Source organism: Aulonocara stuartgranti (assembly GCF_965226115.1).
Source record: "Aulonocara stuartgranti genome assembly, chromosome: 3".
NCBI classification, from domain to species: Eukaryota; Metazoa; Chordata; class Actinopteri; order Cichliformes; family Cichlidae; genus Aulonocara; species Aulonocara stuartgranti.
This window is the reverse complement of record NC_138941.1, coordinates 12,764,044-12,908,222: the sequence shown is the minus strand read 5'-3', so window position 1 is coordinate 12,908,222 and position 144,179 is coordinate 12,764,044. Positions and strand designations below refer to the sequence as shown.

At 41.6% G+C, this 144,179-nt stretch overlaps 6 protein-coding genes and 2 long non-coding RNA genes across 25 annotated transcripts in view; 5 read left to right on the top strand and 3 right to left on the bottom strand.

Moving 5' to 3' along the window:
• The window catches only part of LOC309702329 (uncharacterized protein), a 26,646-nt gene extending 24,309 nt beyond the window's left edge, over positions 1-2,337 (top strand). For all 3 annotated transcript variants that reach the window (XM_082527008.1, XM_082527009.1, XM_082527007.1), the window contains exons 3-4: positions 279-875; positions 1,201-2,337. In XM_082527008.1, the coding sequence (XP_082383134.1) occupies positions 279-875; positions 1,201-1,869 (1,266 nt within the window). In that variant the 3' untranslated portion in view covers positions 1,870-2,337. The remainder of the gene's footprint in view (positions 1-278; positions 876-1,200) is intronic.
• A 3,099-nt stretch (positions 2,338-5,436) lies between these two features.
• LOC309697278 (uncharacterized protein) lies at positions 5,437-9,151 on the bottom strand (the record flags this gene model as incomplete). Its single annotated transcript, XM_082519071.1, has 8 exons — positions 9,020-9,151; positions 8,002-8,126; positions 7,370-7,726; positions 7,062-7,281; positions 6,516-6,739; positions 6,193-6,340; positions 5,978-6,087; positions 5,437-5,745 (listed from the first exon to the last, which is right to left on the bottom strand). The coding sequence occupies exons 1-8, from the start codon at positions 9,057-9,059 to the stop codon at positions 5,437-5,439; spliced, it is 1,533 nt and encodes a 510-aa protein (XP_082375197.1). The 5' UTR covers positions 9,060-9,151.
• A 10,079-nt stretch (positions 9,152-19,230) lies between these two features.
• Positions 19,231-21,987, top strand: LOC309702908 (phospholipase D1-like). Of its 5 annotated transcripts, none has more exons than XR_014275785.1 (4): positions 19,231-19,723; positions 20,014-20,596; positions 20,686-20,779; positions 21,122-21,987. XR_014275785.1 is itself a non-coding variant. In XM_082527542.1 (4 exons), exons 1-3 carry the CDS (start codon positions 19,502-19,504, stop codon positions 20,737-20,739), a joined length of 525 nt encoding a protein of 174 aa, XP_082383668.1. In that variant the 5' UTR covers positions 19,235-19,501; the 3' UTR covers positions 20,740-20,779; positions 21,122-21,987. The 5 variants fall into 5 exon arrangements, 2 of the variants coding, with proteins under 2 accessions (XP_082383668.1, XP_082383667.1); XR_014275786.1 differs by having other exon boundaries at positions 19,233-19,723; positions 21,118-21,987; XM_082527542.1 differs by having other exon boundaries at positions 19,235-19,723; positions 20,014-20,262.
• Positions 21,988-44,333: 22,346 nt separating this feature from the next.
• LOC309702295 (uncharacterized protein) lies at positions 44,334-54,317 on the bottom strand. The gene is made up of 4 exons (XM_082526908.1): positions 54,199-54,317; positions 49,975-50,080; positions 46,082-47,182; positions 44,334-45,756 (listed from the first exon to the last, which is right to left on the bottom strand). Exons 2-4 carry the CDS (start codon positions 49,990-49,992, stop codon positions 45,358-45,360), a joined length of 1,518 nt encoding a protein of 505 aa, XP_082383034.1. The 5' UTR covers positions 49,993-50,080; positions 54,199-54,317; the 3' UTR covers positions 44,334-45,357.
• A 7,838-nt stretch (positions 54,318-62,155) lies between these two features.
• LOC309702286 (uncharacterized protein) lies at positions 62,156-86,291 on the top strand. Of its 7 annotated transcripts, none has more exons than XM_082526892.1 (4): positions 62,156-62,352; positions 66,531-66,617; positions 80,016-80,121; positions 83,790-86,291. In XM_082526892.1, exons 3-4 carry the CDS (start codon positions 80,104-80,106, stop codon positions 85,329-85,331), a joined length of 1,560 nt encoding a protein of 519 aa, XP_082383018.1. In that variant the 5' UTR covers positions 62,156-62,352; positions 66,531-66,617; positions 80,016-80,103; the 3' UTR covers positions 85,332-86,291. The 7 variants fall into 7 exon arrangements, with proteins under 7 accessions (XP_082383018.1, XP_082383020.1, XP_082383019.1 ...); XM_082526893.1 differs by lacking the exon at positions 62,156-62,352 and adding an exon at positions 65,768-66,316; XM_082526891.1 differs by lacking the exon at positions 62,156-62,352 and adding an exon at positions 79,669-79,734 and having other exon boundaries at positions 66,325-66,617.
• Positions 86,292-93,713: 7,422 nt separating this feature from the next.
• Positions 93,714-96,501, top strand: LOC309702541. Its single transcript, XR_014275606.1, has 3 exons — positions 93,714-93,810; positions 95,776-95,962; positions 96,066-96,501. It is a non-coding gene; the product is annotated as an uncharacterized lncRNA (long non-coding RNA).
• On the bottom strand, positions 95,789-115,158 carry LOC309702351 (stonustoxin subunit beta-like). Of its 5 annotated transcripts, none has more exons than XR_014275447.1 (5): positions 114,723-115,158; positions 113,084-113,147; positions 112,798-112,859; positions 102,376-102,422; positions 101,383-102,227 (listed from the first exon to the last, which is right to left on the bottom strand). XR_014275447.1 is itself a non-coding variant. In XM_082527043.1 (3 exons), coding segments are annotated over exons 1-3 (591 nt in total). In that variant the 5' UTR covers positions 107,362-107,396; the 3' UTR covers positions 101,383-101,685. The 5 variants fall into 5 exon arrangements, 1 of the variants encoding a protein (XP_082383169.1); XR_014275449.1 differs by lacking the exon at positions 114,723-115,158 and adding an exon at positions 113,407-113,566; XR_014275446.1 differs by lacking the exons at positions 101,383-102,227; positions 102,376-102,422 and adding an exon at positions 95,789-95,883.
• On the top strand, positions 107,912-110,891 carry LOC309702467. Of its 2 annotated transcripts, XR_014275524.1 has the most exons (6): positions 107,912-107,999; positions 108,835-109,075; positions 109,173-109,284; positions 109,600-109,689; positions 109,805-109,977; positions 110,141-110,891. It is a non-coding gene; the product is annotated as an uncharacterized lncRNA (long non-coding RNA). The 2 variants fall into 2 exon arrangements; XR_014275525.1 differs by having other exon boundaries at positions 109,173-109,689.
• Positions 115,159-144,179: the final 29,021 nt, after the last annotated feature.

Sequence of the window (144,179 nt, the reverse complement as noted above, 5' to 3'; positions counted from 1 at the left end):
GTGTGTGTGTGTGTGTGTGTGTGTGTGTGTGTGTGTGTGTGTTGCAATCAGGAGGGATGGGCATGATTTTAGTGTTTGAACAGTCATGAATTATCTTTAACAGCAGGTTGGATGTAATGTGTTAGAACTACCAGCAGGTGGGGATAAGAGACCTTTAAGGTGTTTGGTGCCACGCTCCACCTTCAGGTTTAAAACTAGTGTTAATGGAGGTTGAAGGTTGAGTTTGTTCCACGACTGCATTTCACTCACTGCCTCTGTTTGTATCTCTGTCACTGCAGGACCAACATGGAGCCAGAAGTCAGCGCTCTCAGGAGGCCGACAAACCTCAGAGAAGAAAGGGAGAGAAAAAACACACCTGTGACGAGTGTGGGAAGGGTTTTACTGTGAGGGCTAAACTAAAACAGCATCAGGTCATCCACACTGGAGAGAGACCGTTCAGCTGTGACTTGTGTGGAAATTCTTTTTCCAGGAAGTGTTCCCTAAAAAAACACCAACTCATCCACAGTGGAGTTAAAGCGTACAGATGTGATCAGTGTGGCAGAGCTTTTACTCACAGTAGCCACTTACAGAAGCATCTAGTTACCCACTCTGGAATTAAGGCATACAGCTGTGACATCTGTGGGAAAACTTTCAGCTGGAGAGGGAGCCGAAATACACACCTACGCATTCACACCAGACATGATGTGTACTGCTGTGAACAGTGTGGCAAATACTTTACAACAGACGCACAGTTACAACGACACATGTTTACCCACACTGAGGAGAGACCTTATCAATGTGACCTGTGTGAGAAGACTTTTAAATCTCCACGTCACCTGAGACAACACCAACAGATCCACACCAGAAAGAGACTCTACAAGTGCAGCTACTGTGAGGTATGTATTTATATTGTTATCTTGTCATTTTAGCCTGACTGTTTGGAACAACTCTGCTCATTAAACTGTGTTAGCATGTTAGCAATTCTACTGCATGGAAAAGCAGCTCCGAGTGATTATTCAGATTTTCCTTTCAGTTATGATTTTAGTATTACTGTAGTATTATGGTGGTAGTATTGTAGTTATTGCAGCCCAGTAAACTGAGTGTGTTAACTGAAACAGTCAAATGTAGTTGGACATCTGCAGAGATGCTCTTTATTTCAGGCGACGTTCAGGATACAAATGTTGAAGGACTGACTTACACTGTCTTTGTGTCTTTGTTTAGAAGCAGAGCGACACAGATGGATCCAGTTCTCAACCCTGTCATCACTGTGGTGGTGGGAAAGACTTTCATTGTGACCTCTGTGGAAAAACTTTCAGTTGGCAAAAGACCCTAAAAGTACATCAACGTAGACACACTGGAGACAAACTGAAATACTGCAAAGAATGTGGGAGAAGCTTCACCACATCAAGTGAGTTAAAACAACATGAACTGATTCACAGTGGGGTTAAAAAGCACCTCTGTGATCAGTGTGGGTCATCCTTCACCACTGAAGGTCAGCTTAAATCACACAAAGGAGTCCACACAGGAGAGAAACCACACAAGTGCAGACACTGTGAGAGAAGCTTCTCACATTCACATAGTCGTAACAGGCATGAACGTGCACACATGGAAGGAAACTACAGCTGTGACCAGTGTGACAAGAGCTTCAGGAATCTCAGTTCATACTCTGCACACAAACGATCCCACGTTACTAATAAACTGTTTCACTGTTACCAATGTGCCCAAACATTCACCTCATTGTCTGCTCTGTGCAAACATCAGCGCGATCACTCAGGGCTGAAATCACTCCCATCACTGGATCACAGTGAATCTGAAGACACAGAAAGATCCTCTGGTTTCCTCTGGTCAGACTCAAAAAGCTTGAGATCAGGCTCCACAGAGTTCAGATAGAATCATTTAAACTTGTGTTGAACTGAACTGGTTGCTGGGCTGAACTTCTACATAATACAGATCTACATGGGATCTTCTTTTCTGTTGTTTTACTGAGTCAGTTTTGTCCTTTTTTCTCTGTCCTGGTTTTGCTCGTCTGTAAATGATTGAAACTCAGTCAAATAGTTCATTGTTCTCCAGCAAAACGTTTTGGAAACTCATGTTTAACCTTTAAAACTCTGACATGTTTTAGCACACAAGGCTTCATCGGGGAGTTCACTCATGATTGGACCATGAGAACAAAGGTTTTTAGTTCTTTCAAAGAGAGTCTTGGAGATGTTTGATGTTTCTGTTTTTCTGAAACCACCTGAAAGAAAAACTATTTTTCTTGCTTTATGTAGTGTGGAAGTTTTTAATGTTTCTTCATCTGTGATGTTCTTGAATGTGTTCACGTGAAGATGGTACAAATAAACTGTCCTTTCAGCTTTAGCTCCTAATTTATTCATTATATATGGATGTAGCACAGCAGCCGTCTCTTGATTAACACATGGAGGGCTCGGGATCTGATGGTGTCGTCTCCCTAATTTGCCCACTCAGTAAATCTCACTCATGGCCAAGAAATTGAAATAAACCTTGTTTCCCTGCTGGATAGTGATCCACTGTAACTCTGCTCCTCCTTCCTGTTTAGGATTTCTGTGGCTGAAGTAAAATTCCCTCCATCCATCACTTATCCCAGCTAACCCAAAGTGAAATAAAGTTTTGCTGGTCTTAAAAAAGCATTACAATAATGGGCATTACCAATGCAAACTGAATGATACAGAAGATGAAAGAAGAGACTTTGATCAGTTAATAAAGCTCATGATCTGGATTCATTGTGGCTGCTACACAGATACTTCTGGGTCACTTCTCTCAGTTAGGAACCTTCCTCACCAAACTGACTGTTGGACCACACCCCTGGTTTCATGAGAAATTGTTTCAGCCATGATTTCTCTTCCTGTATTTCAGAGTAAAGACTGAAGTGACAAATGGAAGCATGTTTAAAAAACACAATGTGAGAGAGACGTTGAGGTCCTTAGAAGTTACCCTGGGTTTTTCTGTCACCCTCCTAGATGTTACACACCTTGTTATTGGACTGATTTCTACTGCTGGACTACTCCTGCGGAGAGTAACAATACTCTTACTAATGAGCTCCCTTTCACACCTTTGGGGATATTTATTTTTGTGTTTGCAGCGCTGTGAGCCAGAACAGCGAGAGAAAAATCTGCAACAGCGACGAGCTGAATGCTTATGTGAATCGCAGCAGCTGCACATGTGCTACGCTGAATTAGAGGATATCTTTGCTCTGGATTTCTATTTCTACTTTTTCATTTCTATATGATTCTTCTTGCATCTAAACAAAGATGATTCAATTTGCTAAATGTTGATGGCTCTTCGTGCTCAGGTGTAAATGAGACGTAATATTTGCTCTTGGTTTGGTTCTCCTGTACAGAACCTTGCAGTACAACAGAAACCTAAAAACATTATTTGTAGTTGTTATTCTTAGTTGTTCTGCTGCCTAAATACCACAGGGTCTAAATTGGTGAGCGTGTTTGCCACTATATTTGCCCTGGATGTAGATGCAGAAACTCTTGCTCTGTATTTGAGAGAGAATCTTAGAAGAGATGTGACCTGTCAAAAAATTGCTAGTAAACGTAGCAGGTTCAGCTCTTTCAAGGTTACTGCTGAATGTAATGATGTGGGTGAAATGTACAATCCTGAACTCTGGCCTGAAGGGGCTCTGGTCCGGCGTTTTTATGAACCTCGTAAGCTCGGTACGGTGGTGCCAAGCTCAGTGGATCCAGCAGGGGAGATAACTGCGCCTTCTGGTACCAACGTATCAACATGAAGATGTCTATTAGGATATTATCTTACAACTGTCATGGTCTACGTTTGGGACAGAGTGCAGGGGACAAAGCTCGACGGATTGTTGTGGACAGTCTGCTTGCAGAATGTGACATTTTATGCTTGCAGGAGACATGGTTGTCCAAACAGGACCTGGGAAAACTTAACTGTCTAAATGCAAGTTTTTTGGGAGTGGGGGAATCAACAACTGATCTCAGCACAGCTATAGTCAGAGGCAGAATACCTGGAGGGGTTGCTGTGCTTTGGGACAAAAAAATAGACCCTGTGATAAAGCCCATTAGACTGGATGTAGACTGGTGTATTGGTATACAATATACACAGAACAATAGTAGTTTTATCATTCTTAATATTTATACTCCCTATGAATCTTGTCAAAATGAGCAAGAATACCTCAGTAGGCTGGCTTTTATTAATGCATTTATTCAAGACAACGATACTTACAGCATATATGTTTTGGGTGATTTTAATGCTGATCTCACAGACAGCAGTTCTCAGTTTGCTGACCACTTAACTCACTTCTGTCAAGTTAATAATCTTATCTTGTCTACCAAAGTGTTGCTGCCTGCAGACAGCTATACATACATAAGTGAAGCCTGGCATAGTACATCATGGCTGGACCACTGTATCTGTACAGCTGATGGACATGCAGCTTTAGCAAACATGACTATCAGGTATGCGGTAACTGTGTCAGATCATATACCTTTTGGTTTTACTGTGAATGTGGAACAAATGCCAGCATCAACTGGAAACAATATTGCTACCACACTGCAAAAACAGCTATACTTGAAACAAGCCAAATATTCTTAAATCTGACAAAATTTTCTTGTTTTGAGCAAAAAATCTGCCAATGGGGTAAGCAAAAGTTGCTTGACTAGAATTCTTAAAACTAGCAAATTAATCTAACTGCCATATGCCTTTTAACTAGACAAAATTGTCTAAAATGTATGCTTATTTGAAGAAAATGTGACTTATTATAAGTAAAAGACACTTTGATATTTAGAAAATCTGTACCTAAAATGAGCATTATGCTTTCTTGAACAAGCTGTTTTCAAGAATTATTTGCTTACTTTAAGATTCTTAAGATTCCTTAATTTAGATTTTTCACATAAAAAAAACACCTTACTATAGGACAAATTTTCTTAAAACTGAATTGTTTCTTTCTTGATTGAGCTAACTATAAGAATTATGTTTCGAGTCTGAGAACAATAATCAGCAAAAATTCCTGAGAATAAGACACCATCTCTTCAAAAGCTACTAAAAATAAGGGAATTCATCTTAAATTAAGACAGCAAAAGCACTCTTAGTTTTTGCGCTTTTATTGACACAGCAATGGGTCAGTACTCACTGAGGTCTGTTCCAGGAGAATCATGTCTAAAATTATACATTTCAGCAGGGTACTGTGTAACATGGCCAATATAAGAAGTGCATATTCCAGATACTCTTAACATGAATAATAACAGTATAACACACTCAAGGCTGGTATCAAAAATACATTTTGCTGAAGCTTAAAACAATCACTATTTCAAATCCTATATTACATAACATTTTAGAAGAACAAGTTTAACGACCACACAAACAAACATGTGTTTTACATTTGAACAACTTTTCTAGAGAAAAAAAAAACAACCTCACTGACCAACACTGAGTCTGATAAACAAGGCAGATGGAGTCTGTCATCTGAGAGACTCACTCAATGAATGACTTCCACTCACCAAGCGCCTTCTTGTAAGAGGGGGTTGAATCTCGGTCATGGATGGAGTCTTTGAGTATTTCAGTTTGCAAGACAGACAGCAGTGTGGAAATGCACTTTGGATATGTGAGGTGGAGGGCATAGTAATATGCCATCAGATAGAGCAGTCCCTCATTAAGATCCTTCCAGTCAAAAGTGCTCACTGGTGTGGTTCCAACAGCTATCATGCAGTTGCCTTCAGAGACAAGCAGAACTGGGCAAGCCAGGGGTCGCTGACGCAGGTAGCCTTCAGGGTCTTCTGAAGTCTACATGACAGAAAAAAAGAGGATTAGAACAAGACCGTGAGAAAGACAATTTTTGAGTTGCATTACAGTTTAAAATAGATCAACTTTTTTTGTAGTTTTTATTAACATCAACATGTTATGGGGATCTGAACTTTAAGAATATTTGACTGACTCCACAGTAAAATATATAAAATGAAAACATGAGTAACTGCAAAATTCAACAATATATACACATAGAATATTGCAGCCTTACCTTTAGGACATGGAAAAAAGCCTCACTACAGATGCCCAGCTTCTTAGGTGGTACTGTGCTGGAAGGGAAAAGCATGGGAAGGGCTCTGAACACAGTTGCTGCATGTTCCACTGGTTTGAAAAAAGAAAAATAAGACAGGGCAACACCATTAAGCATTGAAAATAATTTAATCTGCAAAGCATAAATGTAGACAAATCAAGATACTGTAGCATTACCTCCATCCAAAGTTTTTGGCGGCTTCATAACTTTCTTCATGACACCATAAAACTGCACCTTCGAGTAGAAGATTTCCCATCTATCCTTCATCTCAGAAATGTATTTCAAGTTGGATGGTTGAATAATTCTCCGCAGCTCATCAAGGACCTGAAAAATACAGACAGAAACCCAACTGAGATAGATCTGTCTAGCTCTGTATCTGGTCTTGACAATAAGTGATAACAATTTAAACATGAGGGCCAGTATTTAAGAAATTTGAAAATCATATCAAAATGTCCCCAAAGGAATAACAGGATGGCTAAAAGAAATAAGTACTGCTTACATGATCCAGTTCTCTGAAACAAGGATATGCCTCTAGTATCTTCACTGCTCTGTCCTGCTCCTTTATAGCATCAGAGTTAATGAATTGTCTTCTAGACTCAAACTCCAGGTTCAGCAGTTGGGTAACAGCAGCTTTGTTCTGTTTTTTGGTCTTGTATATTTCTTGAAGTGTCTTGTAGTGTTTTGCCTGGGTTTTTTGGCTGTCAAAGAAGTCAGCTGAACCAGCTAAATACACAGAGCAGAGGTGTGTAAATCATTTATTGCCACAGTAAGGCTTTATATATCTGTTATTGGTGCAAAACAATAAAACAAAAATACCAAAATATATCTGTAAATTAGATCAACAAATTAACTAAACACCTAACTTAAAATTGTTCATTCATCCTGTCAAGTTGTCACTATTAAATGGAACACAAAGATTCCAAGATAAACAGTGAAGTAGTTGTGTTCCATTGTTAGCAGAATTTTTAACAAAAAAACAAAAAGTTTCGTCCAAACCACATTTACACTCAGGGTGTAATAAGAGGGTGCATTATATTATACTTACATTCTTCATCACTGCCATCCTGGTGGTGCACTGGGGTGCCCATCGATCTAACTGGTGATTTATCTAGAATAATAGTTGATGCACTGGACTCCCCACTGCTGTCATTTTTTGCAACGCTTTCATTCCCATCCTTTCTTGGCTTCTTCACAGGAGGTTTTTTGCCCTTTCTTGGACTTTTGACATTGGAGAGTCTCTTCATTAGCTTTTTAGCAACATGCTCCTAATAGGTACAAACGATAAAAATTAAAAGATGATAAGATACATCACTCATGATTAACACAGAGTGGTATTGAGCAAATGCTACTTACCCACTCACCACACGTTTCTTTAAGCATTGGGTAGTACTCCATTAATCGCTTTGCCATGGCATCAACCTCATGTTTGCTGGGGTATCTGGAGTCCTCAGCTGCTCTTGCTATTGAAATCATGTTTGTCATGGTGTTTCTTACGAGTCGACAAAAGAGTTCCTTTGACAAAGGTTCAGCACACTCTGTCCCCAGCCGCTTCTTTTCAAAGTAGGAATGTCGAGCTTGCTCAAGTTCACTGTCTGTGAAGACTATGTACTCTGGGTTGGACATAGTCACAAACTTAGAAGTGCTGGGTTCCTCTCTGGAGAAGTCACCATCTCCAGTAGTTGTTAGCGTTTTTTCAGCAGCAGTCTTGTTCTAAAATACAGTGTACATGGGGCTAATTTCACATAAAATTGCATAAGAACTTTAGGTCTCTACACATGAAAGAAAGTACAACAAAATATCAGTAAAGTGTCAAACAATAAAAAATATGTATATTTAATAAATGTGTAGGCCACTTGATTTAAATCAAAACTAAAGAAGATTCTACTGTCTATCTGTTAAGCGAGTATTGGTGGAATTACTTGAAACTGCATAAAACAAGCTGGTGTGTTCTCAGTTTTGTCACACAGCGATAGGACAGAACTTACTTCTTCACATTTGTGCACTGCAAGCCATAGAGCCCGACGCCTGAGGAAATGTTCAGGACCAGGAAACAGATCTTTGATGTCATCTCGTGAAAGTGATGAGAGCAGGTCTTCTCCAACTTTTGCTTCTGCAATAGGAGTTTCCAATTATCACTACATTGCACTATCCTCATGTGCAAGCCAGCTGACAGCTTTGCTTGGGTAACAAACAGGATACACAAGAAACATACCGGTAATTTAATATTTACCATTTAAAAACAATTCTCTATTCCATTATATTCCCTCCTGACTGCTCCACAGGTTCTAAATTACCTTCCTCCTATTGACTGGAAAAAGCATTATAGTTGTGATTCGCTTGCACCTTTCGTCCACACGTAAATGGCGTTTTCGGTCACTGAAAAAGGAGATTTCTAAAAACGCTTGCCAGGGTGGATATTTTTGAAAACTCCTTTTTTGCATTTAGGTGTGGACGAGAAAAACGGAGAAAACGCAGCGTCAAAGGTGTGGGCCTTTTTTGACGACACACTGTGCGCCGCGTTATTGTTTCGGTGAAATGAATTTCTACAATACTGTTAATTGTACTCTCTGCAGTGTTTAAATGCTTACATATACACACACAGTTACTGTCCCTCCACACATAGGACTGGGTTCTGCTTTTATGCCCTATCTTTCTTTACTATTTCCCACCGAGGCTTCTAGACTTCTGATTGGCCAACATTCAGGTTAGGAACACGGTTAGGAATATATCGCCACCTGTTGCTTTGGCATGTTCCTAGCAGCGTTTTCCTTAATTTCTGCGTTTACGTGTGGACGGGATTATTTTTTAAAATGAAAACGGAAAATCTCCGTTTTCAGAAATACCCATGTACATAGTGTAATAGCACTAGCATATTTAAATATGCTAATGCAACTAAGCTAACCGCACAAGCTAAGCTAACAACCGGTATAGCCTGCCATGCTAGCGACTTAACATGCAACATAGCAGAACACAAAACATAGAAAAAACAAAACAGTCACATACCTTTCAAGGTGGCAATTGTTATTTCGTCCAGTTTCTCCATAGCATGCCTTAATTTCTTCACACTGTACCACTGTATCCCAGACCCAAAAATATTACTAATCCTGCAATCCAAATTTGAGGTGCGAAGCTAGAGGCGCGAAGCTGGACTGTACCAACTCAGGAGTATGGGGTTGTGTACAGAAATGGTTTAGTTCGCTCTTTTATATCTATAAAATTCTATATATTTAAAGATATGACTATTTAGTTAGATTATATTAAGTAAATACTGACATGTCGGTACTATTACTTAGTACAGCTGTTATAAGGCCCTGAATTAGGATAGCCATTCCTACCCCTTAATGGAATAATCCTGGTCATCTTGGCTTTATGGGAAAAACGGTTCACGGACCAGTGAAACAAAATGATTTGGCGCTGTGTTATCTGCTTCGTATTTGTGGGTCTGACCCTCAAATCCTTACTGAGTCATATTAATTCTGCACATAGCCATAGTCCAGATTTCCGTGTAGTTTGTGGCATAGATGGATGTGTCAAAGAATATCGTGTTTACAATTCATTTTGGTATCACATTCGTCGAACACACTCCGACCACCTTGGCAATGGACGATGCAGCGGATCGACTAGGACACAAAAATCTGTAAGGTGAGACTGACTATATACTTTGATATCTTTGTAAATAATCATATAAAGTATTCATGTTAGATTCCTACTTGTTTTTACAGCTTAACAGTAGATATGTTAATGCTAATTCCTTATGATCCACATCAATGCTATTTCTAAACAATTTTTCTGAGTGTTTAATTTCTCCTAATAGAGAAAACACCATTTTTTAAAAACTTTTGTTTTAAATAAACCAATGGGCATGGTCCAGAGTCTCCTTGGTTGTTTGTGTTTATTAATATTCATTGTTTCAGTTAGTTTCCTGGTTATTTGTTAATTATTTCCAGTGTTTAGGTGTTCTCCGTGCCTCCCTTGTCTTGAGTCAAGTGTCCCTGGTTTGATGTTCATGTTTATTCCTGTTTTACTTTGATAGTCCCTGCCCTGCATCAGTGTATTTTGTTGCCCTTCCCCCTGGTCTCTTCTCATCTGATTAGTGTCAGCTGTGTTTCGTACCTGTCTGCCAATTCCTCGTTTCCTTTTGTGTATGTATATTTAGTGTGTTCTTCCCTCTGTTCTTTGTCGGATCGTCTGCATTTTCTCCTCTGTGTCATCTGTGTTCCCTCCCTCGGGTTTTCATGTCTCATGATCCTTGCTCCAGGTTGTAAGGTTTTTGCAACATTTTCAATGTTTCCTGTGTTCTTTAGTTTAGCTTTCCAGGTTTAGGTTTTTGAGGATTCTTACAGCTTTTAAACTACAGTTAAGCTGCCAAGTATCAATCAGCAATAAATTAGTAAAATTTTATTAAACTCAGTCTGAAAATATACATATTTTGGAGTAAATTATCAAATGCGAATAGAATTATTTAGAAATTATCAGTGTAGCTTGTAATTAATATCTTTAACTAGTCAATTAATCAATTAATCTCAATTGCAGTTCTAGGAGGGAACCCTCATCAGCGGAGAACAGAAGTCTGAGTAACATGTGGGCCTACAGGACTGATCCAGTGGTCGAAAACCAGCCAACAAGCAAGCCAACAATGGATGCGGCTGTAGACACCAGATTGAACTCAGGAGAAGATGCAGTGATTGATCAAAACACAATACAGCATGATCCAGACAGTGTGTGCCCCGAACATTTTGGTACTTTTGACAGTAATAAGACATTGTACTCTGGCTTCGATGATGGTGCCCATATCTCGCAAAGGCCCCTTGTTACATCCCAGACCAATAATGATACCTCGACTCCAAACATTTCAGCAGCTTGTCCAAGCGTGTTTGCAGATGGAGTAGCATCATCCCAATCTATGGTGAGTCTATCACTACTGAACAATAACAACTTCTTTTGATAAAACATTTTACCAGTTTATTACACTCCTATATTTATTTCTCTTTTCTGAAGGATGACTCCTGCCACGATGTTCTTATCAGACAAGCAACAGCTCTTGTATTGACTGCAAGAGAGAAACATCGTCTTTCACAGGTTTGTGCTCATACAAAATTAGAATGATTATTTTAACATGTGGCTCTATTTTTTTTTCATCATTTATTATTAACAATTTTCCCTAAACTGTAACTGCCTTTAATTCATTCTGATTATCCTAATAGTAACTATGCAAAACCGAGCATCACTTGTATGTGCCTCCAACTTTCCAGGCAGTCATAGTCTCCAGCCATCCATCCATTCACCTCCGCCTATCCTTTTCAGGGTTGCTCCCATCACAAGCCTTCCTCCGCCACCTAACTCTTAGTCTCAGTTTAAAAAGGAAAATTGTAATCTTAATTAAACTAAAAATTTGAGTTTTGCAAGAAATCCGAGAAGGAATTAAAAAAAAATTTTTTCCTTCAGTTTCAGTGAGGAAAAAAATCTATAAGAAACAGTCAAATAATTCTATGCAGTTTTTTGGTTGCAGAGCTACGTACGTTATTAGTCCTTACATTATAAGTTGTCTATTCGCTAAAAATAAATCTCTTTTAATAGCAAACAACTAAGATGTCGTTTGTTCTTTTTGTCTGTTTTACAGAGTGGTGTGAATGATGTCGTTGCAGCATTACAACAGTATCAGGCATCGTTGGTCAATAATCTGAGAAGTCAGGTACAAAAGGTTTTCCAGCAGCATCATGGAAGTGGACTTGAAAAAGATGTTTTGGCAGTCTTTGACCAGATTGAGGATCCATTTTCCTCTGTTTCAACAACATACAGGCAGGATGATGTGATAAAGAGAAATTTCAATTTTGTGGAGTCCGAGGAGGTTTGTGTTGGGTATACTGCTGTCATGGTAAAAAAAGGGAAAAAAAGATTCCTCACTACTGTGCCCAAATGTTTTCATTATGTTCCGCTTGTCAGAAGTTTGGAGCAGTTATTGTCCCATCCAAGAGTTTTGGCATTGATAGATGAGCAGAAAAATTACAGAAATGAGTATTTATATGATATCATAGATGGAGAACTCATGAAGTCTCACCGTTTATTTTCTGCACACCCCTCTGCCTTACAGATTATCCTTTACTCAGATGAAATTGAAATTTGTAACCCACTTGGGTCTCATGCCTCCAAAAATAAGTTGGTAATGTTCTATTATACTTTGGGAAACATTAATCCTAAATATCGATCAAAACTAGCTGCCATTCGTCTACTTGCCATTGCAAAAAAGAGTGCGCTTTCTGAATGTGGTGTAGATGGAATCTTGCAAAGGCTGCATGAGGACTTAGTGAAGCTATATAATGGAGTTAAAATTCAAACTGGAAATGGTGAACGTGAAATATTTGGAGCATTAGTTTCATTATGTGGAGACACTTTGGCGCAGCATGAGCTTTGCGGGTTTAAAGAGGGTGTTGGGTTTGCCCATAGTAAATGCAGGCAGTGTGAATGTTCATTTGAGGACATGCAAATTTATTTTGATGAGGATAACTTTGAGGAACGGACATTTGAACGACATGTCCGGCAATGTAGCGAAATTGAGAAGGCCAACACAGAGTATCTAAGAAGCAGCTTAAAAACAACATATGGAATAAACAGAAGAAGCAAACTTATTAATTTCCCAGCATTCAACTTGATCCAACAAACACCCCAAGACATGATGCATGTAATTTTTGAAGGGATTGCTCCATTAGAAATAAAGTGTGTGTTGAAACACTTAGTTCTTATGGGAGAGCTAGACTTAGATCTCTTCAATGCTGCAATGACTGGTTTCCCATACTCTCCAGTTGATATTAGAGATAAACCAAGTGTTATTACCTACAGTACATTAGCTTCCAGTGACAATAAGTTGAAGCAGTCCTCGGGGCAAATGATTGTTCTTCTGAAAATTTTGCCATTTCTGATTGAATCAGCCAAAGGTACTGAACACTACGCATTCATTCTTGAACTCATTGAGATAGTTCAGATTTTACTTGCTCCTGTCATCAGTCTGCAGACTATTAACAAGTTGAAAATCCTCATTGAACAGCACTTGAAGCACATGAAAGCCCTTTTCCCAGATAACAACATCACACCAAAACAACATTATTTGATTCATACACCAAGCCAAATTAAACGTTTGGGACCAATGGTCCGTCATATGTGCATGAGATTTGAATCGAAACATTGCTTTTTCAAACAATGGGTGTCAAAAATAAATTTTAAAAATGTTTGCAAATCTTTAAAACCCCTGGAGGGTCTTAAGGACATTTATTGTCTTTTGAATTTTTAGTTTTAAACCATTTTCACTGTGTTGAGTGGATTAAAGCCAAATTTGTCAAAGAATCTTTTTTTAACTTTTTTTTTTTAATTGTGGTGTAAATTCATTAAATTAGCCTAAAATGGCTAAGCTACAGCGATGCATCCACCTTTATGCCTTTGGACAAAAATTGTCCCATTGAAACCCATTATAAACGCTATTTTTCACGCCAGAAAAATTAAGGTTTAAGGGATCGTCAGGTTTCCACCTTAGGTTTCGTTTTTAACTAGAGACCTTAGAGTTGTAATTTTTTTATTTGTCCACCGAGTGGCGCCCTTGCTTCACATTTGACCTCTGCTCGAAAACAGCGGGCTGCAGAACTGAACTGCGGGAAAGGAAGTCTGATTTCCGGCTTGCATCACCGGCTATGCCCGCTGATCGGGCGAGACCAATCCACCCTCTCACCGACGTGAGAGGGTGGATTTTTTTTTTCAATCAACAGGAAATGACGTATTTGTTGTCACGTGGTATGGATGTGTCTGCTGGAGAAAGGAGTCCCACGCAACATGCCCCGGTTCTTCGTCGCAACTTACCCCGGGAAGAGGCACTAATTTCGGCCTAGAGGACCAGCATTGACCGCCTGGAGACTATTTTCGGTTCCGGAAATTTTTTTTTAAAGTAGATCGAAATTAATTTTGGTGCCGATCTTTGGACCATCTAAAGGCCTAATTATATTAACTATCAAATATTACTTCAAATGTTTTTTTTGGAAAATATTTAGTTTTTTAGGTTTTTTTTTAGTTTTTTTGTAATACAACTGGGATTTAAAGGGTTAAAACAACGAAAATATAATTAAAACTTTATATGAATATTTCAGGGAGAAGTAGTTTTAAAAGACTGACCAATTTAAAGTGAAAAAAAAAATTTAATATTTAATATTTTTATTGCACTTTTGGGGAATTTGCATTTTTCATGGATTTTTTAATGTGCTCCTGCAAAAAAAATAATGGCAGGTCAAAATTCATTTTGGTGCCAATCTTTTGTCCATCTGAAGGCCTAATTATAATAACAATCAAATATTACTTCAAATGGGTTTTTTTGAAAATATTTAGTTTTTTTGTTTTTTGGGGCTAAAAAAACAGGGTGCTCATGTAATGAAACTGGTATTTAAAGGGTTAAAACAACGAAAATATAATTAAAACTTTATATAAATATTTCAGGGAGAAATAGTTTTAAAAGACTGACCAATTTAAAGTGAAAAAAAATATGAATATATAAAGTTTTTATAGCACTTTTTGGGGAATGGACATTTATTGTCGTTAAGCACAAAGGTGGATGCATTTTTAAGACGCCTCCAGGTGATTTATTAATAAAGCATAATCAAATGTATGAATGTTGTCAGAATGTGGATAGTTTTGATCACCCCATTTTTTCCAATGAATGCACATTAGGACCAACCTCAGAAGTAAGCATAATGTCATACTTAAAAGAAAAAATGAGGGCCTTCCTTGGAAATGATGAAGTAAACCATGCAGTGACTGTTAAATGGCTTAATCTAAATGGTAACAAATACATAAGGGATAGGTCATTAATTGTTTGTGCTGTTGGTTCTAGTGGTTTACCTATATTTGGGCTTGTGAAAAATATCTATGTGATCAATTCATCATTGTACTGTTTTGAATTCCAGCAGCACAATACCATTTGTTATGACAGAGATTACATGTCATATAAGATAGAGATTCCAAACATGGCACAAGCAACGGAGCTGATATCCGCTGATAATCTTATAGATTTCACTCCATATTACAGTTTCACACACAAAGATATGACATATGCAGTCATGAAATATTACCTGTGTGATGTAATTGGACTACACATGAGTTCAACAGATGTTTTATAAAAGGTACACTGCTTTACATGCATGAACTGTATTATCAGGTTATTGTTTTGGACAGTTTTGTTGTTGAGTTTTCTATCAAATCTGACAGTTGAATGCGATTGTAGCATTGCCACAGTGAAGATATGTGTACTGATACTTGTCTGATGCTGATCTATTAATCTGTTTGACCTGGCCTAAAGTGAATGAGTTATGCCGTTTCTGTTTTTCAAATGGGCCTGTATTTCATGTTTATCATGTGCTTTTCCAGCTTTTGTGCATGTTTTGTCAAACTTGACAGCAGTTTTATTACACTTTAGTGTCAATAAATACATTTCTTAAACTGAGCAGCTGTTTAAGTGGCCTTACTCTTGAAATGAGAAAAATAATCTTGTTTTTATTAGGGAATTTCAACCATACCTTGTAACTGGTAAATAAAGCTCAAGATGAGCTGAAATATCCTTTTAAGGAAAAGTTAGACATATTTTCCTAGAATAAGATTTATTTTCTTGTGCAAAACTTGCTTGTTAAGAATATATTTTCTTTTTAGACAAAAAATAAGAAAAAATGTCCATAAAGAAGGGTTTTTTTACTTTCTTGAAAATCGTTTTTTGCAGTGCAGTGTAAAATTAGACTGGTCAGCTTGTAGTGAAGATGATTTCTTAGCTTATCATAGTAATACCGATATACATCTGAACAACATTTCTTTGCCCAAAGAAGCTATTTTGTGCAAGGATGTCAACTGTAAGAATGCTGTGCATAAACATTTACTCTGCTCCATGTATGATGATATAGTGACTGCTCTGCATGAAAGTGGTACACTGCTTGATAAACAATATAAGCATAAGAAACCTAACATCAGACCTGGCTGGAAAGAACATGTATCCATGTACCATGATGAAGCTCGCATAGCTTATAAATGTTGGGTCATGGCTGGAAGACCTAAACAAGGCCCAGAATTTGAACAGAAAAAATGTGCGAATGCCAGATATAAGTACGCTGTTCGCTTTATAACTAAAAATGAGCAAATGCTGAGAGCAGATTCTTTGGTAAATGCTGTGAAATAATATGGCAGATTTTTGGAAAGAGGTGAAAGCTCTTAATAACTGTAAACCATCTCTACCATCAACTGTTGAAGGTGTTTCTGGGGCAGATAACATTGCAGCCTCATGGAGACAGCATTACAGTGCGTTGTTTAACTGTATAAAAAGTGATCCATATGAGGACAATCTTGACATGAGTAATGACACAATAAGTGTAAGGACACGTGAAGTATATGAAGCCATTCATAGGTTGTCTGATAATAAATCCTCTGGTTTGGATCACATCACTGCAGAACATTTAAAACATGCTAGTTTAAGGCTAGCTCCTCTTCTAGCGCTCTGTTTCACTGGGTTTATGATTCATGGCATATTACCAGACTCAATGCTGTGTATTTTACTGGTACCAGTTATGAAAGACAAAGCTGCAAAAGTGAGCTGTTTGGATAATTACAGGCCGATTGCACTCGCCAGTATTTTATCTAAGGTGTTAGAAAGAATCTTGTTTGATAGAGTTAGTGTGTTCATCTCTTCTCTGGATAATCAGTTTGGCTTCAAACCAAAGCACGGCACTGACATGTGCATATATGCACTTAAGGAAATAGTCAGTTTGTATAGGGCTAAAAAGTCATCTGTCCTCATGTGTTTCATTGATGCCTCTAAGGCTTCTGATCGAGTGAACCACAGAAAACTTTTTGATAAACTGAAGACACGGGGAGTTCCTCAATACATGGTGAGGATTCTCTCTTACTGGTACGCTCATCAGAACATGCAGGTTAAATGGGGAAGCAGTATTTCTGCCCCCTTTGGTGTCAGCAATGGTGTCAGACAGGGTGGGATTTTGTCTCCAATTTTATTTAATTTATATGTTGATGATCTGTCCATACAGCTGAGAGCCTGTAACACTGGGTGTATATTAGGTAAAGCACTGATAAATCATCTCATGTATGCAGATGACCTGGTTGTTTTTAGTCCAAGCAGTGCTGGGTTACAGGATCTTCTCAATGTCTGTACTGAATATGGTGTGCAATATGACATTGAGTACAATGCTGCTAAAAGTGCTGTTCTGATAAAAGGTGAAATACCTCGGTCACTTTATTACTGAGCAAATGAATGATGATGATGACATATACAGACAGCGATGTAAGCTCTATGTGCAGGCAAATACTATTGCACGCAAATTCAGCTTTTGTTCACTTCCAGTTAAAGTGGCTTTGTTTAAAGCGTATTGCACACCGCTATATACTGCCCCCTTGTGGTCATCCTACAAACAATGTAGCATGCAAAAGCTGCATGTTGCATATAATGATGCGATGAGAATCCTTTGCAGGATACCTAGAAGTGGTAGTGCCAGCCAGATGTTTGTAGCTGTGGGTGTCTGGACTTTTAAAGCACTTTTAAGAAAGTTAATGTTCAGTTTTAGAGAACGACTGGATGGTTCGAGTAACAGTATAATTTTAGCACTTACAGATCCGACAGTGAGTGGTTCCCGTTACTCATCCAGTCTCAGAAAGCACTGGTGAAAGTGTTTGTGTATTTATTGATTTATTTTAAGTAATTGTGTTTTATGTATATTATGGTTTTATATTTTTACAAATGCTTTATATACTTATTTATATACATATATATATTTAATGGTTTATACCTTGTGTGTGTGTGTGTGTGTGTGTGTGTGTGTGTGTGTGTGTGTGTGTGTGTGTGTGTGTGTGTGTGTGAGTTGTGTGTTTTTTTTCTTGTCTTGTTTTTATGGACATGAAGTCTGCCAATAAAGATTTAATTGAATTGATTATGAAGTTATTGAGCTGCACATACGTTACGACCTGCTTAAGTTCGAGGTCACAGCGTCTGTAGAGCAGCTGGAACATAATGAAGTCTACAAGGTTAAAGTTTTCTCTTCAGTTATTGTTCTTTCTGCTGCTTGGTTTGATGGATCTGAGAGCTTTTGTTTTTATTATTGTTATTATAATTATCATTAATATTTTACTCTCTAGAAGCTTTAAAATAGTGTTTGTGTTTGAAAAAATTGATTTAAGAATTGAACAGAAACATCTGTCCTTCTGAAAATCGCCCAAAGGCACGGAGACAAAGTCAAAGGATGCAACCTGTAACTTTCTCTTCCTTCATGTCAGGACCATCATCCATGATTTATATAAAATGCATATAGCAACAGTAGCACTTTAGTTTGGACTTTATGATTTCTGTAACTGGAAAATATTATTTTGTTTAAAGACAGAAGTGACCGCATAGTTGCAACATCAAAGGGAAATATTAATTAATTAGCATCAAGTATATTTGTTGCTTAAGCGTTTGCACTATAACTTAAGTAGGATTATAACTTTTAAGGAAGGAAAGATTTCAGATATTTAGTTCACTGCTTCAGTTATTTTATATGAAATTAAAACATTTACGTTGGTCAAATATGATGCTCTAAATCAAATAAAAGTTTGAAAATAAATGATGTATTTTTAAATGCTGCAACAAATGTTCACAAAAAGTAACTATAATTAAAACCAGTTAAACAAAATCAAATGTTTGAATCATGCTTAACCAAATGCCAGGCTGGAGAGCTGTACCTAAAGTATACGTAGAAAGATTTCAACATCTGAGCAGTTTTTAATGTTTTTATCACATATAAATGTCACAGCAGTGGGTCCTGGCCCAATGCTTTGTGTTTTTGGTTTTCTTTGACTCTTGTTTGTCTTGGTTTTTGTTCTTCTTATTTATCAGGCTCTCAGTAATCTTAGTTCTCCCTCCCTCAGTGTTCATTTCAGCCTGTGTTTAGTTTCTGTTCCCGTGTCCCACGTTTCATCGTTTCATGTCGAGTCAGCCCTGTCTCTCTGTTTCCTGTGTCTCCCCAGTCAGCCCCGCCTCCCTCGGGCACTCATGTGTGATACAGAGTAATAAACCTGACTACATTTGCTACACTCTCTTTATTACCTGTTACTTTAAAATTCATACACTAATTATGTCTGCCCATCTCTCTAATGTGAAGGTCAAAGGTCAACATCCCAGTGACATAAGAATAATCCCAAAGGGGCAAAGGCAGCGGTTAATTTAGCACATTTAGCATTAAGGGTACAGCAAGGATATACTTTTACTTATTGTGGCAGGGGTGTGGTCTCTGGCCTGCTGCAGTGGAGGCTGGTGGCGGGACGTTGGACGGCACAGGTGAGGGTGATGGAGCTCATGACTCTCCCCTTTATAGTGACGGAGGAGACTGGCGTGGGGGAAGCGTGTAGTGGAGGAAGCCGAGGAGAGAGCTGGTTTCTGGCTACAAAGACGGCGTCAAACCAGAAAAGATTGCTCGTGGTCAAATAATGTGTCAATCACCTGTGAATCAAACTGTGTGTGGCTCAGTTCATGTCACAGTGTTGTTTAGTATATCTTCACTTGTCTCACTCTCCTTCTGTTCTGTCCATCAGGACGATCCTCAGCGCTTACACAGATCCTCCATCGATGTTTTGGATCCAATCAGTGATCAGTTCTACGAGGAGGCCTGGATGTTCACCAGCGCTCGCTACACCTCCATCTACCAGAAGGTGAGTGTACTCCTTTGTACTCAGATTAACATTTTACTTCTTAAAATACATTTTCATATATGAGCTTTCTATTATTTCATGGGCCATTTAATCAATATTAAAATTACAAGCATATCAACAAAGGTGAAGCTGGTTTTTTCCACTTGCTGTCACACAGTCATGGAGGAATACAATAAATACATAATCAGTCATAGATCCTGAACAATGACATTAAAAGAAAGTCTGTGGCTCTAAAAACTAAACAGTATAAAGACATGCTCCAAGCTGCTGTTTCTCTCCTACTCCTCTAGGTTTTCCACTGTCGGCCATCCAGCGATGCTGGAGGGCTACCTGGCCAATGCTGGCCTACACAAAGAGGTCCCGGCTCGGAGGAGCTGAAGAAGATCCTTGCCTTCCTCGTCAGTTTCCTCTTCAGTTCCTATCCCAACAAAACCTTCTTGCACCTATTAGCTCCAAAGAGGCTATGGTGCCCGTGGAGGTCTGGACCTGAGGCCTGTGCTCATCACGTGGATAGAAAACACTCTGACACCATTCTGGAGGTCTGATGGGACTCTGACCAAAACACAGATGAAATAAAACTTGAGGCTGGAGCTTTTAAAATGACTTTTTCACCTCATAGATTAATGCTCATGATTGCATGTTAGCAAGACAGCATCTCCCCAAGGTGAAACTCTCAGGAGACATTTACTCTTAAACTGTAATCTGGTTGAGACTACTTGAGGAGATCTTAGTAGCGAGTATGTGGATTTAGTCTCTTCACCAACAGCAGACAGACCCATGCCAAGAAAGCAGACATGTTCTCAAAGAAAGCCGAGAGCAGAGATTGGAAAAAGCTAAAAAGAAAAAGCTGCAGCTCCAGACGACTATCTGCCTGTAAGGCTGAAAAAGTCCAGTTACGCTCTATTTTGGAAAAGCTCCCAGTTTTGGTAACCTGGACTTTTATTTCCCCTCTTCTGCTACAGATGTTGACTGTGACCTCAGAGGCCAACTGGACCACACAGCTGCAGCAGGAGTGAGGGAGAGGAGTCTTCATCCAGCTTCAAAGAAAACATCCAGGTAAAGTGACGTGGATCAGCGGATAAAGTCGTCTCCACTTTCAAAGGAGATCCTCTGAGAGAGAGACTCTCTGAGCCATTTTAGCCTCAAATTATAGGACTTTATAGTACAGCAACACTTTTAAAGGACAAAAATAACATAAACTGTGACTGTAATACAAACAAAGTATTGCATGTGTTTTTAAAAGTGTTCCTCCGATGGGCAGGATATCACTATTAGACTGTCCCACCAGCCAACTTCAACAAGAGACCACAGCAGCATTCAGTGATCAGCACAGATGTTCCTCTAACACTCAGCATCTGATCCCTGTTGGTCTGTGTGCTTCTGCTTTTGCTCAGTTAGAAACCCTGCAGCAACCCGACCCAAAACTGTGTCTTCTTGTTGGCCTCAACGTTGAAGTGTCAAACGTCCAACATCTGGAAAGGAAACCACGCCAGTGTACTGTGATGTTTCACCAACATGTGGCAGACGCTGGTCCTGCCTTTCATGCTGACATCAGCAGAGAGCCCCGCCTACCTCAAAGCCTCCCCTGTCATGTATTGATCAGGATGATTATGAAGATGAGCGAGTGCAAATAAGACTGTAAAAGTCCACGAGCAGAATGTTTGGATGCTTTCTAATGATTCATGAATATCATGAGAGTGTTTGTGTGTTTTGTCTTTTCTTTGCTGACGTTTGTTACTAACAAAGACAATTTACGCTCTGTGTGTGTTTTCATCCTTACCAGCTGCACTCTAACTGCAATGAAGGAAACAAACTGTAGAAATGGTCGACTCAGTGACTTCATAAAATATTGAAGTGGTTCAGGTAGAGCCAGTTTTTAAATGACCATGAACACTGAGCGTATTGTATCTGTACAGCATGTTTTTCTATTAGACAGATTTGTAACAGAGGCCTTGCTCTCAGTAAGTTTGAAATCCTTTTCTGATTTCTTTTGTAATCTCTGATCTTTGTGTATCCTGCTCAGTTTGCATGCTGCCTGTAGGAGTTTCTGTCTTTGTATTTGAAGATAATTCATTGAATATACTCAGCTGCTTCCCTTTGGTGCCTCACACATCACTGAAGTTTTTCAGTGTCCAGTTATTTGTTTTTAATAGCTGTTTGAATTCTCTGTATGTTTGACCCTGTAGACTGTTTAATGGACTGCTCGTCTTCCTGTTTGTAACCACTGCCTGTTTAGGACTAAAGATTTGGATTTTTGACTTTAACACAGCCTCTGCGTGTCGTCCCTTTGTGTCCTCGTCCTCTGTGAATGTGCCACAGATGTTTCCATGATAATAACTAGAGATGGACCGATCCGATATTACGTATCGGTCCGATACTGACCTAAATTACTGGATCGGATATCGGAGAAAAATAAAAAATGTAATCTGATCCATTAAATATCACGAAAGCACCTCACGCAACACGCTGTAACACGCCTCAGAACGTTAGCACGTCGGAGCAGTATGCATCACGTGATAGAGCGGCTGTGGCATGCGGGACCTGTCGGTGGTCTGGATAGCATGTGGAGCTTCGCTAGCAACCTGGCATTTCATCTCCGACAAAGTTATCCCCAAGAGAAGTAAAGCAAGTGTGTAAGTCCATCTCTGAATGTTTGTAAAACATTCCTGCGTTAAGCTTAACAAACGATATATGGAGCGACTGCCTCTCGCTCTCCGGCTGCTACTTCAATCGTGAAACTGATTAAATGATCAGCTGATCGGCTTTTCTGTCGCGAGTCCGTCTCTCTTGTTTGTTTTTGGCCCACTTTGCACCAGAAAGAGGAAACCAGCGGCTGAACAACAGCAGCACATTTAAGCTTGATAAGCTGTTGTTAGAATTTATTTAATATTACTTTGTACGCCAGGATCCTTTTCTACGTAGCTGACGGCTGGTAACTGTTGTAACAGCGGTCTGGCGAGGAAGGAGCGGCTAGCCGGTGTGGAGGTGTGGAGGTTAGCCGGATAACACGGAGCCAGTCGGTTAGATCCAATAACAGACCTTTATTCGCCGTCAGCAACATTACACTTTATAAGCCAGGTCTCCTCGGCTGTACTCGTCCGAACCTACATACGCGGGGATTGGTACCGCCAGCGCCAGCTTGTCACAACAGTAAGTAAGGTGTTTTCTTGGAGCATGGAACATGGGCAGCATAGAATGGCTGCCGCTAACAACTCACACACCCACTAGGAGACCCCCACAGCTACTACAATAGTTGGGCAACCCCCCCTAGTGGTGCTATAACCCAAAAGGTTTGTTACACTGTGCAGGGGCGGATCTAGCAAAGTTTAGCCAGGGGGGCCGATAGGGCATTAACTGGGAAAAGGGGGCACAAAGACATACTTTTCTTTCTTATTCTCATTTAAAATGTCGAGCTTTTAATAAATAATTATCTGACACCCAAAGTTTTAATTTGATGTAAAATGAATAGAAGTCAATTACTGTATATAGTGACTATTAAGTCTAATATATATACCCTAGTAAGCTATAGTACTTTTTACTTTGGGAAGGTACCATCTGTGCAGTCTGCAATTTTGTTGAAGAAAGATGTTGAATCTATTTAATATTTCTTGAAAAATAATTGATTTCTGTGCATTTTTTTTCACACTGCATCAAATTAAGGTTGATTACGTCGATTAAGCATCATGAGGTGGCGCGTGAAGGGTGGTTCCCTATTTTTTATTTATTTATTTTTGTTGTTGCTGGGAGTTGGAACCCTATTAGTTAGGTTGCTTAATATTTACGCTAAGTACTCTTTAAAATACCAGAATAGGGAGGATGGTGTAGGTCTAAGTTTATTAGATTGATCAGTATTGCTGAACTATGAAATATTTTTTTTGTATACAGGTATAACAGAATAGCTTTAGTGTAGTTGTTGTTTTAAACTTGAGTATGAACTTGCAGACTTTCAAAATGCAGCAAGATATTTTAAAAAACAGTTTTGTTGATTAAAAAACACTATATCGGATTCATATCGGTATCGGCAGATATCCAAATTTATGATATCGGTATCGGACATAAAAAAGTGGTATCGTGCCATCTCTAATAATAACACAGCTTTCCCACAGTGGCTTGCAGCAGCATTTATTCACAGCACATTTGAGAAAGGTTCAGATTAACTCGATGAGTTTATATTCAGAATTATTCTGACAGTGGGCCACTGTGAATTGTGATCTTTCATCAGGTCAATGTTTAAGTTCAGTATTTCAAAGCAGGAGCTATGAACAGTCATCATGTTGGCATTATTGATTGCAGTTATGTTGATTGCAGTTATTTACATCAGACTTCTTCTCTGAGATAAGAGCACCATTTGTGGGAAAGATGACAGTATTTCCAGGCTGGATGCTGTTTGCAGGGAGAACTGAATGAAAGTCTCCTGCACCTCAGCGCTGAGGTCCACACCTGTGAACACAGATGAGGTCAATCTGCTGCAGCACGTAGAGCTTTACTGATCAGCAGGTTCAAAGGATTCAGCAGAGCGTAGAGTCAGAGCTAAATGCCACATCACCATAGAGTTTGTTAACAACAGCTTTCTTTGCCCTTTGTCTCGATGGACTGAATCAGGGATACTCGTCATACTTCACCTCAACCACGTCACTGAGAGACCCCAGCCTGACACAGCAGCAGAGATGATGAAAGCAGAAACAGCAAACAGATGCTTCAGTTGTGTTTCTCTCTGTGTGTGCGCTCACGCCCACTTGTGTGTGTGAACTTTCCACGTACCTCAGCTTGTTTCTCCAACATGAGCCATCAGGGCTGAAAAACATCACTAACACATGAATTCTTTCTCTTTTTGTTATCACCTGTGATCATGTGTCTCATGTTTCTGTCATTCACCAGTTCTTGTATAGTTACGTATAACTAGACTTCTGTGGGACGTAAATGATTGTTTTGTATGCAGATCTGTACAAAGGATGTAAACACTTGATTACAAAGGAGATCTCAGCTGTGTTGTGATGGATGGACTTCAACGTATTTGTTAAAAAAGAGAATAAAGCAAAGTGTTTTAGCTGTTTGGGAGTTTTTGTTTGATTCGATTCAGTTTTATTTCTATGGAGTCAAATAATAACAAAGGCTCTAGAACAGCCCTGAGTTTGTCCAGGTGACACTCCTCTGAAGAACAAAGACAAAGAGGAAGAAGGGGATTCGTTTTCAAGTCTTGTTTCTTTCAAAATAAAAGCTGAAATGTTTTGGAAGCATGATAATATTTCAGCCAGGATGCCGTCTCCAAGGAGACCTGCACCTCAGCGCTGAGCTCCACATCACGCCCTGTGAAAGCACAGATATAAATCTGCTGCAGTGAGAAGAACTTTACCCAACACAAGTGTAGAAGTAGACATTTGACTTTACCTACAACCTGTTAACAACAAAGCTTTCATTGCCTCTGTTGTTGATGTCATGTAGGACTAATCATACTTCACATCAGCCATGCACACGTCAGAGGATCTCCAGGCTTTCAGTAATAAAGCCAAGCAGATGATGTGAACATAGCAATAGTAAAACATGCATCATAATCAGCTGTATGTGTCGACTATGTGGCACCTCAGTCTTGTTGGCATGAAGAAAAGTTGTGTAACATGTAGCATAAGGGCTGCAAAGACATCATGTAGACAGCAGTCGTCTGTTAGTCGTAACGTATCTCCTGTTAAAGAGTTAAATGTGCGTTCTCCATCTCTGTCCTCTCACAGCTCGCCGTATACCAACTCCAGCTGTCGTAACCATGGCTGTGCCCATCAACACGCTGAAGCTGAGACGCCACCCGTCACTATGGCGACTCCAATAGGGTTACCTGTCAGCTGTGGACGCATGAAAGGAAAACAGCAGAAACACAGACATGTTTACTGGAACATTTCCTATTGACAGCTTTATGGAAAAGTGGGTTTAAACACTTTTCTATGTTTTATTTTGTTTATTTATGGATTTATTGTGAAAGGAATTTCAAAGGTTTAATTTGACCTTTCCCCTGTTTTTCATACAGACTGGAGACGAATGGATGGTGCTTTCTTTGTTTGTCTAAAGATAATGAATAAAACTCTACAGACATCTTAAACCACCCTCCTTTCTATATATTTTGTTATATAAATGGAAAGTATATAAGACACAAACTGAGCTTATATGATACTAAGGACCCTGGAGGTCAGTCCACCTTTATAATTCAGCACAGCCTGGAGTCTCTTAGTCAAGCTTGTTTGTGTTTTCTGTGAGGAAGTTTTCAGCAGCAGCTCTTTTCTTGGATGTTGGTTCCCTTTGTTTCCATCCTCTGTTAAGATGTTTCAGTAATGTTGAGGTCTGGGGAGGCCAATCCATGGCTGACGTCCTGTGATGCTGCATTAGCAGTTTGTTCATAGTGAAAAATGAAGCCACTGCCAATCAGACATTTGCACAGTGGATCAACTTCTGATGGTACTGTCCTGAATTCCACACCTATAATATGTTTGCACATCCTGATGAATATGTGCAGCTGATTTTCAGTCCAGTTCCTGTGTGACAGACGCCAGTCTTTCTGCCTGTGTCCTTCCTTAACAATAGAGCCATCCTTCCACTGAGACTGTTTCTGATGAGGCTTCACTGAGCAGTAGATGGATCCCTCAGCTCATCTAATCGTCCTATTTCTAACACATGACTGTCAGAAACTGTTAATCTGCTGCAGCTCTTTAACTCCTCCACTTCTTTTTTTGTAATCTCTTAGTTTCCTCATCTTTTAAGGTGGCACTGCACACCAGATCCAAAGTCAACATGCTGTTATATAATGGAGTTGAACCTGTAATGGAGTTTGATTTAAACCAATCAGCAATTAAGTGAATGATGATGAGCAAAGATGGTGGAGGTGGTGGATGAAGACCCGGACAGCTGTGGTTGGCTCCTCGTATAGAGCAGAGTGAGGTTGTGTTTGCACATTATTATAAAACCATGTTCACCATATATTTTAGCTGCAGACAATAACATGATTTCTTTGCTGTGGTGATTTTATTCCACTTTGGTAAAATGGAAAACCATCATTTCTTGCTGTAATTCACACATTATTCCAAGAGCCTCAACACAAGCATTGTAGTCCGACCATATATAGACAAATCAATAGTTGTGTTTGTAACAGCTCATGAACATGAATCGTTCCACATTACTTTAAAATCATTGTAAACTAAACTGGAATAAATGAGTGTTTATATATAGTTTTGTCTCAGCTGTTCATACACAGTGTTTCAGTTCTTATCAGAGTCCCACCGTCTCACTGTGGTGAACCTTTAGCTCTGTTGTAAGCGTGTTGTTAGACCAGGTTTCCCTCATTTAAAAATAATCTCTCATTAGAAATGGACATGATGTCTAAGACATAGAAATGCTTATTATGGGTTCACTTGATGTCACTGAAAAGATGCACATGGGTAACGTGCAGGCCATCCAGCTCCGAGGTTTATCTCCTCACCTCGAGTCTGCGACACTCTCTCCGTGTCCTCTCAGATAAGGGCGCGCACATTTCTGCACCATCTTCTAAATTACAAAGAGCGATTCACAAAACAGAAGCTCACAAAACACTCATCACAAACCAAAAATGGCTCCACTGAGCGTCAAACTATCACCAGAATTTACTGATAATCTAAAGACTCACAGAACTCATTTTGTCTCATTTTGTCTTAGTTTGAGACATAAGTGCATGATCATAATACTGTGTAGTTAGATGAGACAGAGCTGATGCTTGCTCTTAATTATCCTCTTCATGTTTCCCGAGCCTCAGCAGTGGAAGCTACCATGGATAGAAAGACTATGACTCATCTTAAATCTCAAATCTTTGTCTCCAAAGAGCTGCTGATGTGTCCGATATGATCCACAAGCTTAAACTAGGATTATAAGTGTGTGCAGTGATGTGTGTGAAACCTCTGAGGACTCACGCGTGTGTGCTTCAGCCCACACACACATATGAAGCACTGCGACCTCACACAGAAGTGTTTTACACATCCAACCTGAATCCTGATCATTTCTACAGTTTATTAAGTTCAGCTTCACCTGAACATCAGTGATGAAGCTGCTCTGACTCCATCACAGCTCACAGCTGTTGGAATGAGTCAAACAATGAAGAAAGTTCAGAAACAGCTGATGATTTTACAGAAACATGATGCAAACATGAAAATGGACACATGATTTTTTATTAACAGACACTGTTTATGTTTCACTGTGCATGACGTCATCAACACTGACACCAGGGGGCGCTCATCACCAGCCTGAGGAAGTGTGATAATGGGGGGAGACGCAGTGTTGTGTGTACTACAGTCGGACAGAAGGAAAAACTTCCTCCTGAAAACATTTTCATCCTTCCCAAAAGTGTTTGAGTCAAATGTTACAAATATATAAATACAATAAAACACAGGGTCTTACATAAAATCAGTGATGCAGTTGTGCACTGAGCACCTTTCCAATGTTCCTTCCTCAGATGAGTCCAGCTGCTGAACACATTAACATCTGTATGTAAATGTAGCCGAGAACCAACCTGAGCACTGCTGGGAAAATACAAAGGCAACCATCAAACTGCTGTATTATCTTATTTATGTTGAATGTTGACTTAGATCCACACCACGATTTATGAAATTATAGAACTAAAATAACAACAATCGTCTGCTTCTTTAAAATTTCTTTCATTACATCAAACCAGTGAAAACTGAAAAAAACAAAGAGCTGTTAGCATGTTTAGACCAACTTTGAGACAGAGACTGTAAAGTTCTGCACTTTAAATCCTGCCTGTGTTCCTGCAAATGATTCACACTGAAAGTATCTTAGTTTAGTATTGAGTGAGCCACAAAGCAGCCTGATAGCTTTAACCTCTGGGGGGTCCTAGAAAAATGCATACACTATCGGGCTTAGAGCCACAAATCGACCACGCCCTAAAAAGCGCTGTAAAAAATTTATATATTAATATTTTTTTCCACTTTAAATTAGCCAATCTTTTAGACCTACTTCTCCTTGAAATATTCATGTCAAGTTTTAATTACATTTCGCGGATTTTAACCCTTTTAATCGCAGTTTAATTACATGAGCGATTGATTGTTATTATAATTAGGCCTTTAGATGGACTAAAGATTGGTACCAACCTTCATTTCGATCGCCTTTTTTTTTTTTTTCAGGACCAGAAAATGGTCTCCAGGCGGCAAATGCTCCTCCTCTAGGCCGAAATCAGTGCATCCTCCCGGGTTAACTCCCGACGATGTTGCATGTTGCGTCGGACCCCTTTTTCCAACACACACGTCCGGTACCACGTCACAACAAATACGTCATTTCCTGTTGATTAAAAAAAAAATGCACCCTCAAACGGTCCTAGGGGCCGAAAATGGTCCCGCCCGATCAGCGGGCGAAGCCGCTGCTGCACGCCGGAAATGAGGCTTCGTTTCCCGCAGGTCTGTTTAAGCCGCCCGCTGTTTTCGAGCCCGGGGTCAAATGTGGAGCAAGGGCGCCACCCGGTGGACAAATAAAAAAATTACAACTCTAAGGCCAGTACTGCAAACGAAAACGGAAACATAACCGATCACGATCGATTTGACCGTAATTTTTTTGCCGTGAAAAATAGCGTTTATAATGGGTTTCAATGGGGCACAAATCGACCACTAGGACCGATAGTGTAAGTTTGTCTGTAGCTTAGCCACTGAAGCTAATTTCCGGAAGTCATACTGAAATTTTAACAGTAAATGTGACCGAACTTTTTTTTGCAGACTTTCGCTATATTCCATTCAACACAGTGCAAATGGCGTGTAAATGAACAATGAAAAATGGCACAAATCGACCCAAGACCACCCAGAGGTTAAAACAGTAAAAGTAAATGAAATTGACAGTTTCAGTGTAGCTGGATCTATTATTGGGGGGTCATGAACCCCGTAACCCCGCCTGGTCCTGAGGTCAAATCCACCATCTTTGTTTCAGTGCTTCATGTTCTCTCGTGTTTGTGTGCGTCCTCTCCGGTACTCCGGCTTCCTCCCACAGTCCAAACACATGCAGTTAGTGGGGTCAGGTTAGCTGTGAGTGGTTGTGTCTCTGTGTTATTCCACCTTAATAAATGACTTCCTGTTAGCATGAAGTGCTTCTGTAGGACTGATGTCATTTTCATGGTTGGATCATTTAAATGAAGCTGGACTCAGATGCAGTAAATAAGCTGATTGATCATTAATGAATAAAGCTGGTCAAACACATCACGTGGACACATGTGATTGTGTGTTGTAGTATTGATCCCAATGCTGGTATCAGTCCTGGATCAATAACACTGGATGGATGCGTTCAGCATGGAGCCCCTGAGCTGTGTTACAGACAAACATGGAAACTGACAGGTCTGTGTCATTCACAGTCTGTAACACTTCTAAACAACAGAGGCTGACCCAAGTGCCTCAGAGCCAGGCACGCTCACATCACAGCTCTCTAAATAAGCCAGTTTCAAAATAAGAGCTGAAAGCTGTGTTTGCTTGTGTTAGCTCATTATTGTGGAGACTAACATTCAGTGATCATGTGTTCAGACTCATAATGATTACTCTCAGAAATCCTGATCTTTGTATTTACTGTGTGTTGTGTTGGATCAATAACTGAGATTCATGGTATCACACAGCTGTGCTGCTGCTGATGTCAGCACATCTGGAACAATACGAGGTATCTGCTACCAGACTGAGCAGGACGTGAGACCTGTGGACTGTTTAAAGCTGTCCCTCCACAGCTCACTCAGACCTGATCCACACCTCAGTGATATTCTCTGACTTCCTCAGTAGAGACAGAAACCATTCAGATCTGGGACCATCAGCTGATTGATGATGTCACACAGACTGTGTTTTTCAGGAACAGTGATTCTGATGTGAGCCTGCTAGCTGACAGCAGACCTGATGAAAGCACATGTTCACATCTGTGAGGACAGACTGGACTCTTTGACTGCACCTTGGTTCTCCTCAGAGGTCTGTACAGGAGCATGTCCACCCCCACTGAAGATCTCAGTCACTGTGAAACATAGAAAGCTGCTTGTGTGGCCTCTGCCTCACATGTAGATACAGCTACAGGTTTCTCTGTCAGTCAGACTGAAACAGTGTCCTGATGCTGCATCATTCAGCTCTGTGCCCCAGTCAGCATCACTGGGAGCTACCAGTGTTTCTGCCCTTTTCCTATAACACTACACTCAGCACAGGCTCAGCTGGTATCCAGTGTTGGACTTTGGCTTCAGCTGCTGTGATAGATCCTCTAACATAGATCAGCTCTACTACATGTTGTTAGATAAGTGCAGCTGCTGTCATGTCCTGATGTTTCTCTGGCTCAGCAGCTTCTCCATCAGAGGTTCACATGGAGCTGATCCAGTATCTCCAGTAACTGTGTTCTGTGCCTCACTGGTTCATCCTTCTGTCTGTGTGACGTCAGTCAGATGTTGAAATTAAACTCTGTAATCTTCACTGTGTCACAGAGTTCAGTGAGTCCCGTTATTCACAGTATCAATCAGATCATCAGAGAACAGCTGATCAGCAATCAGTGGTGCCAACAGCGCCTCCTGTGGTGAGAGGATGCAATAATGCAATGTAGCATTTTTCCACTCAACACTTGCAGTCATGGAAACTGTCTGTTGGATCTGTGTGACGTTGCTTTCTTGGTTAGAGTTCCTCACAAATGTCCAGATGATTCTTCTAATGAGGCGTCGACCATGTTTGCAGCTCTTTGGAAGAAAACGTCGCCCTTTGCCATCCTTACTTTTCTTTGACTTCTTCAAATGCAGCTGAACTCCAGCTGGTATTTTCTTGGACTTTGCAGCTGTTTCTGCTCATCAGTTCATTCCTGCAAACCTCTGAAGCTGAACAACAATGATGCTGCATTGCTGGCTGATCCCAAAAGGTTGATTCTGTTCATCTGGACGTTTTCAGAAACGTTTGCTCACTGATCAGGTGACTTCTTCAGTCTCAGCTGACTGCAGCTTTACAAGCTTACAAACAGCACATTTGCACAATGACTGAAAGCAGCAGCACCTGATATATATGATACTAATATAATACATATACATATATAATCCATACTAATGATGAAGGAACTGAGCTCACAGTCCATTGTTCATTCAGTGAACTACTCAGTTTATTTTGGGCCTCAGAAATGCTCACTCTGTTTGTACATCACTGTCAGCAATAGACTCATTCTGCTGTGTGGACAGGAACACATGTGACATCACTTCCTGTTTGTCTGTGACTGAAGAGGAAGAAGTTTACAAGGAATCATTTAGAAGAGTTTCAAACATCAACTGATTGAATCCATGAATCTGAAAACGTGTTTGTGAGTGAAAGAGACAGACATGTACAGACTGAACTATCTGTTCAACAGTCAGAGTGTTTCTGTAACAGGAGACACTCTTTACACTCCACTCAGCACAGGGACACTGAGGCACCACGAGACCAGAGTCTAAACCCAGGATAAAGAGTTTGAGTGAATGTGGTGTTGAAGGTGTGGAAGTGGATCAGAGTGTCAGAGGAGACTCTGTAGAAGGACAGAGTGCCAGCAGGACAGTCCACATACACTGCTGCTCTGTTAGAGACAGAGGAGGAGGAGGAGGAGGAGGAGGAGATGGATGTTTGTCTGTTATTGTGACAGACAAGATGGCGCTGGAGTGACGGCAGCCTTTCCAAGTAGCTCTGCAACACCGCACCTTTTTGTTAACTTTAACTTTTTAGACTAGGCTTTTCAAACTTTTTTTTCACCTTCCTCTACTTATACCTCTTAGATATAGCGATACAAGATGGATAATGCACTTTTTAAAACTTCTGGAACCAGTTCCTTCATCTATTCGAGAGCGGAGCTGCTGGCACTAAAAACAAAGGGACAGACCGGCATGCGACACAACATCCCGGCCGAGCTAAAGAGGAGCTACAGAGGCTGCAAAGCTGGAGCGAGGAGAGCGGATCACCGGAGGCGATTCAAACCATCAATCCCGACAGTGATCATGGGCAACGTGAACTCGTTACAGAATAAGATTGACGAACTGTGCGCTCTGAACAACCACAGACTATACCGTGAGTGCAGCTTGTTTATCTTCACGGAGACGTGGCTAACCGAGCTAACGCCGCAGGCTAACGTAGACCTATGCGGTTTCACACCCGTGAGAGCCGATAGGGACACGCAGGCCAGCGGAAAAAGCAGAGGTGGGGGACTCATTGTCTACGTTAACAACAGATACTGTAACCCTGGACACGTCTCCGTTAAAGTTTCGGTATGCCGTCCGGACCTGGAGCTGCTAGCTGTTAGCTTGCGGCCATATTATCTACCTCGGGAGTTCAGTCATGTGATCTATGTGTGTGTTTACATCCCTCCGAGGGCCGACGCAACAGCTGCCTGTGAGAAAATACACACAGTCACAGCAAGACTTCAGACACAAAACCCCGAGGCTTTCATTATTATATCTGGAGACTTTAACCATGCCACACTGGACTCTACTCTGGCTGCTTTTCACCAGTTTGTGAATTGTCCCACAAGAAGCAACAGGACAATTGACCTACTGTATGCTAATGTGAGAGATGCATACAGAGCCACCCCCCTCCCCCCACTAGGGAAGTCAGACCACAACCTGGTTTACCTACAGCCACAATACACACCCCTCGTCCAAAGGCAGCCGGTCACAACGCGCTCCATCCGGAGATGGACCCCAGAAAAGGAGGATGCTCTGAGGGACTGTTATGACACCACAGACTGGGATGTGCTCCTAAGCCCACATGGTGAGGACATAGAGGGGGCGACACACTGTCTTACAGACTACCTCAACTTTTGTGTGGACACGGTCGCCCCTGCTAAGACGGTACGGTGTTATCCTAATAACAAACCGTGGGTAACACAGGAAGTCAAAGCTGTCCTCAACATGAAGAAGAAGGCTTTCAGGAGCAAAGTGAAGGAGGAGATGAAGGCAGCACAGCGGGAGGTGAAACGCTGCCTGAGGGAAGCAAAGGACACCTACAGGAGGAAGGTGGAGCAGAAGTTGGAGAGGAACAAGGGAGGTCTGGAATGGTGTGAAAACCATCACAGGCCACAACACCAAGAAAAGCACAGTGGGGGGGACTGTGGAGAAGGCAAACGAACTCAACAACTTCTTCAACAGGTTTGACCAGCCCACAACCCCCCCACCCTCACCCTCACCTTCACTACAGAGTCCAATCCCCACTCTCCTACCTCCCTCGCTTCCCCCCCTTCCTGACACCATGACACCCCCCTCCTCCAATCCCTCTCTCAGCAGCAAGACATCTCCCCCCCTCCCCTCTTCCCAAACATCTCCCAGTGTCACAGTGGATCAGGTCAGGAGACAACTGAGGAAGCTTCGCCCCAGAAAGGCAGCAGGCCCAGACAAGGTGTGTCCTAGGATGCTAAAGGCGTGTGCTGCTGAACTTGGGGAGCCGCTACAACGAGTCTTCAACCTCAGTCTGCGACTGGGGAGAGTGCCCGCCCTATGGAAGACATCCTGCATCGTCCCGGTCCCCAAAAAGAACCGGCCCAATGAGCTGAATGACTTCCGACCGGTGGCACTGACGTCACATCTTATGAAGACTCTAGAGCGGCTCTTCCTCAACCTCCTCCGACCCCAGGTACAACATGCCCAGGACCCACTACAGTTTGCATACAAGGCGGGTGTCGGAGTGGAGGATGCCATCCTGTACCTCCTACACAGAGCCCACTCACACCTGGATGGGGGAAAAGGCATGGTCAGGATCCTGTTTCTTGACTTTTCCAGTGCCTTTAATACCATCCGGCCCTGTATGCTTCAAGAAAAACTGAACAGGATGGAGGTGGACCCCTGCCTGGTGGCTTGGATCTCCGACTACCTCACCGACAGACCACAGTACGTCAGGCTGAAGGACATCACGTCTGACACAGTGGTCAGCAGCACAGGAGCACCACAGGGAACTGTGCTGTCCCCTCTTCTCTTCACCCTGTACACCTCTGACTTCTGCTACAACTCTGAATTATGCCACATTCAGAAGTTTGCAGACAACACAGCCATCATGGGGTGTATCTGGGATGATCAGGAAGAGGAGTACAGAAGTCTGGTGAGGAACTTTGTCGCATGGAGTCACACAAACCACCTGCAACTCAACACCTCAAAGACTAAGGAACTGGTTGTGGACTTCGGGAGGTCTAGAGCAGGTCCACTGCCGGTTCAGATAGAGGGGGAGGAGGTGGAGGTGGTCAACAAGTACAAGTACCTCGGGCTGTGGGTGGACAATAAACTGGACTGGTCATGCAACACAGAGCACCTGTATAAAAAAGCCCAAAGCCGACTGTACTTCCTCAGGAGGCTGAGGTCTTTTAACATCTGCAGGAAGCTCCTGAGGATGTTTTACCAGTCGGTGGTTGCTGGAGTACTTTTCTATGCTGTGGTGTGCTGGGGGAGCAGCACAGCAAAGAAGGACTCATCCAGGCTGGAGAAACTGATCAGGAGGGCTAGCTCTGTGGTCGGCATGAAGCTGGACACTCTGGTGACAGTGGCAGAGAAAAGGACATTAAAGAAACTGATGGACATTATGGACAAGGCGCTCAGCTCTGTGTATGTGCCAAGACCAAGAGCTTTCTCTGCTGTGCACAGACTGTGAGAAAAGATCAGGCTGGATCCTGCAGCAGCCACCAGGCCCAGGCTCTTCCAGCAGCCACCAGGCCCAGGCTCTTCCAGCAGCCACTAGGCCCAGGATCCTCCTGCTCCACCAGGCCCAGGATCCTCCAGCAGCCACCAGGCCCAGGCTCTTCCAGCAGCCACCAGGCCCAGGATCCTGCAGCAGCCACCAGGCCCAGGCTCTTCCAGCAGCCACCAGGCCCAGGCTCTTCCAGCAGCCACTAGGCCCAGGATCCTCCTGCTCCACCAGGCCCAGGATCCTCCAGCAGCCACCAGGCCCAGGCTCTTCCAGCAGCCACTAGGCCCAGGATCCTCCTGCTCCACCAGGCCCAGGATCCTCCAACAGCCACCAGGCCCAGGATCTTCCAGCAGCCACTAGGCCCAGGATCCTCCTGCTCCACCAGGCCCAGGAGCGTTAAGATGCCGCCTAAGAGGAGCAACGTTAATGAGGAGGAACTGGAGGACATAAAGAAATCCCTAAACTTTATGTCTGAAGAAATAACAACAATTTCAAAACAACAAAAACTGATACTCAATTTAATGGATGATATTAAAGAACTAAGAAGGCAGAGCGAGGAAAAGGACAAGAAGATTGCTATGCTGGAAGGACGGGTGTCAGATCTGGAACAATATTCAAGAGTAAATGATGTGATAGTGACAGGACTGGAAACCAAGCATCAGACATACGCACGGGTAGCAGCAGCAGAGAGAGGGGAGCCACCCGAGCAAGAGCTACGCTCTTTGGAAGAGCAGGTAATGGCCTTCTTTAAAAGCAAAGGTATAGAAATGGACAGTAAAAATATTGAGGGATGCCATCCTCTTCCGAGAAAAAATCAAATACCTGCCATTATCATTCGTTTTGTTAATAGAAAACAGAAAAAAGAACTGCTCAAGCAAGGAAGAAAGCTAAAAGGTACAAATGTTTATTTAAATGAACACCTAATCAAGAAAAATGCAGACATTGCAAGACAAGCAAGAATATTAAGAAAACAGAAGAAAATACAGTCAACTTGGACGTCAGACTGTAAAATATTCATTAAGTTAAATGGAACACCAGAGCAGGCTAAGGTTCTAGTCATCAAAGAGATGACGGAACTAGAAAAATATAACCGATAAATGCAAAGCAGTGCTAAATATGATGTGACCGTCCAAGTGCACAACCAACGCAGATGTCTGACAATTTTCAACTAACAACTCATATAGATATTGAAAATAAGACATTGATGTATGACAGCAACATAGATCCTGATTGTAATTTCTTTAACAATAAGACAAATGAATGCAATTATTATACAAATGAGCAACTTAAAAAGGAATTCAAGGTAGAACAGGGTATAACAATGGTTCACTTTAATAGTCGAAGCTTATATGCAAACTTTCAATCCATCAAAGACTACATAACACAGTTTGAACAGCCATTCAATGTGATAGCCATATCGGAGACCTGGATAACTCCTGGAAAAGAAGAAGACTTTAAAATAAATGGATATGAATTCCTTCATGTAGACAGGATCAACAAGAAAGGAGGTGGGGTGGCACTTTACATTGATAAAAACCTAAAGTACAAAAGAATGGGAAGAATGACAACTGTTATTGATGGAGTGATGGAATGTTTATCAGTGGAAATAATTATAGAAAAAAGGAAAAACCTAATTGTCAGTTGTATATATAGAACACCAGGATCTAAGATTGAGATATTTAAGGATAATATGGAGGACTTATTTACAAATATAAATCAGAAAAGAATGTTTATTTGTGGGGACTTTAATATTGACTTATTGAATCCAAATCATAATAAGAGTACAGAAGAATTTATTGATTCCATGTACAGCATCGGTTTATTTCCACTGATAACAAGACCGACCAGAATAACATCTCATTGTGCAACTCTATTAGATAATATATTTACAAATATAATAGAAGGAAAGATAAAAAGTGGGCTGTTAATCAATGATATAAGTGACCATTTACCAGTCTTTGCATCGTATAATTGCCATTATAAAGTGAACAACGATGGACATAAGATTATTTACAAAAGAATAAGAACAGAGAAGACCTTAAATTGTCTTAGAAATGAACTTTTAAAGCAAGATTGGAATATTGTATATGAACAAACAGAAGTTAATAAAGCTTACGAAGGATTTTTAAGAACATTTAACACATTACTTGATAAAAACTGCCCAGTAATTGAAATCAATAGGAAACACAACTATGCAGGAAGACCATGGATGACAAAAGGACTACAAAATGCCAGCAAAAAAAAGAATACCTTATATCGAGAATTCATAAAAAAGAGAACAATAGAAACTGTAATGAAGTATAAAACTTACAAAAATAAATTAACTAATATAATGAGATCCTGTAAAAGAGAGTATTTCATTAAAAGGTTAGAACACAATAAAGATAACACAAGAGATATATGGAATGTATTAAACAGAATAGTCAAAAATGAATCAAGGAATAATGATTACCCTGGGTACTTTATAGAAGGGACAAGAAGTATTAATAACATGGAGGAGATAGTAAATGGCTTTAATGAATTCTTCGTAAACATAGGGCCAAAACTGGCAGAAGAAATAAAGGTTGATGGAATAGAAAGGGACACTGGTGAAAATATTGAAAGGAATAGTAGCTCAATGTTTTTAAGAGCAGTGGAAGAGAAAGAGATTTATGACATGGTTAGAGGACTTAAGAACAAAACCAGTACAGACTGGAATGATATTGATATGGTAACGGTAAAGACAGTTATTGATGGTATCGTAAAACCATTAAAATATATATTCAACTTGTCGTTTCAAAAAGGAGTTTTTCCACAAAAAATGAAAGTTGCTAAAGTTATTCCCATTTACAAAACCGGTGAAAGACATCATTTTACAAACTATAGACCAGTGTCAATACTCTCCCAGTTCTCTAAGATACTGGAAAAACTCTTCATAAAAAGATTTGACAGTTTTTTGGAAAAATATGAATTAATGACAGATAGTCAGTATGGGTTCAGAAACAACAGATCAACAGCTTTGGCACTGATAGATTTAATGGAAAAGATAACGGAATGTATGGATAATAAGAGGTATGCGCTCGGAGTTTTCTTAGATCTAAAGAAGGCGTTTGATACTGTTAATCATGAAATTCTATTAAAAAAACTGGAAAAGTACGGGTTTAGGGGAGTGGTTTTGGAATGGTTAAAAAGCTATGTAGGGAATAGGCAACAATATGTACAAATAAATGAATATAAATCTAATTTGATGGATATAGCTTGTGGAGTACCTCAAGGTTCAGTACTGGGTCCAAAAATGTTTATTATGTACTTAAATGATATCTGCAGAGTATCGGAGATTTTAAAGTTTGTAATATTTGCAGATGACACAAATATACTGTGTTCAGGTGTGGAGTTGCCACAGGTTTTGGAAATGATCACACAGGAATTAACGATATTAAAGAAGTGGTTTGATATAAATAAATTATCATTGAATCTCGATAAAACCAAATTTATGTTGTTTGGAAACCAAAAGAAAAACATCGAAGTAGAAATATGTGTTGACAATGTATATTTAGAAAGAGTAAATGAAATAAAATTTCTTGGGGTGATCATTGACCACAAGCTCTGTTGGAAGCCACACATTACTTATGTTCGGGAGAAATTGGCACGGGGCATTGCCGTCCTGGGAAAAGCAAAGCATATGTTGGATCAGAAAGCACTGCACATTTTATACTGTGCTTTACTACTGCCATATATGAGCTACTGTGTAGAGGTCTGGGGAAACACATACAAAAGTAACACACAAACAATAACTATAATACAGAAAAGGGCCATTAGATTAATAAATAATGTAGGGTACAGGGACCATACAAATGCACTCTTTGTCAAAATGCAAGCTATTAAATTCCAAGACTTGGTGAAGCTTAAAACAGCGCAAATAATGTATAAAGTCAGAAATAAATTGCTTCCCAAAGAAATCTGTAAATTGTTCATAGAAAGAGAAGGTGGGTATAACTTAAGAGGGAAATGGAATTTAAAAATACAAAGTGCTAGAACAACTTTAAGAACTATGTCAATCTCAATTGCAGGAGTTAAATTATGGAACAGTCTAACAGAAGAAATAAAAGACAGTCAAAACATAAAACAGTTTAAAGTAAAATATAAAAACCTAATTTTAAATAAGTATAAGAATGAAGAAAACGGGGTTAACCCAGGATGGTAATGTTGCTGGTAATGGTGTTGCGGTTCTTTTTTGGTTGTTTTTTTGTTTTGTTTTGGTTTGTTGTTTTTCCATAACTTGTGTATCTGCAAATATACACATTCTGTATTTTTCATATGAAAGAAACTATACTGTGGTGGGGCTTGCTAATTTCTTGTTTTTGATTTATGTATGTTATGTTTTGTTTTACTTCATATGTTTATATGTTTCATATGTTGTTTGTTTAATTTAAGACAAAAAAAATTAAATGAATGAGAGGTAAAACTTGAGGGGGTAGGGACAAATAAGTAAATACTTCAGCCTACTCCTTTTCAAACAAATAATGGAATGATATTTTGTAATGATTGTGAAGGCACATGTTTGAAATGTTTGAAATAAAAATGAACTGAACTGAACTGAACTGAACAATGCCAGGCATCCTCTGCACACGGCCATTAACAACCAGAAGAGTCTGTTCAGTGACAGGTTGCTTCTCCCAAAGACAAGAACTAACAGACTTAAAAACTCCTTTGTCCCACACGCCATCAGACTGTTTAACTCCTCTCTGGAGGGGAGAGGGAGGGGAAACAGGAGGACAAAGGAGGGAACAACTAAGCTGTAGTGCCTCTTCACCTCACTGTACAATACCTTGTGCAATACTTTTGTAAATAGTCAACAGTGCAATAGACTCAATACTTGAAATGTGCAATTCACTTGTATTTTTATTTTTATTCCTATTTATTCTATTTATCCCCTTCGTATATTTTATTTATATTGTCTCTGTATTTATATATATATATGTGTGTGTGTATAACTCTGTAACTTCTGTCGGTGCTGTGCTTTTTTGGAAATCGAATTTCCCAGAGTAACCCACCCGAGGGATTAATAAAGTTCTATCTTATCTTATCTTATCTCTTATAACGAGGACCATCATCAGAGCAGCTCAGACTCCAGGACTGATCATTGTTTCCAAACACACAGTCATCACTGCCTCCTTTCCTTCTGATGCTTCTGTAACTCACTGATATATAAACGCTTCCTCTCCACTCGACCTCCCAGTAACAGCGACCAGTCAGACCATTTCTACACAGCAGGTGAGGATAAAAACCATCAAATCTGTCTGGATGATCAGGATATGACTGAACCTCCTCCACACAATGTGCCTCAATGTTATTGATATTATTATTATCATTATTATATAATAACAAAACCTTTATAATAAAACCACTAAAAACCTTTATTCTAGCGCAACTTGTAAGCGAACTTGACTTTCAAAATAAAAGCACAAAGCACCAAAACGTTGACTACAAAAAACAAACAGTAATGTACAGCTTAAACAATTTACAATCATGACATAGATCTTGACAAGATAAAGAAATAATCCAAATTATATACAATGTCATCATGCCAACAGTTACAACATCGATGGAGGATCTGTGTAAGCGCTGAGGATCGTCCTGATGGACAGAACAGAAGGAGAGTGAGACAAGTGAAGATATACTAAACAACACTGTGACATGAACTGAGCCACACACAGTTTGATTCACAGGTGATTGACACATTATTTGACCACAAGTGTCTGTGAAGGTTCTCAGTCATCCAGGTCATCGTAGTCAAAGGAGCCTCTTTGCTGACTTTAAAGTCAGCAAAGAGGCACAGAAAAGAAGATCAGACACCAGCGAGGGAGGATAAGAAGGACAGACGCAACAACATTGTCATCCCCTATGTAGCCGGAGTATCAGAAAAACTCAGGAGAGTTTTCTCCAAGCATGACATCCTGGTGCATTTCAGACCCAGCAACACGCTCAGACAGAAACTGGTTCACCCGAAAGATAAAACGCCAAAACACAGACTTAACAACGTGGTGTATGCTGTACAGTGCAGCGAGGAATGCCCAGACCTCTACATTGGAGAGACCAAACAGCCACTTCACAAGCGCATGGCACAACATAGAAGAGCCACCTCCACATGACAAGACTCAGCAGTCCATCTGCATCTTAAGGATAAAGGACACTCTTTCGAGGATGCCAATGTTCACATTTTGGGCAGAGAGGACAGATGGTTTGAAAGAGGAGTGAAAGAAGCCATCTATGTCCACTGTGAGCGACCATCTTTGAACAGAGGCGGGGTTTACGACACCAACTCTCTGCCATCTATAATCCAGTTTTGAGATCCCTTCCCAGACGCCTTAACGTCCACTCACATCCTGGGCCATCTGATCTCAGGAATTCGCATGATAAGGTGGGGCCAGGTTTCACAATGAACCCACCCGAAACTCTGGCTGATTGGGACCCACACCCAGTTTCACACCTTGGCTCAGGCGATTAGAGGATCATCAGGGGGTCCTTTTGTCCCTCTGTGGGGGGTCACTCCCACTAGGTTTATATCTGGGACTCTCCACCATTTGACCTTAGAACTGAAGAAGCTTCTCGGATGAGAGGTGAAACGTCTTCAAGTAACTTAAAGAAGTCCAGACGCTTTTCTTTGCAAGCTCCTTTGACATTTGACCACGAGCAATCTTTTCTGGTTTGACGCCGTCTTTGTAGCCAGAAACCAGCTCTCTCCTCAGCTTCCTCCACTACACGCTTCCCCCACGCCAGTCTCCTCCGTCACTATAAAGGGGAGAGTCATGAGCTCCATCACCCTCACCTGTGCCGTCCAATGTCCCGCCACCAGCCTCCACTGCAGCAGGCCAGAGACCACACCCCTGCCACAATAAGTAAAAGTATATCCTTGCTGTACCCTTAATGCTAAATGTGCTAAATTAACCGCTGCCTTTGCCCCTTTGGGATTATTCTTATGTCACTGGGATGTTGACCTTTGACCTTCACATTAGAGAGATGGGCAGACATAATTAGTGTATGAATTTTAAAGTAACAGGTAATAAAGAGAGTGTAGTAAATGTAGTCAGGTTTATTACTCTGTATCACACATGAGTGCCCGAGGGAGGCGGGGCTGACTGGGGAGACACAGGAAACAGAGAGACAGGGCTGACTCGACATGAAACGATGAAACGTGGGACACGGGAACAGAAACTAAACACAGGCTGAAATGAACACTGAGGGAGGGAGAAATAAGATTACTGAGAGCCTGATAAATACGAAGAACAAAAACCAAGAAAAACAAGAGTCAAAGAAAACCAAAAACACAAAGCATTGGGCCAGGACCCACTGCTGTGACATTTATATGTGATAAAAACATTAAAAACTGCTCAGATGTTGAAATCTTTCTACGTATACTTTAGGTTCAGCTCTCCAGCCTGGCATTTGGTTAAGCATGATTCAAACATTTGATTTTGTTTAACTGGTTTTAATTATAGTTACTTTTTGTGAACATTTGTTGCAGCATTTAAAAATACATCATTTATTTTCAAACTTTTATTTGATTTAGAGCATCATGTTTGACCAACGTAAATGTTTTAATTTCATATAAAATAACTGAAACAGTGAACTAAATATCTGAAATCTTTCCTTCCTTAAAAGTTATAATCCTACTTAAGTTATAGTGCAAACGCTTAAGCAACAAATATACTTAATGCTAATTAATTAATATTTCCCTTTGATGTTGCAACTATGCGGTCACTTCTGTCTTTAAACAAAATAATATTTTCCAGTTACAGAAATCATAAAGTCAGAACTAAAGTGCTACTGTTGCTATATGCATTTTATATAAATCATGGATGATGGTCCTGACATGTAGGAAGAGAAAGTTACAGGTTGCATCCTTTGTCTCCGTGCCTTTGGGCGATTTTCAGAAGGACAGATGTTTCTGTTCAATTCTTAAATCAATTTTTTCAAACACAAACACTATTTTAAAGCTTCTAGAGAGTAAAATATTAATGATAATTATAATAACAATAATAAAAACAAAAGCTCTCAGATCCATCAAACCAAGCAGCAGAAAGAACAATAACTGAAGAGAAAACTTTAACCTTGTAGACTTCATTATGTTCCAGCTGCTCTACAGACGCTGTGACCTCCAACTTAAGCAGGTCGTAAAGTATGTGCAGCTCAATAACTTCATAATCAGACCCTGTGGTATTTAGGCAGCAGAACAACTAAGAATAACAACTACAAATAATGTTTTTAGGTTTCTGTTGTACTGCAAGGTTCTGTACAGGAGAACCAAACCAAGAGCAAATATTACGTCTCATTTACACCTGAGCACGAAGAGCCATCAACATTTAGCAAATTGAATCATCTTTGTTTAGATGCAAGAAGAATCATATAGAAATGAAAAAGTAGAAATAGAAATCCAGAGCAAAGATATCCTCTAATTCAGCGTAGCACATGTGCAGCTGCTGCGATTCACGTAAGCATTCGGCTCGTCGCTGTTGCAGATTTTTCTCTCGCTGTTCTGGCTCACAGCGCTGCAAACACAAAAATAAATATCCCCAAAGGTGTGAAAGGGAGCTAATTAGTAAGAGTATTGTTACTCTCCGCAGGAGTAGTCCAGCAGTAGAAATCAGTCCAATAACAAGGTGTGTAACATCTAGCAGGGTGACAGAAAAACCCAGGGTAACTTCTAAGGACCTCAACGTCTCTCTCACATTGTGTTTTTTAAACATGCTTCCATTTGTCACTTCAGTCTTTACTCTGAAATACAGGAAGAGAAATCATGGCTGAAACAATTTCTCATGAAACCAGGGGTGTGGTCCAACAGTCAGTTTGGTGAGGAAGGTTCCTAACTGAGAGAAGTGACCCAGAAGTATCTGTGTAGCAGCCACAATGAATCAAGATCATGAGCTTTATTAACTGATCAAAGTCTCTTCTTTCATCTTCTGTATCATTCAGTTTGCATTGGTAATGCCCATTATTGTAATGCTTTTTTAAGACGAGCAAAACTTTATTTCACTTTGGGTTAGCTGGGATAAGTGATGGATGGAGGGAATTTTACTTCAGCCACAGAAATCCTAAACAGGAAGGAGGAGCAGAGTTACAGTGGATCACTATCCAGCAGGGAAACAAGGTTTATTTCAATTTCTTGGCCATGAGTGAGATTTACTGAGTGGGCAAATTAGGGAGACGACACCATCAGATCCCGAGCCCTCCATGTGTTAATCAAGAGACGGCTGCTGTGCTACATCCATAAATAATGAATAAATTAGGAGCTAAAGCTGAAAGGACAGTTTATTTGTACCATCTTCACGTGAACACATTCAAGAACATCACAGATGAAGAAACATTAAAAACTTCCACACTACATAAAACAAGAAAAATAGTTTTTCTTTCAGGTGGTTTCAGAAAAACAGAAACATCAAACATCTCCAAGACTCTCTTTGAAAGAACTAAAAACCTTTGTTCTCATGGTCCAATCATGAGTGAACTCCCCGATGAAGCCTTGTGTGCTAAAACATGTCAGAGTTTTAAAGGTTAAACATGAGTTTCCAAAACGTTTTGCTGGAGAACAATGAACTATTTGACTGAGTTTCAATCATTTACAGACGAGCAAAACCAGGACAGAGAAAAAAGGACAAAACTGACTCAGTAAAACAGAAAAGAAGATCCCATGTAGATCTGTATTATGTAGAAGTTCATCCCAGCAACCAGTTCAGTTCAACACAAGTTTAAATGATTCTATCTGAACTCTATGGAGCCTGATCTCAAGCTTTTTGAGTCTGACCAGAGGAAACCAGAGGATCTTTCTGTGTCTTCAGATTCACTGTGATCCAGTGATGGGAGTGATTTCAGCCCTGAGTGATCGCGCTGATGTTTGCACAGAGCAGACAATGAGGTGAATGTTTGGGCACATTGGTAACAGTGAAACAGTTTATTAGTAACGTGGGATCGTTTGTGTGCAGAGTATGAACTGAGATTCCTGAAGCTCTTGTCACACTGGTCACAGCTCTAGTTTCCTTCCATGTGTGCACGTTCATGCCTGTTACGACTATGTGAATGTGAGAAGCTTCTCTCACAGTGTCTGCACTTGTGTGGTTTCTCTCCTGTGTGGACTCCTTTGTGTGATTTAAGCTGACCTTCAGTGGTGAAGGATGACCCACACTGATCACAGAGGTGCTTTTTAACCCCACTGTGAATCAGTTCATGTTGTTTTAACTCACTTGTTGTGGTGAAGCTTCTCCCACATTCTTTGCAGTATTTCAGTTTGTCTCCAGTGTGTCTACGTTGATGTACTTTTAGGGTAATTTGCTGACTGAAAGTTTTTCCACAGAGGTCACAATGAAAGTCTTTCCCACCACCACAGTGATGACAGGGTTGAGAACTGGATCCATCTGTGTCACTCTGCTTCTAAACAAAGACACAAAGACAGTGTAAGTCAGTCCTTCAACATTTGTATCCTGAACGTCGCCTGAAATAAAGAGCATCTCTGCAGATGTCCAACTACATTTGACTGTTTCAGTTAACACACTCAGTTTACTGGGCTGCAATAACTACAATACTACCACCATAATACTACAGTAATACTAAAATCATAACTGAAAGGAAAATCTGAATAATCACTCAGAGCTACTTTTCCATGCAGTAGAATTGCTAACATGCTAACACAGTTTAATGAGCAGAGTTGTTCCAAACAGTCAGGCTAAAATGACAAGATAACAATATAAATACATACCTCACAGTAGCTGCACTTGTAGAGTCTCTTTCTGGTGTGGATCTGTTGGTGTCGTCTCAGGTCATGTGGAGATTTAAAAGTCTTCTCACACAGGTCACATTGATAAGGTCTCTCCTCAGTGTGGGTAAACATGTGTTGTTGTAAGTGTGCGTCTCTTGTAAAGTATTTGCCACACTGTTCACAGCAGTACACATCATGTCTGGTGTGAATGCGTAGGTGTGTATTTCGGTACCCTCTCTGGCTGAAAGTTTTTCCACAGATGTCACAGCTGTATGGCTTAATTCCAGAGTGGGTAACTAGATGCTTCTGTAAGTTGCTACTGTGAGTAAAAGCTCTGCCACACTGATCACAGCTGTACGCTTTAACTCCACTGTGGATGAGTTGGTGTTGTTTTAGGTAACGCTTCAAGGAAAAAGACTTTCCACACAAGTCACAGCTGAACGGTCTCTCTCCAGTGTGGATGACCTGATGCTGTTTTAGTTCAGCCTTCTCAGTAAAACCCTTCCCACACTCGTCACAGCTGTGTGGCTTAATTCCAGAGTGGGTAACTAGATGCCTCTGTAAGCTGTTACTGCGAGTAAAAGCTCTGCCACACTGATCACAGCTGTACGCTTTAACTCCACTGTGGACGAGTTGGTGTTGTTTTAGGGAACCCTTTAAGGAAAAAGACTTTCCACACAAGTCACAGCTGAACGGTCTCTCTCCAGTGTGGATGACCTGATGCTGTTTTAGTTCAGCCTTCTCAGTAAAACCCTTCCCACACTCGTCACAGCTGTATGGCTTAATTCCAGAGTGGGTAACTAGATGCCTCTGTAAGCTGTTACTATGAGTAAAAGCTCTGCCACACTGATCACAGCTGTACGCTTTAACTCCACTGTGGATGAGTTGGTGTGTTTTTAGGGAACCCTTCAAGGAAAAAGACTTTCCACACAAGTCACAGCTGAACGGTCTCTCTCCAGTGTGGATGACCTGATGCTGTTTTAGATTAGCCCTCAGAGTAAAACCCTTCCCACACTCGTCACAGGTGTGTTTTTTCTCTCCCTTTCTTCTGTGAGGTTTGTCGGCCTCCTGAGAGCGCTGACTTCTGGCTCCATGTTGGTCCTGCAGTGACAGAGATACAAACAGAGGCAGTGAGTGAAATGCAGTCGTGGAACAAACTCAACCTTCAAACTCCATTAACACTAGTTTTAAACCTGAAGGTGGAGCGTGGCACCAAACACCTTAAAGGTCTCTTATCCCCACCTGCTGGTAGTTCTAACACATTACATCCAACCTGCTGTTAAAGATAATTCATGACTGTTCAAACACTAAAATCATGCCCATCCTTCCTGATTGTACACACACACACACACACACACACACACTATTTTATAATTTAGATAATTTTGTTGTTTCCTATTACATATTTCTATAATTTGTATAGATTTATACAGAATTATTCAGTGATAATAAATCCTATGTTTGTTTATTCTAAAGGAACCCCGTTAGCTTCCACAACAGATGTTGCTCGTCTTCCGTCAAATACTCACATAAAATATTACACAATAAAGTGGATTCAAGATATCCACATAATTTCACTCTTACATCCACAGTGAGGTTTCACAATTGTTCAAATATAAGCAATCAATAATAATAATAATAATATCAATAACATTGAGGCACATTACACAAGTTTCAAAAACAAATCATGTCTTACAATATTTACAACAACTAAAAGCTCTGTAAATCGCCTTTTAAGTGTTCATTGAAGTTTTGAATAATTCTCTAATTTTTTAAGGCAACTTATTCCACTTAAAAGTTGCTCTAAATGTAACAGTTTTACAAAACGTTACTTTTAACTCGAGCATTTACTAAATTGCAGCTTGTTGAAAACTGTGTAATATGATGATGTATTTCATCTGGATACTGCAGCTGAGCAGAATAAATGTGGTGTGTTTAACAGAATTGCTTTCTTTAGAACTACAAGTAAGCCATAGAATATTTTAGCCTGTACAGGAAGCCAAGAAAGGTTATTATGCATTTTATCAATATTAGTATAGTATGAACATCTTCACACTAATCTGGACGCCTTATTCTGGACTAACTGAAGTCTGTTAAGATCTGTCTTATTAGCTGCTGACCAAATGATTGAACAATACTCCAGATGAGACATTACTAGTGCATTAATGACATCTTTCATAATGAAGAAGTGATACACAAAGAGCATTTCATAGCCATAGCTATGCCTTGTCGGCAGAGTTATGTGACATTAGTGATGTTTGTACTTTCAGCGTTAACTTGGTTTTAAAGCCTTTAAAATATACGCCGTTCAATAGTCGACCTTCATCTGACAGAGAATGTGATGATTTTGTGGATAATTAAAGTCAGTCATATATCCACAAACACAACAAGCTGAAAGTCAGTGATGCTGCTCGGTTTGCAGCCCTGAACATCACGGCACAAGCAGGATTCACTGCACTGTTAATGTGAGCTGTGTTATATTGCTGCCTCTGTTCGGTGGTGTCGAGCCAAACGCACTTTAACGTGTGTTTGAACGAGCTGACGGTTCACTCGTTAAGCTGAAAGAAAGATGCTTTAATCACAGCAGTCACACATGTGTCCACTGCACCATCTGGAACTCTTCTTGTTTACACTCGTAATAACACAAACACTAAATCCTGCTTCTCTGTGCTGTTGTGTAGCAGTGTGTACACCTGAGACTGTCACCTGTCTGTCTGTCCTGCACTCTCTCTCTGTTTCTTTCTCTCTGATTGTGGAATAAAAGTATGAACATGTGTTTATAAGTTACACTTGTGTTTGAATCCTGCAGCTTATCACACATTTGATTTCCATGTGTGACGACTGCAAGTGTCCAGAGTGAGGACAGACTGAGGGAGCCACTGCTGCACATCATCTGTGAGGCTTTGCAGCCCTGATGATCCACCAGGACAAACTCAGCAGTGTGTGAGGAAGAGGAGGAGGAAGAGCCAGCAGCAGCTGACAGATGGAGAGAATAGACAGACTGTTCCCTGTTTGTGAAGGACTGCTAGGAAAGTTTAACATAACTGTCTGTGCTGAATCAGTCTTATTAGGTAATGTTCAAATAATGTGATCATCCCAGTGTTTCCAGTGTGGGAGAAAGTACTCAGGGCCTTCAAGCTACACACTATGAAAGGCAGCAACAAGTTTAATGTTCAGAAACCTAAAGTCTGTATCAGCAGCAGAATGGAGCTAAAAATAAATGTTGGTTTCAGTTCTATGAAGCTTTGAGTATTTTGGATCAGCAGCTGCTGTGTTTGTTGCATCATATTGCTGTAACTGTTTATATGCTTTATATATTCTGAGCTAAGTTGATCTATAGTGTTACATGATACACTCTAATAGAGGTACGAGAGAAGAACATTTTTGTACCTATAGGAACATTTTTTTAAATGTTCCCTTAAAAGTACATTACTGGTGTTTAAAAGTCCAGAAATGCCCCTTTAAAGGTTCAATTTGAAATAAAGTACAAATCTGTATTATAAAAACTTAAGCAGCAACTTCTCCAGGTTCCAATATTTATGCAATTCTCAAACCTTTTGGCCACGACTGTATAACCTCTTCTGAAGTTTAGTGGATATTATACATGGTTATGCTCAGGATGTGTCGGCCAGTTTCCACTGGAAACGCCTTTTGGTTAAACTGTCAGCGAGGAATTTGCATTTGCACTGTTACATTTTTATATAACTTTAATGCACATAAACAACAGCTGCTTGTTTCAGTGAAAATACATTGATGGGTTTTTAATAAAGTTGTGCAGCTGTAAAGTATTTTGTCTGGTGTCAATTCTATCGTCAGCTACATCGTTATGGCAAATGTTCAAATGTATATGGTGATAAATATCTTTGGTCATATGGTCCTGCTCTGTCTGTCACCTTCTGTGTTGAGCTCATTGTTTCCTCTGTAGTGGCTGAGCTGAGTCCAAGTAGCTGAAAATGTTCCTCTGCTGCTCCGTCAGACTCTCCTCCTCCTGCTGATCAGCTGGGACACAAAACAGATCTTTGTTAGGCTCCACACTGCACTGAAGAGTCAAAGTGTCTCATATGTTCATCTGACAAGTAAAAGAACACATTGTTGTTTCCCGAGGTGGGCAACTTGTTGGAAACAAACACAAAAGGTTTGAGCACTGATACCTGCCATTGCTGCCATTGAAAGATGCAACGCCAGCAATGTGGATTGGTTTGAGTCTTGACAATCCACATTGCTGGCATCTTTCAATATGTTGAATACACCAGTGTAAGTGCAGCCACTCAGACTCAATGTGTTCATAGAAACAGGTGCACATGTGTCACGAGTTCATCCAGCAGTAGCTATGGCACTTGGCCACAGGGGGCAGCAGTGGACTGACCTGCATTTGAGACTGCTCCAGCTGCTCTGTGACAGTCAGTAGATCTGCTACAAATTGCAGATCATATGCAAGTTTTGGAAATGACATTATAAATATTCCTAACTTAGCCACGGCAGCCATGTTGATGTATTACCTATATTGGCTGAAAATGTTCATTTGCAGAGAAAAGACACAGGCAGACTGTGCTTACAGGACAACAACAACAACAATCTTTATTTATAGAGCACATTTAAAAACCAACGGCATGCCAAAGTGCTTAACATAGAACAAATTAACACAAGTATAATCAGAGTCATAAAAATAAAAGTGTAGAATTATGTTCACAGGAAAAAGCCACCAATAGAAAAAATATAACTACAGCACATAGCTATAGCACAATATAACTGTGCCATCAACACACAATGGGGATAAGACATACACAGCGCAAATAAAAAACAAGATAGGAAAATTAGTAAAATAAATCACTGCAGACAAGTCCAGCATTTAACCGGTAGAAAACGCAAGATTAAACAAATACGTTTTAAGCCGTGATTTAAAAGATTGAATAGAGTCAGACGCCCGAATGCCAATGGGAAGGTTGTTCCACAACTCTGGTGCGGCCAGGGCAAACGCTCGATCACCTCTAGACTTCAGCCGAGATCTAGGCCGCACCAACAGTAACTGTGAGGATGATCTTAAAGCCCTAGCAGGAACATATAAGCTTAAGAGTTCCTTAAGATAGCTCGGTGCTGTGTTATTAGTGATTTTAAAAGTAAACAGCAGAATTTTAAATTGGATACGGTATTTCACAGGCAACCAGTGCAAATCAGCTAGGACGGGAGTAATGTGGGCAAACTTCTTAGTTTTGGTTAGAATGCGTGCAGCAGCATTTTGGACTGTCTGTAATCTATGGAGGAGGGCAGAGTGGAGTCCAAAATAGAGTGAATTGCAGTAATCCAGCCTCGAAGTTACAAAGGCATGGATGAGTTTTTCCAGGTCTTTATGCGGGATATACTGCCTGGCCTTAGAAATAAGGCGGAGTTGGTATAAACTGGATCTAACAACAGCAGACACTTGTCTATCAAGTTTAAATGAGCTGTCAAGTAACACGCCCAAATTCCTAACAGTGTCGGAAAAGGAGCTAGTGAGAAAACCAAAAGCATCACGAAGTTTGGCACGAAGGACATCACTGCCAAAGACCACAATTTCAGTTTTCTTATCATAAAGGATAAGAGTATTTGCCAGGAGCCATTGCCTGACCTCACACATGCACTCTCGAAAACTATTCAAGGACAAAGCTAGGTCATCATTTAACTCAAAGTAGATCTGAATGCCATCGGCATAATAATGAAAAGCGATGTGATATTTCTCAAAGATAGTGCTTAATGGAAGCATGTACAATGAGAACAGAGTAGGGCCTAACACAGATCCCTGAGGGACACCACAACAGACAGGTACAGCGGAGGAAGAGGAAGTGGCCAAGTGAACCGAGGAGAGCCGATTGGACAAGTATGATTTAAACCAATCCAAGGCAACACCCTTGATGCCTACAGTGTGCTCAAGTCTCGCCAATAGGATTTTATGATCAACCATATCGAAAGCCGACGATAAATCCAATAGCACTAGGACCGAGGAGCGTCCATTGTCAGCCATTAGTAGAAGGTCATTGAGAACTCGGAGCAGCGCTGACTCAGTGCTATGATGTGGTTTGAAGGCCGATTGGAATTTATCATTAATGCTATTCTCATCCAGGTAGGCCTGGAGTTGAAGCAACACTATCTTCTCAAGAATTTTGGCCAAGAACGGAAGCTTGGAAATCGGCCTATAGTTCGCATAATCATTATAATCGAGGTTCCTTTTTTTAAGAACAGGCTGAATTATAGCATGTTTAAAGGCTGATGGTACGCAACCAGAGAGCAAAGAAGAGTTCAAAAGGGACAATATACTAGGTCCAATTGCACTAAAACAGTCCTTAACTATACGAGATGGAAGAACATCATATACGAGATTAGTATTGTTCAGTTGTTCAACCAGACGCTTAAGAGTAGGGAGTGAAACGGGTTCAAACTGATAGAAGGAAGAGGAACAGTCAGGGGTAAACGCAGGGCCTGTCATTAAAGGAAGAGCAGATTTAAGAGATGAGACTTTATCTAAAAAATAATTTAAAAATTGTTCGCAAAGAACCGTGGAGCACGGCAGCGGCATAGTGGGGCAGGGGTTGACCACAGAGTTAAAAATTTTAAATAAAATTCAAGGATTGTTACCATTGGTAGAGATAATTTTTGAAAGAAAAGCTGCTTTAGCCATTTTGGCAGCAGTTTGAAACTTCAAGCGACTAGTACGTAGGATGTCGTAAGATGCCTGGAGTTTATCTTTCCTCCACCTTCTCTCATCCCGCCGACACGCACGTCGTAGAGCGCGAACAGAGTCACTTAACCAACATTGTGAGTAAGTTCTGGGGCGCTTCATTTTAATAGGTGCCACAGTGTCGAGGATGGAGGAACATGTAGTTAACAGGGTATTGGCAAAATTCTCAACCATATGAGGGGTAAGACAATCTGACGTAATAGATGCAGAATACACAAAAGAAGCAGAGAATTTCACCACAGTATCAGCATTAACAGTACGCACATCACATAATAACGTTACATGTTATTATGTGATGTTACTGAAATCATCATGAATAACAGGAGTGGTGATTCCTGTAACTTTGTGTATATAATTTGGCATTTCTTACTGATGTAGGCCAAAAATAAATACATAAACTGAGCACCTGATGGCTTTGAACTTTTGTTGTCCATCTTCCATTGGTTTGAATTTTGCGCTCCAGTACAAACACAAATCCCCCAACCCGAGGATCAGCACAATTAACCTAACAGACCTACACCTTAGTTCACAGATTCACTTTGTCTAAGGTTGATTTCTGGGATTTCACACAACCCAGGATTCAGATCGTGAATCCATGATGGGCTTGGATTTACATCATTATAAATGAAATGTGCTCTACTTGGAAGCAGCCGGCCCCGCCCCTTTTGACGGGTTGTGTGAGACTTTAAATCATCAAACTGTAAATTATAAATTTAAATTGTTATTGATCCTTTACCCCGAGTCCTAAAGTGTAGATTTATTTTCTTACTCTTCTTATATTTATTGTTTGTTTACTTGCACCGCTGTAACTGCAGCCTCGTCGTCTCGTCTCTCTATATGCTGGACTGTCTGTAGCGGAGATGACAATAAAGTTTACTTTGACTTCAGCAGTGCGCAGGCGCACCGAGGGCTCTCGCGCTCACTTTATAGAATTTAGAAAAAACATGGGTGCAGATTATAAGTCTGTATCATAATATCTGTTTGTTGTTTTTATTTTGTTTTGCGAGTTGGTTATTAGATGCCGCTCCAGCCAGCCAGAGACTCCCCGCCGCCCCGCCCTCTCCTCCCTGTGCCGCCAGCAGCAGGCGCACCTCGCAAACGGAGGGCGCCCTTACTCCCAGCAAATGGCTGATAGAAAACCGATCGGTGCCTACGAATTTCCCAATATGCGCTGGCATGACGTCGGGGAAGCATGGGTACGACCGATTATTTTCTTTTTTTCTTGCCCGTGATGCCCCCCCCCCCACCACGATGCATTCTATTGGTTTGCACACTTACACACACCCAGCTGTGGTTTCCTGTTTTGCTGGACTCTGGAGAGCCCCGCCTTTAACGCTCTTCTCTCACAGAGAGCAACAGAAAACTTGGAAAAACTCCAGATTGACTGAACTCAGTTCAAAGTTACCTTGACACCTTTAGATGTGAGACGTAGTGATGGTCCGCTTGAAGCTGACGCTCCGGTGCGTGTGTCAGAAAGATCCACGCGCTGCTTCAGAAGCACCGTGTCGAGGCTTGATTCGTTTGGCCAGAGTCACGTGATCAGTGACGTCTGAAGCTTCGTTTAGAACGTACCTCTTTTTAAAATCGAACTTTATTGAAACACAATGAGTATACAACATACAAACAGATGAAGTTTACAAAAGAACAGAACATGAACATACAGAACCAGGAGTAAAAAAATGATGATATGAGTAGGCGAAAAAAATCAACATATAAATATTGTTCTGAGAGGCTTTTTGTTGGTTGAGTCTGAAATTGATTGTATGTACAATTCATATCCTTATAAAAAGGCAGAAATATGGTGTTTTATTAATAAACTTACATTTATGGATATAAAATAGCTAAAAGTATTAACAAATATTTTATAAAAAAACATTTATCATTCTTCCTGGGGAACTTAAAGAAAAAGAATAAAACATTTTCCCATCGTAAAGAAAACTCCCTTAAACTATGGACAATAACAAAACTGCTCAATTCTTCCAGAATCTCTGTGTAGAGGAACCAAAAGAGATGTGCCACAGTTTCTGGATGATCCCCACAGAAAGTTCAATTAGTATTTATGTCTCTTTTAAATGTTACCATATAGTGACTGGCTGGGTAACATTTATGAAGAATTTTATATGAGATTTCCTTCACCTTGTTCACAATTAGATATTTATGGGATCATCCAGACTGTCTTCCAGGTGATATCTGGAACATGTCGGTTCCAGTAAGATATTCTATATATGGGAGAGACATGATATCTTCTTGGAATAAACTACGTATTCTCTTATTGCTGTTACCAAGTTCCTGTGAAAAGCAGATTTTTCCCACTGCTGACTCAGCTGGATCAGGGAGAGTGACTGAGGCAGATATTGAGCTGTCAGTGTTTTTATATAACATTAAAGTCCCTGAGGGTATGGCACCAAGCACCATTGAGAATTCCCCAACACTGACGGGAAAATTATATAGTGTAAGGAATTCATTGTAAGTAAGTAGTACTCCCTCGTTAAATTTTAAAACTTAGTAGCGGCCGCCATTGTTGGCAGCTGAAATTTGGCTGGGCCGCGCTATGAATTCTGGGATATGGTGGGCCACGAAGGACACACCCGACCCATCCTTCAAACTCGGGGGAATGAAGGACGCATTTGAAGGAGTCGAGGAATCGGGACAGCCTTCGTCGCCTGGCTGTGACGTCATCGGCCTTCAAATGCGGCCTCCGGAGGATGCAGCCGACGTTTTGGGACACAGCTTGTGTCTTTGTTGGTCATGTGACCTCCCAGGGACTACACATGGAAACGAGCAGTTTAGCTCAAATCTGGCAGGTTTCCATCGTCTGTTTTTGTCCTGATGTCCATGAACATGAACACTGTCCCTGTCAAACACGTCCAGATAATCTGATCCAGTGTTGTTCTTCTTCTGTGGTGTTTGTGATGGAGCAGCAGCTGCTGATCCTGATGTCCTCCACCAAGGGGGCAGCAAATTCAGCTGACTGTCATCATTTATTAAAAAGATGTAACAATGTGACATAATGCAATATAATAGTGTCAGTTACACATTGTGGGTTGCACTGTGGCCAGAATGGACATTACCTCCTGCCTAATGGAAGCTGTCAGCCATCCTGCAACCATGAATTAGATAAGCAGAAGTGAAGGGATTGTTAACAACAATTTAATAATAAAATGTAATGTGATAGTTGCACTTTATTAGCTCCCCACAATCGTATGAATAATAACCATGAATGCACTGCATGCTCATAGCAAGTTCTTTAGGTTTAAAGTGAGATCCTGCTTTAAAGGGCGCTTCATCTGCTGGGAATGACATGTTTCTTCTAGTATGTAAGGCTCAGCCCATCTTACTGGGACTTACTTTTGTAGATCCACATGCTCTAAACCTGCTGCTCCATGATTGGTGCAGAAGCTTTAAGCTACTATTAACAAATAATGACCATGGACAATAGTTGTTACTACAATAACTTATCATTGAGCAACTTTTAATTTTACTTGTAAAACTATGCAAGTAGAATTGAATGGGGCACAGTGAGCTGAGCACAGGCCCACTCTGTGACACTCAGAGGTTTGTGGATATCATACTGAGAGTATTGGACACAGTGCAGCCAGCTTGCAGCCACTTTCCCACCACTTTAGCACAATGTTTACATGAGACTCAGCCACACTAATGTTCCTGGGCAGACATGTGGTGCAGCATGGCTGATGGCACTGTACCTGCAGCTGTCATGGACAAGAACCACTCAATACCTCACCCAAGCCAAGCCTGTGCTGATGTTGTGATCTGAGACCGAGACACTAACCCAGGATCATGATATGATGTTGTGAGAGTTTCACTAAGAATCAGCTCTGATTACAAGATTTCAATCTATCGTAACTCTAATTTGTATTTACTTCAGTTTGTTCATCTTGGAGCTGTGTGCAGCTGAGGACAGTCTTATTATTACCAGGTGAGGATATGTAACAGCCACAGTCTGTAGAGATGATGTCACCATGGAGTGGTGATGTCACTGGAGCTGCCAATATGTGCTCCAGCCAAAGCTACACCAGAGGGTTGTGCTGTGTAACAGGTTGGTGCAGGTGGTGTTATCTACATTTGAACATTAGGCAACAGTCTCATGAAGACACTTTCTATTGTTCACTAAAGACCAACAATAACAGAGACAAAGGGAGAGCAGCAGAACTAGTGCTAACAATTAGCACTGCTAGCCTGCCCACCAACACCAGCTAATGTTCTAAAAACGATGATCAATGATTTTGCTGTAACGGCTCCAGCTGTCTGTGTCAGGGACACGTTGGAGATGAAGTGAGTGATCCAGTGACAAAGGTTTGGAAACCTGCAGTCAGCTGAGACTAAAGGAGTCACCTGACCGAGAGACCAAATGTTTCACTGAGAACGTCCAGATGAACAGAATCAACCTTTGGGATAATCTGTTCCACACATCCATGTTTCACTTACTGCATTATATTTCCTCATTGCTGTGCACACAGGCCTGTGGCTTATAACCAACTCCAAGTTCAGACTCAGAGGCTGCTGAAGCTGTTTTCTGGAACAGAGACGTGTTGGATATAAAACCAACTCTTCTTTATGTGTCAGCACTGAGGAAAGGAGCAGCTTCGTTTCTAAGTGTATGAAGGACTGTAGCAGTGTGTGTGTGAGCTTTATTTCACAGACAGAACCATGTCAAAAACACAACTTCAGGTAAAAACAATACAAAATCAAAGAGTCTGATCAGAAGGATTAAACAGAGGAGTGTGGGACTGTTTTTAACAGACAGCAGGTTAAGCCAGGCTGGAGGAGTAAACTGAGCCTCGGTGTGAGCAGCAGTGTGTTTGACAGGAAGCTGAGATAAACAGTCTGGAGCCCATTTAGTGCTTCATATGAAAGTGTGAGGATTTGAAAGCAAATCTAAAATCAAGCAGGAGTCAGTGTGAGAATGATTTGTGCTTTTCCTCAGTCAGATGCTGGGAGTTTCAGTTCATCCATGTTCAGCGTGCTGTGCTTTGTGTAACAGGAGAATATGACAGTATAAATCAAGTCTTCATGTCACTGAAAGCCTCCACAGTCTGCTATGGAGGTGCATCAGTTTGGATTTACAAGAAGAACATTTCTTAAACCTGCCACAAGATGGCGCTCCAACAGAAGGGATGTCCACAGTGTAACACAGACACACACATACTGTGTGAATGTGTGAGTGAATGGGCTTTCAACACAAGGCTTCTGCTGCTACCTTTAATGACATAATTAGCTAACAAGAACAAACTGTTAATTACCACCAAAGAACGGCTCCAGATTTTAGCTGCTGACCATTTTGTGAAACGTTGATTACATCAGCTTATTGTTGATTTTTCAACCTTAATATCAGCTGCTTTAAAGGAGCCTGGTTCTCTGGCAGTAACACTTTTCTTCACTAGATGCAGTGCAGGCACAGTCTGTGTTTCTAAACTACACACTAATGTTCATTGTTGTGCAGCTAAATCCTCCCTCTGGATGGGAAGAATCCCTGTCAGGCTTCAAACACCTGGCTTGGTGTTCTGGAGCTAATGTGTCACCTGTGAGGACTCTGAGATGAACACACAGCAGACACTTCAGTTCTCCGTCTGTGTGTCCTCAGTTTCCCAGCATGCCTTGGCTGTGGTGGTGGAGGTGAATGAGGGGGAACATGCTGCTCTGTCAGCACTCAGGTTTCATACCTGGTGATCTCAGAGGACAAAGCGGCGTTACAGCAGCGCACGTTGATGAGACCTGATGCTCTGAACAGTTCAGACTTCAGCCTCACTCTGAGAAAACAAACGACTGACTGTCAGCAGCAACTACACCTGCTCCATCAGTGACGGAGAGAAGAACTGAGACTGAGAGACATACAGCTGCAGGTCAAAGGTCAGAAACGCCCGCTCTTTGTACGGGTCAGGAGTTAGTACTGCAGAGGTCAGAGGTCAGCTTGCTGACAAACCATTTGAAACAGTTTGGAGCTAAAAGCACAACAGCAGAGGAAAGAAGAGACACTGCAGAGATGATGCAAAATATTGTGTTTTGTTCTCAGCTGTCAAAAAGTGTAACACACGTGTTCCAGCACAGCCTTTGTGTACTTTCACTTCTCCATACTGTCCATTGGAAATCCTGTTTGTTACTTTTTGATTTCAGTCCATGTGTCCAAAGCAAACTTCTGTCCCACACTTTCTCTGCTGACTCTTCACCGATGCTCAGATGATCTCAGATGATTTCACCAGAACTCATCAAAATTCGGGCTCCACAGAAACCCAGACGTCACTAAACAAGCGTAACAAGCAAAGTGAAAACTGGTCGTTCAGCTTTATTGACCAAAGATAAGCTCACATGTCACCTCATGACACAGACACTTATTTCCACAGCATGCACGAGGACTGACAATAAGTGTCTATAAAGCCACTTCTATCTGCCACACCTGTGCTTCTGTCATGGTTGCTCTCCTCTCACTCTGTCATTTATCCACAGTCTGCCTCCCTCTGCTCCGTCAGCTGACGTCCTCTCTACACCACCTGCTGTGTTTTATCCTGCAAAAACACATTTAAGAAGCGTTGCACCGAGTAACGGGAGGAACTGCTATAAAATCCATTTAAAGGAGGTGGTGCTGAGTGCTGTGACTGGGGTCCCACCACTGACATCACGGGTGGAGGACATGTTGGAAAACTGCTACAAAGTGCTGTGCAGCCAGCAGAGCTTACAGTCTGTCCTGTGTGTCATACAGGCTCTCACACTTAGTGTTTCTGTGACACATTGAAGAGAAGTTTGTGTTGTTCACAGTTGTGCTTGTACTGAGTGACAGCTGACATGACCTAACAGGAATAATGTGTCTGTGCTGAATGAGAAGTAACACACAATGAAGTCTTGATGCATCTCAATCATCCAGGAAAGTGAGTCTGTTGCTTCTGTTCATCTGGACGCAGCGTTTTGTGGGAGAAACGTGTCGTCATCATCAGGTGACGTCTTCAGTCTCAGCTGCAGGTTTCAGTCTTACAAACAGGACATTTGCATAAAGACTGAAAGCAGCTGCAGGAACGATGGGCTGGGAGCTCCGTTCCTTCATCTTAATTATGCAGATTCTCAGGACCATTGATCAACAACCACTGATCCATGTCCATGAGTCCCATTCACAGAGATGTGGGAATGGCTGCAGTCACAGCATGTAAGATGGAAATAAATGAGAAGTATTTAGCTGAAGTGGATTTGATTTATGTTAGTTCTTTTTTAACTTGTAGTTCTACATTGGAAGATTATTGTGATATTGAAATATAAAAATACATTTATATTCTATTATTTTCTCAAAATAAGCGTCACACTCGTGGAAGCCGGTGTAGCCGCCGAAACGCCTGCATTTATGGAGACTTTCAGCCCCAGGTAGGCCAGTTATGGATCTTCGGATCCACATTATGTCAGCAGCTGTTCTCCACCGTGAACTGTGTTCAAACAAACACGCTCACGCCTCACAGACGACAGCTTATAGTCCTGTAGAGATAAAGTGACTTTGTACAGCCCCGACCTGCAGACGCTGTGCGCAGAGGTTCAGGAGCAGAAGTCCCGTTGTAAACATATCACGGCAGACCCGACGATGTTTGCATGAACGCGCTTTTTTTAAAAGTCAGGTCAAGGCTCCAAAAGCCCAAAGGCGATATAACAGTTTGTGTTTGCTACATGGATCATTGTAGTTCAGCTTTCCTTTGTTATATTTCTTTAAGAGCTCAAAATGTGTTCATTACATAAATCAAATGTAATGTAATGTAAGCTCAATGTCCTTACAGCATAGCGTCTCTTTGATAGAGAAATGCCCAGAGTTACACCATCTATCGTTCACAAACACAGCCAGACCCCCTCCTCCCTTCTTACCACTCTCCGCTGTTCTGTCATAAGAGGCTCAGCAGCTAAAGCAGCACACCTGGGTCTCCCAGCCTATTAAAAGCAGCCCTTTGCTTCACCTGCTTCACTAAACATTATTATTTTAAGCAGAGTGGTGTGATTTATGTAGGCATTACTGTGTGACAGGATGACTTTTCTTGCACACCCACCAAATGAGGGCGCACATGCTTCCACGCCCACTGGTGACTGCACACATCCTTTCAAGGAAGCATTTCATTCATCCCTAACAAATGGAACAAAACACTGTGCAGCGTGTTCAGGTTTGAACGTGGCCCTGGCCTCTCTCTGCATCCACCTGGCACATGCAACACACATCCACTCCCTGCTGAACTGCTTGTATTTGGTGTGTTGAAGTTTTGGTAAAGTTTGAATAAATTCCACTTTATTTATAGGAACATTTCATCTGTGGACTCCTGCTTCCCCTCTCCTTGAGCCAGTTTGTGACGGGAACATGACATAAGAAAACTAATTTATCCCTTTTTGATTCTGTGTATCTGGCGCTCATCCAGTGAGTTCACACTTGGCAGAAACAGACTGAATTTGTCTGGAGAACTTTGGCTTCAGCCAAGTTAGATAAACACACTGTGTCTCTGTCAAAACAGCAGTGTAGTTGTGGCACCCCTGTGAGGGAATGACCACATTAATATTATTTTGTGTGAAACAGTCATGTAACGAGACATTTTTCATTGCTATATGTATTTATTTTCAGTTTCTTTAAGAGGATAGAAAATCCATGTAACAGGGATTCATTTTATGTTAGAAAGCAGTGAGGGCGGAACTTTGGTGCTTGCTCCGGGGTTTCGGGGAGCAGTAAGTGGAGCCCACCTTCCGCTGCTTCCTCAGACACGTTCTGGAGGAAAGCAGAGACGCATCGTGTCTTCCTTACTCTGCTCTTCACCTGCTTTTACAGGTCGGTACACGGTGCTCGCACCGAAAATGTTGTTTATTGTCACCATGGTTACCCACGTTAATGTGAATGGGAGAGTTAAGGCGGTCCGCCAAAGTTATTTATATGTAAACACGGGAGAAAACCAGAGGAGTGTCCCGCGCGACCGCACCGCGAGCCCGCTCGTTAGGTGGAGCGCTCGTGAAGCAGAGTCAGTGCGCTCCTATGCTCTGTGCAAACGTGTTGTAATGCTCCAATCAAATCAGTTCTGTGAGATGTGAATGTTAATAGTTCTGTTAAAGTGACTGAGTAGATTAGCTAGTGTAACACAAGCACTCTGAGCAACTCTGTGTAGCTAACAGAGGCATTCATGGGTTGATTAAACAAGCTGTGTTTCATGATGCACTAAATAGTGATTTTGCCAGTAAATTACTGGAGGGAACAAATGTAATGTATTTACCAATGCTGTTATTGAATAGAACTGTTTAGCCAGTAAGACACTGCAGAAGACAATGTGATGTGTTTATTGATATGATAAAAGGATGTAGCTGTTATGGAAAGAAGTGTGAACTTGAGACGTGAACCAGTTAAAAAGAGTATATTTCACTGATGTTGTGAAATAAGTAAATGTCATTGATGTGAATGAGGAACCAGCTGAACAGTATATTGAAAGCTCATGTTTAGTGTTTTATAGCATTTATTTGTGTGAAATAAATCAGACTCAGACACGTTCTGGAGGAAAGCAGAGACGCATCGTGTCTTCCTTACTCTGCTCTTCACCTGCTTTTACAGGTAACATATTTGTCATCGAGGTCTTCATCCTTGGGACCCGTAACATAGTAACTTCTTCATTGTTATACTTCTATAGTTTTCCCATTTTGTGAGCTGTGGATGTGGAAAGTGTCTCAGTGACACATCCACATGAAAACGGCGTTACCTTCGTTCATTTGCACGTCAAATGAACGAGCTGTTTGGACTTTAACGTCACAGCTGATGCTTCGATACTCGAACTCAAGAGTTCAGCTTCCACTCAGAGGTACAAGTACACACAGCAAAGATAAACGTGTACACAAGGTTGAACCCACAAGTGCACAGCTCCAACCAGAGATGGGCAGTAATCCGATTACTTTTTTCAAGAAACGAGTAAAGTGAGGGATTACTATTGCAAAAAAGGTAATTAGATTACTGTTACTTTCCCGTAAGCATGCTGCGTTACTGCGTTACTAAAACCGCAGCTGTGTGCAGATGAACAATGGATAATCTATCGAGTGTGGAGAGAGTGTGAGCGTGCAGCGTTTAAAGCGTGGAAGCACTGACCTTACTTTGAGTTTGACTCTGTAAAAAGTGACAAAAACATTAGCATCCGCTGTTCACTGCGTGGGAAGACAACATGCTCACTCACTATGTGTTAATGGGCATGCTTATTTATAACTTTGATAAAATGTCATAAAAATAATTCCATGCCAGCTCACCATTGGTGATCAGGTAGTTTCTGTTCCAGTTACAGTCCCATAAATCATGAAGCTTGCTGCCAGAAAAGCTTCAAATCTCCTTTGAAAGCTGTTTGTGGTCTTGATTGTGGGAGCTTCAGTTGTCTGACTCCAGCTGCCACACAGTGCTCACTGATATCATTTGCAAAAACCCCAGTGTGACAATATTTATCAGTGAAGCAGAAATCAGGAAGTGACGACTTTTCTTTGAACATTTGCTAAGGCTAAGCTGTGCTTTCTACCACAGTTGGGAATTTCCTGGTTTACAACAAATTATTGTGTCAACACCGCATAAGATTTCAAACTACAGGAAAATCACTGGAGTTATAAGAGGCAGACAACGACACACACACCACATGCATGCTGTTGCTATTTATTGTGGATTAACCTGTCAAGGGCAAGAACAAAATAATTCTGCCTCAAATACAGGAAATAATAGCTTTCCTGTATTTCCTCCATTGTTGGCATGCTGGTTAGTGCTGTTGCTCCACAGTAAGAAGGTCCTGGGCTAAATTATCCATGAATGTAAACGGCTGTGTGTTTCTATCTGATAGACTGGTGAGCTGTCCAGGGTGTACCCTGCCTGGTAACCTATCACTTCAGGGTTATTTCCCAGCCCTGCTGCAACCAGGATAGAGATAGGAGGATGGTAGTTGTTGTAGACCCATTCAATTTCAATTGAAGGATTAAAATGTTCCAGGAGCTCAACTTACTCCATCTGAACATGTTTCAATCGTGTTTTATGAACACAACATGCAGCTTTACTGAATATGAAAAGGTTGTGTTGATTTAACTCAGTTGTTTAAGTTTCTGCCAAAGCAAAACCTTTGTGTGCAACCAGTGTCCACTATTGAATCAAGTCAATCCAACATGTTTTTGTCAGTGCAAAAGGAGTTACGGTGCCTGTATTCCTGCACAATATTGTCCCGGGAGGGAGGAAAACTTTCTGGTGAAGTTTTGGTTGATTTTTGGGTTTTGCTTGACACTAGGTTGATTTTATCAGTGAGGTTTGGATTGTTTTCTTTCTCTAAGAGAGAGAAAGATGGTTTTATGCTTGGACATGTTTGCAATGGGCCCCAGTATTTGTTACTTTATTAGTATTTTATTGGTTGCGTTTGTTTGTGCTTTTGTTACAGTGCACTGAGATAAGAACATCTGAGAGGTGTGATCCACCGCTGGTGATATTTTGGTATTTTGTGAGTTCCCGATTTAACAAATCAGCTCTTTAATCCAGACCTGAGAGGTTGAACTTTAAAGCGCTATAAAATATTCTTACTGGAAACAGTGGCAAAGTGTTTTTCTCCATGATTATAATGAGCTTGGGAAAAATTCACTTATATGGGACATTGATCACATGAGAAGTCCTGAGCCTAAAAGGATTGCAGCCAGTCAATCCAGTCCAAAAACAAGGAGCTGTTTTCCTTTAAAATGATGACGTCATCTTGCTGGTGATGGAGGCTCGAATAGGCTGCGCATGAGACTCCATTTTCAGCAATATCTGGTATGAATGTGTGTGGATGTATGCATGTGACTGGACTGTGACGGACTGACGACTAAAAGTTTAACTGACTTGATACTGAGACAAAAACGGTGCCGACTTTAGGATTAGTGAATGTCCACAACAATTCACCCAGCCTGTAGAAGAAGGGTGGAGGTTTTGTCTTGCTTTGTTGTTGCAGGAGCAGAAGGATGACAGAGACTAAAGGGGGAGGCTGTAGCTTCACATGAGTGTGAGCTGCAGACTGAACCCTTTGGTTGCTAATGTTGAGTCACTGATGTTTGCATTAAGAAAATTGTGTTTTATTAGCTGTGTTTTAATTAAGGTATCACATTATATTGTTGGGAATGTTAAATGCTAAAGTGAAGAAAAGCTTTGATTTCACTCATGACTGAACATGTTATTATTAACCATAGCAGGCCACTGTAAAGAGTCAATTAACTTTTATAGAGGGAAAAAAGGCCAAAAACTCTGTTAATGCCTATGAATAACAGGCAATGATAGACTTGTCACATTCAAAATAGAGATATGTAATAATAAACACGGGTCCGTGTCATTTAGGTTCTCCATTGAAATAGTCAGTCATTTAGAAAAGTAGAATATATATATATATATATATATATATATATATATATATATATATATATGTCTCAACGCTGTTTCTCAATAATATTAAAAACCTAAAAACTATTGTTGTGGAAGATAGAAGTCACTGTGACAGCCCTCTGACTGTGGAGGACGTTTGTAATCCTATTTCTGCACTTAAGGCCAACAAATCTTCCGGCACAGATGGTTTAACTGCACAGTTTTATGAATCATTTTCTAATCTCCTGGCTCCGTTCTTACTGCAGCTTTTCATAGGAAGTGTAGAGAATAACATCCTCCCTCCTACTCTTACTCAGGGTCTCATAACACTTATTCCAAAGCCAAACAAAGACTTACTTCTTATTGACAATTGGAGACCCATCTGTCTGCTCAATGATGACTATGAGATTATGGCTTTAGTACTTGCTAACAGAATGAAAGAGTTCTTGGACACAATTATCGATGAGACACAATCAGGCTTTATGAGAAACAGACACCTTTCTAAGAACATGAGACTGGTTTTAGATCTACTTGATTACTCTGATTTGGTATCTGACTATAGCTTCATTCTCTTCCTGGATTTTTAAAAGGCTTTTGATACAATTGAACATCAATTTATTTTACACTCTTTGGAAAAATTTGGCATTTTTCTGTAAAGCTATCAAAACCTTGTACACGAATGGCAATAGCTCAATTAAAATGATTAAGACTCCACCCCGAGATTTGACCTGTTATACAAGGAATCAGCACAGCTGATAAGGAGCTCATCATCAGCCAGCTAGCTGATGACACCACACTCTTCTTGAAGAATGCAAATCAAATCCGTCCAGCCCTTAGTGTTATTAGTGATTTCTCTGAGGCATGTTAATACTTTTAGCTATTTTATATCCATAAATCAATGGCGTGTCCAGTGGGGTGGCCTGGGGGGGCACAGGCCACCCCCCCCAACCAGACTGGCCACCCCAGGTGCCACCCCAAAGGTAAAACAATAAAATTCAATCAAATATCAAATGTACGATTATGTTTTCACGGTGAAGCTCAGATATCCGAGTCTAAGTGAATGCAGCATCGGCTTCTGCGCTATGCGCATCACGTTAGCAAAGGTAGGCGAGCCAAGCACGAAGGACAACACTGCAGGAAACAATTTTTCGGTGAAAGAAAATGAGGACAGAATAAATGTCCCGTAAGTAATATTAAGTTTGTTGAGTTTAGTAAACTTCAGTGAAATTAGAATCCCAAGGAAAAAAATAACACTTAAAGAATTTTTGCAGCCGTCGAATATTTCAGACAGTATGCTACTGAGGGCAGCTAACATAAGAGTTATGAGTTATAAGATGCAGGTCGATGTGTAAAAATAACTCAGTTGTTTGGTGGTGGCTATGGCGGGGCTTCCACAGAGGCCAGCAGGTGGATGAGGGAAGGAGAGGCAGGAGGAGAGACCCGAGGCAGCCGCCAGTCCGAGTGTCAGGTGAACTGAACTTCAGGTAAGAAGTTATGACCTGCAGTCTATCTGGGTCAGATATAAACTAAGTTTAGGTGGAGTTTATTTTCGTTGTGCTGACTTTTTACCCTCAGTTGCAATAACTCGTACTGCGTTCTAGCCAGCTTGATGGAGTTTTTATACAGCTGGGTGGGTGCTATGATGTTACTGATAGTGAACTTTATTTTATTCATGCCAACGGCTCCTTAAAAAGATGGAATGGTCCCTCATTCAGAGAAAATATTACACGTTTCGTATTGAGCTGAGAAGAGACGCAGTTTGTCCCGGACTTTAGCTAGAATGGAAAAAGACACAAAGCTGGAGTTATTCTGTCTTTACGCTGCACAGCTGCCTCTTCTTCTCTCATTCTCTCACCCTCTCTCTCCTGCTGCTACTTCAATCATGAAACTGATCAATGATCAGCTGATCGGCTTTTCTCTCTCATTTATTTATCGCCCACTTTGCTGGTCATGATGTCGGTTTGTGTATATGTGGTGAGAGGGAAACATGAAGATGAAACCAGGAGATGTCCTTACTGAACCATCAGAGCTGAACAGGTGATGGAGAAACAGGTTTACCTTTTAGGTCACATGAATGAGTTGAAGGGAAGTTATGAACTGTTTCTGAGAGACAAACAACACCAGGATCCTTTTCTATGTAGCTGACAGCTGGTAACTGTGCAGGGGTGGATCTAGCAAATTTTTGCCAGGGGGCAGGTAGGGCATTAACAGGGAAAGGGGGCACAAAGAAATACTTTTCTTTCTTATTCTCATTTAAAATATCTAGCTTTTATTAAATAATTATCTAAATCTTACAACCAAAGTTTTTATCTGACGTAAAATGTATAGAAATCATACATATACCAACAAAACTGTACATCACTGTCACAACAGCATTTGTTTTCATTCAAAGGCTTTATGGCTTTAATACCTGGTGGGCCGGACTCTAGTCAAAATGCCCGATTTTCTGTACCGGTCCAGCCCTGCAGGTTAATACTGGCAGTGTCACCATGCCAGCTGACTGTATTTCATCATCAGCCAGTGCTGTTCTTTATCAATATTACCAAAGTTTACCATAAGGAAGCAAAGAAAGTATTTACTTGCTTTCAGGTTTTATTCAAATATTAGTCTTTTCAGTTGTTTCCCCACTTTTTCCCTGTTTCAAAATCAAACACCAGTTTGTGAGAAGATTATCTTCTTTTTTTAACAGGCAGATAAAGTTTTGCATTGGCATTGGCTAATTTGTCAATTGTTTGCTACAAATGTTCGTATTTTAATATTAAAAAATGTTTTTGCCCAAAACATATGTGCACTATATGTCAGTAAAAACACTATGCAAATATTGCTGTCCTTGAATGCTGAGTAAACACTGACAAAGCACTGATTGTATCTCTTGTACTTTATCAACGCAGTATCTAAAAACTTTGCACCGGAGTGGTTAAAATCTCATTCTAATAAGAGTTAAAAGCGCATTCGGTTATTAGGTTTACAGGATTATTGAATTATGGTTAATGGTTGGTAGAATTTTTTTTTAAACATTATCTGCCAATTACATCTGCCACCCTTCTCCAAATCTGTGCCCCTACCTGGCCCCCCCAACAAAAATTTTCTAGACACGCCACTGCCATGAATGTAAGTTTATTAATAAAACACCATATTTCTGCCGTTTTATAAGGATATGAATTGTACATACAATCAATTTCAGACTCAACCAACAAAAAGCCTCTCAGAACAATATTTATATTGTAACAGTTGCTATTGTAATGCAGTGTATCACCACATGGCGGCGCCTCCTGTCTCACGACTGGTGTCACCCCCTTTTTGTTCTTCTTCGCACTCCTCCTGTAATGGATGCTCCCGTGTGTACGCGGACTAGTGTGCTCTTTAGTAATGTGTGGTAGAGGTAGCACTTTTATTTTTGATATTGTAAATAAATGAGTACTTTTTGGAAAGTCAGAAGCTGTTGCTCATTCGCTATCCACCTGCACACCTCCGCGGCTGGCTTCATCTCCACTGCACGTTACAACTGGCGCCCGAACTTTTTCCCCTTGGACTTCAGACGATTTTTGCATCCCGCCGAGTAGAGCTGGGCGATATATCGAGTTTTTAAAACATATCGATATATTTTTATACGAGATATAAGATGTGACATTATCCTTTATATCGATATAGTCTATGTTACGTTATAACTATAGTTGTGGAGCCGCAAGTTTGCCTCTCTTTCGTCCACTTTTGTCTCTACGCAACGTTACTCCGCCTCGCCTTCACTGAAGACAACTCCCCCTCCTCCCCCATTGCTTCACGTGCAGGCAGCGACAAGATGGACACGGCAAATCTCCGTTAACGAGTTACTGCGCATCGACCAGTGAGTGGGGCTGGACGGCGTCAACGTGTTAACGAGCTAACCATGCTAACGAGCTAACCGCGCTAACCCAAAAATCCTTGCATTTTCTCAAAAGTTGACAGCGCACCTTATGTATGAATTCTGGTTGTGTTTGATGGCCGTGAACCGATTTTATGTGGTACACAGCGCTCAGCAATCTGTCAAAAATGTTTTATTACGACTTTGGTAAACTACGGTGCTGCACCGCTTGATAGTTTGTCGGCCCATTACGGCTACCGAGGAGCCTTCGCGGAGTGATACGTACTGTGCTTCAACGTAATATTACCCTACTGTGTATAAGGACCATAAATGGCACCTGTTCAGAGACGTGGTTACGAAGAGGATTTCAAACTCAATGCTGTCAGTCACAGAGTAGAAGTTGGGAACAGAGCAGCTGTGAAATCTGTCTTTGTTACTATGCTCAGCGTCTTTTAGTTTACATTTTGACTGCACAATTGTGAGCTTTTTGTTATGCACAAAAACAACATTGTTTTCTTTTATTTATGGAGCATTATTATTTAATAAATGCTCATAATTTATTTTTGAGTAAATTTTATGTACATCTGCTCTATGTTAATAAAAGTGCCTGTGTGACATCTGGGACACAGCTTTGACTAAGAACTCTCATTTTGTTCTTACTTTATGGCTTTTAAAAAAAAATATCGAGATATGAATTTTGGGTCATATCGCCCAGCCCTACCGCCGAGGATTCTTCTCTTCTAGCACGTGAACTGTCTCGGAAATCCCCCCAGTTTTGCGGACGCTCAGACGTTTTCTCCAGCCATGGCCGCAGCCTCAGCTCAGGTGGGACCCGACTAATTTCTGGATACCGTGGTGTGCCGCTGCTCCGCTTAGGAGAAAGAAAAAGAGAGAAGCTGACTCCGCGACGCGAATGGACTCCGTGGATTTGTTATTTGTTGTTGGTTTCGTCTTCTAAGGATTAATTCTTCTGTGGAGAGACTGGACATGAACATTTCTGCTGGCTTTTCATTCCCCTTTCCCTCTGCTGAGACTGACTGTAGCACATGTAAGTGATAGCTTGGCCGACTACAACCGTTGGTGCTGGTCTTCGGCTCAGTATAACGAAACGACTTAAAACTAATCTTGCATTGAGCTCTAGTGTTGCAGACATGCTATTGTAATAACATGGTTCTGATCACTCCAGTCTAATTTCAGTTGTTGGGCGAAATTTTATATGTGGTTTTTCTAAATTTAATCTTGAACGCATTTTTGCAGTTTTGTCTTTCTAGTCTGACCTAACTGACTCTTTTACTGCTATATCAATAACTGCGCTGTGCCCTGGAGCGGCTTAATTTTTTTGAAATCGCAATGGCACACTGCCCAGACGACTCTGACTCAGACATGGAACTTACCTCGTTACCTATGATAGGTTTGTAGCTTGAACCCATCCGCTGGAACGTTGGAGACAATATAATTACACTGCAAAGCAAGACACAAGTAGGCAAGCTTCTTCATGTTTCTCGTGCACGGGAGAAAACCGGACAAAGCGCCGTCCCTTCGCTTAACCCCAGTTGCTCTCGTCCGTTCTCCCGTACCACTGTTCTTTTATTGAGGTTACATGAATATGCATAAGTTCATTAACATATGACGTCTACATACAAACAAAGAGTACCTTGCCTGTGTATGTGGGTGTGTGTGTGTATGTGGGTGTGTGATTTGTGTGTGTGTGAGAGATCTGTGTGGGGTCAAGATGTGACCCTGTGTAGACTCTGGTGCTAGCTGGTGCCAGGACGTCTGGGTCCATCTAACAAAAGGCTCTTATACTTAAACAGATATACGTGTGCTTGCTATACCATAAATCAAAGATAAACTCTCCTAGGGAGTGTGATCCATGCCAGGACACTGTGCAGAGGAATGTATGCACCCCCCTCTACACAGAGTTAATACAGACCTCTTTTAGGATGAGACATCCTTTCAATCTACCAATGATTATATACTTCTAAGCATATATGAGTAAATGTTTCTAAGCATAAATGACAATCAACAATACAAAATCTAACATTCCCCCCTTATTGACGTTTATGCTTGAAAAGTCCCCAGTTACGAATACCTCATGTCTGACAGGTTCAATGCAAACATTGTTATATTCAGCATATGTCAAATCACCCTAAATTACTGAAAAAATACACAGTTTAACAAATGTATTAGCGGTTATCCCTAGGGATGGGTACCGGTGTCCGGTGCCATGATGGCACCGGTTCTGACATAAACGGTAGTAACCAGACCGAAAAGCAGCGCACATTTCGGTGCTTTATTTCGGTGCTTTTTTTTCCTGAGCTGTGATACACTTCTAGCCAATCATTTTACGTTTCCGAGGATAGTAGGCGGGTCCAGGTACGTACGTTCTTTTATGCAGAGCTACAGATTAAAAATGCCCAAGGCAAAGCGGTCAAAAGTCTGGCTGTACTTCACAGCAAAATATGCAAACTCAGCAGCAACAAGTGCTTTAAGCTGATACTGTGATACTGTCAAAGAAGGTAACACCTCAAATCCGATGAAACACCTGGTGACGCATAGCGTTTTTTTTTTTAAAAGCCGAGAAATGCGCCGTATTGGATGACAGCAGCAGCCGTTCTTCTCTGCGTGAGTAGCTTAATGTTGTTCGTGTGTAATTTACATTGAGTAGGCTAACCACGTTATTACATTAATGCATGTAAGGTGAACTAGCAAACATCATCATAGCTACATGCGGCTGTCTTCTTGTTTGATGGCAGATGCTCCCTTCACCCTGGCCAAAAAAGCTAAAACGACCAAAGAAAAAGTGGAAAACAGCTAAATATGAGAGGTTTTTGGACAAAGTTTGTATTTTTTCCATTGTTTAAGCACTGCTTCCAGCTAAGAGTGATACCATATATGCCCCATAGCTGCAGAAAAGGCTAACATTGTTATCTTTTTACAAAAAACCAGCTGAATATGAGAGGTTTTTGGACCAATTTTGTGTTCTCCATTCTTTAAGCACCGGTTCGAGCACCGTTTGAGCACTGGCACCGTTTCAAAAGTACCGATTTGGCACCGGTATCGGATAAAACCTAAACGATACCCATCCCTAGTTATCCCATTCAGTGATCTCATCTCATGGCAAACTGCATCCTACAAGCAAACAAAGAAATTGTTAATTTAATAGTGAAAATAAGAAAGTAACATTTTCAAAACCATCTCAGCTTGGTGGTGTTTTCTCTGGGTGTGCAAATCACATGTCTCTCTGCAGAGTGGTTTGAGTTCTGCAGGGCGTCATGAATGTCTCTTCCAGTTGTTTCCATCACTGTCCATAGGACCAGAGTCCGAATGTATGTAGAATAAACATTCAAACATACTAGTTAGTTTTGTTGTTTGTCAACATGGGTCTCAGCTATTTCCAAAGCTGCAGACCTCTCAGCACTCTAGTTTTATGGCCTCTACCAACCCCCATCACCTCATTCAAGCCTTCGTCCTGTGAGGGGGATATTGTGACTCCTTCATTGTCCACGCTCTGCAGAGAAACACCTCTGTGGAAAGGGTGCAGGGTTCCGTTATCTTACTGCTGTTGTGATCCCAGCAGTCTTCAGGGTATCATCGTATTTACAGTACAGTGGCACAGCATTAGGTGATGTTCATAGGAAACTGCTGTCATCACCACCATAGCTTCTGGTTCCTGTGCTTTTCACAGAATCATGATGTCATCCTCGAACTCCTTCTGCGCTGTCGATGGAGCCTGGCACGCTCCCGTCATCCCTCGAGTTTTCCTGTCCCAACGCTGCTGAAGATGATCTCTGATCCTCCTGAAGTCTCTCTCCTGGCCTCAGCTCCCATCCTGTGGACGATCCTCTCAGGCACTCCTTCTCGTCATGGATAGTCCTGATTTTGGGCCTGCTGGATCTGTCTCAAAACACTCAGCTTCTCTGCCTTCCTCCTGGTTCAGCTGATTCAGCTGTCACGCCTGGCACTTGGTTGCCCTAGAGTTGATCAGAGGCTGGAGGTTGAAGTGCGAGCTTACCCTACGGGGGCTCAATCAGCACTCCCCCCTCACCACCGAAACAACCAAGTGTGAGATTTCTCTATTGTGCTGTCTTGAGGGTGCTGGGGTTTCCTGGGACCTCGACCTCTTTGCAGTGGCTCTGATAAATCCAGGAGGGTCTCTCCGCTATTTTGCAGGCAGTTTCATGGTCCTTGCTGTGGCTCCAAGGTCTGATCTCATGCTGGGCCCCAAACAGCTTGACCTTTGTCCTCAACCACTGCCTGGGCTATGCCTGGAATGTTTCTCGCTTCTCACTGCTGCACCTGTATTTCAGAAAGACTTCTATTTGGAGAGCATGTCAACAATCATCAAACCACATTCTTTAGTTCAGTGAACTTCACTAATAGGCCATCAAAGCCTCATCTGAACATGGGTGCACCACTTGCATAGATTTAATACTTGTAAATAAACAGCTAATCACACAAATCACTGCAACAATAATAGTAAACATTGTTTAATGTTAATTCTGGACCCCACTTCTTGACGCATGGACAACCATGCGTCAACTCACCAAACCAGGATCCCTGTCTTAAAAACTGGCTCCACCAGGAGCCTGCATACAATAAAATCAACTTCACTCTTATAAACAATATATCAGAAGAGTAATAAGCATTCAACATCAGCAAGACAAGTGTCATGTGCAGGTTTTCTCAAATCGGGAAACTACAATTATTTCCCTAATTTGCCTCAGACATGGATCATCCCATGTGCTCAGTTAACATTAATGTAATCAGTGACTTCTCTTAAGCAAATTCACTCCACTCATATATCCCTATGGGCTCAAAGTGGCCAGCTAAGAACCCATATTCAACTTTCCCAGAAACACAGTAACCTCATATTTGTTTTACTCATGTCACTTGTCCGCTTCTGCCGAATCCTCCACAGCATTCTCAAAGAAACAAACATTAGCAATACACATTGACTGTGGTCAGACGGAGGTCAGACACAGGTCAACAGGTTCCAGAGGTACCATAAAAACACCATAAAGGTAGCCAACCCTAGCTGTGGAAAGAATGACAGTCACATATAAACCCAGAAATCCTGTAGTAGGAAAACATTAACTAATCCTCTTATAAATCACATGATCAAACACATGATTAATCATCTGCTGTAAAAAGAAATGTAAATGTTAGCGCTGCGCAGGTGTGTACACTTTCTCACAGTAATGTCTGTGAGCAACACAAGTTAGTGAATGACACACACATAGTAAATTCACAGACAGAAAAAATGGCATTTAAAAGATTAAATCGTCATGCAACCGCGAATGTTGCTGTCATCTTTCTGCTCCTGTAACAAAAAAAACACATAAATTCATCCACCTTTTTGTCCTGTCTAGGTGGAGGTTAACCTTGAGTCGTGGTCATGTCCTGTCAGCTTTTACCAGTCAGTCAGTTTGTTCTTTATTTCCATTCATTCATTCATTCTTTGCTGATAGTGGAACCTGTCGTCGCATTTAGTTTCCACTTCCAGCAAAATGACGTCATTTCAAAAAGAAAAAGAACTTCTAGATCGGATTACCTTGCTGAATCCGGTTTAGGCTGGGACATTCATTTAATAATTGGCCCAAATAAGTGGCTTTCTCCTGAGCCCATTTTAATGTGGAGAAACCTCACTTGTAACGGCGTTCTCGACAGGTCGTATAGCACTTTTAATTTCTGACGTGCAGATCTGCTTAAAGAAAAGAAATAGACAAACAAAATCAGTGCCTGTTCAAAAGATAAAATGAAAAATAACAGATTATCAAACAAAACTTTCAGTGCACTGTGAAAGTATCAAAATAAAAAGGCCTTGTTAAGTCATGACACAAACTCCTCATCTCAGGAGGGTAAATCATACCATTAGCATGGTTCATCATACCATCATACTAATCGGCAGGCTCGACTTCACAACAGAAGAAAAATCATCAGCTAGATTCACTCCAAGCCAACCATCAGCTGCACAACACACAACATAACCCTAATGTCTTATTAGCTATGAGTTTAATCACCAGGTCTGTGCTCTTCACTCATTTAGGCCACAGATCTATTGTATTCAATTTTCCTTTTCCCTTCATCATAAAACATGTGACATGCTGTCATGCACTTCATAAAAGAAGTTTGTTCTGACGTATTCAGAGTTGTGTATCTAGATACAGAATTCACTCGCACATCAAAGCAGGAAACTCAGTGTTTTAGAGTCTCCACTCAACACAACAACTCCAACACATCTCATTCACTCGTGCTAGAATTCAGTCACCTTTCATTAATCTAAAACCGATCAACTAATTTGCATATCAGCTATTAACCCACTAAGTTGACAGGACAACAGGAAAGCATGTTCAAAATAGTATCACAAAAGACAATTCCCCTCATACAGTAAATCACTTGCTGCATCAATCAAGCAGGAAGCTTCTCCCAATTTACCATTTTAACACTAAATTTATTGTCTGATCACTGGTTAGTCAAACCAGGATCTTTTTTTTTCCCACAAAGGTTAAATTGTTGTCCTGCAACCTAGAGAGTCAAATTTTTTTTTTTTTTTTTTTAAGGATAAGTTCAGTATTTGATAACAAGTGTCTGCTAAATTGACACTATTTTACACTGATGAATGATAACAAGCTAATTTTCATTGCATGGGTGTTTGTGTTATTAGGCAGGTCTAATGCATGTCTGTGGAGCTGCATATCCAGCAGAGCATGTTCTTAAAAGCTGCCTTTCCTACACACTTCTCTGCTATTATTTAATCATTTCTTAACTAATGTGCTATGAGTCTTCATGAGTCATTTTGTGTTTGGAATTGTTAGTAGGGTTAATTCATGTTCTGCTTGTTTGTGTGATTTTGTATGTTTATATTTGTTTCAGACTCCTTCACAATTTTCCCACTTAAGCAGTCAGTTTTCTTTTCCCCAGGTTTGCTAACCCAAATTTTGATTTCCCACATTTAATAACAGCATTCCTCTGTGTTTCCACTTACTCTCACTCTGTTGTCATCTCACTCTTTCAACAGTCCACAGCCGGCAGTTCTCCTTCAGCTTTGTCCTGTGTTCCACTGTCTCTTCTTGCCATTTTACTCCACAGGTGGCAAATGTCAAACTCCAACAGTCTCCTCAGTTCTCCTCAAAAGTTTTTTTCACATGCATAGTGAAGTTGCAGCTTGTTGGAAACACAGTGCCATTCATCCGATCAGTCAGGATGATGGGTTTGCTCTTCTTCTCTGGTGATGTTTGTCCACATTGCTGCTGCTCGCTGGGACTTTTTGTTCAGGACTTTGCTGCTGTCTCTTTATCTGCCATGTTATTGCTCTTTGGAGCTGCATTCCTTGTCTTCAGGGAGGTGTGAGCTTGCTTGTGAGGTTGAGAAACACATGGTGCTGTAAATAAGTCAGCCAGAAACTTGGCCTGAACGTTTCCAATGATGTTAAACTATAACTTTCTTCCGACCGCTGCATGTGGAAAATTGATTCAGGTCTGCTTTTCACCTGAAAGTGACAAACTAAGACATGTTCATTATTATCATCACTGCTTAATCAACACATCTCTCTCTCTCTGTGTTTGTGTGAACAATCCTTTCTTAAAAGCAGAAAATGACATTGTAGTTGTTTTTCGGCTGATCAACACGAAACCTTTTTCCTATGATTATTTTTTTTCGTCTACAATGTAATTTGTCTCTTTTTCACTCTTTTTTTTTTCCTTTACAATAGCTTGTGATCCGCAAAATCACCGCTCTCACTCACAATCAGAGGCAATTACTTTTGCACAGTGCACAAAAACACTGTGATGTCAGACACATTCACACTCACTTTGTCATCTGCATAAATAAATCATATGGCTGGAGATATGTGCCATGATGATCCATAGGCATGATCACATGTTTATTTAATTATTTTCAACCCAACAAAACAAATAAACAAAAACATGATGCTGATGCTATGAACACTCCACACACAAGAGTCAAGATGCAGGAAAACTGCTCATGGAAACGCTGCACACTCCAGTTATCATATGTCTATGAAGGTTCTCAGTCATCCAGGTCATCGTAGTCAAAGGAGCTTGCAAAGAAAAGCGTCTGGACTTCTTTAAGTTGCTTGAAGACGTTTCACCTCTCATCCGAGAAGCTTCTTCAGTTCTAAGGTCAAATGGTGGAGAGTCCCAGATATAAACCTAGTGGGAGTGACCCCCACAGAGGGACAAAAGGACCCCCTGATGATCCTCTAATCGCCTGAGCCAAGGTGTGAAACCCGAAACAATCAGCCAGAGTTTCGGGTGTGTTAACACACACCCAGGAGTTGTTTGCTCAAACACTCTAAGAAATATCTGTGCTGTTAACAGTTTCATGCTTCAAGAGACACTCTTTAAAGCCTCGTGCTTTGGCACAAACAGCTGGCTTTTCTTTTTCCCTCTTTTCAATGGCTTCCATCGTCAGCACTACATCAACGAAGAGGCCATCATCTGGTTTTCCAAAATGTCCAAAGATTTTCTGGAGGGCATCATGCTTGGCCCACCACCATGTCTCACCTATTGGACTGAGGCGTCTGTGTCTTGTGTTTTCGGTTTGTTTCTCCCACAGATTAACCCTGTGATAGGACTCCTTGATGAACACAGTTATGTCATTAAGTAAATTAAAGAGTGATCCACTTTCAATGACACTTTGTGTTATTATTTATTACTAGAGCTACACTAATAAAGCAAAGAGGAGGGGGAAGTAATAAATATGAAATAATGTATTTATGATGATTCCATTTGTTTCACTATCCACTCTGTGCATGGCAAAGCTTATTACATGTTTAAACTGTAGAGATACAATCATTTTACTGCTGTAACATCCAACTTTTGTCTTATTTAAAATATAAATCTAATATAATCTGCTTCTTAATGTATGTTCTTTAAAATACAGCGTGTGTTTTTAATATATTATAATTATAATAATGCATAATTATGTGGACATGCATATTAGATCGTTTTTAGTGAAATATAATCCCTCCAGAAAGGCAGGAAAAGCCCGGAAACTTACTTTAAAACTAAATATGTTCCCTAAAACGGTGACAGAGCTACAGACCCATGACAGCCTTACAGAGGTAGCCAGCAGCTGTGACCAGCACTACCTGTGCAGTTAATAAAAGGACAGGTAATGTTTGTCGCGCTGTTGCACACACAGCACACTCGTTTGTTTCAGTTCGTCAGTTGCAACAAGACAGCTTACCAACGTGTATGTAATAAGCTAATACTCCTGGGTGCTACACACTACAGTGTGCGCTGTACACCTACTTACTGGTTTTGTCGCATCAGTCTGTGTCTCTGAGTTAACTTGTGTTTCTCCTACAGCTCCGGATTGCTAAAAATGCGCGTGCTCTTTGTGAGCTCGTTCCCGGCTCGTAACCAGCGCGTTCTGCCGTCAAGGGCGACCATTGGTTAAATGTGATCATGTGACTGATGCAAGCCAGATCCTTTTATTTAGCAAAACTGTGATTAATAGTTAAATATTATTGTTGAGGGGCACAGACAGGACTCCGCACGCACACACACATTAAAAAAAAAAAATAATAATTAAAAAAAAAAAAGTTGCCTCAACAAAAGGGCACCTTGGGCACCCATCAGGAAAGGGGCGGGTGCTCAAGCCCCTCTAGCCCCCCCCCTCTGCACGTGCCTGCTGTTAGGTTAATTGTGCTGATCCTCGGGTTGGGGGATTTGTGTTTGTACTGGAGCGCAAAATTCAAACCAATGGAAGATGGACAACAAAAGTTCAAAGCCATCAGGTGCTCAGGTTAGAAAAAAGAGAAAAGATGCAGGTAAGCAGACGTGTGATTGGATAATGGCAGCTCATCCTGAACCAATCAGACTAAACTCCAAACAATACATTATGTTACAGATTTTAATATTAATTAGTCATTGTTACTTGTTGATTTGTCCTTTTCTCATTGTGTGACGAATTATGACAACTGTTTGGTAGCTGTTATTGTCTCTCTCTCTCTCTTCATGTGTGTTTCTCTGGTGAAACAATAGTTTTGTGTTAATGTTAGGGCTGCACGATTTTGCATAAAATGAGAATCACGATTTTTTGGCTTAGAATTGAGATCATGATTCTCTCATAACAATAAATAAACATAAAACAACAAATGTCTCACGTTTTGTTGTTGCAGCAAAATGTTGTCCTGCTTGAAATTCCGTCTCCACCGTTGCTCGACGCTGCGTGTACAGAGCAGGTAGTGCAACAATAGAAAAATAGTTGCGGGACGGCACTGTGTAGCGTTTGTCTAGGGTGTTGATCGTTTTCCTAAATCCCTCGTTTTGCACAGTGTTGATGGAGCCATATCTTTGGTCAGGTGATAAGTGATAGCCTCCGTAATGTCTTTGTGCCTGCGGGAGTTCGACATGTATAGGGAAGCGCTGTATAAGGTTCCCGTTATTGATGTTTGGGTGGTTGACCGGGACGGATTTTCTCCTGTCACTTTCTCGTCATCCCTGACGTGATCTCCGTTGTTGTTTCCCTGCTAATTTTAGCATCACACGGCACAGCTTCTGTATCACGTGGTATAAGGCTCCGCCCTTGTCATTTGTTGAGCAGGAAGAGTGAGCGCTTGTTTTCATGCAGAGTACGTCCCGGATCAAAATGTGAAGTTTTACAAATCACCACTTCTTTAGTGAATATCATTTCAGTCTCAGACAATCTCGTTTCTCTTACAGAGGTTGAATGCACCTTCTGCGGATGGCGGTACCACACAGTGTGCGTGGACTTCCCCTGCACAGAAGGCAACTACAAATGCTGTGAATGCTAAATAAAGAGAAACAAATTATCCCTGTTGTCTTTGCTTGATGATTGGTTTGAGTCTTGACAATCCACATTGCTGGCGTTGCATCTTTCAATGGCAGCAATGGCAGGTATCAGTGCTCAAACCTTTTGTGTTTGTTTCCAACAAGTTGCCCACCTCGGGAAACAAAAATGTGTTCTTTTACTTGTCAGATGAACATATGAGACACTTTGACTCTTCAGTGCAGTGTGGAGCCTAACAAAGATCTGTTTTGTGTCCCAGCTGATCAGCAGGAGGAGGAGAGTCTGACGGAGCAGCAGAGGAACATTTTCAGCTACTTGGACTCAGCTCAGCCACTACAGAGGAAACAATGAGCTCAACACAGAAGGTGACAGACAGAGCAGGACCATATGACCAAAGATATTTATCACCATATACATTTGAACATTTGCCATAACGATGTAGCTGACGATAGAATTGACACCAGACAAAATACTTTACAGCTGCACAACTTTATTAAAAACCCATCAATGTATTTTCACTGAAACAAGCAGCTGTTGTTTATGTGCATTAAAGTTATATAAAAATGTAACAGTGCAAATGCAAATTCCTCGCTGACAGTTTAACCAAAAGGCGTTTCCAGTGGAAACTGGCCGACACATCCTGAGCATAACCATGTATAATATCCACTAAACTTCAGAAGAGGTTATACAGTCGTGGCCAAAAGGTTTGAGAATTGCATAAATATTGGAACCTGGAGAAGTTGCTGCTTAAGTTTTTATAATAGCATTTTGCCTGCACTCCAGAATGTTATGAGGAGTGATCAGATGAACTGCATCGTCCTTCTTTGCCATGAAAACGAACTTAATCCCCAAAAAGCCTTACCACTGCATTTCATTGCTGTCATCAAAGGACCTGCTGAGACCATTTCAGTGATCGTCTTCTTAACTCAGGTGAGAATGTTGGCGAGCACGAGGCTGGAGATCATCATGGCTGTATCCCGATTCAGGTTCTGCAGCTTTAAAGTCCTCAAGGGCCGCGTACTCAAAGACCGCTAAGGCCGAAGTGCGAGGCTCGTAGGCTCGTGAAATGGGACGTCTAGCCTCCGTCGCGCTGCCCAGGTTGCCTAGCAACCATGATACTAACAGCTGGAAACGTTTCATACAGCTTTGTTTGACAGAAATGAAGGAGAACATATTTAGTTCATTTGTTTCTACATGAGCTCTGTGTGATTTGATGAGTATCTGAGGCTGAGACCACAGGACTGTGAAACATGATTGTTGGGCTTCATTTCTGTGCTGAACAGTCGTTTAAGATTAGCTGTAAATAACAATTAGCTGATGTTGTTCATGAGACTAAAGTCATCTCACTGTGGTAATGTAAATATAATATGGCCAATATTATAGTTATTATATTAATCACTTCACTCACAGACAAGTATCTGTGACAGTGTGTATACAGATGTATCATATATAAGAGACAAATGTTGTTACTTCAGTATGTTGGCATTATTACATTTGGCTCAATGCTTACATATATGTGTAAAAAGCAAATGCAGGAGCTGTGATAACTGTGTCTGATAGAATGAAGAGTAGACTGATATATGAAATATTCCTTTATTGGGTGAGAAAATCAGACCATGTCATAACTGCTTTAAGTCACACAGAATAGATATCAGAGCCTTAAACAGGCTGACTTCTGCTAAATGGGTCAAACTGGGCAGAAAGTCTACAAACACATAACATCCTTATAGAATATGATGTAACACTATAGATCAACTTAGCTCAGAATATATAAAGCATATAAACAGTTACAGCAATATGATGCAACAAACACAGCAGCTACTGATCCAAAATACTCAAAGCTTCATAGAACTGAAACAAACATTTATTTTTAGGTCCATTCTGCTGCTGATACAGACTTTAGGTTTCTGAACATTAAACTTGTTGCTGCCTTTCATAGTGTGTAACTTGAAGGCCCTGAGTACTTTCTCCCACACTGAAAACACTGGGATGATCACATTATTTGAACATTACCTAATAAGACTGATTCAGCACAGACAGTTATGTTAAACTTTCCTAGCAGTCCTTCACAAACAGGGAACAGTCTGTCTATTCTCTCCATCTGTCAGCTGCTGCTGGCTCTTCCTCCTCCTCTTCCTCACACACTGCTGAGTTTGTCCTGGTGGATCATCAGGGGTGCAAAGCCTCACAGATGATGTGCAGCAGTGGCTCCCTCAGTCTGTCCTCACTCTGGACACTTGCAGTCGTCACACATGGAAATCAAATGTGTGATAAGCTGCAGGATTCAAACACAAGTGTAACTTATAAACACATGTTCATACTTTTATTCTACAATCAGAGAGAAAGAAACAGAGAGAGTGAGTGCAGGACAGACAGACAGGTGACAGTCTCAGGTGTACACACTGCTACACAACAGCAGCAGAGAAGCAGGATTTAGTGTTTGTGTTATTACGAGTGTAAACAAGAAGAGTTCCAGATGGTGCAGTGGACACATGTGTGACTGCTGTGATTAAAGCATCTTTCTTTCAGCTTAACGAGTGAACCGTCAGCTCGTTCAAACACACGTTAAAGTGCGTTTGGCTCGACACCAGCGAACAGAGGCAGCAATATAACACAGCTAACATTAACAGTGCAGTGGATCCTGCTTGTGCCGTGATGTTCAGGACTGCAAACCGAGCAGCATCACTGACTTTCAGCTTGTTGTGTTTGTGGATATATGACTGACTTTAATTATCCACGAAATCATCACATTCTCTGTCAGATTAAGGTCGACTATTGAACGGCGTATATTTTAAAGGCTTTAAAACCAAGTTAACGCTGAAAGTACAAACATCACTAATGTCACATAACTCTGCCGACAATGGCTATGAAATGCTCTTTGTGTATCACTTCTTCATTATGAAAGATGTCATTAATGCACTAGTAACACACACCACATTTATTCTGCTCAGCTGCAGTATCCAGATGAAATACATCATCATATTACAGTTTTCAACAAGCTGCAATTTAGTAAATGCTCGAGTTAAAAGTAACATTTTGTAAAACTGTTACATTTAGAGCAACTTTTAAGTGGAATAAGTTGCCTTAAAAAATTAGAGAATTATTCAAAACTTCAATGAAGACTTAAAATAAAAAATAGTATGTGTGTGTGTGTGTGTGTGTGTGTGTGTGTGTGTGTGAATTCTTTGAATCTTTGGGCTGAAGGAGGGACAATACTCGGTGTATCAATGCTCAATCAACAATCATTTATTTCCATACAATTCAACAGTCAGAGCATTACAACGTCCGGACGGGAGAGATGCTACCAGAGGGTCAGGCACATGTCTCAAAATGGTGACGGGTTGCTCAGCTTTTTATAGTCTCTAGTGGCCCCCAGCTAGTCATAAAAGCCAAAACATCACATTTTTTCTCTGTTACAGCGCCTAAGTTATGACCTCGGCAGTTGTTTCTCTGCTTTCTGTAAGGTGGGGGTATGGAATGTGGTCTATCTATCTCCCCTGTCTTTAGACACAGAGTCTCCTGCTTACAACCTTCTCTTCATGATTCAACAATTAAGCATGTCAAGAAAACAGTGTAACACATTCCCAGCAGATCAAGGATACAGAGTGATGCACATTTATCTAATGAACTAATATGTGAATATGTTCTGTTAACTCAAAAGTATAATGAGAACTACACTACATACAGCTCACACACTCTATATTAAAGGGTATAATGTGATCTACAGCAGTATTCTAATTCAACTACTTTGATTACATATATAAGGTAACATATAATAACAGAATAATCTAATAGTACACAATCAGGAGGGATGGGCATGATTTTAGTGTTTGAACAGTCATGAATTATCTTTAACAGCAGGTTGGATGTAATGTGTTAGAACTACCAGCAGGTGGGGATAAGAGACCTTTGAGGTGTTTGGTGCCACGCTCCACCTTCAGGTTTAAAACTAGTGTTAATGGAGTTTGAAGGTTGAGTTTGTTCCATGACTGCATTTCACTCACTGCCTCTGTTTGTATCTCTGTCACTGCAGGACCAACATGGAGCCAGAAGTCAGCGCTCTCAGGAGGCCGACAAACCTCACAGAAGAAAGGGAGAGAAAAAACACACCTGTGACGAGTGTGGGATGGGTTTTACTGTGAGGGCTTCACTAAAACGGCATCAGGTCATCCACACTGGAGAGAGACCGTTCAGCTGTGACTTGTGTGGAAAGTCTTTTTCCTTGAAGGGTTCCCTAAAAAAACACCAACTCATCCACAGTGGAGTTAAAGCGTACAGCTGTGATCAGTGTGGCAGAGCTTTTACTCACAGTAGCAACTTACAGAGGCATCTAGTTACCCACTCTGGAATTAAGCCATACAGCTGTGACGAGTGTGGGAAGGAGTTTACTGAGAAGGCTAAACTAAAACAGCATCAGGTCATCCACACTGGAGAGAGACCGTTCAGCTGTGACTTGTGTGGAAAGTCTTTTTCCTTGAAGGGTTCCCTAAAAACACACCAACTCATCCACAGTGGAGTTAAAGCGTACAGCTGTGATCAGTGTGGCAGAGCTTTTACTCACAGTAGCAACTTACAGAGGCATCTAGTTACCCACTCTGGAATTAAGCCATACAGCTGTGATCAGTGTGGCAGAGCTTTTACTCACAGTAGAAACTTACAGAGTCATCTAGTTACCCACTCTGGAATTAAGCCATACAGCTGTGACGAGTGTGGGATGGAGTTTACTCTGAAGGCTTCACTAAAACAGCATCAGGTCATCCACACTGGAGAGAGACCGTTCAGCTGTGACTTGTGTGGAAAGTCTTTTTCCTTGAAGGGTTCCCTAAAAACACACCAACTCATCCACAGTGGAGTTAAAGCGTACAGCTGTGATCAGTGTGGCAGAGCTTTTACTCGCAGTAGCAGCTTGCAGAGTCATCTAGTTACCCACTCTGGAATTAAGCCATACAGCTGTGACATCTGTGGAAAAACTTTCAGCCAGAGAGGGTACCGAAATACACACCTACGCATTCACACCAGACATGATGTGTACTGCTGTGAACAGTGTGGCAAATACTTTACAAAATACGCACACTTACAACAACACATATTTACCCACACTGAGGAGAGACCTTATCGATGTGACCTGTGTGAGAAGACTTTTAAATGTCCACATCACTTGAGACGACACCAACAGATCCACACCAGAAAGAGACTCTACAAGTGCAGCTACTGTGAGAGAAGCTTCTCACAGTCACATTGTCGTAACATTCATGAACGTGCACACATGGAAGGAAACTACAGCTGTGATCAGTGTGACAAGAGCTTCAGGAATCTCAGTTCATACTCTGCACACAAACGATCCCACGTTACTAATAAACTGTTTCACTGTTACCAATGTGCCCAAACATTCACCTCATTGTCTGCTCTGTGCAAACATCAGCGCGATCACTCAGGGCTGAAATCACTCCCATCACTGGATCACAGTGAATCTGAAGACACAGAAAGATCCTCTGGTTTCTGTGTCAGACTCAAAAAGCTTGAGATCAGGCTCCACAGAGTTCAGATAGAATCATTTAAACTTGTGTTGAACTGAACTGGTTGCTGGGCTGAACTTCTACATAATACAGATCTACATGGGATCTTCTTTTCTGTTGTTTTACTGAGTCAGTTTTGTCCTTTTTTCTCTGTCCTGGTTTTGCTCGTCTGTAAATGATTGAAACTCAGTCAAATAGTTCATTGTTCTCCAGCAAAACGTTTTGGAAACTCATGTTTAACCTTTAAAATGACACACTGCAAAAGCAACATATGCAAATTCACATACACAAACAGAAAATGCATTAACCTTATAAAGACAAGACAAGCTCATGGAGTTTAATGCATAGACACATTAAACCTGGCTAAGAACACAAACATATGCAATGAAGAACAGCTTGCTATTTTGTATGAATGATACAATGGTGTGAATGTTTAATAAAATGCATTTGAGTTTGTAATTGAGGAATAGAAGAAGCCATATGACAAAGGGAGTGAGTTATGTAAACAAAAAGTGATTAAAGTAGTTTTAAAAGAGTGACTTAGGAGTGCTCTCTCGTACTGAGTGATCAAAACCAGTGATCACTGTAGAAAGCTTCCGACCCCCAATTAATTGACCGAGCTCCAATTCTTTAATAAGCACAGATATGCATTGTGTATAAAATAGTCATAACTGCTTAAGGCCTTCTTAAAGCTATCTGTTACATTGTTAAAGCCTGGTCTTAGCCTGCTGCTCAAAATAACTTTCACTTCTGCAAAACTCTCCAAGCCTGTTTCCTGTCCTGTTACTTTTAGCCTTTCTGAAAGACACACTGTTTAAACCTCTAAACGCAATATAAACTCCAGATTATATTATTAATGCAATGGTAATAATGATGATAATTTAACAATAGCAGTAAAATAATTTCCCTGCTCCACAACCATGAGAACAAAGGTTTTTAGTTCTTTCAAACAGAGTCTTGGAGATGTTTGATGTTTCTGTTTTTTCTACATAAAGGAATAAACTATTTTTCTTGCTTCATGTAGTGTGGAAGTTTTTAATGTTTCTTCATCTGTGATGTTCTTGAATGTGTTCACGTGAAGATGGTATAAATAAACTGTTGTCAGAGATTTACAGTTATCAAACAGTTAGGTGAATAAACAACACTGAGACACTTGGAGACGGTTAACGTGCTGCACGGGTGAGGGCTCAGAGAGGACTCACACCGAGCTGCAGTAGTCGTTTATTATTTATAGCAGGGTGAAACAAGCATAGCAGTTTCCTCTAATTTTGCATATGTGTGTGTGTGTGTGTGTGTGTCTAAGTTCGTATAAATATCATAGGGTGAACTTCCTCTTTCTATAAACAGAGCGAGTAGTACATTTTGTTCTTTTCCTATTAAGAGTAAAATATGAACATGTACTTTAATGCAACATAAAACTCATAAAAGCGTTTCTTCTTTAACATCCCCTCCTGATGTTAATATTTTTCACTTAATCATACTTTATTATCAGCCAACAATCACTTGCTTATAACATTTTCAATTGTAGCATCATTCAGTATGTGTGTGTGTGTTTCTATACTAAATCTTCTTCATCCGGTTCATCTTCTAGTGGCAGTCCAACATAGGTAATTACTGTGGCCTGTACCATTTTGTCAATCATGGATCTTATGCATGGTAGGATACATGTAGAAAACAAGCATAATAATAGAAGCAGAACTCCTATCAGTACGAGTCCTTTTATCACGAGGGTCTTCCAGCTGCCACTCAGCAGCCAGGTCAGCCAGTCCTCATTGTTCGTGACATAGTCTTGTTGCTGCACATTACTCAGTTGTCGCAACTTGTCTAGGGCGGTGGTCATGGTCAAGGAGTGCACGTTGTCCGGGATATAGGTGCAACAAGTGGTGTTGAATAAGACACAGAGGCCCCCTCTCTCAGCGAGAATCATGTCCAGGGCGACCCTGTGTTGCATCACCACTATTCTGATCGCGTCGATTTCCTCATTCTGAGCCTTATTTATCTTTGTTGAGCTGTTCAGGAAAAGTCCAAATCGGTAGTCAAGAGTCTCAATTCTTAACGTGTTTTTTCCAGTTCCGACCCATGGGAACAGTGAGTGCAGGACCTTCTGTCCGGTGGTCCACAACTTGAACTCCGCTGGTACATCACTGCCCCAGATTGGGTCATGGGGTTGCACGTCATCAGTGTTCCTCTTGCGTCGTGGTTGGTTCTGATGACATGGTTGACCATAACATACTATTGGCGAGACTAGAGCACACTGTAGGCATCAAGGGCGCTGCCTTGGATTGGTTTAAATCTTACCTCTCCGATCGGCTCTCTTCGGTTCACTTGGCCACCTCCTCCTCCTCCGCTGTACCTGTTTGCTGTGGTGTCCCCCAGGGATCTGTGCTAGGCCCTACCCTGTTCTCACTGTATATGCTTCCTTTAAGTGTCATTTTTGAGAAATACTACATTGCCTTTCACTATTATGCCGATGACATCCAGATCTATTTTGAGCTGAATGATGATCTAGCTATGTCCGTGAGTAACTTTCGAGAGTGCATGTGTGAGGTCAAGCAATGGCTTCTGGCAAATTTTCTTAACCTTAACGATAAGAAAACTGAAATTATGATCTTTGGCAGTGACGCTCTTCGTGCCAAACTTCATGATGCTTTTGGTTTTCTCACTAGTTCTTTCCCTGACACTGTTAGGAATCTGGGTGTGCTACTTGACAGCTCATTTAAACTTGATAAACAAGTATCTGCTGTCGTCAGATCTAGTTTCTACCAACTTCGCCTTATTTCCAGGGCCAAACACTACATCCCGCACAATGACTTGGAAAAGCTTATCCATGCCTTTGTTACGTCAAGACTAGATTACTGTAATTCACTTTATTATGGTCTCCACTCTACCCTTTTACGCAGAGTCCGGTACAAGAAAAGCTCACAACTAAGACAAAACTGCTCCTGCAAGGAAAGCTCACTGTTATGCATGCAAGGTGATCAGCTCTAGGTGAGAAGACATTTAAATCTCACACTTGTTCTGCTGCATTTTTGAAGCTCAATTCCAGGAACAGATCGCAGGGTTCATTTTTATATACACTGCAACTGCCATGAGGACAGGGCCATTTTTTTGTTGTTGTTTGTTTTTCCTTTTGCTCTGTGCAGCATTTTGGCAGCATTTTTAAATTTCTCTTTGTATTTTTTCTTTCTTTTACTAGTGAAGAGATGTAGCGTGAACAGTTATACAGTCTAAATATCCCATCTGGGTCGTGTGAAATGGTGTTTTCAGTTTCATTCAGTTGAAGTAAAGAACGCTGAATATTTCTAAGTGTGCTGTTTTGAACCAACATGTCACAGTATGATCAGTGCTGTAATTTTTGACAGTCACTGTATCAATGTTATTTTTGCATCTCTTGAATAAAGGTTTTGACCTGCAAGTGCTAATTTCTTTAGTTATTGGGGTAAAATGGGTAATGTTAATAGGAAGGTGTTTGCCAATTCAGTAACCTGATTTAATGTTAATGGAAACTAACATTATCTCAAATTGTTTAGTTATAATTGTTGTTTAACTGAATCTTGATTTTTGATCTTGATTTGTTCTTTCCCAACATTTTTCAAAAGAAACAGTCTAATTTCTTTGCTGTGATTGATTCCAGAGAACACGGAAGAACTGACATTATTTAACTGTTGATTTATGTAGATTCAGTGGAGGAGTAATGTCAGTTTAATTCTTTACCTACTGTCAATGCAGTGAAATTAGACATTTTGTTTTGAAAGGTTACTGGTGGATGCCAGCAACCATCTTGGAAGAGAACAATATAATCTGTTATAAGGCCTCCATTTGAAAATTGTGTATTTGATACTAGAATATAATAGCAAAATGTAATTTGAAGATAACATGTAGTATTTAAGTGACCAAGTAGTATTGGGTAAAAGTTATTGAATGGTGTTGGGATAAAGTGAGAAAATTGTGAAGGATTAAAATATTCCAAGAGCTCAAATTACTTCATCAAAACATGTTTAAGTCACATTTTATCAACACAAATTGCACAGGCTTATTGAACTTGAATAAATTGTGTTAATTTAACTCAATTGTTTAAGTTGCTGCCAAAGCAAAACATCTGTGTGCAACAAATGTCCACCATTGAATTAAGTAAATCCAACAACATATTTTTTTCAGTGTAGTTTGGACTTTATGATTTCTGTAACTGGAAAATATTATTTTGTTTAAAGACAGAAGTGACCGCATAGTTGCAACATCAAAGGGAAATATTAATTAATTAGCATCAAGTATATTTGTTGCTTAAGCGTTTGCACTATAACTTAAGTAGGATTATAACTTTTAAGGAAGGAAAGATTTCAGATATTTAGTTCACTGCTTCAGTTATTTTATATGAAATTAAAACATTTACGTTGGTCAAATATGATGCTCTAAATCAAATAAAAGTTTGAAAATAAATGATGTATTTTTAAATGCTGCAACAAATGTTCACAAAAAGTAACTATAATTAAAACCAGTTAAACAAAATCAAATGTTTGAATCATGCTTAACCAAATGCCAGGCTGGAGAGCTGAACCTAAAGTATACGTAGAAAGATTTCAACATGTGAGCAGTTTTTAATGTTTTTATCACATATAAATGTCACAGCAGTGGGTCCTGGCCCAATGCTTTGTGTTTTTGGTTTTCTTTGACTCTTGTTTTTCTTGGTTTTTGTTCTTCTTATTTATCAGGCTCTCAGTAATCTTAGTTCTCCCTCCCTCAGTGTTCATTTCAGCCTGTGTTTAGTTTCTGTTCCCGTGTCCCACGTTTCATCGTTTCATGTCGAGTCAGCCCTGTCTCTCTGTTTCCTGTGTCTTCCCAGTCAGCCCCGCCTCCCTCGGGCACTCATGTGTGATACAGAGTAATAAACCTGACTACATTTGCTACACTCTCTTTATTACCTGTTACTTTAAAATTCATACACTAATTATGTCTGCCCATCTCTCTAATGTGAAGGTCAAAGGTCAACATCCCAGTGACATAAGAATAATCCCAAAGGGGCAAAGGCAGCGGTTAATTTAGCATATTTAGCATTAAGGGTACTGCAAGGATATACTTTTACTTATTGTGGCAGGGGTGTGGTCTCTGGCCTGCTGCAGTGGAGGCTGGTGGCGGGACGTTGGACGGCACAGGTGAGGGTGATGGAGCTCATGACTCTCCCCTTTATAGTGACGGAGGAGACTGGCGTGGGGGAAGCGTGTAGTGGAGGAAGCCGAGGAGAGAGCTGGTTTCTGGCTACAAAGACAGCGTCAAACCAGAAAAGATTGCTTGTGGTCAAATAATGTGTAATAATAATGAAATAAATAGGCCATTGGGAAAAACGGGATTTTGAAATAAAGACTGACTTTGAAAAAAAGGACATTTTGGATTAAAAATGGCTGGGAATAAATAAAATGCCTCAGGAATAATCTCTGTTATTGTGAAAAATAATGATCATGAAATAATATTTCACAATAATAAGTAAATTTACCGTATTTTCACGACCATAAGACACTGTGCTAAAAGGCGCAGTCTCAGTTATGTGTGCCATTACTGTATTTAACACACACATAAGGCGCATTGGATCATAGGGCGCATACAAGTACCATATGCGTATTTAAAAATAAAGCGGGAGCAAACCTGAGTTCGGTACCTTACTCACATTTTTATTACCAGTAATCGTCATCATCAACAACACACAAGCATACAAGTGTGCGTATTTAAAAATAAAGCAGGAGCAAAACAAAGTTTGGTACTCACATTTTTATCATCAATCAAACCCATCGAAGTCCTCATCCTCTGTGTCTGAATTTAACAGCTGCGCTAAATCTCCATCAAACATGCCAGGTTCACTTTCTTCACTGTCAGAGTCACTTTCCGTGCCGTGCGGCTCCTCGGAAATGATGCCGGCTTTTGCGAAAGCTCGAACAACAGTGCCAGCAGCCATGTTAGCCCAAGCATCTACAATCCATTGGCAAATTGTGGCGTAACTCGCCCGGCGCTGCCTTCCACTCTTGGTGAAACTGTGGTCTCCATCGGTCATCCATCGCTGGATGTGTTTGTCGCCGATGTGTTTGCTGCAGTAGGAGCGGAAGATGGCCAGCCGGGGTAGCGGTCATGTCCGGTTGGGGGCTCTGTTGGCTCTCAGGTGACTGTTTCCTCGCGGCTGCGTGCAGCGTGGCTAGGGGAGGGTCTGTGCTGACGGACGTGGGTTACTGACCTGGTAGCCTGGCTGCCCCTGGGTGGGTCCAGGATGGGCGTGAGGTTCTGGGGGCGCTCCGTCTCCGGGCTGGGGCCCGGGCCGGGCCTCGGGGGCTTGGGTCCTGGTTGGTGTGTTGCCGGGGTTGTGGGCGGGTGGGTGCATGGGGGCCCAGCCCTGGAGCAGGGTGCCGCCGGTGCGTCGAGCCACCTGGGGGGCTCTTCAACTGGTGGGGGAGATGGTCACATCTGCAGGAGCTTTCCTCTCTTCAGGGACTCTCTCTGCAGGAGGGGGAGATACAGGAGAGGTGGAGGAAGATCTCAGCCTGGGCGTTTACTGTCTTATGTAGTCTGGAAGATGAGTGGATGGTGGGGTGGGTGCAGTTTTCTCTGTGGTGGGGTTGGGTCAACTGTCCCGGGCTCTGTGGGGCCGGGAGGCGCTGCTGCACTGGGCCCCGGTCTGGATGGGCCTGGGCCCTCTTTCTCTGGCGGGTCGCGGAGTGTGGGAGTGCCTACTGGGGTCAGCGGGGGAGCTGGCCCCAGGGAGGGGTTACCTGCCCCTCCCTTCCTTCCCTCCCCATCTCCAGCTGCCTCCCTCTTCCCGTTCCACCACAACCACCCACACATGCAGGGCCTTGGAGTAGGGGTATGTCACCAGGGTGCAGAGGAGGCTACCCCCCCCCCCCCCCCCTCTGTCCCCTTCCGGCTGCCTCTGCCTCAATTTTATCCCACAACTTAGACATTCACATTATTCACACTCTCATTACACATACATATAGGACCTTAGGGGTGGGCACAATCACGGAGTCCATATTACCATCAGGGTGTACACCTCACCCCTGGCGTCGTTGCCCACCTCTCAATGTTAAATACACGTAGACATTGAGGGCTAGCAGGAGGGACTATGCGCTTACCTGCTGCTCCATGGCAGGTAGCTCCATGCCCTCCTGGGTTTTAATTGCACCTTAGAACACACATGCATCAACACTACAATGAGCGGGTGGAGGGAGGTTTGGAGTCTTCCCCCACCCCCATTCTCTGCGGCCTGCTGGAGCGGGAGGGCTAGGAGGAGTTGGCCGTCCGACTGCGGTCTGGAGTGTGGGGCCTCCCTGCTGCTACGGAGTCGGGGTGGTCTGCCTCTCCCCACCGCAGGGAAAAGGGTAACACCACCTGGGTCTGGGTGCAGTTCCCCCCTCCAGGGGCAATGGTACCTAGACCCGGTTTGTAGAGTATGACAAGTCATGTCAAGTCATGATGAAGAGATTGATTAGTCAGTCACAGTGTAAAGAGTCCTCCTGCCTGCATCGCTCGCCAGTATAAACAGACCTTTGCTCCTGGAAAACAAATATATCAAAGTCATGTTGTCCAAGAAATGCATTTTATCTCACCAGTGAATCAAAGAAAGTCTGTATAGTTTCTGAGAGTGAGAGGTGAACGTCAGACAGTTCTTAGAAAATGTAGTTTCTCTTTAAGCTTTTAACGTCTCTTTTACCCCCATTTGTCTAAAACTACTTGACAGCCCTTCATGTCAGAGGTTTATTATCTGTGCAGGATGGAGCACATGGTCTCAGTCAGGCTGGACACGATCACTCCTACAGGAAGTAAATTACTGTGATTTTATTTCACCTGTGAAATGATGAAAAACAGCAGAATAGCTCACGCTAACAAACGGGTGTTGAAATGTTTCATTTTCTGCTGTTTCACAGGTCAAAAAGGGCATCGAACCAAACTGAAGCTGAGCTGCTGCTGCTGTTGTAGTGCAGCATCTGCTGTGTGCTTCATCAGAGAACCTTCTGTACACAGCAGACAGAGGCTGCTGGCTGAAGTCCATCTGCTAGAGAGCTTTAAACACTGGTTATTGAAGTGGTTTTGATGATACTGATACACAGTCTTTGCTGCTGTCACAGGACAGGGATCCACCAGGGAGTAGTTGTGAGGATAAAGAGCCTTCGCTTCTCTAAATATAAACTGGATACTTGTAGGAAACTTTGGGAAGCAGCATTTTTCCTCATATCGTCTAAACTGAAGTTAGCTCAGGTGCTTCTTCCATACTTGCTCTGCAGAAAGCCAAAGAGTTTGGAGCTCTGCAAACATTTGCAGCACAGCTGGATGTTTGTAACTTTGGCCACCTCTGTATCATCCCTCAGATTCTTTCTGCACAGCTTTGAAACCATGACAGCACGAGTGATGCTGAGGAGACGTCCAGTTTAAACAGACCTTTATTCCTGGAACACAAACACATGAAGTGATGCTGCTAAAGAAGAACATTTAATCGCACTAATGAATCAAGCATCTGTTTGTCTGTCAGTCTGTCAACAGTTCCTCTGATCGACTTCAGACTTGGTGGGTATTTTGTTTTTGCAGCGGTCAAAGTCGATCAGCGTGTTGCTTTGTCTGCTGTAAATCTGCCTGTACAAAGGGAAACATGCATGTTTTTAGATGCAAACTCACAACATGGCTGCATTTTTGTGATTATGTGTATTTTATATTGATTTATTCTATTATGTTTTGTATATGAATCTTTACAAGTGTGTCGATACAAAGGCTTGATTAAAACAAAGGTCTCAGCTGTGCTGTTAGGGATGCTCTCATATTTGTTTCAAATGTAATAAATCAAAGGATTTCAGGCTTTTCATCCTTTTTATTTGTTTGGTTCTAACAGCAGCTGGATAAAAACATGCAGGTGATGAATATAATTGTGTGATATTATGAGCATTGTGAATAAAGAAAGAGCAGAGATAGTAAAAAGGAAACAGGTGATGGACATGAGATTTTCAGAACAAAAGCTCCTCAGTGAGACGATCACCTGGACACAAGGTCAGGCAGCTGGGACTCATCTAGAGAGCAAAATGGAAAAGTGATCTGTGCAGAACATCACTGTTGATTGCAGTTATTTACATCAGACTTCTTCTCTGAGATAAGAGCAGCATTTGTGGGAAAGATGACAGTATTTCCAGGCTGGATGCTGTTTGCAGGGAGAACTGAATGAAAGTCTCCTGCACCTCAGCGCTGAGGTCCACACCTGTGAACACAGATGAGGTCAATCTGCTGCAGCACGTAGAGCTTTACTGATCAGCAGGTTCAAAGGATTCAGCAGAGCGTAGAGTCAGAGCTAAATGCCACATCACCATAGAGTTTGTTAACAACAGCTTTCTTTGCCCTTTGTCTCGATGGACTGAATCAGGGATACTCGTCATACTTCACCTCAACCACGTCACTGAGAGACCCCAGCCTGACACAGCAGCAGAGATGATGAAAGCAGAAACAGCAAACAGATGCTTCAGTTGTGTTTCTCTCTGTGTGTGCGCTCACGCCCACTTGTGTGTGTGAACTTTCCACGTACCTCAGCTTGTTTCTCCAACATGAGCCATCAGGGCTGAAAAACATCACTAACACATGAATTCTTTCTCTTTTTGTTATCACCTGTGATCATGTGTCTCATGTTTCTGTCATTCACCAGTTCTTGTATAGTTACGTGTAACTAGACTTCTGTGGGACGTAAATGATTGTTTTGTATGCAGATCTGTACAAAGGATGTAAACACTTGATTACAAAGGAGATCTCAGCTGTGTTGTTGTGGATGGACTTCAACGTATTTGTTAAAAAAGAGAATAAAGCAAAGTGTTTTAGCTGTTTGGGAGTTTTTGTTTGATTCGATTCAGTTTTATTTCTATGAAGTCAAATAATAACAAAGGCTCTAGAACAGCCCTGAGTTTGTCCAGGTGACACTCCTCTGAAGAACAAAGACAAAGAGGAAGAAGGGGATTCGTTTTCAAGTCTTGTTTCTTTCAAAATAAAAGCTGAAATGTTTTGGAAGCATGATAATATTTCAGCCAGGATGCCGTCTCCAAGGAGACCTGCACCTCAGCGCTGAGCTCCACATCACGCCCTGTGAAAGCACAGATATAAATCTGCTGCAGTGAGACGAACTTTACCCAACACAAGTGTAGAAGTAGACATTTGACTTTACCTACAACCTGTTAACAACAAAGCTTTCATTGCCTCTGTTGTTGATGTCATGTAGGACTAATCATACTTCACATCAGCCATGCACACGTCAGAGGATCTCCAGGCTTTCAGTAATAAAGCCAAGCAGATGATGTGAACATAGCAATAGTAAAACATGCATCATAATCAGCTGTATGTGTCGACTATGTGGCACCTCAGTCTTGTTGGCATGAAGAAAAGTTGTGTAACATGTAGCATAAGGGCTGCAAAGACATCATGTAGACAGCAGTCGTCTGTTAGTCGTAACGTATCTCCTGTTAAAGAGTTAAATGTGCGTTCTCCATCTCTGTCCTCTCACAGCTCGCCGTACACCAACTCCAGCTGTGGTAACCATGGCTGTGCCCATCAACACGCTGAAGCTGAGACGCCACCCGTCACTATGGCGACTCCAATAGGGTTACCTGTCAGCTGTGGACGCATGAAAGGAAAACAGCAGAAACACAGACATGTTTACTGGAACATTTCCTATTGACAGCTTTATGGAAAAGTGGGTTTAAACACTTTTCTATGTTTTATTTTGTTTATTTATGGATTTATTGTGAAAGGAATTTCAAAGGTTTAATTTGACCTTTCCCCTGTTTTTCATACAGACTGGAGACGAATGGATGGTGCTTTCTTTGTTTGTCTAAAGATAATGAATAAAACTCTACACACATCTTAAACCACCCTCCTTTCTATATATTTTGTTATATAAATGGAAAGTATATAAGACACAAACTGAGCTTATATGATACTAAGGACCCTGGAGGTCAGTCCACCTTTATAATTCAGCACAGCCTGGAGTCTCTTAGTCAAGCTTGTTTGTGTTTTCTGTGAGGAAGTTTTCAGCAGCAGCTCTTTTCTTGGATGTTGGTTCCCTTTGTTTCCATCCTCTGTTAAGATGTTTCAGTAATGTTGAGGTCTGGGGAGGCCAATCCATGGCTGACGTCCTGTGATGCTGCATTAGCAGTTTGTTCATAGTGAAAAATGAAGCCACTGCCAATCAGACATTTGCACAGTGGATCAACTTCTGATGGTACTGTCCTGAATTCCACACCTATAATATGTTTGCACATCCTGATGAATATGTGCAGCTGATTTTCAGTCCAGTTCCTGTGTGACAGACGCCAGTCTTTCTGCCTGTGTCCTTCCTTAACAATAGAGCCATCCTTCCACTGAGACTGTTTCTGATGAGGCTTCACTGAGCAGTAGATGGATCCCTCAGCTCATCTAATCGTCCTATTTCTAACACATGACTGTCAGAAACTGTTAATCTGCTGCAGCTCTTTAACTCCTCCACTTCTTTTTTTGTAATCTCTTAGTTTCCTCATCTTTTAAGGTGGCACTGCACACCAGATCCAAAGTCAACATGCTGTTATATAATGGAGTTGAACCTGTAATGGAGTTTGATTTAAACCAATCAGCAATTAAGTGAATGATGATGAGCAAAGATGGTGGAGGTGGTGGATGAAGACCCGGACAGCTGTGGTTGGCTCCTCGTATAGAGCAGAGTGAGGTTGTGTTTGCACATTATTATAAAACCATGTTCACCATATATTTTAGCTGCAGACAATAACATGATTTCTTTGCTGTGGTGATTTTATTCCACTTTGGTAAAATGGGAAACCATCATTTCTTGCTGTAATTCACACATTATTCCAAGAGCCTCAACACGAGCATTGTAGTCCGACCATATATAGACAAATCAATAGTTGTGTTTGTAACAGCTCATGAACATGAATCGTTCCACATTACTTTGAAATCATTGCAAACTAAACTGGAATAAATGAGTGTTTATATATAGTTTTGTCTCAGCTGTTCATACACAGTGTTTCAGTTCTTATCAGAGTCCCACCGTCTCACTGTGGTGAACCTTTAGCTCTGTTGTAAGCGTGTTGTTAGACCAGGTTTCCCTCATTTAAAAATAATCTCTCATTAGAAATGGACATGATGTCTAAGACATAGAAATGCTTATTATGGGTTCACTTGATGTCACTGAAAAGATGCACATGGGTAACGTGCAGGCCGTCCAGCTCCGAGGTTTATCTCCTCACCTCGAGTCTGCGACACTCTCTCCGTGTCCTCTCAGATAAGGGCGCGCACATTTCTGCACGATCTTCTAAATTACAAAGAGCGATTCACAAAACAGAAGCTCACAAAACACTCATCACAAACCAAAAATGGCTCCACTGAGCGTCAAACTGTCACCAGAATTTACTGATAATCTAAAGACTCACAGAACTCATTTTGTCTCATTTTGTCTTAGTTTGAGACATAAGTGCATGATCATAATACTGTGTAGTTAGATGAGACAGAGCTGATGCTTGCTCTTAATTATCCTCTTCATGTTTCCCGAGCCTCAGCAGTGGAAGCTACCATGGATAGAAAGACTATGACTCATCTTAAATCTCAAATCTTTGTCTCCAAAGAGCTGCTGATGTGTCCGATATGATCCACAAGCTTAAACTAGGATTATAAGTGTGTGCAGTGATGTGTGTGAAACCTCTGAGGACTCACACGTGTGTGCTTCAGCCCACGCACACATATGAAGCACTGCGACCTCACACAGAAGTGTTTTACACATCCAACCTGAATCCTGATCATTTCTACAGTTTATTAAGTTCAGCTTCACCTGAACATCAGTGATGAAGCTGCTCTGACTCCATCACAGCTCACAGCTGTTGGAATGAGTCAAACAATGAAGAAGGTTCAGAAACAGCTGATGATTTTACAGAAACATGATGCAAACATGAGAATGGACACATGATTTTTTATTAACAGACACTGTTTATGTTTCACTGTGCATGACGTCATCAACACTGACACCAGGGGGCGCTCATCACCAGCCTGAGGAAGTGTGATAATGGGGGGAGACGCAGTGTTGTGTGTACTGCAGTCGGACAGAAGGAAAAACTTCCTCCTGAAAACATTTTCATCCTTCCCAAAAGTGTTTGAGTCAAATGTTACAAATATATAAATACAATAAAACACAGGGTCTTACATAAAATCAGTGATGCAGTTGTGCACTGAGCACCTTTCCAATGTTCCTTCCTCAGATGAGTCCAGCTGCTGAACACATTAACATCTGTATGTAAATGTAGCCGAGAACCAACCTGAGCACTGCTGGGAAAATACAAAGGCAACCATCAAAGTGCTGTATTATCTTATTTATTCTGAATGTTGACTTAGATCCACACCACGATTTATGAAACTATAGAACTAAAATAACAACAATCGTCTGCTTCTTTAAAATTTCTTTCATTACATCAAACCAGTGAAAACTGAAAAAAACAAAGAGCTGTTAGCATGTTTAGACCAACTTTGAGACAGAGACTGTAAAGTTCTGCACTTTAAATCCTGCCTGTGTTCCTGCAAATGATTCACACTGAAAGTATCTTAGTTTAGTATTGAGTGAGCCACAAAGCAGCCTGATAGCTTTAAAACAGGAAAAGTAAATGAAATTGACAGTTTCAGTGTAGCTGGATCTATTATTGGGGGGTCATGACCCCCGTAACCCCGCCTGGTCCTGAGGTCAAATCCACCATCTTTGTTTCAGAGCTTCATGTTCTCCCGTGTTTGTGTGCGTCCTCTCCGGTACTCCGGCTTCCTCCCACAGTCCAAACACATGCAGTTAGTGGGGTCAGGTTAGCTGTGAGTGGTTGTGTCTCTGTGTTATTCCACCTTAATAAATGACTTCCTGTTAGCATGAAGTGCTTCTGTAGGACTGATGTCATTTTCATGGTTGGATCATTTAAATGAAGCTGGACTCAGATGCAGTAAATAAGCTGATTGATCATTAATGAATAAAGCTGGTCAAACACATCACGTTCATGTGATTGTGTGTTGTAGTATTGATCCCAATGCTGGTATCAGTCCTGGATCAATAACACTGGATGGATGCGTTCAGCATGGAGCCCCTGAGCTGTGTTACAGACAAACATGGAAACTGACAGGTCTGTGTCATTCACAGTCTGTAACACTTCTAAACAACAGAGGCTGACCCAAGTGCCTCAGAGCCAGGCACGCTCACATCACAGCTTTCTAAATAAGCCAGTTTCAAAATAAGAGCTGAAAGCTGTGTTTGCTTGTGTTAGCTTATTATTGTGGAGACTAACATTCAGTGATCATGTGTTCAGACTCATAATGATTACTCTCAGAAATCCTGATCTTTGTATTTACTGTGTGTTGGATCAATAACTGAGATTCATGGTATCACACAGCTGTGCTGCTGCTGATGTCAGCACATCTGGAACAATAATAATAATAATAATAATGGATACTTTATTGATCCCCATGGGGAAATTACTTGTTTTTCTCTGCATTTGACCCATTCACTCAGTGAAGCAGTGGGCAGCCCACTAAGCAGGCGCCCGGGGAGCAGTGTGTAGGGACGGTACCTTGCTCAGGGGTACCTCAGGGTAGCCGTTAAGTGGATTCGAACCGCCGACCTTCCGATCATGGGGCGACCACTTTACCTACTGAGCTATCCCTGCCCAAATACGAGGTATCTGCTAGCAGACTGAGCAGGACGTGAGACCTGTGGACTGTTTAAAGCTGTCCCTCCACAGCTCACTCAGACCTGATCCACACCTCAGTGATATTCTCTGACTTCCTCAGTAGAGACAGAAACCATTCAGATCTGGGACCATCAGCTGACTGATGATGTCACACAGACTGTGTTTTTCAGGAACAGTGATTCTGATGTGAGCCTGCTAGCTGACAGCAGACCTGATGAAAGCACATGTTCACATCTGTGAGGACAGACTGGACTCTTTGACTGCACCTTGGTTCTCCTCAGAGGTCTGTACAGGAGCATGTCCACCCCCACTGAAGATCTCAGTCACTGTGAAACATAGAAAGCTGCTTGTGTGGCCTCTGCCTCACATGTAGATACAGCTACAGGTTTCTCTGTCAGTCAGACTGAAACAGTGTCCTGATGCTGCATCATTCAGCTCTGTGCCCCAGTCAGCATCACTGGGAGCTACCAGTGTTTCTGCCCTTTTCCTGTAACACTACACTCAGCACAGGCTCAGCTGGTATCCAGTGTTGGACTTTGGCTTCAGCTGCTGTGATAGATCCTCTAACATAGATCAGCTCTGCTACATGTTGTTAGATAAGTGCAGCTGCTGTCATGTCCTGATGTTTCTCTGGCTCAGCAGCTTCTCCATCAGAGGTTCACATGGAGCTGATCCAGTATCTCCAGTAACTGTGTTCTGTGCCTCACTGGTTCATCCTTCTGTCTGTGTGACGTCAGTCAGATGTTGAAGTTAAACTCTGTAATCTTCACTGTGTCACAGAGTTCAGTGAGTCCCGTTATTCACAGTATCAATCAGATCATCAGAGAACAGCTGATCAGCAATCAGTGGTGCCAACAGCGCCTCCTGTGGTGAGAGGATGCAATAATGCAATGTAGCATTTTTCCACTCAACACTTGCAGTCATGGAAACTGTCTGTTGGATCTGTGTGACGTTGCTTTCTTGGTTAGAGTTCCTCACAAATGTCCAGATGATTCTTCTAATGAGGCGTCGACCATGTTTGCAGCTCTTTGGAAGAAAACGTCGCCCTTTGCCATCCTTACTTTTCTTTGACTTCTTCAAATGCAGCTGAACTCCAGCTGGTATTTTCTTGGACTTTGCAGCTGTTTCTGGTCATCAGTTCATTCCTGCAAACCTCTGAAGCTGAACAACAATGATGCTGCATTGCTGGCTGATCCCAAAAGGTTGATTCTGTTCATCTGGACGTTTTCAGAAACGTTTGCTCACTGATCAGGTGACTTCTTCAGTCTCAGCTGACTGCAGCTTTACAAGCTTACAAACAGCACATTTGCACAATGACTGAAAGCAGCAGCACCTGATATATATGATACTAATATAATACATATACATATATAATCCATACTAATGATGAAGGAACTGAGCTCACAGTCCATTGTTCATTCAGTGAACTACTCAGTTTATTTTGGGCCTCAGAAATGCTCACTCTGTTTGTACATCACTGTCAGCAATAGACTCATTCTGCTGTGTGGACAGGAACACATGTGACATCACTTCCTGTTTGTTTGTGACTGAAGAAGTTTACAAGGAATCATTTAGAAGAGTTTCAAACATCAACTGATTGAATCCATGAATCTGAAAACGTGTTTGTGAGTGAAAGAGACAGACATGTACAGACTGAACTATCTGTTCAACAGTCAGAGTGTTTCTGTAACAGGAGACACTCTTTACACTCCACTCAGCACAGGGACACTGAGGCACCAGGAGACCAGAACCTAAACCCAGGATAAAGAGTTTGAGTGAATGTGGTGTTGAAGGTGTGGAGGTGGATCAGAGTGTCAGAGGAGACTCTGTAGAAGGACAGAGTGCCAGCAGGACAGTCCACATACACTGCTGCTCTGTTAGAGACAGAGGAGGAGGAGGAGGAGGAGGAGGAGATGGATGTTTGTCTGTTATTGTGCCAGACAGAATCAGGACCATCATCAGAGCAGATCAGACTCCAGGACTGATCATTGTTTCCAAACACACAGTCAGCACTGCCTCCTTTCCTTCTGATGCTTCTGTAACTCACTGATATATAAACGTCTCCTCTCCACTCGACCTCCCAGTAACAGCGACCAGTCAGACCATTTCTACACAGCAGCTGTTCATAAACATCAAATCTGTCTGGATGATCAGGATATGACTGAACCTCCTCCACACGTGTCACCTTCCTGTTGTTGTCAGACAGTTGGAGCTTTGTGTTCACTGTGTTTGTGTCGATTGTGAGTTGACAGGAATCTGATGGAGAGAACAAACACAATCCAGCTGCAGTTATTGATCCATCATCTGTTCATTGATTGACACTTTGATGATGACTCCTGACATGATGAAGATGGTTGAATGTGTGCTGCTTTGTTTTCATGAATCCCATTAAAAACACACTTACACTTCCTCAGACCTGGTCTCAACCATCGGACTCCAGCAGGCTCCACCCTGAAAGGAGGAGGGGGGTCAGAGCAGCACAGTCAGCATGCACACATGGACATTACATGGCTCTCACACACACACTGTTACACACTGAGCTCAAAGCTCGGCTCCACTGTTTTATTCAAAGAAATCTACATTTATTTATCAGCACATTTAAAAACAGCTTGAGCCAAAGTGCTGCACAGAGTAGAGAGAAAATAGGAAACATACACAGTAATGACTATAAAGACTGGTCAGGATTGAAAGCTACAGAGTACAAATGTGTTTCCAACCGGCTTTTAAAAATGTCCAGTGTTGGTGACGACCTGATGTGAAGGGCGACTGTTCCAGAGTTTGGCTGCAGCCATCGATAAAGCTCACCTCTGTTTTTACGTCTAGTTCTGGTCAGAAGCTGCTTATCTGCAGACCTGAGGGCTCCACTTGGATTCTTTTGTTAAAGAGAGATAAGATGGAGCCAATCCATTCACAGATTTAAAGACAACCAGATCTGGAAGTGGATTCTACCACGTACTGGTAACCAGTGGAAGAAGCTGGTGATGGGTCGTCTAGCACAGACCCACCGCTGGAACCAGACAATTGATGAGGGAGAGAACTGTGACAGCGCCGTTCCTTCACTTGACCTCAGTCGCTCTCGTCTGCTCCCTCGTAACACTGCTCTTTATTGAGCTTACATGAATATGCACAAGTTCATTATGACGTCTTACACAGGTATGAACAAAGAGTACCAGTCTGTGCATAGTGTGTGTGTGTGTGTGTGTGTGTCTGTGTGTGTGTGTGTGTGTGTGTGTGTGTGTGTCTGTGTGTGTTTGTGTGTGTGTGTGTGTCTGTGTCTGTGTCTGTGTGTGTGTGTGTGTGTGTGTCTGTGCATAGTGTGTGTGTGCGTGTGTGTGTGTGTGCGTGCGTGTGTGTGTGTGTGTGTCTGTGTGTGTGTGTGTCTGTGTCTGTGTGTGTGTGTGTGTGTGTGTGTGTGTGTGTCTGTGTCTGTGTGTGTCTGTGTGTGTCTGTGTGTCTGTGTGTGTGTGTGTGTCTGTGTGTGTGTGTCTGTGTCTGTGTGTGTGTGTGTGTGTGTGTGTGTCTGTGTGTGCGTGTGTGTGTGTGTGTGTCTGTGTCTGTGTGTGTGTGTGTGTGTCTGTGTCTGTGTGTGTGTGTGTGTGTGTGTGTGTGTGTGTGTGTGTGTGTTCCAGATGTGACCCTGTGACCCCAAAGCTGGTGCTAAGAGTCCAGCGGTCCCCCTAACAAAGGGCTCTTATACTTAACCAGACACAGAGTAGGTGTCCTCCTACACCAGGGGTCTCAAACTCGTGGCCCGCGGGCCAATTGCGGCCCGCAGGACGATAGTTTTTGGCCCCACCTTAATATGAAAATGTAATGTTAGTTTGATAATGTATGACACTTTACAGTGTTGTGGGCGGAGCTGAATTAACCCACCAATCAGGGTGGGATATGGATCTCAGGGGACACCAGCCGGGCTTGATGCAAGCAGGGAAACATTTCTCAGTGAGTCAAAGTTCCAGCAGCGTTGCCCTGGAGTGTTTCTTTCTTTCCTGTGCCTGGCTGGCTTCCTCCTTTCTATTGGGCAAACGCCGACATTCGCCCCAGCGCGCTGCGTTCACAACACTTCAAAAAAAGTTGTTTTTTTAAGTTGCTGCCCAGCGGGACATTATACGTATATAGATTTATACACACGTCAGTGGGATTTAAAGTTATTTTTCCACAGAGAGAGATCTCATATTAACTCTCACAGTGATGCGTAGGCGGCGGGATAAAAGAAAAGTCATGAACTCAATGCAGCCCAATTTAGTCTGCAGTCACATAGCGACACCTGTTCATCGGCAACAACAGTCCCCGGTAACCCGGACTAATTATAGGGTCGCACCGTAATTTGTGGCTCGATGTTTTTATTTGCATCACTCCATTTGCATTGCAGCAAACATGAACATTACATATATTTCAATATAATGTAAAAGCAGTCAAAACAACTAACATCAGAAACAGCTGATGTTATTTGTTATATGTCACGGTGTCATTTCCGCTTCTTTCTCCTGTAACAACAGCCCGGCGCCGTGAGCAGTCGCCTTTTTTGCGCTCGCTATCCCTGCACTTTCTACCATCTGCAAACGCCACGGTGTTCGTGTCGTCATGAAAGACATGAACATCGAGCGTAAAAACAAAGGAGACTGCTACCGGCTTTTTATCTGCCGATCGCCGTGCTACGGTTGCAAGAAAAAGAAGCAGAGATGACGTTCTCTATGCGTTGAGACTCACAGTAATTCCAATGCATGGCCAGACCACCGCTCAGCAGATATTTACAAGCTGTGTGATGCCATTGAGAATGTTGGTTTGCCATGGAAGAGGTTTGTTGGAATAACAACAGATGGAGCGCCATCAATGACAGGGAGGAAACATGGACTGGTGGCACAAAACAAACTGGAAGAGGAAGGCGTGGAGGAGGCCATTGCTCTGCACTGCATCATCCATCAGCAGGTCCTTTGCAGCAAATGCCTGAAGTTTGACAATGTGATGTCTATTGTTGTGAAATGCATCAACCAAATCAGATCCAGGGGCTTAAAGCACCGAAGGTTCTGAGCTTTTTTAGAGGAAATGGAGTCAGAATATGGGGATGTGCTCGACTTCACTGAGGTACGTTGGCTCAGCAGGGGAAATGTATTAAAGAGACTTTTTGAGTTGAGAGCAGAAGTGAAGCCTTCATGGAGAAGGATGGAGTTAGTGTTCCTGTGCTAACTGATCCCAAATGGCTCATGGACTCAGCTTTTCTTGTTGATATGACACATGAGCTTAATATACTGAACAAGACGTTACAAGGCCAGGGGCAACTTGTCAGTGCTGCCTATGACAACGTGAGAGCATTCTCCACAAAACTGGCGCTCTGGAAAGCTCAGCTCTCTCAGACAAACCTTTGCCATTTCCCAGCATGCAAGGCACTCGTGGATGCAGGCACACCATTCAGTGCTGACGAGTATGTTGATGTCATTTTGAGGCTACAGGAAGAATTTGATCACAGATTTGCTGACTTCAAGACACACAGAGCCACCTTTCAAATGTTTGCGGACCCCTTCTCCTTTGATGTGCAAGATGCCCCTTCTGTGCTTCAAATGGAGCTCATTGAGCTGCAGTGCAACTCTGAACTCAAAGCAAAGTTCAGGGAGGTGAGTGGAAAAGCAGACAAGCTTGGACAATTTTTGAGAGACTTGAGCCCTAGTTTCCCTCGGCTTTCCCGAATGTTCAAGCGGACCATGTGCCTTTTTGGTAGCACATACTTGTGCCAAAAGCTCTTCTCCACTTTGAACTTCAATAAGTCCAAGTACAGGTCCAGACTTACGGATGATCATCTTCAAGACATACTGAGGGTCGCAACTGCTTCCTCCCTCAGGCCAAATCTGGCTCGGCTATGTGAGAGGAAACGCTGCCAGGTCTCTAGCAGCAAGGAGTAGGCAAGAGAAGCCATGTTCAGAAGAACAGTTCATTTTCTACAGTGTTCCATTCATGTTCAGAAGAAGGTTATAGAACTGTTAATACAGACATTTCAATCTAAATACAGCAGATATAGAAGACTGAAAAAAACACACAAGTTCACTGACTAAAAATATCTTATTATTATTTTATTTATGTATTACAGATTGATTTATTTTCTTATTAATTCTTAATTTGTTAATTTATTTTTCATATTTTCTGTTAAAAAATAAAAATAAAGAGATTTGAGAAGATTGGAATTTTTTTAACCATGCCTTTCTTGTGGAAAACCTAATGCAGCCCAGCCTCACCCAGACTCTGCCTGCAGCGGCCCCCAGCTAAATTGAGTTTGAGACCTCTGTCCTACACCATAAATCAGTAAGAGAGGGTACGACCTCTCTCATGGCCCCAAGTGGTGTGTACATGCCAGAGCACTCTGGAAGGCATACAGAGTCTTTACAGACTACTAAGGATCAAACCTCTATCATCATGCAATCGATTATACAACTCTAAGCATATATGAGTAAATATTTCTAAGCATAAATGACAGTCAACAATATAAACCTTACAGCTGGTTGTAATAACAGAATTCATTTGTTTCTCAAATGAGAAAGAGCTATCGAGAAACACTCCTAAATCTTTAGTTCTGAACTTTTCCAGTGGGGCAAGGTCAACATTATCTGCTAATGCAAAATTGGCTACTCTTATTAACTAATGCTAATTTGACGTGAATTAGCATTATGCACTAATGCTAACACTTACTTTTTTAACAATGTGAGTAGCTAATGCTAACACTATTTCCCTTAACTTTATAACAATGGGAACGGCTAATGCTAACACTCTTTTTCCTAGCATTACAACATCTGAGCTGCTAATGCTAAGTAGGTCGCCATTAGCACCTACGTCTAATTTAAGGCAAATACGCATTAGAACCTAATGCTCATATCGTTTTCCTTTGCTTTATAGCAATGTGAGCAGCTACTGCTAAATAGCATTAGCTAATAACAGCAGTCTAATTTAATGCAAGTTAGCATCATTTGAGTTATAACGATGTGAGGATTTAATGCTAAGTATGCTGCCATTAGTGGCTAATTCTAATTAGGGGTGAATAATTATTACCAGCTAATGCTAATATCGTTTTCTCTTCCCTTTTAACAATGTGAGCAGCTAGTGCTAGGTAGGCTGAAGCTAGCAGCTAATGCTAAAGCTAAAGATAATTTGATGTGAATTAGCATTACATTAGTGAGGAGTTAATGCTAAGTAGACTGCCATTAGTAGGTAATGCTAATTCTAGGTGAATAGGAATTGGCAGCTAATGCTAATACTATATTTTCTTGCTTTAACCCTTTAAAACTGGTCAGAGTGGGCACACTCCGTTTTGCGCAACTATTTTTAAATCCCGGTAGCACTGTAACCACGTGAGCTAGCGCAATAATTTTTTTTGCATATGAAACCTGAGGAGTTGTACTTACATCTTATGCCATCAGCTTGTCCTAGGTTACAGTTTCCTTCCACATATGCTTAGGACTCATATTGCACTGCTGGAAATAGTTTATTTTGATGCATATGCTGTTATTTTGCAAATTTGCAGTATAATATTCATTTTTGTTTTTCCTGCAGTATATAAAAATTGGTGTATTTCAAAAATAAAACTATGAAGGCACTCAAAATAAATTTCCTGTGGTAGGAAACTACCCAGATAGCAAGGAGACATTGAACAGATGTTGATTTTCCATCTGAACCATCAGAATCGTCAGGATTGAAATGTCAACACAAAACCAATGTTGAAACAACATTGAAATACTGATGAAACCTGACACTGACATTGAAATAACATTGATTCACTGTTGTTCTGTCATCGTTGATTGTTGATCTATTTATAGTTGACAAGGTGACAACAATCACGTTGAAAAACCATCGATTTATGGTTGAGCGGGAAATTAAAGCTGCTACCACTTGGACTATTCCGCAGCACCCCTCTCAGTGGTACATCCCTCCAGGTAACCATTGTCTTGTACAGTAGAGCGGGACATTAGATTTACTCTCAGCGGAATTGACCGGAGAAGGCATCAGTTCATGCACTGCACTGGCCTGCACCACGATTAGTATAAGGTAAGAATGAATGACTTTTGTTCTATTCGTTATTTCCACGGTTGCATTTGAATAACAGTAAAAAAAAAAAAAAACTTGTTAATGTAAAGTTTCGGATAAAATGTGGGAGCCCGAAATTGTGTCTACTTTCATCTTACAATCTGGCAACAAATAAATTGCACTGCAAACAAAGTCTATCAACAAAGAAAACATTTTCGTTTCATACTTTTCCGTTATATTCCCTTACAAAGCTAGCTTTAACGCTTCGAGGGTTCCTTTGTTCTTGCCGTCGCCTCGGTGCTTGACCCAGACTTTCGCTCTGTAGTTGCTTTTTAGCATAGTACTACAAAAAATTGTAAATCTGTGATATATGATTGATAAACGTAAAGGTAACTGTATAAATGTGTTCAATGACTTTGTTACTTTTAATGATTGGAGAGCACCCGCTTCGATTCGCACTCAATTCAAACTTTACGCTGCACGCTCACCTAACTTTACGCTGCACGCTCACCTAACTTGAGTTTGCACCTTTTGTCCACACGTAAACTGCGTTTAGCATTTACGTGTGGACGAGGAAGACTGAGAAAACGCAGCGTCAAAGGTGTGCGCCTATTTTGACGCCACACTGTGCGCCAAGTTTTTGTCTCGGTGCCATGAATTCCTACAATGGCAGACTTAGACAAAATACTGTTAATTTTATTATCTTCAGTGTTTAAATGCTTACATATACGGGTTTGCTTGTAATTGTTGCCTATATACATTTTAAGCTATTATTTATTATTTAGTTCAATCAATAGATCAAGTTTTGTAGTGACTATGAAATATATTGTAATTATCTGTTTCCTGTTTATCCTAGACAGGGCAAAAAAGGACTCCAAATTAAAAAAAAAAGATAAAAATGAAAGACTGGTGCATTGTGCAGTTTAGCACTGGTGGTACAGAAATAGTCCCTAGATCATGGATAAATGGGGAGAAATTGTCATGGCCTCCATACCCTCCTTGAGACACATTCAGGATCCACGACGCAGTAAAGAGGAGAGTTCATCCTGGTGCAACATGGCTCACCTATGCACCAGTCCGACTTCTAATAAGCCATGGTGGGTATCATCAGGATTGGTGTTGTATAAATGTAACAATAACAAGTTTTTCGTGTCCTAATTTATGTCTGGCCATACATTGTGTTTGTACTTCCAGACACATTTCACGAAGCAGAACGCAGTCTTCAGAAATATCTAAGTGAACACTGTGATACGTCTGACCTTCAGTCCGAAGCTGAAACTCAGACCAGTCATAAAAGAAAGCACAAGTAAAACTTTTTTTATTTCACAAACATATCTTTGATTGCTAAGAATTTATGATCTTGTCTTTTATACATATCTGTGGTGCTTGCATACTGCAATATCACCACATAATATAGTCCAAAAAGTGGAAGCTTGTAAACTTTTTATAAATGCAAAGCCGTGTACACTTGTGCACTTCAAAAATTCCTTGTATACTGTACCTTCTTGCACATCTCCGTTTCCTGTGTGTGTTGTTATAAATCAAACTGTAACTTTAGGAAAAAATATTCCAAAAGCACATTTGTAATTACTTATGACCGTTTTCAACTTTTTTTCTTTAGACCAAATCCCCTGTACACATATAGTGACTCAGAGGATGAGCAGCCCACAAAAAAAATGGTTTCCCCAGGCCCCTCGAGTGAAAATACCAGGTAATAAAATACTGTCTAGTGTCTTTGTACATATCTGTGTGTGACACAAGGAAACGTTTGACAAGTTGTCTGTATTCTTAAATACTTTAAAAAAAAAAGCATCTTTTTCTGTCAGACCTGACGAGAGCTGTTAACGAACTCCGTGAGGAGGTCAGAGCCATCCGCAATACCGGCTGCAATGAATCGGTAGATGCTGGGGTACTGCCTCTGGATTTGCCCTTGCACAACATTGAGGAGCTAAACAATGCAGAGGCAGCTCTTCAATCACAAGAGGCAAATAAGGCAATGGTAAGTATATAAAGGTTATGTACACTTTGTAACTATAAAGTGTAATAGCTGTCAGATGTGATTTAAATACATAACAACGGCCTGTTGGTTAAACACACAAGCACTTGCATACACATTTAAGACATGAGACACGCTAATTCCATCTCTTAAAATGTGTCTATAGGTGAGACGCTTTGCCTTGATTGGAGCCTGACGCAGCAGTTAGGGGCAAACTCTATGTCCGAGTTTGTCTTTGCACAAGCAGTGCAGAAATGGCTCCGATACGCCCCAGATCGTTTGGGTGGTGCAGGACGCACATCATGCAAAAAATTACAAACTTCTGTGAATCATATAAACGTAAATCGGAAACTGTCTTTTAATAAAGTATTTAGCAAACGAAACATGCCTATTGACCTTTTTTTGTTTATTTTTTTCTCTGTTACATCACATGCAATGCTTTCTTATTTTAGGATATTAATATTGACATGATACATTGTGAGACATTTGGGTTTTTTTTTTATAAAGGGTGTCCAATTTAAGGAATAAGTACAATTATGTGTTTAGGTGGTTGAAGTATTGATGGAAACATGCAGTAGTTTAGTATTGGTTAAAATACCTATAAAGAAAGGTAGATTTCCAGTCATGATTTAACTGTTTTAATAAAAAGCAACTGTGCGAAAGAGGCGGAAAATCAACACCATAGCTCAACAGTGTTTCAATATCAGAATCTGACATTGTTTCAATGTCAGCAGTATTAGAAAATATAACGTTGAATCAACGTCAGGTTTCAACATTGATTCAACATCAAAACCTGACGTTGTTTCAACATTAAAAAAGGGTGCAAGAGTGACGTTAGGTCAACGTCACACTTCAACGTTGGTTCAATGACACAGCCTGATATTGACTCAACATTGTTTCAATGTTTCCTTGCTATCTGGGTATTTTGTGCAACTTTTTTGTATTTACAGTTTTGAGGGAAAAGCCTCTTAAATTTCTCTAACTAGAAATATATGTTAAAAAAAACAAAAACGATTTTCAATTTTTTTGTAGTTTATTGCACTTTTTTGCAATTTATGTAATTACTATGCACTTAATACATACATATTATTAAAATTTAGGCTGTAATGGTTGTATTGATGTATAGCAACTTGAAATGCTCCCAAAAATGGCTCTACAGCATGTAAAAATATAATACAAGCTCTGGTGGACTTGGTTTTATGGTAGGTCTTAAAGGGTTAAATCAATATCTTTATCTGGGCTGCAGAAGTGATAGGGTAACAGGGGCAGGGTACAGACTGGACAGGTCGCTATCATACAGAGACAAACAACCATTTGCACTTCAACACCTTTGGGTAATTTAGAATAACCAGCCCTTACAACTGCATGACTTTTAACTGTGAAGGAAACCAGAGTACACAGAGAGAACCCACTGCAAACTTCGCCTCATTGCGGATTCGAACCCAGGACCTTTTTGCTCTGAGGTAACAGCACGAACCACCATGGCATTAATCTGTCAATACAGACTTAACAAAAGTAGGAAAGCTATGCTTGATGATGCTTTATGTTGTTGTCCTTGACAAGTTAAACCATACGAAATAGTAACAGCATACACGTGGTGTGGTTGTCTGCCTCTTGTAACCCCACTGATTTTCCTGTGGTTTGACATCTAATGTGATCTTGTGGATTTCGTGAGCTGACTCAAAAAAGTGAAATTGGGTGGTTGTTACATGCACAAGATCCAAACTTGTAATTTGAACTAAATAATTCCATGTTTCTATGGTGAACGTAATTGAATTATGTAGCATCTACATGAAATTCAGCAACGTAATTTGTTCTTGTTGAGATGACATCATACAATCTAGTAAGAGTGGCTGGATCCAGGCAACTAACCACTCTTACTCATCTCATCTGCATGTAACAACCACCCAATTTCATTTTTTTGAGTGTGCAAGTCTGCAAATTTCTTTATTAAATCATAAGATTCTTAAATTCATCAAGTCTCTCTCTGCCTGGGTCCTCGTCACAAAACATGACATCACTGTTTTGTACATTTTAACACAATTTAATCCCACATTTGTGAAAGAAAAGCAAAACACTTTTTTGAGAAGTCTGTAACAAAACCATCAAATCTGATAAAGGTTATTTAAATGATGCTCATAGTGAGTAAGAAGTAAACTGAGTGCATGTTTTGGACAGAGATTCACTTTTAATGTGTATGTATAATATAATACAGATACATAAAAAACACTCCCAAAACAGAATAAATTATTACAAAATATTAATAAAAACCTATTAAAATGGAGGCAACTTTGCCTGTGGTAGAATGTATATAATGTATGAAAAAATCTTTACTGCAGATACTAATTTAACTAATTTAATAATACTAATTTTGTGTTGTAAGATTTATGAGTTTCATGATTTCATAGTGGTACTTGGGAGAGCTTGACATTTTTCTCAGGTGGTACACACTGTAAAAAGTTTGAGAAACACTGATAAGTGTTTCTCTGCTGCATAAGTCAGTATGCAGCAGTCAAACAGACACCTGGACGGTCCAAAAGTTGGCCTACCTGTTACTGGCTGAGGTTTTAGTGGAGTTGTGGCTGAACCACATAAAAATATATCATTAATTTTAATCTCCCCAATCAATGATCATGTTATGTTGGAATGTTGTTAAAGAGGGTCAAAAATGTTTCAACCCAGTTTGTTTTGCAGATTCTGTATAGCAGCTTTAATATAGGGAGGACACAACTTCCTGATTGTATGAATAAAATCAGGATTTTTCTCTTTGTCAGTTTAATAGTTTCTGTTGTGCTTGTCACTGTTCCCTGTCTGTTTTCTTACCTGGTTCTTCCTGACCTTGTACTTTCTCCTCATGTTCCCTCTTTCCTCTCTCCCTCTTTGGACTGACAATCATACACAAATAGATTGGATTCAATTAGATGAAAAAATTACATTAATATGAAAAAAAAAATTATTAAGATCACTAACAAAAAGTCCTCTCTCAGTCTACTTTCAACCAAAAGGCAAATAACCAAACCACATGAACATCTAATAAAAGATATAAAATATTGAAACACTGATCCAACATTATCCTTTATTGACGGATCATTTGTTCTTACACTTTTACCTGAATGTGGCTCCTGTTTTTGAAAAAACGTCCTTATATCCATTATGAACCTGTCTGTCTCTCTCTACACAAAAACACACACACAACAGCAGTTATAAGGTTAATGGGCATTCAGTCAGTTAGCTAGTTAGTATCCATTTCAAACAGGACAGTGGCAACAACAGCAGGCTGCGGACAATTTTAAGTTTTAGATTTTAAATAGGCTGTATACATTTCAATGGGAGCAACAGGACAGTCAGATGTCGCTGAATTTACTACAGAGCAGGACGGATTGTAGGGTAGCAAACATTGTTGGAAAACACGTTTTCAACACTGCAGGTTACCTGGTGTAAGGTTTTTCAGCTAAAAAGAAACATGACTCCTATCTAACTACATAAAGAGTAACTGAAGGTTAAATGCTGCTAATACGTCCTGTTTTAATCCAGGCACTCCACCTCCGCTCCGCTGCGTCTCAGCTACCATCGCTCTGGCAGCAACGACCCTAGAGCCAGAGTGGGGGAGAGCTGGAACAAACCATTTTGGGAGGGGGGAGGGGTTATCTATACTTTTGTTGTTAAAATGTTCCGTCTCAACCAAGTACTCTATGCTTTTTATATTTTTAGTAGTGTGTCACACAAACAGCAAATATTGATAAAAAAAAAAAAGTAAGAAATCTTTGGGGGTGCTTTGATTCATTTTTGGGGGTGCTGAAGCACCCCCAAAAATGGGCTAAAATCGCCCCTGCTTGCATGCAAGGGCAGCCACAGAGCACTCACACTTGGAGTGAGGGCTCCGAGACTCGCACTCTGCCACTGCCCTGGTCTTTATTTATACACAAGAAGAGTAATACAACAGTGAATATGTTTGTTCAGTGGAATGTTGATGCGTGAGCATGTGCGGATATGGGTGTGTGTGTGTGCCAGGAGAGGCTCCTCTACCTGGTACAAAGTGAAACTGCTCATTAAGCTCTTATCTAGCAGGTACTGCTCCTTCCCTGCATGATAACGGGTCACAGTGAATCAAAAACAGTCTGAGTTATAAAGAGGTCATCATGCAGTATTCTATCATATGCAAACTTATATTATTAAAAGATTATACTGACTACAATTTTCTATTGACAACAAGGAAATTCTTTGTATATTTCATATATCAGAGAAAGAGGTAAGAGGGCAGAAATGTTACGGTAGCAGGCTCGGGTGTGTACAGCATAGAAAGAGGAGGAGGATGCCCCCGTTTATTACCCGTCTAATTACGTGGGAATAAACTTCAGCTCATCTTTATTTTGTCTTAATAAGTAAATTCTCTCATTTTTTTCCTTCCCCTGAAGTGTAAATTTTTCTCCATCTGCCGCACACACGATATAACCAAAATGACATTAACTGTATGATTAGCTGTAGTTTTGATGCTGACAGAAAGGTGTGTGTGAAGAATATTAACGGCAGTGAGAACATTAAGAGAACAGTTTGATGTTAGTGACATCATCAACATGGATCATCTGCAGTTTTATTAACAGCACTCGCGTGCTCGTTTTATTTAATTATCTATCTATAACAGCGTGTCAACAGACTCCTGTCTCGTGTTATCGTAAATACATAAATGAATAAATAAACAATAATTTTAAGGGCGGAGTATTCATATTCAAGTACTGAATAGTACTGACCGGGTTTATTTCCTGTGCCTGATCGTCTTCTGTTATTCTGAGCCCAGTTCTTAACGTTCTTTAGTGTTTCACAGTCTGTTGCTGAGTGACGTGAAACTTGTTCGTTACTTTCAAAACTTTTCCCCCGGCGGAGTTCGTGAGGCACGCAGTGAAGTTTAGGGTGTGTCGGGAGGATACAGATCCTTGAATCCGGGGAAAACCACAACTTAGCACCGGAGTGACATCATCGGTGTCGGAATGTGAAAGTTCTTTCTTTTCTCAACATAGAGAGAACAGGAGGAGAGAGTGATGGAGCTTGTTGGGTTTAAATTCCCACTCTGTACATTCCAAGGAAACCACTCGACACAAAGAACAGACGGACACTCCAGCTGAGTTTTACTTGCAGCAAGGGGAGAAAGAAGCAAAGGTGTTTACAATCCTCCGTTCCTAGCACATCTCCGACTTCTTCTCCCCGCTCTGCTCTTTTTATTATGTGGTGGCAGATTTCTTTTCTCATGTATTAATCACATATTTAATCATATCACATTAGTTATAGTAATATCACTTTCTCACTTTACTATAGTAAGAGCACTCCTGTCACTAGTTTACATGCATGTGGAAAGTTACCACAGAGAGGCCATTGTAATGGGAGAAGTTAAACAGATAGTGAGACTCCTTCTGCTTAATAGGGATGTAAATCCTCAGAAAACAAGGTCATAAATCTCTCTGTGAGGGAGGAAGTATAGCCCCCCTGAGAGGGGCCAACATGTGAGTTTGTGGAATGTTCTTTGTCTGTGTGTCTGTATATAAGATGTAAGGGCGGTGGCCACAATTCAGAGATGGTCCTGGTGTTTCACTGGGATGCTCTCTCCACATTGCAATGTGTTTATTAAACCCACTTAAATCAAGCTCACTTAGTGTGTTGCAGGTTATTGTTAAAATTTCCATAACAATTATCTTAAAAGAAACACAAGCACATATTGTCTGCTTCCCTGACCTTGCCTGATAGTGTGTGTGTGTGTGTGTGTGTGTGTGTGTGTGTGTGTGTGTGTGTGTGTGTGTGTCCGCCCTAACATTCCCTCACTCTACAGTTCCAATAGTGAAAATTCCGGAACCTTCCCCCCTCTGTATGAAAGGGCCTCTCTTTACAGAAAGCAGCTGGGAGGTTGGAGGGAGTGGTCTTTGTTTTACAGAGCAGAGTGACGTCATCTCCCTCCATCACAGGGAGGACAGGACTCTGCAGGATCACTGATCCACCTCAACACAGAGACAAACTACAGCATTTCATCCATTTACACACAGCTTCATCAACACTAACTCCACACACTCAGCTTACCAGTGATTATAGTAATAGTAATAGGTCATAGTAATGTGTCATCTCAAACCCCATTGCTGTCATGTTTTCTGACCAGTTCATAGTGGAGCTGTTGTAACAGCTGGACACACATTCTGTCATGTTATCTTCACCTAGTATAGCTACATTGGGTAGCTGTGCTGTGCTGGATCATTGGTGTCTCTCTCCCCTCCCTCCAGGACATTTACAGCACCCGTCTCACTAAAAAAGCCCTTTGCATAGCGGCTGATCCCACGCACCCAATGCAAAGCTTCTTCAAGCTGCTGCCGTCGGGGAGGAGACTGCGGAGTCTCCAGGCCAGGACCAGCAGGCTGAAGGACAGCTTCATCCATCAGGCTGTCAGGAAGCTTAACTCCCTCCCGATTCTGCCCCCTCTCCCCTCTCTCCTCTACGGTCTCACTGAACTCTGTCACACACACACAAACACACACACTCTCTGACTCACTCACTGGCCTGCACCAGTTACCAGTCACTTTGTGGAGCATTGGACTGCCATTACCTCACAAGACTTTGTTGTTACACTTTCTCTTACCGTACACTACTAAATCTCCATTTGCACTATTTGCCTATTTGCACTACTCTGCCTGGTTTACACTCAATGTCACTTACCCATTATATTGTATATTGTATAGCTTTCTTGTTATATGTAAAATTGTATTTATTTAAATTTTTACTTTTTAATTATTTTACTTGCATTTTTAATCACTTTTATATTTAAATATATTTAAATGTTCATTTGCTATTTATCTAGGGATTGAGAGTAACGCAATTTCTATTCTCTGTATGTCCTGTACATGTGGCAGAATCGACAAATAAAGTTGACTTTGACTTTGACTTTGACTTTGATACATATTATGCACTCTTTAACTGTAATACTTTTCACTGTACAGTTCCAGCTGGATGGAGACTCTCCATGACCACTGGTGTCAGTTTTGAATACACACATTTGGGTAAATTTTGGTAACAGTAGTGTTTTTAATGATTTGGGGAAATAAACTGCACATGGCACACTTGTGTCTGTGGTTTGGGATGCCTTATTACTCCTATAACCTACAGTTGTTTGCAAGTGTTAAGTTTGTATTCACTCACTGATTTTGGTTTCTAGGTGACTGGGGTGTGGATGTTGGCTCCAGGCAGAGCCAAGAGTTAGACCCACTTAACATGACATTAATATTAATTTCATTCTCTAACACAGGGTTTGCAGGGCTGGAGCGAATTTACTCAGGAGGAGAAGCCCTGATGTTGTCTGAGAAATGATCTAACTAATCTTTTCCTTTTTGTTATTCTCCTAGTTCTGATGAGTTGACTCATGGGAGAGAACATGTGTCAAAAGGAGGGATTCCAGAATAAACATGAAACAATGTTTTTCAAACGTTGTTTCAAAAACAATGTTTTTCATTAGTTTTTTATGATGTTTTTGTCTGTGGCTTTTTACTGTGATTTGTTGGATTAACAGTTCATGTACAGGTATTAATCTTATACAGGTGGTACACCCATGTTCAAATGAGGTTTTGATAACCTATAAGCAGTGATGGGAATAACGGCATTACTAACGGCGTTACTTTTTTCAGTAACGAGTAATCTAACTAATTACTATTTCTATCGTTACAACGCCATTACAGTTACTAACAAGAAAACGCGGTCCGTTACTATTTTTAAACAAACAGACAGTTGAAGCTGTGTTCAGCTTACCGCATCTTATATCAGTTGCACGGAAGTAGCTGTAAGTAATCTGGACGCTACAGCTTTAAGCAGCTGCGCGCTCCCGCGGGCGGTAATCACGATCGCTGTCTGGAGCACAACACCTGGAGCTAAGGGAGCAAAACAATCGCATGAGTGCTGCTGTTTGACTGAAGAAGGATAAAGTAGTCGCCGTTTTTTCCTGGGTTAGGGTTACTGCTGTCTCCAGGTAGAAAAAGGAGTGATACACCTGCTGCTGTCAGACCTGCAGGTATCAGGCTGTGATGTTCTCCTTTATAGTGGACAGATCTTTTTTTTTTCGGAGTGGCACAAATAATTTGTGTGGTATCTTATTGTGCCACCCAAGAGGGATCAGTGAATGAATGCAGATGACACCTGATTAAACAGTCAGGCAGTTTTGCCTGAAGTAGTTCTGTGTGTTTTTGAGTTAAGGTGGTCGTTGGTGTGAAGTTAATAATCATTTTATTAATGATATGCAATCACATGACTCTCCGAACATCACAAACTCTGTTAGAGTCCTGAACATGAGTAAAAGTGATTGGAGTAATTATAGCATGCAAGCTCTACAGCAACTTGTGCGCATTTTGTACGGTAGCTAGACTGATTTTCTAGCATGTCAGTTCCTGATGCGTAGGTGCATTAGGTCCTCATTGTCTGAGTAAACATAGTAACACAGTTGTGAGTTCTTTTGACATGTGTACTCAACTTTGACACATTGTTTAACACCCTAAAGGTAAGATTTTGAGTTCATCACATTTCATTGAGGGATTTTGATAGGTCTCAAACATGCTGGAAGCACCTAAAGAAGGACGTTGTTCTTCCAGAGGTAAATGTGGTTGTTTTGGTTTCCCACTGATGTGGGGTCAGTAAAGATCTTTTACACCTTTTAAATGGGCTGATGGCCCTACAACAGTGCAGAGTACAGTACACTGCATAGATAGAGAGGAAAGATCTATCACTCTGTTGTAAATTTAGCTCAGAAGTGTTTTACATATGTTGGCTGTGTGGAAATTCGTAGCTACTTCTGGATTTTACTCTAGAACTCGAGAAGCACTAACATTAGTGTTAGTTTATGTTTGTGGTATTCACTTACCTATAGGTACAAATATAGTCACTGTCCTTTATGGGAAACATCTGGACAGGCCAAAGAAAATGGCACAAAGGAGTGTGTGTGATGTTTGGTGAGGCATGTGTGCCTCAATCCCTAATAACACAGGGGATGAGGGGTTTGTTTTTTTTTGTTTTTACAGGAACAGTTAATACATTGGGAAACATGGGTTGATGGATGTAATGATAAAGTGGGAAAATATATCACACACTGAAAAACTTCCTTATGTAAATAACAGGTTCTTGTGAAAGAGCACCTTTATGTAACTAAGGTTGAAGTTTTCTTTGCAAATGAACAACCAAGGCTTTTTCATTTTTGTATATGGTCTCATATTGTGTTTTCTTTTATGATATAACTGCCATCCTTCGAACAAAGGGTGGAGACCCAAATGGAGAGAAGATGACCATTGAATATGAATTTGTTGGTTCCTTCTGACTATAGGGAGGATGCACATTGTGAATTCCTTTAGTACACAAATCTCCATATGTTTTTATGTGATTCTTAATTAATTATTTTAAATTCTTAATTGTGGTATCACAAAGGGTGGAATGTGGTGGCAGATTTATTTTCTCATGTATTAATCACATATATAATCATATCACATTAGTTACAGTAATATCACTTCCTCACTTTACTATAGTATGAGCACTACTGTCACTAGTTTGGAATGTTAACACGGTGAGGCCATTGTAATGGAGGGTGTCCCAAATTCTTTTATTTGAGGATGAGAACAAAGAAACACTGGTCTTGTACAATGATTTTATTGAACACACGCGTGGGGAGATGTACGTGGGGCGCGTGGGGCGGCCAAGGAGAAAACAAGGTTATAATTCTCTCTGTTTGTTTTTTTGGTCCTTGGCTGACACTTGGTCTTCGCTCGCTCTGCTGTAGAGTATCACTTCCTGTTTCTGCTCAAACAAAGTGGTGTTTCTGAGTAGCTTATCTGCTTAGAAATTTAATTAAAAACTTTTAAATACATTCTTTTTTCATAGTATAATCTTCACGTGCTTCATCTGAAGCACCCTTTCTGTGTGATCACTACCTAATTCATAGCCAAAGTATTCACTCACTGTCTCTGTACACTGTTTCGCTAGCTTAGCTTAGCTCGTAGCCGACTCGTTAGCACCATGGCTACTTCACCTGTCCCTCCTGCACTTTCTTGCTCATTGTGTCAGATGTTTAGTTACTCCTCAGCCTCCTTTAGCAGTAATGATACCTGTAACAAATGTAGCATATTTGCAGCTCTGGAGGCCAGGATTACTGAATTGGAGACTCGGCTTCGCACCCTTCATTCACCTGTAGCTAGCCAGGCCCCTGTAGCTGGTGCAGCCGAAGATAGCGTAGGCCCCACTAGCTGTTCCCCGGCAGACCCCAAGCAGCTGGGGAAAGAGGGCGGCTGGGTGACCGTGAGGAGGAAGCATAGTCCTAAACAGAAGTCCCAGGTACACCACCATCATGTGTCTAACCATTTTTCCCCACTTGGCGACACACCCACCGGGGGTCAAACCCTGGTAATTGGTGATTCTGTTCTCAGACATGTGAAGCTAGAACCGGCAACCATAGTCAGTTGTCTTCCAGGGGACAGAGCAGGCGACATTGAAGGAAATTTAAAACTGCTGGCTAAGGGTAAACGTAAATACAGTAAGATCATAATTCACGTCGGCAGTAATGACACCCGGTTACGCCAATCAGAGGTCACTAAAATCAATATTGAATCGGTGTGTAACTTTGCCAAAACAATGTCGGACTCTGTAGTTTTCTCTGGGCCCCTCCCCAATCAGACCAGGAGTGACATGTTTAGCCGCATGTTCTCCTTAAATTGCTGGCTGTCTGAGTGGTGTCCCAGAAACGATGTGGGCTTCATAGATAATTGGCAAACCTTCTGGAGGAAACCTGGTCTTGTTAGGAGAGACGGCATCAATCCCACTTTGGATGGAGCAGTTCTCATTTCTAGAAATATGGACAAATTTATTAAACCCCCCAAAATATGTCTATCCAGAGTTGAGACCAGGAAGCAGAGTTGCAGTCTTACACGCCTCTCTGCAGCTTCTCTCCTCCTGTTACCCCCCCAAAAACCCATCTCCATTGAGACCGTGTCAGCTCCCAAACAGACAAAAAACAAACTAAAAAATCACAAAGAAAGAACAATACAGTATCCACATCTGAACCAAAGAGTAAAACAGTGAAATGTGGATTATTAAATATTAGGTCTCTCTCCTCCAAGTCTCTGTTAGTACATGACTTAATAATTGATCAACAAATCGATTTACTCTGCCTTACAGAAACCTGGTTGCAGCAGGATGATTATGTTAGTTTAAATGAATCAACACCCCCGAGTCATTCTAACTAGCAGAAACCTCGAAGCACAGGCCGAGGGGGCCGTGTGGCAGCAATTTTCCACACCAGCCTATTAATTAACGAAAGACCAAGACAGACTTTTAATTCATTTGAAAGCCTGATGCTTAGCCTTGTCCACCCCAGCTGTAAAACTCAGAAACCAGTCTTACTTGTTATCATATATCGCCCACCTGGGCCTTACACAGAGTTTCTCTCTGATTTCTCAGACTTTTTATCTGATTTAGTGCTCAGCTCACTAAAAATGACAGCCTCAACATGGCATTTAACCTGTTATTAGACTCAATTGGCTTCTCTCAAAATGTAAAAGAACCCACCCACCACTTTAATCACACTCTAGATCTTGTTTTAATATATGACACAGAAACTGAACATTTAACAGTGTTTCCTGAAAACCCTCTCCTGTCTAGGGATGGGTATTGTTTAGGTTTTATCCAATACCAGTACCAAACCGGTACTTTTGAAACGGTGCCGGTACTTAAACAGTGCTCAAACTGGTGATTAAAGAATGGAGAACACACACTTTGTCCAAAAACCTCTCATGTTCAGCTGTTTTTTTGTAAAAAGATAACAATGTTAGCCTTTTCTGCAGCTATAGGGCATATATGGTATCACTCTTGGCTGGAAGCAGTGCTTAAACAATGGAAAAAACACAAACTTTGTCCAAAAACCTCTCATGTTTAACTGTTTTCCACTTTTTCTTTGGTCGTTTTAGCTTTTTTGGCCAGGGTGAAGGGAGTATCTGCCATCAAACAAGAAGACAGCCGCATGTAGCTATGATGATGTTTGCTAGTTCACCTTACATGCATTAATGTAATAACGTGGTTAGCCTACTCAACGTAAATTACACACGAACAACATTAAGCTACTCACGCAGAGGAGAACGGCTGCTGCTGACATCATCATCCGTCATCATTTCTGCTACACTGGCAGGGCTAGGGGCCAGGACTCTCCTCTTCGGGTTTTTGGGGGATGTCGCTAACCGGATACCGGTACCCATCCCTACTCCTGTCTGATCATTTCCTGATAACATTTACAATAGTTGATTACACAGCAGTGGAGAGTAGACTTTATCACAGTAGATGTCTTTCTGAAAGTGCTGTAACTAAGTTTAAGAATATAATCCACCCACTGTTATCATCTTCAATGCGCTGTACCAACATAGAGCAGAGCAGCTATCTGAACGCTACTCCAACAGAGGTCGATTATCTTGTTAATAATTTTACCTCCTCACTACGTACGACTCTGGATACTGTAGCTCCTGTGAAAACTAAGGTCTCAAATCAGAAGTACCTGACTCCGTGGTATAATTCTCAAACACGTAGCCTAAAGTAGATAACTTGAAAGCTGGAGAGGAAATGGCGTGTCACCAATTTAGAGGATCATCATTTAGCTTGGAGAAATAGTTTGCTGCTTTATAAGAAAGCCCTCTGCAAAGCCAGAACATCTTACTATTCGTCACTGATTGAAGAAAATAGGAACAACCCCAGGTTTCTCTTCAGCACTGTAGCCAGGCTGACAAAAAGTCAGAGCTCTACTGAGCCAACAATCCCTTTAACGTTAACTAGTAATGACTTCATGAACTTCTTCACAAATAAAATTTCAATCATTATCAAAAAATTGCCAATAATCATCCAACAGATTTAATATTATCTATAGCTACTTTTAGTACCATTGATATTCATTTAGACTCTTTGTCTCCAATTGATCTTTCTGAGTTGACTTCAATAATTACTTCCTCCAAACCATCAACGTGTCTTGTCCTGCCATTAATTAATTCTTCAATCTTAAATATGATCAACCTATCTCTAATAATCGGCTATGTACCACAGGCCTTCAAGCTGGCTGTAGTTAAACCTTTACTCAAAAAGCATCTCTAGACCCAGCAGTCTTAGCTAATTATAGGCCAATCTCCAACCTTCCTTTCATATCAAACATCCTTGAAAGAGTAGTTGTCAAACAGCTAACAGATCATCTGCAGAGGAATGGCTTATTTGAAGAGTTTCAGTCAGGTTTCAGAGCTCATCACAGGACAGAAACAGCTTTAGTGAAGGTTACAAATGATCTTCTTATGGCCTCTGACAGTGGACTCATCTCTTTGCTTGTCCTGCTAGACCTCAGTGCAGCGTTCGATACTGTTGACCATAATATCCTATTAGAGTGATTAGAACATGCTGTAGGTATTACAGGTACTGTGCTGCAGTGGTTTGTATCATATCCATTTAATAGACTCCAATTTGTACATGTAAATGGAGAGTCCTCTTCACACACTAAGGTCAACTATGGAGTTCCACAGGGTTCAGTGCTAGGACCAATTCTGTTTACATTATACATGCTTCCCTTAGGCAGCATCATTAGAAGACATAGCATACATTTACACTGCTATGCTGATGACACCCAGCTCTATCTGTCCATGAAGCCAGATAACACACACCAATGAGTTAAACTGCAGGAATGTCTTAAAGACATAAAGACCTGGATGGCCGCTAACTTTCTGCTTCTTAATTCAGATAAAACTGAGGTTATTGTACTCGGCCCTGAAAATCTTAGAAATATGGTATCTAACCAGATTCTTACTCTGGATGGCATTACCTTGGCCTCCAGTAATGCTGTGAGGAACCTTGGAGTCATTTTTGACCAGGACATGTCCTTCAGCGCACATATTAAACAAATATGTAATACTGCGTTCTTCCATTTGCGCAACATCTCTAAATTAGAAATATCCTGTCTCAGAGTGACGCTGAAAAACTAGTTCATGCATTTATTACTTCCAGGCTGGACTACTGTAATTCATTATTGTCAGGATGTCCTAAAAACTCCCTGAAAAGTCTTCAGCTAATCCAAAATGCTGCAGCAAGAGTCCTGACAGGGTCTAGAAAGAGAGAGCAGATTTCTCCTGTTTTGGCTTCCCTTCATGGGCTTCCTGTTAAATCCAGAATTAAATTCAAAATCCTGCTCCTCACATACAAGGTCTTAAATAATCAGGCCCCATCTTATCTTAATGACCTTGTAGTACCATATCACCCTATTAGAGTACTTCGCTCTCGCACTGCAAGCCTACTTGCTGTTCCTAGAGTATTTAAAAGTAGAATGGGAGGGAGAGCCTTCAGTTTTCAGGCCCTTCTTCTGTGGAACCAGCTTCCAGTTTGGATTCAGGAGACAGACACTATCTCTACTTTTAAGATTAGGCTTCAAACTTTCCTTTTTGCTAAAGCATATAGTTAGGGCTGGACCAGGTGACCCTGAATCCTCCCTTAGTTATGCTGCAATAAATGTAGGCTGCCGGGGATTCCCTTGATGCATTGAGTTTTTCCTTTCCAGTCACCTTTCTCACTCAGTATGTGTTAATAGACCTCTCTGCATTGAATCATATCTGTGATTAATCTCCGTCTCTCTTCCACAGCATGTCTTTATCCTGTCTTCCTTCTCTCACCCCAACCGGTAGCAGCAGATGGCCCCGCCCCTCCCTGAGCCTGTTTCTGCCGGAGGTTTCTTCCTGTTAAAAGGGAGTTTTTCCTTCCCACTGTCGCCAAAGTGCTTGCTCATAGGGGGTCATATGATTGTTGGGTTTTTCTCTGTATCTACTGTACAATATAAAGCACCTTGAGACAACCTTTGTTGTGATTTGGTGTTATATAAATAAAACTGAATTGGATTTAATTGAATTAAGAGTTTTCGGAATGTTTTTTGTCTGTGCGTCTGTAAATAAGATGCAAAGGCGATGGCCACAATTCAGAGATGGTCCTGGTGTTTCACTGGGATGTTCTCTCCAGATTGCAATGTGTTTGAAATCCACTTCAAATCAAGCTCACTGGGTGTGTTGCAGGTTATTGTTAAATTTTCCACAACAATTATCTTGGTTAAAGAAACACAAGCACATATTGTCTGCTTCCCTGACCTTGCCTGATAGTGTGTGTGTGTGTGTGTGGGGGGGGGGGGGGGGGGGGGGTCTGTGAGTGGGGTAAAGCCTTGAGCATGTGAGTCTATATCTAACTGTTTTCTTCCCTCCTGTTTTTGATTTATTTTCTCATAGTCCCAATAGTGAATGTTCCAGAACCTTCCCCCTTGCATATGAAGGGGCTGTTATTAAGCCATCCACTCGGGTAATTTGCAGTCTTCACTTTCGCAATGCTCTTTCTCCTGCAGGAATGCTTCCTTCTCTTCCATGTGCCCTGTAATAGCTTACAGTGGAGATAAGGCGGACAAGTAGTGCCCTAGCACAAGGTATAAGGCATCAACCACACACTGAACAGTTTCCTCGCATGGGGTCATAGTAAGGTGTCATCTCAAACTCCATTGCTGTCATGTTTTCTGACCAGTTCATAGTGCAAATGTTGTAACAGCTGGACACACATTCTGTCATGTTATCTTCACCTAGTATAGCTACATTGGGTAGCTGTGCTGACATACATATTATGCACTCTCTAACTGTAATACTTCTCACTGTATAGTTTGCATACTTGGAAGTATGCAAACTATACAATGAGAAGTATTACAGTTAAAGACTCACCCATTCTGCTCTAAGGGGATTAGAAACTTCTCTTTCCTGCTTCCCATCTAAATGGCTGTCGTCACGTGGACCCCACCCTGACCCTATAGGGATTTGGAGTTGACGTCATGCCGCAGTGCATTGTGGGATCGCGGCGCTATGTCAGAAGGCAACAAATCAAAACAAACACACTGTGTTGGAAGCAGGACTGTCAGAACCATGCTTAAAATCAGCGCAAAAGACAAAGGGCTGTATCACGACTGATTGTGCCCAGACGCCAAGAGACAGTACTTGGAAAAAATAGTGTGCATCGGTAATGTGGACCCGTATGAAAAAAGGCAGTGGAGTGAAAACCCAGACAGCCTACCGCCTTTGTCCTATCCCAATATCTTCACGTTCCTTGTCTGTGGATTCAGCGCATACACGGCGAATCATTTTCGTAATTATAAATCCCTGGAGGTTGAGTACAAGATTTGGCCGTTTTTAAGCCTCCACGTTGTGAGTACGTTGACCATATGACCAAGATACAGCCAGAGGTTGCACATAACATTGACTTCTCCTCAGCACCTGCCCCAAAATTTGCTCTAGATGAATGATTCACGATTGATGCCAGCTGTGCGTTGCCATGTAAATAGTTTGCATTTCATGTGTATGTACTTGCTAAGTACATGTGAACAGATCGTGAATAAAAAAATAAATAAACATACTTTTTTTCTGTTTTATTGAATCCACTTTACAGAAAGTACAATTATTTACAATGAACTGTACATGCAACACAGCAGTTTTATGAATATTCAACAAGAGCAAGTTTCATTTGGCCCTGGTTTGACAACCACACTGGGGCACATATTCACCAAAACACAGCACACCTTAACAATCTTATCAAGCAGTGTTGTGTCTTCACCCTCACATGATATGAGTAATCGGATTGGCATTGTAGTGTGTAGCATTTTGAGCACAAACTACCTATTACTCGCTCAACATGAATTCTCAGGTGGGCAATTGCTCTCGTTTGGGGATGGCAGAGAACTCAATATCCGCTCGTCTGACCGATGCAATCCGAGCCTGACGTCTTCGTTTAGTATTATCAGATACACGAGATCCCTCCCGTTGCCTCCAGGAGGGGAAACGATGAAAAGACAGCCCATTTTCCAGCTTCTTGCCTTCCCTATTGTGTGATCTACCATTCCAACGGACAACACAGCAAGTACGAACCATAGCTGACGCTCCCGTGTGCTTTGCTTGGCCTACTGTCATGGAGGGAGGGACGTTGCCCCCCTCCCATGACATCACCCTCCAAAACCCTATAGTGAGTAATGTTACCAACGAGAGCAAGACCCAAAAATCACACGTCTCCCCGCCATTCTAAATGAGCCTGTGGATCAGTTGTTTTATTCACCAGTTTGAGACCGGAACGACACTAAAAGTCGCTCGCCGTTTGTAGCCGGACTTCCACCACTACCCTGTTTCGGCCGGGGAATTGTTTGACTACCTTACAATGGCTCAGGTGAACCCACGTCGGTCATTCAGCCATTTTCAAAGCTGTTGGGGTGGCCAGTAGAACCTAGAATGGTCCCTTCCACCGGGAGTTGGTCCAATGCTTCCTCTTAATCACTTTGATGAGCACCCGGCTCCCGACAGTCAGCTTTGGTACCTGTGAACACACAGCAGAACAAGGCAGCTTGTTTGCTTCAACCACTTCTTTTGTCCTTAATATTTTGCACATCTAGGGTTTGCAGTTTTTGCCTGTTGCTCATCCTGGCTCAACGCTAGAAGAGTAAACTGTCTACCATGAACTATTTCAAAAGGGGTCCACCTGCTGTAGTGGGTGTTATTCTCATGTAAAGTTTCAGAGCTTCTCTGAGAAGCAGCAAACAGCTAGATACACACTCATTTGCTCAAGACTGTGCCCCACTCATAGTGGAGACATAGTACCAGACACCTGCTGACGCGCTATTACACAATCTATATGCTGTCCTAGAAAACAAGTCAAAAAAACTCAAAACCTATTCACCCTGAAAGAGGTGGTACCAGGAGTAGGTGTGGTGGTGTGTTTGTCTAAAATAAAGCAAACACAATCATTAAGTTGTCGTCACATTGTGAATGTTGAAAGCTGCAGAAACACAGACAGGTGAGTGTGTCACCTGTGACAGTGATCCAGCTGGATGGAGACTCTCCATGACCGCTGATGTCACACTTGTAGAGGCCTTCATCAGACCTGGAAACATGCTGGATGGTCATGTGACCTGTAGGCTGCTTCCTGATGAGGGAGCCATCTTTATAGAAAGCAGCTGGGAGGTTGGAGGGAGTGGTCTTTGTTTTACAGAGCAGAGTGACGTCATCTCCCTCCATCACAGGGAGGACAGGACTCTGCAGGATCACTGATCCACCTCAACACAGAGACAAACTACAGCATTTCATCCATTTACACACAGCTTCATCAACACTAACTCCACACACTCAGCTTACCAGTGACTGTCAGGTTAACCATGTTACTGATGGGACCCTCTCTGGACTCACACCAGTAAACTCCACTGTCCTGTGTTAAGATGTAGCTCATGTTACAGGAACAATTACCTGAAGTAGCTTTTTTTCACCATTCAGCTTCACACTGAGTCCGCTGTGAGGATTAAAAAAGCGAACAAAGAAAACTTTTGGCCTGTTCTACTTTTGTGAACACTGATGTATGTAATTACTTTTCATTTCATTTCTGTTTTATTCCTGAGCTCCATTGTGAGACATGAACCCAATCAGGTCATATCAGTGAGCATTTATCAGGTTTAAACTGTGACAGAAGAAGGTTACTGACCTTGGTTTGTTGTGCAGCTCAGCAGTGAGATCAGAACTAAAGAGAAATGACACTCAGGTTAATTTGAAGTGAACATAAAGAACAACTCCACACAAACAGCTGACAAACACACAAACTCATCTCTCTCTGATTTATCTGCTCATTTTCTATTTGATTCCAGTGGGTGTGGGAGCTTGACAGGGAAACTGTGGTAGGCCAAGGGTACTGAAACAGAAGGAAAGGGTGGTCAGAGATGTCCAGTGAAAGGTTCAGTAATCAAACTGTGTTGCCTTATTTGCACGCAGATGGAGAGAAGCAAGAGGGGAGCGTGTGAGGCAGTGGTCCGGTTGAGTCCAGTGTGCTACGCTGGAGAGCAGAGAGGCAGGCAGGTGAGAGTGACAAGATCATCAGGGCTTTGTTACTGACAGCAGCAGTACAGTGGAGATCAGCATCCAATTAAGTGAGTACAGCGAGGTTTGAGAGGTGGTTTCCATGAACCTACTAACAAACAGAAGATCAAGGTAAGTACAAACAGTATGATAGAGAAGGGAGATGTGAGGCCGCAAACTAACATGGGTTACCCAACAACTTGGCAAAGACTAGTCGTGAGCAGTGGTCTTTTATACTGCCAGTATGATTGCCATGAGGTGGCAATCGAGAAAGGAGAGATGAGTACTTCACCCAGAGGAGGAGAGCAGATGCTGTGGAAAATTACCATGATACACCCTATTTCTTTTACTCTCTGTTTTTCAGCTCCATCTTTTCACCACTTCATTCACCACACCAAATTCTGCTCTACAAGCTGCGTAGAAGTTAGCTATAAAGTGTTTCTAGCAGCTGGTGTCATACTTGCTAGGCAAACTGAGCAGCAAGTCTCAGGCTAGACCATCCCATTTAACAGCCTTTTTGTTTTATTATATGATATAATACTTGTTCTGAAGGCAGGACTGTGTTGCAGTTTTTAGCCTCACCACTAGAGAGTGCGGCCATTTTGTGAGTAATGTTGTACTGTTCATGGAGGCAGTGTTAATGCAGAGTTATGCTTGGGAGTATTTGTGGGTACTTTGAGGGTGTGTATCCTTAAGACTGGTGATTTACAGGATATTTCTTGTTTAAGAATGTTAGCCTCTCTGGTTTATCGCTCTCGACATCTTCTGTCTGTACATTTCACTCACGCTAAGTTATTGCTAAACTAATTTAAGTTTGGCTAGGCCAAGCTAAGTATTGTTTTGAGCTGGTGATTTTATAATGTGTATTTGCCTTCTTTTTCTCTATTTAGCATCATAAGCAAGTGGGGCTCAAAATTTGAGTGATAGAAAGATATTTGTTTTGTTATTACCAAACACGGTTAATTCTATAAGCCTAGTAATAAGGTCTACAGGATAAGTATGTGGCTTTAATATTTTATGTAGTGATTCTTGTTGTCTACATTGGATTGTAATAATAATCAAAGTGTTTTTATTGAGTTTTCAGAAAGCATATCATTCATACAGAAAAGCTCGAAGTCAAGTCCTACCACACAGTGCAAGACAGAACTATACCCAGACAGAAGAAGAAAAAAAAAAAGGGGGGGGGGGGGGAGTTGCCAGTTATGGAGTGGACGGAAACTCATCTTCAAAATAGGAAATGAAAGGCTGCCAGACCTTAAAGAATTTCTTGGTGTTGCCCTGTATAGTAAATCTGAGATGTTCTAATTTGAGGTGTGCCATCACCTCCTCCACCCAGCGTTTATGGGATGGCGGTGTTGCCTTTATCCAGTTAAATAGAATCAATCTCCTTGCCAGCAATGAGGCGAATGCTATTGCCTTCCTCTGAGAGGCTGTTAGTTGAGTTTCCCTCGGTGCCACACCAAAGATGGCTGTCAGAGGCATTGGTTCTATATCCTTATTAGAAATGAATGAGAATGTTCTAAAGATGTTAGCCCAAAAGTCTTTCAGCCTGGAACAAGACCAGAACATGTGGCATAAGTTGGCTGGCACCTGTTTACATCTGGGGCAGGTCGGATCGGCCCCCTGGTACATTCTTGCCAGTTTCTCCCTTGCCAAATGGAGTCTGTGCAACACCTTGAACTGTATCAATCCGTGTCTCACACATATAGAAGCAGAGTGTACTAGATCTAAAGCCCCCCCCCCCCCCCCCAGTCAACCTCTGAAATGTCCAGCTCCAATTCTTCCTCCCATTTCCGTCTTACATTGTCCAGGGAGGGGGAAGCCACATTCTGAATACGTGCATATAGCGTGGAGATTGTCCCCTTAGCAGTCGGATCTGTGTCCATCAACTCGTCTATCCATCCGCTTTGTGGAAGCTCGAGGGAGGGGCTGAATGACTTTTTCACAAAGTCCCGAACCTGGAAATATCTAAAGTAATTAGTCTTGGAGGAGATTCCATAGTCCTTTTCCAGTTGAGCAGCAGACATAAAAGTACCATTTTTAAAAAGATCTTTGACACATTCCACCCCAGCTCTATGCCATTCCCTAAAGGCTGTTCCCCCGAGGGCTGGGGGAAACAAGTGATTTCTATAGATGGGAGCAGACAGGAGGGCGGTTCTGTTTTTAAAATGTGATCTGAATTGAGTCCAAATTTTCAGAGAATGAGATACCACCGGGTTGTTTGTGTAAAGATGTTTGCTCAAGGGTAGAGGAGCGCAGACCAGGGAGCGCAGGGACACTGGACTAGAAACATACCTTTCCATATGAACCCATATTGGGGTTTCATCCTCATCTAACTCTTTGACCCAAAATAACAACTTATGTATATTAGCAGCAAAATAATAGTGCATATAGTTCGGCAGAGCCAGACCTCCCTCTTCTTTCTGTCTCTCAAGAAACTCCCGTCTTATTCTGGGGACAGTTTTTTTCCAAATAAAGGCAGACGTACATTTGTTCAATTCCTTAAAAAATGATTTAGGAATGAAAATCGGTATCGTCTGAAATAAATAGAGGAGCCGCGGCAGTATATTCATTTTAACAGAATTTACCTTCCCTGCTAATGATAAGGGGAGCGATGTCCACCTTTCCATATCTAATTTCGCTTTGTCCAGTGCAACTTTAAAGTTATAGTGGACTATAAGTATATAAGTAAATCTTTATACTTACTAGTTACATTAACACCTAAATATGTGAATCTATCCTTATGTATTGCAAAGGGATAGGCCCAGAAAGAAAGTTTCCTCGCCTGTTTATTAATGGGGAAAAGAACACTTTTGTCTAAATTAATTTTATAGCCCGACACCCTCCCAAAATCTTTGATAATACCAAGGGCCACCGGGATACTAGTGGCAGGGTTTGACAGAAAAAGGAGGAGATCGTCAGCATATAAGGACAGCCTATGGTTTTGTGTCCCCCTTTGTATCCCTACCAATCCAGCAGCCTGTCTCAGCATCATCGCAAGGGGTTCAATTGCCACATCAAAGAGCAGGGGTGACAGAGGGCACCCCTGCCTTGTTCCTCGGAATAGAGAGAAGGGTTCAGATATGATATTATTCGTTCTCACCATAGCCTGGGGGCTCGAATAAATTATTTTAATCCACGAGCAAAATGTTGGACCAAAGCCGAATCTTTCGAGGGCCGTAAATAGATAGTAATACTCTATTCTATCAAAGGCTTTGTGGGCATCTAAGGATATCACAATCTCTGGCATAATGTTATCTCCAGCAGTATATACTACATTGAACAGACGGCGGAGATTGCTGGAGAGTTGTCTACCTGCAACAAACCCTGTCTGATCAGGATGTATTATCTTACTTATGACAAGCTCAATTCTAGCTGCCAGTACCTTGGTCAGTATTTTATAATCACATCCAAGTAAACTTACTGGGCGATATGACTCACATTTAAGTGGGTCTTTATTCTTCTTAAGGAGTACAGAGATCAAGGCCTGTGACATTGTTTGGGGCAGAGCTTTTTTATCAAGAATTTCCTGAAATATTCTGCAAAGTAAGGGAATCAGTGCGGGAGCAAATGTCCTATAAAACTCACTTGGGTACCCATCAGGGCCCGGCGCTTTTCCTGTCTTCATACCCCGAATTGCTTTGTCTATCTCCATGACAGATATGGGTCCCTCTAACCTATCTCTATCTGCTGCCTCTAGTGGTGGTATTTCAAGGTTTTCAAAAAAATTCTTCACTCGGTCCCTATCATTTATTTCTGAGGTATACAAGTCCTCATAAAAAGATTTAAATTGATTGTTAATCCCCTTCTGATCTATAATTTTATTACCCACATTGTCTCCTATCTCTACTATCATACCAGCAGCTGCTGATTGTTTCAGCTGGTAGCTCAGGAGTTTGCCGGCGCGCTCACCATACTCATAGAGATCTTGTCTCGACCTAAGATATAAATCCTCCTCGCGCTGACTTGTCAGAATGTCATATTCAGTCTGGAGCAAAATCCTTTTTCTATGCAGCTCCGCAGATGGAGTCAAAGAATTTGCCCGGTCAACTTCTTTTATTGCTGTCATTAATTCTGTGGTACGTTTCATTCTTCTTTTCCTTTCACCAGCACTGTATGAAATAATTTGTCTGCGTACGTACGCTTTTAATGATTCCCATAAAATGCCACTGCTTATATCAGGAGTATAATTAAGATCCAAAAAAAAAACTATTTGCGAATTGATGAATTCTTTAAAATCATCATCAGCCAACAATCTACTATTAAGACGCCACATCCTCTGAGGTGGTGTATAGTCAGGGAATTTAAGTTTCAGTGTGACCGGGCTATGGTCAGATAGTACTATACCAGGGTATTCTACATGCATTACCATTGGGGTCAATTTCTTGTCTAACAAAAGATAGTCGATTCTAGTATAAGTTAGGTGTGGCGGGGAATAAAAGGAGTACTGTCTAACAGTCGGATTTGCATATCTCCATGGATCGAATATACCATATGTTTCACAAAAGGAGTTAACGCATTGAGCAGATTTACTTAGCACACCAGGTGTTGGGCTAGAGCGGTCCAGAGTTAAATCTAGGACACAATTCAAGTCTCCCCCCAAAATTAAATTATGTGTGTCCAAGTTAGGTAGTAACGAAAACAAATCCTTAAAAAATTGAACATTATCCCAATTGGGTGCGTATATATTTGCCAACACTACTGGCATATTGAATAATTTCCCAGCTACAATAACATATCGACCATGTTTGTCTTTTATGGCGGTTGTTTCTATGAATTGTACATTCCTGTGTATAAGGATGGCCACTCCTCGACTCTTACTATCAAAATTTGAATGATAGATCTGGTTGAAACCCCCCCTACACAGTTTAAGGTGGTCCCTGTTTAAGAAATGTGTCTCTTGCAAATATACTATCTCTGCTCCCTGGTCTCTTAAATATGAAAAAACAGAAAAAATAAAGGGACGGTGTCTGGGAAAAAATGGGGAAACAACACACACACATACACAAGTAACACACAACACATTGCATATATGAATACGAACCCAAACACAGTGCTCATCAACAAGCACTCTCGTGGCCAACCGGTCCACCCTCTCCTACACACCAAGCCTACCGTGTGCGGCTCCGTGCAAAATATCCCATGGTTCTAAAAATATAATATCACCCTCTAAGCTACCCACCTCCTAAAAAGAGGGGGAAAGAAAAAAAAAACAGTCGGGGGAACTTGTAGCAAAGAGATCTTTGAAAATAAAATCCAGTAATACAAAAATAACATGTAAGTAGTATAAAGCAATTTCTTAAACAAAATATTCAAATATAAAACAATAAGATGAGGTGGTACTTCACCAATATTGCAAAATCCAATCACCAATATCTTTCCTGAGACATTTAAGTCCTTACACCAGTGTAGCCCTTATACGTAGCCAAGCTCAGACCAGCCCATATATTTCACCCGGGAGTCAGCGTCTTCTTGATGAACTCCATGGCGTCTTTTGGGGTCTCGAAGGTTTTCGTTTGTCCCCCTTCTGGTGTAATCACCAGCGTTGCCGGATAACGGAGCCCATATCTGACCCCCCCGTAGGTACGCAGGAGGCTCCTTGCTTCTTTGAAGGCTGCTCTCTTGTTTACTTCCTGGGTGTAGTCTGGGAAGATATGAATCCGTCCACTCCGACCTTCCGGCGTTCTCTCCATTTCCCTCACCTTCTTCAGTATCTCCTCCTTCTCTATATAGTAGTGGCATCTCACCACGAACGCTCTCGGTGGAGCCCCGGCTCCGTCTCGTCTCGCGCCGAGTGTTCGGTGTGCCCAGTCAAGCGTCGGTGTCACCGATAGCCCCAGTTTTTCTTTCAGCAGTCCAGCTATGAACTCCGACGGCGTCTTGCCCGTCTCAGCCCCTTCTCTTACCCCCACGATGCGTATGTTGTTGCGTCGTGATCTCGCCTCGAGATCTTCACTACGTCTCCTCAGCGTCAGCATCTCCTTCTCCAATTCTTTCAGTTTCGTCTCCATGCTGGTTATACTGTCAGACTGGTCGTTCAGCGTGTCATCCACTTCTTTTTTCCGCGCTTCCATCTCGTTAGCCAGACTGACGGACGTCTCGCTTATCAGTCTCACCTCCTCACGTAGCAACTCAAACTGAGCTTTAGTGTTATCTTCCACACTCTTAGCCCACTTTTCCATCTCGGCTTTTGACTCTTTTCTTCCTTTTTCTACTTCCTCCTTTCATCTCATGATCTCGGTTTTTGTCTCCTCTCTGTATTTTGTAATCTCAGCATTCGTTTTTTTGATCTCGGACATCATGTCTTGAGCCCACTGAGGCATGTTGTCGGCGTGTGCTGGGTTAGCAGTGGCCTTGCTAGCTGCGGCGGCAGGGTTGCTATCCGCATGCAACTTTTCTACGCCGGCACGGGTCTGTCGGTTGGACATTTTCGGTCATAAATTGCTCCGTGAGCACCCTCGTTCACTCCACAGCACGAATTGTATTAACCGAGCTTCCTCAAAATGGTAACGAACTGGCGATATCACTATTTTGACTACTTTTACACGGAGCCTCCGCACGCACATCTTCACACGGCAAAGCACATCCGGAAGTCCTACATTGGATTGTAGTTTGTGTTCTGTTTGTTCATTCTGTTTTGTAGAACCACACACAAACCCACAGTAAATATTCCACTGAATCTGCCATTTGACAGCTGAACGACTATCACCTGGCCTTGTCATTTGCTGTAGGGTTATATTGACATTTGACCTGTGCACACCCTGCAATCGCCACCATAGAAAACTGAACCTGCTATCAGAAATCATAACAACAAATTGGTCCTTCAAGCCGGATAGAGGTGATTACAGAGTCAAGATGGGTTATGGCACCCAGAGAGCAGATGCAGGTCCACGGAGGGCTGTGCGACCACCAGGATGGATGACTTAGTATGAAGGCTACACACAGCTACACACTGCCATGTTGGAGCAGCATCAGACTAGAGAGGGATACGCCAAGATGTGGCCCTCACCCAGACACCTGGTTCTATCAGAGCTGCAAGACAGACACCAGTGTCATCCAGCATTCTTGAAGAGTTCATAAACATTGTGCAACAACTGCAGGAGGACAACAGGCAACTTCAGCTGATGGTAGGAGACATGAAGAGGCAGATAGGTCATAATGTCACCACGCTGGAATCCACTCGCCAACATTCTGCCCAGCAACCAAGGGGCTACGTTTCCGCTGATGATACTCGGGTCTCCACACCTCTAACTACCCAGCGTTTTCCCCTCAGACAAATGCAGCACAAAATATCCTCCATGCAGGATGCAGTTGAAGAATGGTCAGTGCCACCACCTCCAGTTTTCCTCCAGAGAGATCATCCTAATCTGCCAGAGGTACAGTCTGTTCCACCTCCACCACTACCACCGAGAGACAGCAGAAGCATGAAAAGAGATAAGAGATCCACTAAAAGGAGTACCACTATGCTGCTTGGCGTAACGCACAATGCTGCCCCCGAAAGGTCCTCAGCCATAATCCCTTCCACTTCTGAAGTCCAAGACAAGCCCACAACTTATTGTCCGTATTTTAATAACACTCTGCATTTCCTAAATCAATGTGTCAACTTCAAGATGCTGTCTAAGGAGCAGAAATACATTTGGATTAAGTCCAACAATCTCTACTGGCACCTAGAGGCCCTGCATGAGGTGAATCACAGACCTGCAGCACCCAATCTACCAATGGAAGTCGCTGAGCTGGGAAGTAAACCATCTACTGATGTGCTTTATCGGAACCAGCATGCTGGCTGTAGCCAGGTGATTCTTAAGATAATTAAAGTGCTATTGCAGAATGGTGAAGACACCCTGGAGACATTCGCAATATTAGATGATGGATCAGAGAGGATGATTCTTCGGTAACAGACAGTTAAGGTGGGCAGCCAAACATCAAAGACCATCTTAGTGAGCACAGGCTCTCCTCAGGGGTGTGTCCTGAGCCAGCTGCTGTTTAGCCTGCTCACACATGACTGTACGGCCAGATTCAGCACTAACCACATTGTGAAGTCTGCAGACGACACAACTGTGGTTGGTCTCATCACTGACAATGACGAGTCTGCCTATAGAATGGACGTGGAGCAGCTTGGAGTGTGGTGCAGATCCCACAATCTCACCATCAATGTGGACAAAACAAAAGAGATGGTGATCGATTTCAGGAAGGCTGGTAGAGATCACCACACAGACCTCACCATAGATGGTGCTGCTGTGGAGAGGGTCAGCAGTGTTAAGTTTCTTGGTGTGCACCTTGCTGATGACCTGTGATTCTCCATTAACACCACAGCAGTTATCAAAAAAAGCACAAAAGCGTCTCCACTCCCTCAGGAGTCTCAGGAAAGCAGGACTCTCCACACTTCATCTCACAACTTTCTACAGAAGCACAACTGAAAACATCCTGACGCAAAGTTTTACAGCTTGGTTTGGCAGCTGCAAGTCTTACGAGAATCGTCGACTTAATAGGATTGTTAAGACTGCCAACAGGTTTGTTGGTGCCCCTCTCTCATCAATGGAGGAGATCTACAAACAGCGCTGCACACGCAGAGCTATCTCCATCACCAGAGACTCCCACCACCCCTCTTATGGCCTGTTCTCACTCCTGCCGTCTGGCAAGAGGTACAGGAGCATCAGCTGCAGAACCACCAGGAGGGGCGAAGGGTTCTTTGCACAAGCTGTGAGACTGATAAATGGACTGTGCCCCCTCCCCACCCACACAGCCACACAGCCATCCACACAGCTACACTCTAAGATCAACAAGCAGACGGTGTTGCCCCTATCTACACACACACTCACACACACATACAATGCACTCCCCAGATACACACACTACCTAATTTTTCCATCCCCTTCTGTGAAAGGACCGCTGCTATGTACCTGAACGAATGTGACTGGAGTTTGTTTTAGAACTTAGATTTTATGCTATCTATGCCTTTTTCAAACTCAATCGTTTAAACTGTTATTCTATTTAAACTGTATTTATTCTTTTTAAACTGCATTGTTTATTGTACTGTAGAGGCTGGTGAGAAACAATATTTCATTTCAGGCTGGGTACGAAATGACAATAAACTTCTTGAGTTTTGATTCTTCTCCCTTAGGCCACTCAAAAACTGCAGCTACAGGACACCGGAGAGAGTCTTTCTTTATGTATGGTGAGACAAGGACTGAGAACATTGCCTGGTGCCTCAGTGACAGTCAAAGTCTCCCCTGCCAGCCAACCATCCAGAGCATTCACCATTGAGAGAGACTTCACCGCTGATGATCAAGGTTTGGCTGAACATTCATACCCTGCGAACGCACTTCAGCAGAAATACAGACACTTAAGAACGCTTCCCTTACAGCCCTTCAAAAATGCCCAGCCACTCCTGATCGGCTCTGACTGTCCTCACCTAGTAACGCCCATCAAACGTTTGCACTTAGGCCTACCTGGAGGACCAGCTGCAGTCAAGACTAGACTTGGTTGGGCACAACAAGGATCAGTCCACTCCCTTAAGCTCTCTGCTAAACCGCAACAATGCCTCTTCCTTTCAACTGCCTCTCCTCAATCAGAGCTTCATAGTCAAGTAGAAAGGCTTTGGCAACTCAACACTGCCATATCTAAGTGAGAAACTAGTGACACGGTCTCGGAGGGAAGAGAAAGCTATGGGACAACAAGACTGCATATCGAAGGAGTAAACAGAAATTCAACCCCCCCTTCTGCGCATCAGTGATATACCTACACTCAGGGTGCTGCCTGAAGCAGTGCTCCCCACCTGGTGACACACAACAGAAAGAACCATGTAATGTTTAATTGCTCATTCACCTACAGGGATCAGAACCTCAATGAGCTGCTGTTACCAGGCCCAAACCTGGGGACCTCTCTTCTTGGTGTGCTCCTAGGCTTCAGAGAATGATCCATCGCAGTTAGCAGTGACATCAAGGAGATGTTCCACCTGGTGAGACTACTGCCCTAAGACTGGCCACTACTTTTTTTTTCTTTTGCCTGTCCTGTTTGGGTTTTTTTTTAGCCACCAGAATTGATGTCTGAAAGCCAACAAAGATACCCAACGGATTTACTTTGCCAAGTGGATCAGCACAGCCTTGCCGTTTTGGTCCATTTGATCAACCTTTGTTGTTACTATTTATTTCATTTCATTTGTTTCGAACAAGACAGACATGGCTGGGGGATAGGACAGGAAGGAAGAAAGAGGAAGGAACAGAAAAAACAGAGGGGAAGAGGGACAGTGAAAAAGGACACTTTTAAAAGTAAAAATCTCCTGGATCGCCTGTTGAGAGAAAAGGAAAAAGAGAAAACAAGCAAAAAAAAAAAAAAAAGAGAGAGAGCAACATAATAAACACAGCACCATTGCATTAATCTAGCTAACTGTAAGTTATGGGACAAAAGCTGTGAGTGGGATGATCCACTGTTACCGAGTGACCTGCTCCCTCATAGAACGAATGGGAAGGTGAGCTGCAGCATCTGGACAACATCAGTCTACAACGTTGTCATGTAAGCCCAGAGCTGGACAAATCCGACAGCAGGCACATCTTTTGCGATGCATCTCAACAGGAATATGGGAGTGTTGCATACCCAAGGACAGAAAATGCTCCTGGAATGGTGGAAGTTGCTTTCCTGACTGCCTGCTCTAGGGTGGCTCTGAAACAAAAGTTGTCCATGTCACATCTGGAACTATGTGCGGCCTTGACTGGAGCTCAACTTACTAGCCTCCTGACCAAAGAGCTCACCTTGCCACTATGTAGAGTGGTGTTATGGACAGACTCTGCCACTGTCCTAACATGGATTCAGTCAGATTCCTTTCATTTCAAGGTGTTCGTGGGAACTTGGATAGCTGAGAACCAGGAACTAACGAACAACCAGCCTTGGCGTTATTTGACAAAATCTGAAAATCCAGCAGATGATCTAACTAGGGGTAAAAGGCTACAAGACCTCACGGTCCAGTCCCAGTGGGCATGTGGACCCCTGTTTTTGCAGCTACATCAAGACCAGTGGCTCTATTGGTCACACAATATGCAGACTTTGCTGAGGAGCAGCTTTCACATCTCCCTCTCTGCCTGGGCAGAGCTCCGACTGAGCTCCCGTAGGCTCCCTTGGCCTACGCACCTGTTGGCGTTTTGCTGCTAATCATGGGACCTCCTTAAGGCTAAGATGCTAACTTACTCGCTGCTGGAATATTGAGTAACTCATTCATACATTCATTTATTTTGTCTTGAGTGACCCCACATTATATTTTCATTCTTTCAGATGAATTACCTAAATACTGCACATACTGAAACCTATTGTCAGAGATATATTCCTCAAACTGCAGGATAAACAGACACTCACTCAAGAACGAGATCGCACAGCGCTCTTTGCTGCACTTGCCGCAAGAGAAGTAGCTGCCTCTGAACATCTTCAACTAGCGTCCCTCTGCAAGCTGCTTTTATTGGTTACACTAATGAATATGCATTTTACAACTACACAGGACATTCTTAAGCAGGCATATCTAAACAACATCAGTGTCTGTTTTCTGTGTTTGTGTGTGTGTGTGTGGGGGGGGGGGGGGTGCACACGTGAGTGTGGGTGTTTCTGCGTGACTTCCTGCTCCACAAGGGTCAACTCCCCTCACCCAGTTTATGGCTTAATTCCTGTAGCGGTCCACTATACACAAGCACAGTCGAGGTCATAAAGGGCAGGAAGTTAAACATCCTCACTATACCATTCGACGAGCTGGGGAGGGGAACAGAAACAAAGGAATGTCTCTGATAGTGTTGTTTAGGACAAGGCTTACAACTTGAAGCACAACTATGACAACATTTAATGAAATCACTCTAACACCTATTATCTAAGTAACTGCTTAACCAGTTCAAGATGGAAATCTTGAAAGTCAAGACTGAACATTGCAGTGTCAAAAGCTTTTTTTTTTTTAAAAATCAATGAATACCCCATAGCACATTTATTATTATGTGCTGCTAATGAAATGTCTTCAGTAGTACTCATTAATGCCATAGCTTTTGACCTGTTTCGTCGAAATCCATACTGACTGTTAAGTCTAATTGTTGAATGTTGTCATTGTGGTTCTTAAATTTGTAAAGTCTTAGTTCAAACTGTTGGATCAAGACATTCCTTTGTCCCCCTCTCCAGCCTCTCGGGGTTCTGGGGGGAGGCTGAAGTGTTTTATCACAGACACATCCCTTGTGAAGATTCTGTTTGATGTTTGGTAACCTCCCTGCCCTTTTTATGGCTCTACTGTGTTGTGTATGGTGAACCAATATAGGAATTGAACTATATATTGGGTGTGGGGGAGATTACCCCCTTTATGACCAAGGATGTTGTGATCAGAGACACACACACACACACACACACACGTTCTTGCACATTGTCATGAAATCAATATCCTTAGTATCCTTATTTTCCTATTATATTGTTTTATGTACTTTAATAATGAAGATTTGTAGAGCAAGGCCACTTATGACTCACAAACTAAGTGCTCAGCCAGACTGAAAAACAGGAAGTTTTAGTGCACAGGCATATTAATAGATAAGACACAGAAAAATTGAGCAGTTTTGTAGGAATGGGGTCTAAAAGACACGTTGATGGTTTGGAGGAAGTAATTATTGAAGTTAACTCAAAAAGATCAATTGGAGAAAAAGAGTCTAACTTAACATCAATGGTACTAAAAGTAGCTGTAGATGATATTACATCTGTGGGATGATTATTGGTAATTTTTTCTCTAATGATAAAAATTGTATTTTTGAAGAAGTTCATGAAGTCATTACTAGTTAACGTTAAAGGGATTGTTGGCTCAGTAGAGCTCTGACTTTTTGTCAGCCTGGCTACAGTGCTGAAGAGAAACCTGGGGTTGTTCTTATTTTCTTCAATCAGTGATGAATAGTAAGATGTTCTGGCTTTCCGGAGGGCTTTCTTATAAAGCAGCAAACTATTTCTCCAGGCTAAATGATGATCCTCTAAATTTGTGACACGCCATTTCCTCTCCAGCTTTCAAGTCATCTGCTTTAGGGTACGTGTTTGAGAATTATACCACGGAGTCAGGTACTTCTGATTAGAGACCTTAGTTTTCACAGGAGCTACAGTATCCAGAGTCGTACGTAGTGAGGAGGTGAAATTATTAACAAGATAATCGACCTCTGGTGGTGCGTGGGTTCTTTTACATTTTGAGAGAAGCCAATTGAGTCTAATAACAGATTAAATGCCATGTTGAGGCTGTCATTTTTAGCATCTACATGGATGTTAAAATCACCCACAATAATTATTTTATCTGAGCTGAGCACTAAATCAGATAAAAAGTCTGAGAAATCAGAGAGAAACTCTGTGTAAGGCCCAGGTGGACGATAGATAATAACAAGTAAGACTGGTTTCTGAGTTTTACAGCTGGGGTGGACAAGGCAAAGCATCAGGCTATCAAATGAATTAAAAGTCTGTCTTAGTCTTTCGTTAATTAATAGGCTGGTGTGAAAAATTGCTGCCACACCGCCCCCTCGGCCTGTGCTTCGAGGTTTCTGGTAGTTAGTTTCTGGTAGACTCGGGGGTGTTCATTCATTTAAACTAACATACTCATCCTGCTGCAACCAGGTTTCTGTAAGGCAGAGTAAATCAATTTGTTGATCAATTATTAAGTCATGTACTAACAGAGACTTGGAGGAGAGAGACCTAATATTTAATAATCCACATTTCACTGTTTTACTCTTTGGTTCAGATGTGGATACTGTATTGTTCTTTCTTTGTGATTTATGTTTAAGTTGTTTAAGTTGCTGGTTTTTAGCTTGTTTTTTGTCTGTTTGGAAGCTGACACAGTCTCTATGGAGATGGGTTTTTGGGGGGGTAGCAGGAGGAGAGAAGCTGCAGAGAGGCGTGTAAGACTGCAACTCTGCTTCCTGGTCCCAACTCTGGATAGTCATATTTTGGGGGGTTTTGGCTTATTCGCTTTAATGCTGATTTTAACTGTTGTCAAGCTCACATCTGCAGGAGCTTTCCTCTCTTCAGGGACTCTCTCTGCAGGAGGGGGAGATACAGGAGAGGTGGAGGAAGATCTCAGCCTGGGCGTTTACTGTCTTATGTAGTCTGGAAGATGAGTGGATGGTGGGGTGGGTGCAGTTTTCTCTGTGGTGGGGTTGGGTCAACTGTCCCGGGCTCTGTGGGGCCGGGAGGCGCTGCTGCACTGGGCCCCGGTCTGGATGGGCCTGGGCCCCCTTTCCCTGGTGGGTCGCGGAGTGTGGGAGTGCCTACTGGGGTCAGCGGGGGAGCTGGCCCCAGGGAGGGGTTACCTGCCCCTCCCTTCCTTCCCTCCCCATCTCCAGCTGCCTCCCTCTTCCCGCTCCACCACAACCACCCACACATGCAGGGCCTTGGAGTAGGGGTATGTCACCAGGGTGCAGAGGAGGCTACACCCCCCCCCCCCCCCCCCCCCCCTCTGTCCCCTTCCGGCTGCCTCTGCCTCAATTTTATCCCACAACTTAGACATTCACATTACTCACACTCTCATTACACATACATATAGGATCTTGGGGGTGGGCACAATCACGGAGTCCAAAGTACCATCAGGGTGTACACCTCACCCCTGGCGTCGTTGCCCACCTCTCAATATTAAATACACGTAGACATTGAGGGCTAGCAGGAGGGACTATGCGCTTACCTGCTGCTCTCTGGCAGGTAGCTCCATGCCCTCCTGGGTTTTAATTGCACCTTAGAACACACATGCATCAACACTACAATGAGCGGGTGGAGGGAGGTTTGGAGTCTTCTCCCACCCCCATTCTCTGCGGCCTGCTGGAGCGGGGGGGCTAGGAGGAGGAGTTGGCCGTCCGACTGCGGTCTGGAGTGTGGGGCCTCCCTGCTGCTACGAAGTCGGGGTGGTCTGCCTCTCCCCACCGCAGGGAAAAGGGTAACACCACCTGGGTCTGGGTGCAGTTCCCCCCTCCAGGGGCAAGGGCACCTAGACCCGGTTTGTAGAGTACGCTTGGGGAGTGTGATCGTGTGTACAGCGTCTCTTTATGTCTGTCTCCACGTTGGTTGAGTGTGGAGTGAGTGCATATGAGAGCATGAGGGTGGGAATGGATGTTTGTATCTGTGTGTGCCTGTATGTCTGTGTCTATATGTCAGGTTGGGTATCAGACGCCACCTCTCTGGGGACATCTCAGGCCCTCTAAGGTATGGAGGCCTATCTCCACCCACCACCACTTCCCCTGCCAGTGGCGGACTCCCTCAGGTGTCGGTGCGTTGGTGGTTCTTTGTGTCTGGGGATGGGCGTCCAGGCACACACCGGCTCACTCCTTG

What these genes read in the sequence shown, in the direction of transcription:
- LOC309702908 (XM_082527542.1), top strand. Translation starts at nt 19,502, where the DNA reads ATGTGTCAATCACCTGTGAATCAAACTGTGTGTGGCTCAGTTCATGTC. An exon ending in ACACCTCCATCTACCAGAAG is followed by an intron (nt 19,724 to 20,013) that starts GTGAGTGTACTC and finishes CTACTCCTCTAG; the next exon opens with GTTTTCCACTGTCGGCCATC. An exon ending in ACTCTGACACCATTCTGGAG is followed by an intron (nt 20,263 to 20,685) that starts GTCTGATGGGAC and finishes CTTCTGCTACAG; the next exon opens with ATGTTGACTGTGACCTCAGA.
- LOC309702295 (XM_082526908.1), bottom strand. An exon ending in ACAAGTGCAGCTACTGTGAG is followed by an intron (nt 45,757 to 46,081) that starts GTATGTATTTAT and finishes GTCTTTGTTTAG; the next exon opens with AAGCAGAGTGACACAGATGG.
- LOC309702351 (XM_082527043.1), bottom strand. An exon ending in GAGACCAGGTCTGAGGAAGT is followed by an intron (nt 102,228 to 102,375) that starts GTAAGTGTGTTT and finishes TCTCTCCATCAG; the next exon opens with ATTCCTGTCAACTCACAATC.